The sequence below is a fragment of the Trichosurus vulpecula genome, chromosome 1 (assembly GCF_011100635.1).
Source record: "Trichosurus vulpecula isolate mTriVul1 chromosome 1, mTriVul1.pri, whole genome shotgun sequence".
Taxonomy (NCBI): Eukaryota; Metazoa; Chordata; class Mammalia; order Diprotodontia; family Phalangeridae; genus Trichosurus; species Trichosurus vulpecula.
The window spans coordinates 1,495-145,673 of record NC_050573.1 but is presented as its reverse complement, the minus strand read 5'-3'; the positions used below and the strand labels follow the sequence as shown (position 1 = coordinate 145,673).

Sequence of the window (144,179 nt, the reverse complement as noted above, 5' to 3'; positions counted from 1 at the left end):
TGATAAATTTAGTGACAAGGAAACAAGAAGTGGCCTTGGGTCCTCATTAGCAGACAAATAAATTTCGTTAGAAACCTTTCTTCTGATCAGTGCTTGCCTTTCTGGCAAAGCAAGACTCTTCTGACTTGCCTTGATGACAGAATATAGAGACTTCCCATAGTGCCAGTTGAATTAATCCCTCATGTCCAACCTGTTGATCTCTGCACTGGAAACTATCACTCTGACGATGGTGCTGTCATCAGGACCTGAGTCCTTCACTGATTTGTAGAGCGCATGTGACAAGCACCCCAGATGCCTTTAATATGGAACTGAGTTCCTTAGCTTTCCTTTCCAGGCTGGCAGGGCAGGAGAAACCAAGGAAAGCATTGTACATAGAGACTGCAAGGCCTCTTGCCTGCCTAGGAGCTGCTTTGTTCACACAATGGTTCTGCTCTGCCTCAAGTCCATCAGGGGAATCCCTTCCTCATCATCATGATTGTTGGGGGTAACCACAATCAGAAGGCAGAAATGATCTCAACATAATGAGAAGTTTCTGGACTGTCACATGTAGTGGCCTCCATGTAGGATGAATACATGCACATAGGTGGCCTGTGGGAGAACACATAATTCTCAAGTGCTTCAATTTTTATACTCTTGAGTAAACAAATCTGAATCCTTCCCTTCACCAAAGATTGTTCCCCAGTTGACTTAATATTGACATGAAGTCTGTTCCTTATTCTGAAGATATTCTATTTCTGAGAACATCCAGATGGATTCTCTCACACAATTTTGCAGTTTATAGGCCTATTGCCTTCTTTTCTGGTTTTTCAACCTGGAGGGTCGGCATGAATTATTTTCCTTATCTCACCTTTCTGTTATAGTCAGACACAAAATATAACCTTCACCCATGACTTCCATGTTCTAGAGAAAGGCATGTCCCCTTTGAGCACATTTATAAGGTTTCTTTTCAATTTTAAATTCTCTGATGAGGGGATAAGAGGTGATCTCTGGCTGAAAGTCTTCCCACATTGATTCCATAGATGGCTTGTACTCAGAGTGAATTTTCTGCTAAGAAGCTCTGTACTCCATTACAATGTCTTTCCTCATTCAGGTCAGATATAAGACTCCTATTATCTCCCATGAATTCTCTGATGGTAAAAAAAGGACTGATTTTAGCCTGAAGGGTCTGCCACAATGATTCCATTCTTTCCTTTTATTTTTAGTTTACAACACTCAGTTTCACAAGTTCTTGAGTTCCATATTTTCACCCCCTCCTTCTCTTCCCCCATACCCTCCATGACCACATGACATCCACTAGAGGTTCTACACATACCTTCACTTTAAAGAACCATAAGAAAGACACAAAACCAAAAAAAATAAAAAAGAGAGCAAATAGTTCACCTCAATGTGCATTCAGACTCCATAATTCTTTCTCTGGATTTGGATAGCTTTTTTCATCATGAGTCTTTTTGGAGCTGTCTTAGAACCTTGGATTGCTGAGAAGAGCCAAGTCTATCAAAGTTACTCATCACAGAGATCATGTGTCTGTAATCATGTATAATGTTTTCTTGGTTCTGCTCCCCTCGCTCAGCATCAGATCATGTAAGTCTTTCCAGGTTATTATGAAGTCCATCTGGTCCTCATTTCTTACAGTACAAGAGTAGATTACATTTTACATTCTACAAGAAGTACATTACATTCACATACCACAACTTGTTTAGCCACTCCTCAATTGATGGGGATCCCCTTCATTTCCAATTCTTTGCCACCACAAAAAGAGCTGCTATAAATATTTTTGTATATATGGGTCCATTTCCCACTTTTATGGTCTCTTTGAGATACAGCCCTGAGATATGGTATTGCTGGGTCAAAGGATATTCACAGCTTTATAGCTCTTTGGGCATAGTTCCAAATTACCCTCCAGAATGGTCGGATCAGTTCAGAACTCCACCAACAATGCAACAGTGTTCCAACTTTCCCACATCTTCCACAGCATTTATCATTTCCATGTTTTGTCATGTTAGCCAATCTGACAGGAGAGGCATGGTACCTCAGAGTTATTTTGATTTGCATTTCTTTAATCAACAGTGATGTAGAACATTTTTTCATATAACTATAGATAGCTTTAATTTCTTCCTCTGAAAACTGCCTATTCATATCCTCTGACCATTTATCAACTGGGGAATGACTAGTATTCTTATAAATTTGACTTAGTTCCCTGTATATTTTAGAGATTAGGCCTTTGTCAGAGACACTGGCTGTAACAATTTTTTCCCAATTTTCTGTTTCCCTCCTAATCCTGGTTCCATTGGCTTTATTTGTACAAAAACTTCAATTTAATGTAATCAAAATTAAATGATTACATTCTTAAGGTTTCTCTCCAGTGTGGATTCTCTGATGTTTGGTAAGACTGCCCCTCTGTGTAAAAGCCTTTCCACACTCGGAACATTCATAAGGTCTTTCTCCAGTGTGGATTCTTTCATGACTCACAAGACTGCGCTTCCATATAAAAATCTTTCCACATTCATTACATTCATAAAGTTTCTCTCCAGTATGGATCCTCTGATGTTCACCAATAGCCCTCCTACATCTGAAAGTTTTTCCACATTGATTACATGTATAAGGTGTCTCTCCAGTGTGTATTCTCTGATGGTCAACAAGACTGTCTTTCTGCATATAAGCCTTTCCACATTGATTACAGTTATAAGGTTTCTCTCCAGTGTGGATTCTCTGATGTGCAATAAGAGATCTCTTCTCTCTAAAAGCCTTTTCACATTGATTACATTCATACGGTTTCTCTCCAGTGTGCATCCTCTGATGATGAATAAGATGAGCGATCTGTGTAAAAGCCTTTCCACATTGATGACATTCATAAGGTTTCTCTCCAGTGTGGATCCTCTGATGTTCAATAAGAGGAGTCCTCCGTATAAAAGCCTTTCCACATTGATGACATTCAAAAGGTTTCTCTCCAGTGTGGATTTTCTGATGTGCAATAAGAAATCTCTTTTCTCTAAAAGTCTTTCCACATTGATTACATTCATAAGGTTTCTCTCCAGTGCGGATTCTCTGATGTGAAATAAGAGATCTCTTCTCACTAAACATTTTTCCACATTGATTACATTCATAAGGTTTCTCTCCAGTGTGGATTCTCTCATGTTTTACAAGATTGTCCTTCCATGTAAAAGTCTTTCCACACTGATTGCATTTATAAGGTTTCTCTCCTGTGTGGATCCTCTGATGTTGACGAAGACCATCCTTCCATTTATAAGTCTTTCCACATTGATAACATTTGTAAGGTTTCTCTTCTGTGTGGCTTCTCTGATGTGCAGTAAGATACCTCCTCTTTGTAAAACCCTTTCCACACTGTTTACAGTCATAATATTTCTCTGCAGTGTGGATACTCTCAGGTGTTGTGCATACTTCTTTCCAACTGAAGTCACAGGGACTATCATTCATGAATCTTTGCTTGTGAGTTTCTTCCACAGAAAGGCTTAGCTTTTCAGTAATTTCCTTCTTTTCAAGACTGCTCTCTCCTTATGAAAAAAAAAGCCAATAATAAAACAAATATAGACACTACAGACACAGACACAGACACATTTATATACCCTTTGCTCCACAGGCAGAACAAAAATTCAGTTACTTTCTATTTCCCCAGGCAAAAAGAAATATCTTAAAAGGGCAGAAAAAAAAATAATTTTAAAATGGCCTTAGCTCACATTCCAAGGATGATTTAATTTCCCAAAAGCTTCATGCATGAATTTATAATGGATCTTTGCAACAAACCTGTGATACAGGTAGGGCAACCAATTCTCTTCACACTGGCAACTCAGACCAAGAGCTCTAAATGAAGAGTAACTTGACCCAAATCCCAAAAGCTAGGACTACAATCCAAACCTTGTGAATGGGCCTGCTCTGTCCAGAATACTAGACAAATTAATCTCCACTTTCAATCTTTTCTTCATAACTAAAATACCATTTGCTGCACATATACTAAATACTCAAATTATTTCATGATCCAGCCTATCTGTAAGCATAATGTAATTTCCCTGGGGATCACTTTCAATCTTAGATTCTCTGTTGCATTATCTCAGGTTATATGCAGAATACCTGCACTTTTTTTTTGTATTTACCTGAGGCATAAGGGATTTTGTTCAGATCCATTAATTTTTTGAGACAGTCATTGCTTATTTCTTTTAAAAATTTATCTCTGCTCACTAAAATAAAATTAAGTCTTATATAAAACCCACTTTAAAAAAATGCATGGATTGCCCAAGTCTAAAAATTTGTGTCTGATATAAGAATTTGAATTTATCATCCTTTTGTACAGAAGTGGCCAGCATGCCTCATTATTGGTCCTCTTGCACCGCTGCCCTTTCAAGGTTCACAAACTCTGTGAAGAATTGAGAAAACAGTCCAAGGGATATGAGCTAAAAATTTGTCAGTGGCACCTTAAGAGGTAAATGATACATGTGCATGTTTCAGTCTTAACAGCTGTCTTTTTGCAGTGATTCAATCATGCAGTGATTCCGTATCGTGATCAGGAATATACAGCTTTTGGGGATCTTGCAGTGAGTACCTCAAACTCTGACTTCTTCTATGTGCAACATATTCTTTCAGTTTCTCAACTTGACATCAAATTGTTTTAAAACTTCCAGGAACGCTGGATGTTAATGTGCAAATGGTCACAGGAATGCAAAGATCCTTGGTGGTTGTCTATCACTGCACTGGAGTCACACTCTCATTCTTGGTTTACCTTGTAATCACATCTTATTAAACCTGAAATCACCTGAGCAAGACCTTACTTGGGTTTACATTCTTGCAGCAGTGAGAGCAGGCTACTGGAAAGCCATCATCACCAGGCTTGCACAGTACAGTCCATCATGAAACCGTCATAGACCACCACAACCTTGCTTGAAAAACAGACCTTAAAATGCCACTCATTGAAATGCTGTGGTTGTTTTCTAATTTGAACTTCTCCTTTGTTCATGTTACTCTTCTTCCATTTGGCAGCTTCTCAGAGGAATTACTTGGCAACATGGGTCAGTCATTCAGTAGAGTTTCAGTGAATGTGTGGCCAGTTTGCCAGTGGTAAAAATAACAAAGTCATGCCTGAAGAAATTCTATCCTTCCAAAGGTTGTTTTGTATATAAACACTAACTTAATAAAAACAACAAAACAATATTTGCAATTGACCTTCAAGCACATTTGTCATTTAATGCATTGCCAAGAGCCAATAGAAAAAGAAAATTTTAAAACAGTAATTAGCAATTCATTGTGACTGGTTAAAAAAAAAATGAATTTCCATTGCCCGGAAAGAGCTTGTCAAATTCGCCTTCCATTTCCCACCTCATCCATGAGTGAACATTTTCAACATATTCTGTTTAAAAAATGAGAATACAACTGTTGGTACAGTGGACAGAATGCTTGGCCATGAAACAGGAAGAGGTGATTTTCAATCCCACCTCAGAAACTTGCTAGTCTTGTGACACTAGGAAAATCACAAGACCTCTGTTTGCCTCATTTTTTAAAAAAAAATCTGTAAAATGGGCATAATTATAGAATCTAATTCCTAGGGTTCTTATGAGGATAAAATGAGACAATATTTGTAGACTTCATGACAAATAGTAGCTACTGTATAAATGCTACCTATTACTTTCATTTGATTTTGACTGTTTCCTCTCCAATTCTACTCTCCTTAAATGTGCATTATCCTCATTCCTTTTATTCCCTTATTAAACTAAATATATTTCCATTCCAAAAGACTCTGTTTTTCCTGTAGGTTTGTAAACTAGATTCTGAGTTCTGTGACAGCAGAAACTGTCTTTTCCCTTCCTTTGTACCCTCTTGAATTAGCACAGTGCCTAAAACAGAAGGCACTTAATCAATGTTTACTGATTCCCTGATTGGGTCCAGGGCTGATAGCAGATCCCAGCCTCTACCTCTACTCCCTGCATTCAGGTTTCTTCCCTGGTTGTTGAATGCATGTTCAGGCCTCAGATCTTTTTCTGTCCCTTTCTTAAACTCAATCACCTCTAAGTAGTTACCTTGGTCAGGTTCTAACCCTGATGGAACTGGACATGAACCAGTACTGAAGATTACAGAGACTTCTTTCTAAGTTCTTGTAGGGTCTGCTGCTATAGGACACCTGTGGGTCTTTAACTCTTGGGTCCCTAAAGCTCTGTGGTAGAACCTACAGGGACCTGGCCAATGATTCTCCAAGACTGGGGGCAGAGATTAGCCATAGAGATTTAGAAAGGGACTTGTCCTGATGATTTATGCAAAGTTTAGCTTTGGATGACTCCTGAGTAAGGCAGCAGCCATCTTTATTCCTCATGTGCAGCTAAATGTACAGAGAGAAAATCATAAAATCAGGCTGCCAGATTCACTACCAATTTAGGCTACATAATCTCAGTTGGGCCCTCACTGGGGCAAGGCAATTCTTTGCCATCTCCCTGACTCCCCGTGCCACTCACCACAGTAGCTCTTGCAAATCTTTTCATTCATCCCCAACCTTCCATTATGGCTTGTTTCTACCCCCCTCCCAACCACTGAAAAAAAACTAGACATGTATCAAGGACTTTCTTATCCTCATCTCACATTAATTGGATGTCGTCTTCTCCTTTTAGACTCCCTATATCACATGGAAAGATTATTCTTCTGCTTGCTAAAGAAAATCCTGCCACATTTGCAAATAATCCCATCTCCCTCCATACATTCCTCCTCTAGGATCTCCTTTTTTCACTAATTTTCACACTATTCCATTGTAGTACCAATTTAGATTTGAAGATCTTTCCCCCCCCACCATTAATAGGCCATGTGACCTGCTTACAGCACAAGAAGCCTAAGTCACATGTGGTGGGAGGAGCTTCTTGACAGGAAAAGGAAGTTATGTCACAGGAAATGGGGAGGGGGAGGCAATTATGGCTCCTAATGGCCACCATCGATAGAGCTGTTCTGAGTTTGCTTTGGGGAATATCCCAGCAAGAGGTCACAGAGGTTTTGGGATGGTGAGGCTCCATGTTATGATATCGTGTTTTAAGTTCCTTGCTGTTATGATAAAGTGGGCTAACTGGCTGTGGGAGCTGAACATTTGTTTATGGGATATGGTTCTCTGGTGTCTGAATAAATGTTATACTTCTACCTTCTTTATGGAGAGTCTCTCATATTTCCGATACAGAACCACATAGGCATATTCACAATTATCATCGATGTTGTGTTCATTGCCTTATTGATGCACCCACATTAGTGACCTTTTTCCTATTACCACAAATAAAATGATTTCTCTCTAATCTTTAAAATACTCTCACTTGATCCATGCAACCCATGAGAAGGTGTCCAATATCCTTCCTCCATCATATGGCTAAATAGCTAGAGACGGCCATTTCCATTTGGTGTCTCCAACTCCTTTCCCTGGCTTTCTTTGAAACTTTTTCTTTTTTTCCTTTTTTTTTTTTGGTACCCTACTACGTGGCCCAAGACATGGCCACCATTAGATACAAATAGGTATAGCTGTGTAAAATTTTTCTAGACATATTTCCATTTATCAGCATTTTCCCTCTATGTCGATAGCATCTTTCTTCGTTTTTCTTTATGAGTCAAAAAAAAAAAAAAAGAAACTTTCTGCATGCTACCTCCCAATTTTGTTGTTCAAGTGAAACACATCTTTCAAAAATTACCAACAATCTCAACATTGCTAAAATTCAATGGCCATTTCTTAATCCTAAGCTTGATTTCTCTGCAGGCTTTGACACTGCCAATCTCCCCCTTTTCTTGATACTCCCCTCTCTAACTTTTAATGACATTACTCTCTCCTGGTTCTACTTCTATCATTTCCAAAAAGAAACACATTCCCTTTCCTCCAAGCCTTCCATCTTCTCCCATTCCTAATGCTATACAAGGCATCTTCCCAATAGTCCAGGTCCAGAAATGAAATGTCATTCACTCCTCATCAACTCACATATTCACACTCCTGAACCCCATGTTTGATCTGTTCCAAAGTCCTGTTGATTTCACCTTTGTGACATCATTCCATATACCCCTTTATATCTCAATGTTGTCACTTTCTCGTTTCAGGCCCCTGACACCCCATAACTGAGACAGTGTCAATCTGGAACAGAGTAGACAGTTAGAAGATTGTTGACCTGGAGAAAGTCTAGGAAAGAGCTCATATAAGATACCTCAATTCCCTTTTATAGTTCAGGAGAATTCCATGCCCCCAAATTCCAAACCATGACTTTTTTTTTGGATCATAAATTGATCCCTGGAAGGAAGGTACAAGGCCATGGAGTCCAAACCCCTCTTATTATTGATGGAGAAACTGAGAATCATTGGTTCAGTGACTGATCTATGAAGCCACTGCTGAGAAGTATCTGAAAAAGAATCCCAAAGCAGGTCTTTCTGCCCCCAAATCTAGCACTTGCTTTACCGCAAAACACAGCAGCCTCTTATAATCCCAGCTCTCATATATCCGCTTTCCCCTCACTCACCTGGCCAGCAGCTCCTCAGGCCTTTGTGCTCCAGCATCCACGGGGCTTCCCTTTGCTCAAAATAAGAGATCATGTCTTCTCTGGAAACTGGAAGCCCTGGGCATGGGGAGTCAGATAGGGATGAGCATGGAGAGAAACTTGTCATTCAGTTCTCTTTAGGGAAAGGTGTTCAAACCCAGAGCTGCTCCATTTTGAGATTCACACTATTATGTTCACATGCATAAGCCTGTATTCACCCATTAGTGCTTATGATGCAAGTAACCCAGAACAAGATGTGCCACATTATCCTGTTGTACAATCTATTCTGAGAAAGAAGCAAATCTCTGCTCCTCCATCCTGTCAAGTCTCATTCTCATGGAAAGTCCTAACTCCAAAGTGGACTAAAAAGGCTTATTATGCAAGACCAGACTAGAGTCCCAGAAGAGGGACTCAGATGGGCCAGCTTTTGCCCCTTCCCCCTCCCCTGTTCCTCACTCCCTGAAACCCACAAAAAACCTTGTGTACTGTTCACTTGGGGACTCTGTGTCTCTTCAGGTGAGTCTTCTGCTGGCAAACTCAATAAACTATAGTTTATTGAGCAAGGACCGCAGCGTGGTTCCTAGGGCTCTTGGAGGACAGTCTGATAGCATTTCTTTCCTGAGCTTTGGAGGGAGGTGGAGAAGATCATGGAACCCAGCTGAAATCAGAAAATTTGGTCTTGGTGCACCTTCTTCATAGAAAGTTGGATTTGTTGCACACTTTCCATTCTCTAGAAATTAGAGGCAGCTGACAGTGCTGCGGAGAGTGCTGTGGGCCTAGCGTGAGGCATGCCAGAGTCTGAATCCAGCTTCAGACAGTTACTAGTTGTGTGTCCCTGGACACTTAAGTCACTTAAACTCCACGTACCTCAGTTTCCCCAACTATCAAATGGAGAAAATAAAATCACCTTACTTGGAAGGTTATTGTGAGGATAAAGTGACATAATATTGTAAAGAAAGCCCCTGGCCCAACACCTGGTAAATAGTAAGTGAAAACAAATGTTTCATACTTTCCCTTCCTTTCCCACCATCTCTGCTAGAATTTGAGGGCAACAGGAACAAAGATTAAAGAGAAACTTGCTATATGAGGGACAAGTAAAGTTGGGAGCTGCAAACTGATGCTTGTTAAAAAGAATATTCCAGATCCCAGACCCATCCCAGAGAGGACAGGTTTGTAAGGAAAAGCCACCTGAGCAGTTTTCAGAGACTTGGCAAACAGAATTCATGGCCAGGAGGGGGTTAGGCCAAATGACCCCTTACATTAATTCCAGGTCTGAGATTCTTCCACACTAATTTGAAGCTGCCTAGAAGAGGTAAGAGACAGCTTAAGGAGTAACAAGGAAACCCTCAGGTTCCTGTCACACAATGCACAGACTTTCTATAGGAAACTCCAGGCAGCAGGACAGGAGACCAACACTTTTCTCTCTCTAAAACTGATCAATGCTCTAAACCCTGCATACCAGGGCATGAAGATATTCCTTTGATTGCAGACTCAGCATTACCAGAGGAGGTGTCCTTACCCAGGGAGAGCAGGTTTTGGGCATTCTCCAGCATGACCCTCTTGTACAACTCCTTCTGAGCATGGTCCAAGAGGCCCCACTCCTCCTGGGTGAAGTCGACAGCCACATCCTCGAATGTCACCAACCCCTAATCATTAAAAATCATGGAATGTAGAGCTGAAGGACACTTCAGATTTTAATAGTTCAACTCTCATTAATTTACAGAACAAAACTGAAGCATAGAGAAGGGATTTGCCCAAAGGTCATGCCCTTTATGAGAATTAGTCAGTTCCTAAAACCCGAGTCGTTAAGAGCCCAATTGAATTTTGAGAAAAGCTTTTAATATGATCACTATGAGTAAAGTTGAGAAATATTTTCTTTTGCAATGTGCCTCCTGTAGAATTGGTGACAAAGTTTGTGTTCTCTCTATGAGGTAGGTGGATCTTTGGGGGAGCATGAGAGTGATGAGAAATATCTTCTTTAATGGAACTGATATAAGTGATATATTCTTTTTTTAAATATTATTTTTAAATCTCTTATGTCTATACGCATGGTAAATTCTAGACTTTATTCCCTTTCATACTGAATGTAGTTATAGGAAGATTTAATTAAGCCCAAAGCACAGAGAGACCAAAGCAGGGAAATAATGGAACAGAGGAAGGGGAAGCCACAAAACAAATTTATATATTATATACATATACATGTCTATATACACACATGCACATGAATGTATGACAAAATATAACAAATGGATCTTCTACGTACAAAATGCCTTGCATGTTCTCTCTTCCATGAGAATGTGAGCTCCTTAGAATTAGGAACTGGGTTTTACCTTTTTTAAAAAAAATTATTTAAAATTCAGGGAACACAACAAGCATTTCCATAAGAGTACAATAAAATAGATGCCTGCTCATGAAACTGCAAATCTCCCATGAAACGTATAATAGTTACCATGGAAATTTTTCTTCCCAACCCTAGAGATGGCTGCCATGTGTGTATAAATATATATGTATATGTATACATATGTGTGTATGTGCATGTCTGTATGTATAGGTATACATACATATATATGTAAAATTATTCCATACACACCACTGCTTGTCAGTTCTTTCTCTGCATGCAGATAGCATCACTCTTTTTATTTCCTTTATTTTTAATTTGTGTTTTTAGAATAGTCAAAATGACTCATCTGCTCAAACTCTTCTGAACACAATATTGCTGTTCTTGGTTCTGCTCACTTTACTCTTAGTCACTTTGTGCAAGTCTTTCCAGGCCTTTCTAAGATCACTGAGCTCATCATTTCTTATAGCCCAGTAGCACTCTATCAAAACCACACAGAACAATCCATTCAGCCTTTCCTCAAATGATGGGAAGCCCTGCAATTTCCAGTTCTTTGTCACCACAAAGTAAGTTACTGTCAACATCTCAATCACATTCAATGTCATAGTTACTATTTGTGAATTTCTTTCCATCTTATTTTTACTTCTGATTTTTTCTGCCCTCTCTTTTAACCCTATTGCTTTTACTTTGTATTATCCCCCCACCCTCCTACCCCCCACCCCTCCAAAAGTCCCCCATTTCTATCCCAATTTTCATCCACAAGGCCTCCAAAAGTCCCCCCATCCTCTCCCGACCCTCCCAAATCCCAGCCCATATAGCCCTCTGAAAAGTGCTTCCCTAACCCTGTTCCCCAATTTTCTCACCTATCTACATGTTCAGAAGACTTCTACACCCCTTCACATATACAAGGTGTTTCTTTTTCAACCCAGATGACAGTAAAATTCCAACATTAAGAGCCCTCCACCCCTACTTTCTTCCTCTCTATGAGTTCTTTTCACACTCCCTTTCAATTTTTCCTACCAGGCTTCATTTTTTTTCATCACCCCATCATACACAACTCAGTCACCACCTTTCTTTCAAACTACCTCAGTAATAATGACAGTTATAAGAATACTGACAAATGGCTTGATCTTAATGGTGGCATAATAATTAGACTTCAATGTTTTCCTTATATTTCTTCCAGATTTTTTATGTCAAATTCTCCAATGAGTTTTGCTTTTTTTCTGTTCCAAACCTAAAAGTCTTTCAATTTATCAAACAGTCATTTTTTCCCATTCAGGATTATACTGTACTTTGCTGGATAAGTTATTCTCGAGTGCAACCGTAGCTCTTTCGTTCTTTAAAATATAATGTCCTAAAGCCTTCAGACTTTGAGACTGGAATCTGCTAGTTCTTGGGAAATCCTAACTAGATTCTCACAGGACTGAAATGATTTCTTCTCTTGTTGCTTCCAATATTTTCTCCTTACCCTGGGAGTTTTAAAACTTGGCTATGACATTCATAGAAGTTTTCCTCTTGGCATCTCTTTCAGGTGGTGAACGGTATATTTTTTTTTATTTCTACTTTACCCTCTTGTTCTAGAACTTTAGGGCACTTTTCCTGAATAATTTCTAATTAATAAGTGTTATGTTCCAAAGAAAATTCTGTGAAAATCTGTGTGAAGCTGGAAAAAACCTTTCATGTGATCACTTAAAAAGAGAACAAAGTTAAAGAAAAGATCTAGTTTGTTTCCTGAATGGCTGATGTAAAGTCTTATCTGGAAGAGGATTCTAAAGAGCTATTCTTTGGAATTGGGAGTTGTAAGAGGTGGTCCCCAGTCACGTGAAGGAGCATTATCTATTGTTACATGGAGGGCTTGCAGTTACTCCGGAGATGATGTGTCATAGCCAATACAGCTCACGCCTTTCCTTTCTGAGTGCTTTCATTTGTCTGTGACATACATTCCTTAATTATAAAATTAATTGCCTAGAAATAAAAGTATGATGGAGAAGGGCAAGCTAGGTGGGATAGTGGCTAGAGCATTGGGCTTGGTATCAGGAAGATACCCTCTTCATATGTTCAAATCTGGCCTCAGACATTTACTAGCTGACACTTACCTAGGGCACATCACTTAACCCTGCTTGCCTCGGTTTCCTCACTTGCAAAATAAACTGTAGGAGGAAATGGCAAACCACTCTAGTATCTTTGACAAGAAAAGTCCCAAATGGTTCATATAGTTCTTGAACATGAGAGAACAAGAATGATGGAGGGGGGGGGGGTTCCTATATTGGTTGAAAAAAGTAAAAGAGCAGTATTCAATTAAGTTGGGTTTTGTTTGAGCTATTTCATCAGAAAAAAAATGTTGCCAGTTTCTTTATGAGAAATAAATGACTTAAACACACATCGAGAATTGTAGAAACTTAGTAGAACAAGAGTCAAGAGGATGAGTTAAGAGGCCTACTGATGGACCATATAAACAAGAGGCTGGCCAGGTCTGAGAATATGAAAGAAATGATTCATTGAGGATCCCTACTCAAAATAGCATTAGTCAGTTCATTATGACTTTATAAGGGGCAATGATTGTTGTAATGCTTTTAATATATTCATCTAGTCAATCGCCAAGTACTAGGTCTAAGAACAAGCAATGTATTAATCCATACTTTGCATAAGTCACAGAGGAATATGGATTCTAATAGAAGGACCCCATAATAGGCCTCGAACTTTAATGCAATGTTCATCACTTGTTTTCCAGGTGTGGAGCTCACTTGCACAACCACAGAAATGCTGACAAAGATATCTCCATCCTCTTCTGCTCAAATTCCAAAATAAGCACAGGTAGTGACATGGCAGGGAAAATCCTCCCCTCCCTGCCCGCCACATATTCTTGCAGTGTATGTATAGATTGTACCATCTCCTCCTGCCTAACCTAGGGAGGAGCCCATCTATTTTGTGACCACCTGGTCAGTGGAGATATTCCTGCTTCACCCAACTCGTGACCCTGCTGACATATCATTTTTACTTCTTTTAGCTTAAGAGTCATATGTCAACCAATGGGATTCTGTATTTTGTATTGTTGCTTTAGAATGTCCAGGGAACAAATCTGGCATCAAACCCTATAAAAACCAGTTGCTAGAAGAAGGGTGAATCTCAGATTCTGGGGAAGATATGAGGTCCATTTATTATAGGGGACCATAAGCCCTTTGAAAAAGGGTCATTGGATTAGAACTCTGCTCCAGTCTCTTTTTTTGTGGGTTGGACAATTTTAATCCCCACAATCAGGTATTCCTTGATACTTGGAAGGGGTGTAACAGTAGGCAATAAGAACAATGTAGATGATTAACTGTCACTGTTACAAGGGGTCATCTCTATTTCCAACCTGCTACATGCACAGCATAGGTGTGGCCAATGTACTTGGAATCTGATGGCCTTCCATTTCATTTTCTTCTATTCCCATCATGGGCATAGTATTCCCATTATTAGAGATTCTGATATTTGGGATCGATTCTCCTTCCTGGGCATAAAACTGCCCTTTCACTTTTCATCATTGTGAGTTCTTCTTTAAAACATCTGATTTCGGATCTCTTTGGAATCCACATTTCACCTTTCACCTCCTTTAGTCTCTTGTCAGACTTCTGAACTATGGAAAAATTTATGGCTCTTTTCTACTTTTTGAGATTCCCAAGAATTTCTAAATCTCCCTTTTCTCTGGGCTCTCTGGAGTGGCTGTTCTTCACTGCATAGTAGTCTTATTGTGAGGGAGGAACTCCTTTATTGATGGATAACTGCTCTCTAACTGATTCCCTAACTCACACCCCACAAAACCTCTTCCAAATCTCCTTCCATCTCCAGCACCTCCCAAGTCGCCCCTTCACCAGCACCAGGTGGGCCTGTGAAATGCAAACCTGGGGTTAAGGAGGAAGCTTACCTCAGCCATCTCCTCATGTCTCACCTGGCTCTGCTGCTGGGGACTTTTTTGAGCGACTTCTCCCTGTAGTCTTCCTAGGTTAGTTGTTGGTACCTAGAGGTTAAGGGAAACGAAAACCTGGAATCTGCCCTGGCAAGCCTTTCCAAAGACAACAACAATAAAAAGCACAAACGAGAACACAAATAAACAAAAGAGAAGGACAGCCAAGAAAAAGAGAAGTAAAAAAAAAACATCAAAAGAAACCCTGCCTCTTTAAGGGAGCAAATATACTGAATATAAAGACAGGAGGTCCACAGACAACCCAAGGATCATAGGTCTCCCAGAAAACATTGATGTGGATACAAAAGTGCCCTAAGGGTTGAGTTGTCCTTTCCCTGGTTTATCCTCTAACCTGAAGATGCCCAAAGTTTCTTGATACAAAGGTGCCCTAAGGGTTGAGCTGCTCTTTCTCTGGCACCCTAAAGTCTCCTCCCCTTTGATAATCATTTAATATCAATTTAGTAACTTCAACAAGGGCCAGAGCCTGAACTAATAATTAACCAGAGGAAGAGCCTGAGCTGATTAACCAGAAGAAGAGTCTAAACCTAACAACCTCTTTGTTCTCTGAGTAAACTCGAAGAATACCTCTTCCTATGTCAATGGAGCCAGAAGGGGGCTGACTTAAGAGCATTCTTTCCTCTGGTCATTAAGGATGAGACCCTAAACCCGAGACACTATCTTGAACAATGTGACTTTTTCTTTTATGGGCATATATTATGTTATGACTTGTTAATGGTAAATACAGAAATGCTGGGTTGCAGTTTTGAGTGACCCTTTGTCTACGCTCTTATCTTACTGTATTTACAACCTATTCAGTTTAGAAAATCCTTTTTTTTTTGTATCATAGTTAAACATACATAGAGATCATAGATTTGAGTAACAAAGACATGCTGAGTTGTGACTGTTCTAAAATGCATTTAAACCTTCTCATTCTTCTGTTCAGAGTCAGATTTTGTCTGGCTCCATACATGTATGTATTTGCTAGCTTTAAGGGAATAAATGAATAAGTAATATAAAATATTTATCACCTAGCTTGTTTGCCTCCTTTAACCAAACTTTCAGGTCAACACCTTATACCACCAAATACCACCAAACTTCCCCTTATCCTGGACCATGGAATTCCGTGTCTCCCCCCGCGCTCCCCCCATCATAAAAATTCCCTTTGTCTCCCTTATCCTGTCCTTATAAAAACAAGCCTCTGTCCCTCTGTAAATGGCTAGTCCTGGCTAGTCCTTCTTCCAGGACTAGCCCACTGATTGTGAGTCAATAGAGCTTCCAATGGCTACAGAGAAGGTCTAAGTTAATTCTTCACATTTGAACCAGCTCTCCCAACTCTGACCTCATCAACATGACTGCATAAAACAAACAAACAAACAAACAAAAAAACAAGACAACCATTAAAGAAATGTTCAAAGGGAATTGGCCAGAAGTTCTTAACACAGAATATGACATTCCAATTCAAAGAATTCACAGATCACCTGCAGAAAAAAAAAATCAATGGCCACATTCTGGGAAGATGGCAGTATAGGTCAGGAATTTCCAGGCTCTCTGGATTTCCTCCACAAAGACAGAAAATCACCATAAAATGAGTGTAGAGAAGCAAAAAGAAAGAGGGAAAGCAGCTGGAGGACAACTGGAAAGGACCTCACAGAAGACTCCAGGGGCTGAGGTTTGGTCTGAGGGAAGTGTAGACACCTCCGGGCCAACTCCACTGCAGCAACAAACAGAAGTCTCAGAGCGCAGCAGAGTAGGCCTCCAGACATTTCCCCTCCACTCTCCCTTCACCCGCAGCCTCAAGAACTTTCACCTCCAGAAATTCTACCTCACAAACTTTCATCTAAGGAAGAGCAGATGCTGAGTGAGGGAAGACAGACAGACCCCCCTAATGTCTCCAAAAGTCAAGCCTGGCAGTGCTGCCTGCACATGATCCTGTGCTGTGGCTGTGGGTGAGGAGAAAGGAACATGCTTCCAGTGAGTGTGGTACTACAGGCAGCAAGAACATTTTCAGGACAGTGTGACTTGGGCTTAGGGAGGAAGAGAGGAATCCTGGAGGCTGAGCCCCCAGAGAGAATTCAGAAAACAAGAGTAAGGGAGGACCTGAGGCCCAGGGCAACATTACCTACCAAACTTGGATTAAAACTTGATTATACTAATATCAAGCTGCTAAAAATAAAATACGACCAATTAAACATAAAAATGAGGAAGCAAAGGAAAAAGAACCTGACCACTGATAACTCCTGGGGTATAAAAGAAGATCTATCTGAGTCATATTCAGAAGAAGATAGGTTAAAACAAGCCACTCCTATCCTAAAGAGTAATGTCAACTGGGCACAAGCTCAAAAAGAAGTCTTGGAAGAACTTACAAAGGAGTTAAAAAATCAAGTAAGAGAGAATGAGGAAAAATTAGAAAAAAATAAATGAAACTCAAGAAAATCATAATAAGCAATTCTAAGTCAAAGAGAATGAGGAAAATTAGAAAAAAAATTCAAGAAAATTATAAAAAGAACTTCAAAATCAAAAAAGAGAGAATGAGGAAAAATTAGGGGAAAAAAAAGCAATTCAAGAAAATTATGAAAAAAAATAACCAATTAGAAAGAGGGATAGAAAATCTTAAAGAAAATAACTCCCTGAAAACTAGTATTTGGCAAGTAGGATTGAATGACGTGTTAAGACACCAAGATATAATAAAACTAGAAAAAAATAAAAGAGATCTGAAACATCTCACTAGAAACACAACTGATCTGGAGAACAGATCAAGGAGAGACAATATCTGAACTTTCAGACTACTTCAAAGTTGCGGTCAAAAAAAGAATCTTATTATACTATTTTAAAAGAAATTTTTTTTGTTTTTGTTTTTTGGAGGGGAGAAGGGAAGGCAATTGGGATTAAGTGACTTGCCCAAGGTCATACAGCTAGTAAGTGTGTCAGGTTTCTGAGGGCGGATTTTAATTCAGGTCCTCCTGACTCCAGGGCCGGTGCTCTACTCACTGCACCACCTAGCTGCCCCCAAAAGAAATTATTAAGGAAAATCGCCGTGCAGTTCTAGAACAAGGTCAAGGAGAGATAGAAAGAATCCACTGATCAGCCCCCAAAAAAAATCCTGGGAAGAAAACTTACAGGAATGTTATACCTATCCTTCGAAATTCCCAGGTTAAAGAGAAAAGATAATTAGGGAAAAAGGAAAAGAATTTCTATGTTCTAAAGTGATGGTAGCAGCTCTTTGTGGTGGCAAAGAACTAGAAATTGCGTGGAAATTCCATGTATAGAATAATTTTATGTACACAAATATACCTCTTTGTGTCTAATGGCAGTTACCTCTAGGGCAGGGGCTTGGGATGTTGGAAGGAAAAAGAAACACACATGATGATTTTGTCGTATGTTGGAAAGGAACAGCCAGTTGTGCATAGTAAATCTGCCATTTCAGGTGCAGTCATCTTTTTATTGTACTATGCTTTGGAAATGCTTGTTTTCTTCCATAAATTAAAATTTAATGATGACTAAAAAAACAAAAACAAACCCAAGACTGGTGGTAGTTACATTTACCAACTCAACTCAGACACAAAAAGTCCTCCAAGCCACCAGGAGAAAGACTTTCACACACAAAGGGAAGGACTTTGGAATCATGCAAGACTAATGCCAACCCACTAGACAGAAGGAGGGAATGGAAGAATGTGTTCCAGAGAAGCACTTCTGAAAGAGCAGGTTGGGACCCTACATGGGGTCACCTAGCTAAATATGAGGGTTGAAAAAAATTGGACAACAGTTAAAGGTTTCTGAACCCCCAAAAGCAAAAATTAATTCAAAATCAAATAGGGAAAGAATCCAAGGAGGTGCTGCTAGTGCTTGCCCATGTTGCATGGCGCATCTTCACTGTGGCCTTGGTTCTGAACACACACATTGTACTTTGCACTGCCATACTGTCACCATATGCAAAGTCAACAATCACTGCCAGAAACACCTCAGCTCATGTATTACACTACTGGATGTTAGGAAATCAAAAGGTCAATTCATTCTGAAAAAGGTTGAAGATGGTCTATGTGCTGTAATATCCAAAGTTCTGCCAAGATTTAATTCTTTATATAAAAGTAAACAAGCACATTCATCTCCTTAGTATGCAAATGGGCTTTCATCTTTGGTAAATGGTAAATTTGTATGTATAACAAAGAATTCTTTTAAAATAAAATTTTTTATGATTTATTATCAGTAGATGCTTTGATTTATATGCCTATTATATAGACCCTGCGTCTTGTACAAATTTCTCAGTTGCAAAGGGGTCAAGAGTGGAAAAACTTTGAGAAGCCCTGTTCCAGAGCACTTCGGAGCCCAGGAAACAGCCCAGGGTGACCCATCCTGCAGATGGGAGCTTAACAACATGGGACAAAAAGTGGATATTTCATAATGAAGAGGAGCTGGAAACATTTCTAGAAAGAAAACCAGAAAGGAAGAGATTATTTGCTTTTGAAACACCCACACTAAAGAAAGGCAGGAGCAGTGAATAATTGTGGACAACAGACAGACAGACAGAAGACATTTCTTTCTGAAAGTCCACAGGCAGACAGGGATGAAGGAGGAACTCTGGTGGAGGTAAGAGTGCACAGGATGACAGCAGAGATTATGGACTGAGTCTTCTGACATCCTGCCTGCAGGAGGTCCTTTGGTAGCTCTACATGACAACAAGGGAAAATTCAGGAAAGGGAGGAGAAGAAGACAACAGGGGAAGAAGACAGTGATATGACAAAGGCTCCTTGAGGACTAGAAATTGTCACTTCAATCCCATACACATTTATTGAGCACCCATCATGTGCCAGGCACAATGCTCAGCACTGGGGATAGAAAAAGAGACAAAAGGCAGTCCCTGCTGTCAAGGAGGTCAGCATCTAATGGGGGAGACATCAAGCAAACCAACATATACAAAGCAAGCCAAGTCCAGGACAAATAGGCCATAATTAGAGGAGGGAAGGAGTAAGAATTCACAGGGGCTAGGGAATACTTCCTGCAACCCTTCAGTTGTTGGTTAGGACTAAAAAGAAGACAGTGAGTGTAGAAGTCTGAGCTGGGGAGGGAGAGTATTCCAGGAGTGGGAACAGCCACTGGAAATGTGTAGAGCTGAGAGAAGCCAGGAGGCCAGGTCCAGTGGGTCAAGGATATATGTTGGGGAGTAAGCTGTCAGAAGCCTGGAAAGGCTGGAGTGGGGGGTAGGTTATAAAGGGCTTTGAATGTCTCTTTCTGTAAAGAAATGCTCCACGAGGACCACATTGCCAGCTTCACAGACCATTCTCTATGTCTACGGCAATGGCCTCATTGGCTGATGTCTGTGCACAGACTGCACTCACCTGGAGAGGGGGGCTGCTGCTCCCAGGGGCCATTCCCTCTGGCTCCAGGCTCCCTGCTGGGGCCAGGTCTTGGTTCTCTGCAGACTAAGCTGGGCAGGAAGAAGGATCCCAGAGGGGGAGAGGTCTTGCTCTTCTCCTCCTAGGCAGCAGGCAAGTCTACAGGGATTTACAAGAGTGAGGCTCCACAGGAGTCACAAAGGCCCAGGCCCTGCCCTCAGGAGAAAGACTCCACCCTACAGAGGGAGGGAGGAAGCAGGGGGGGTCAGGCTTGGAAATGAAGATGGTCTCAACAGGAAGACTACTTCCCTCCCTCTCTTACTTATTTTCTTCTACCCCCTCCCCTCCCTATTCTCTCACAAGAGACCCAAGAGGCAGAGGGGGCTTGGGATCCCAGATGGGATGAGACCATTCACTGCCTCAATGGCTCCTGAGCTCTCCCTCTACATGGTCCCCTACCCTCCCTGCATCCCCTCTTCCTGACTCACAGACACATTATCCAGACTACAGACTGACTCCTGGACATAGGAGGGAAGCTAGGGAAGGTTGAGGAGGGGGCGGGCTCTTGAATGGAACCACCAGAGAATGATGGGGGAAGCCTGAGGCTGGGAGACAAAATCTAGTTTGGGATTCAGCGCCTCGCCCGGCCCCCTCTCCCCTCCCCCACCCCCTGCCCCGTCGGCAGGAGGCCTGGGGGAGGGGAGCAGGGGTGGGGTCTGGGAGGCAAGACAAATCTAACGTGGAGAGAGGTCAGACCCACTGGAGTGACAGAAGGGGTCCAGATGGACACTAAGCCTGGAAAAGACCTTGCCAGCCTCTTCTCCCTAAACCCTGACCTCAATTTCATGGAATGCCTTCTCCAGTGCTAGGATCCCCTCCTTTGCCTTAAACTCCACCAAGGCCTCCAAACTCTACCCAGAGCTCAAACTCCACCTGGGCCACCACCCACCAGGCTGCACATCTCTGACAGCTCCTCCTCTCCAATGTCTCCACCCCCTCCCCTCCTCCCTTTCTTCTCCTCCTGAGCAGAAAGACTGCCAGGATAAAACTAGCACCAGACTGCCTGAAAGTGATACTCCTCCCTACAGAGGGAGGGAGGAAGCAGGGAGGGTCAGGCTTGGAAATGAAGATGCCCCTGATGGGGTGCTTGGCTGCTTGTGCTTGGACCTCAATTCCAAGATCACATTTCTCCCCAGCCTCAAAACACCATCCCTGACAGATTTCTCCTCAGCCCTAGAACACTGTGCCCAGCAATTACTCATGAGTGGGTCCCAGTAAACAAACTATCTTTCCCCACCACAAGAACAAGCTGGCCTCTGAAGGAACTGGAACTGTCTTGTAACCACAGAATTATCGGCTACTGATTCAATCCAGAGGCCAAGCTATAGACGGCAGCTCACCGCACTGTCTTGCTACAGACGGAAGAGAATGAAAGTACAGCCTGAAAAGCCCCTTCCCCCGTTTCCAGTGGGGAATGAGGCCAGTGCCCAGGCTGTAGGTCGTCACAGCGCATCTGCCCGATGATCCTCGGCTTCTCCTGGAGAAGCTTTAGCATCATTCCGGTTAAGTGGCAGGTTCCCTCAGGGGCTCTGCCACTATATCTGAGTAACAATAAACCTTCACCACCTTGACCTGAAGATTGCTTAAGTCTGGGAATTCATCGCAGATCCCCCTCAGTGGGTTCCCCCAAGCTTCCCCTCGCCCCGGAGGCGGGTTCTCGCTCCAGTCCCTCGGAAGGCTCGCAGCGACGCCAGGTCGAGCCTGCACAGAATCCCCTCCGGACCGGGGCCGCCCCAAACTCCTGCCGGTCACTGTTCCTCTTCCAGGACACTGGTCAGGCGAGCGGACCCCAGGAGCGACGCGGGATTCCGGGCGGGAAGGACTGGCCGTTGTGCCGGTACCCCGCCCCCGACCCTTCCCCGGGACAAGATCGGTCTGCAGGACCCAGAGAACGCGCGCCTCGGGGCCTTGTGCCGGCCCCGGGACAGTCCGTGGGCCCAGGGGTGGCGTCCCGGGCCGGAGCTCGGCACCAGAGCCCCCCCCCCCCCGCACCCCCCTTCCCGGACAGCCGGAGCTCCCGAGCCGGAGGGACCGTGACGGAAGTTCTGAGCCTCCTTCCGGGCCCAGACCTGCGGGAACGACGCGGCGCCCCCAGCCCAAGTGACTGCGGGAAAGGGGACGCAGACGTACCCGACCTTCGTCAGGGTGCCCTCCGTTCGGGCCCCGAGCTCCGGGAGCTCCTCCGCAGCCTCCTACTTTTGCATCTGCCCCGCCCCTTCCTGGGTACCAGGAAGCTAGCCGACTCCTACAGGATGTCCCATCCCCCTCCCATCCGGCAAAGCCTGCCCATTGGTCCCCTAAACCTCCACTTCCTGCGAGTTTATGCCAGATGCATTTCCGGACTCCATTTCCCAGGAGGCCTTGCGCATACTGGACTCGATTGCTCATTGCTAAGTTTCTCAGACATACGCAGCCGGACTCGGTTTCCCAGAATCCCGCTCTCCCTAGTCTCTCCCCTGCGAGGGGCGGGACTTCCTATCGGCCTCGGCCGCTGAGAAGTGGCAGATTCCGCTGGGGGAAGATCTGGGTGCGTGTTCCTTTTTTCTAGAAATGACCTCTCCAGATTAAGGCAAAGCTGGGCGGTTCAGGTGCAAATGGCTTTGGAGTGGTCCCATTTCACCCTGACTATCTGGGGAGTCATTCAGATCCTTCTCTACAGCAGTCACACCACCAGGAGAGCATGAGGGTCCAGGATCTAGCCCAGAAGTTGGGGTCTTTAGGCCTTGTCCCCGGGTGCCCTGGGAGGCTGCAGCAGCCTGGATGCAGACTCTGGCTGGGATGACCAAAGTTTCTTTGATCTGCTTTTCTAAGGAAAGCAACTTGGAGGGGTTTACAATGTCACTTTAATTAAGCAGACATATATCATTCACTTAGTTCAGGGGGAAAAGCAGGAAGCCTGAACTTCAGAGCAAATAGAAACAAAAATTACAAAGGAGAAAATATAAACAGAGCAACCTACAGGCTTCTGTCTGACCAAAGCAATACATACATAGTTACCAGAGATAGAAGCACCAACATCTGGGTTTTCAAAGTCCGGGGCTCCAATAGTTACCCAGAATCTTGTCACCAACACTTCCAATGAGTGTGTCCCCAAAAGTAAAATGCCAACCTCCGAACATATATACTCTGATTAGGGGCCTGAGGGCTGCATCCTAAATCAGTGAAAGGGTGTGGGCCTATGGCTTTCTTGGAACTTAAGCAGGTAATTGCAGACTCTTGTTTGAAACAAAGGCAAGACTCAGAACCACTTGATTACCTCAGTGCTATGAAGCATTCCAGAACAAAAGACCACAAAAATTACCACTTTACTTGCTTGATTCAAACAAAGGCAAGACTCATTAAAGGCACTTGATTGCCTTAACATTCCAAAAGAGGAAACAGTAAAAAAAAGTCCCACCCTGCTTACCATTACAGTGGTGGGCATTGAAGGAAAAGCAAAGGCTTGTTTGAGACACATCCCTTACCCTGCCAACAGGGGATCTGTCGTTGAACCATTCCTTCCTCTTCTTCTCTTCCTGTCCTGCTCCTCTATTGGGAAGGGATCTGATGAGGTAACAGGGCAGTCAACTCTCCTTAGTCAAGATTCCCCTCTCCCTTGTAACCCTGCTCACCAAGCCCTCCCATAGTCCCTCAGAGGCATGGGAAGAGGTTGGGCCTGTGTTTGGGACCAGGGGATTCCTGGGCTGCTCCTCATGTTACCCCAACTGTTGTCTGCTTGTGAGATCCTAGGGTGTGCCCTCACTTCTGCCAATACCCAACCACACCTGGTGCCTAGGAGGGATTGCAGTCCCTGATTGAGAAGTTCCTAAAGTATAGGCTTCTTGTTCCTCACCGGTCCCCCCTGATATCCCTATTCTTCCTTTAAGAAAGCCAAATGGGGAGTTTCACATATCTCAGGACCTTAGGGCAGTCAACAAAGCCTGTTGATTCCTATTCATCCCATAGTCCCCAATGCATCTACCATACTCAAATCCTGGGGGATACCCAATGGTTCTCCACTCTGGATCTCAAAGACACTTTCTTTTGTATACCACTCCACAAGGACTCCCAATTCATATTTGCATTGGAGTGGACACCCCAGGCTTCTGGAAAAGCCCCCACCTATTTGGTCAGGCCTTGGGAATAGATGTAAGGGATCTGGAGTTACCTAACAGCAGTTTAATTCAATAAATAGATGATATCCTTATCTGTAGCCCTACTTGGGGGGAATCTCTGAGTGCTGCCACAGAGACTCTTAATTTTTTAGGCACTCGAGGCTACCGGGTTTGTCTGGCCAATGTCCAAATAGCTTGTCAGAGTGTTAAATATCTGGGCCATGAGTTAACCCCCACCTCTTCTCCCTAACAGCAGAGAGGATATGGGTGAAATTGTCTATTTCTGTCCCAACCACTAAGAAACAACTATGTGCCTTTCTGGGCATGGCTGGGTTTTGTAGACTCTGGACCCCCAACTTTGGATTTATTGCTAAGGCTCTTTGTGATTCTATAGAAAGTCCTGATACCCTTCTTTCAGAATGGGAACCAGAACAGACTAAGGCTTTTGAAACTTTGAAATCTAAACTGACCTCCTCCACAGCACTAGATTTGCCCAATTTAGACAAACCTTTTGCCTTGTATGTAAGGAGAGGTCAGGCTTTGGGTGTCTTAACTCAGTCCCCAGGACCTGACCCTAGGCCAGTTGCTTACTTTTCAAAACAACTTGATTCTATGGCTGATGGATGGCCCTTATGCCTCTGGGCTGTAGCAGCAATGGCTGTACTGATCAAGGGAGCTTCTAAGCTCACAATTGGTCAGCCTTTAGAAGTCATAACACCTCACCAGGTCCAGAGCATTCAGGTAGCATAAGGTCACCAGTGGCTGGCAAGTGGTCTGCTCACTAAATATCAAGCCCTGCTCCTAGACACCCCTGACTTGACCCTTATAGTATGCCACACTCTCTACCAGATACTGCCCTCAGATGGTCTTGTCCATGATTGTGAGGACACTTTGGACTTGATATACTCGAGTCAGTCTGATCTTCAAGATGTCCCCCTCCCTAACCCTGATGAGGAATGGTACACTGATGGGTCTAGCTTTATAGAACAATTGGTGAGGAGGGCAAGGTACACAGTAGTTAGCTTACACTGCACCATAGAAGCCAAGCCTCTGCCCGCTGGGACCACTGCCCAAAAGCAAGAGTTAATAGCACTCACCAGAGTCTTAGACCTGGGAGAAAATAAAATGTAAATGTTTTCACTGATTCTAAATATGCCTTCCATGTCCTACATGCTCATGGGGCAATATGGAAGGAAAGGGGGTATCTGACAAGGTCCTTGCTAAAGAGAGAGGATATACCCTCTCCCCCTCTGGGTGGCTTCAGACACCCATAAGCCAACTTCTTATTCCAGAAGAAAGTCAGTGGAAATTGCTGTCTGGGTTACATCAAGCCACACATCTGGGGAATTATGCCCTTCAGTCCCTAATTAAATCCCCTTTTCATAGATCACAAGCTGAGTGAAACCATTTGGCAAGTCTGTTGAGCCTGCTGAAGTTGTGCCTGGGTAACTCCTGACGGAGCAATCAGACCACCTCCTCTTTTAAAACCTGTCCAGAGGAGGGGTACTATTAAGGGGAAGACTGGCAGATAGATTTTACACATACACCCCCATGCAAGAGATTCAAATCACTTTTGGTTGACACCTTTACAAATTGGGTTGAAGCTTTCCTTGCCTTGTAGAACAGAAAAGGCTCAGGAGGTATCTAAGTTCCCATTAAAGGAAACTATATCATGCTTTGACCTGCCCAGCTCTCTGCAGAGTGACAATGGCCCTGCCTTCATTTCACAAATAACTCAAGCTGTGGCAGAGGCATTTCAAGTTACCTATCACCTTCACTCTGCCTGGCACCCACAATCCTCAGAGAAAGTGGAGAAAATGATTCATACCTTCAAGTGAGTCCTGACTAAGTTGTGCATAGAGACTCATGAGGATTGGTGGCAAACTTCCCAGTTGCCCTGATCAGAGCTCCTGTTACATCTCAGAAAAACATTAAGCTGGGCCCTTTTGAACTTCACTATGGGAGGCCCTTCCTGACATCTGACATCCTAGTGGACCCTGAACATTTCATTACCCAATTTGCAACTCAGCTCTGTGCAGCCAGGAATGCATTGTCAGAGGGCGCCAACAAGGACCTTCCTAAACCTCCAGGCCATGATGTACATCACCTTATTCCTGTACGACCTGGAGACTGGGTATTCTGGAAGTCCTGGAAAGCCCAGAAGGGAGAACAGTCAGATGTCACTTGTAAGGGACCCTACTGAGTCACACTCACCACCCCAAATGCAGTGAAACTTAAAGGTCTCCCTAGTTGGACTCATAACTCTAGAATTAAACCAGTGTCACCCCTTGCTTCCCCCTCAGGGCCTCCAGAGTATTCCTGTGAACATATAATTGATCTTAACTGTTTCGAAGGGCCCTGGTCCCCTCTAACATGCAGGTGGATGGAAGGAGGCGAAGTCATATGTGCTCTTCTCCTCCTATGTTTTAACCTTATCACAATTGTCTTTCCTTTCCTTTTGAGCAATTGTTTTCTCTCTCCCACCTGGAACCATTTCCACTGTGCTAACAATGATAGCAAGAGCTCTTCTCCTTCTTCTGCCTGATACCCTGAGCTCCCTTGGCCTTCATAAGTGGGAAGACAACTCCTTAGTCAAACTAGGAAACTGTGGGCAGAGGGGGGACCCAAGATTGCTGGTTGTGTCACCCCCATCCACAGGAAAATCTTCACCTTCACACAAAGGCAGTCTTTGTAAGAGCCCCTCTCCCTAATGTGACCTCCTCAGAGGTTTTTGCCACCCCTTTCATACTGGCTACTCCATTATGGGCAAATTTATCCACCTCTGCACCCTGTTTCTCAATGAGGAATTACTCCTTTGCCTGAGATACAAGTTCTGTGGCCATTTTACAGGTAAGAACCCCTGTCAAGGGAAGGCTTGTAAATGTCCCTGCTGGTATACTGACTTGTATCACCTGTAGAGATGCTCACTGTGATCAGTGCCCTTGTAACTTCACCTCTGCCAGCTATACCTCTTGCACTGAAGGAACATTCCCCACTTGCACCTATGACTGAATTCCTCCTGCCACTCTCCAATAAGTTCTTCCTAGTTAACCTTCATTTCTCAGTTGACATAGAATGCTGCAGCCCTCTCCAGCTATAACACTCTTTTTGATCTTTTGAAAGTATCTCTTTGAATCCATTCTTCTATCTGCCTCCATTTTGTGGGACAGTTCATCTCATTTACACTGACAATTATAATTACTATCTGTCTTTTTCTCCATCCTATCCCTGCCCCTCCCCTGCTTAGGTTTTTATTTCTCCCTTCTCCCTTCCCCTCCTCAGAAGAGTTTTGCTTTTGACCACTGGCTCCCTCAATTTTCCCTCCCTATCAACCCCCTTCCCTAATCTTACCCTTTTCCCTTACCACTTCTTCCCTTCCTTCTAACCACCAACCCATCTTTTCTTTCCCCTTTCCCTTCCTACTGCCTGTAGGAAAAGTTTGATTTCTATACTTATCATTATACAGTATGTTGTTTACAAGAAACACATTTGAGAAAGGGGAATATACACAGGGTAAAATGTAAAAGGCTCAAATAGAATATACAGGGTGTTCCTAAAGTCTGGACACATAGGCAATTGAGGGCAATGTGGAGTTATTGCATCGAGTTCATGTGAATCTTGCAAAGCGCATCAACCTTTGCATCACAAATGACAGAAATCATACTGAAGATGTTATTTGTTAATATTCCAATTAAATAAAAATTTCATTCATTTCATTTCTTGAAAATATACATTTTTGTCTGTGTGTCCAGACTTTAGGGATACCCTGTATTATGCTTCAGCTAAAGTAAAAAAAAAAAAAAAAGCAAGGGTAGCAATCCTAATCTCAAAAAAGCAAAAGCAAAGATAGATCTAATTAAAAGAGATAAGGAAGGGAACTGTATCCTGCTAAAAGGCACCAGAGACAATAAAGTAATATCATTTCTTAACATATATGCCCTAAGTGGTATAGTATCCAAATTCTTAGAGGAGAAGTTAAGGGAGTTACAGGAAGAAATAGACAGCAAAACTATACTAGTGGGAAACCTCAAACTCCCCCTCTCTGAACATGATAAATCTAATGTCAAAATAAGAAAGAAGTTAAGGAGGTAAATAGAATTTTAGAAAAGGTAGATATGATAGATCTGTGGACAAAACTGAATGGGGATAGAAAGGAATATACCTTTTTCTCAGTGGTATATAGCACATACACAAAAACTGACCATGTACTATGGCATAAAAACCTCACAATCCAATGCAGAAAGGCAGAAATAGTCAATGCATCCTTTTCAGATCATGATGTAATAAAAAATATTTGTAATTGAGGGCCATGGAAAGATAGATTAAAAACTAATTGGAAACTAAATAATCTAATCCTAAAGAATGAGTGGGTCAAACAACAAATCATAGAAACAATCAATAACTTCATTCACGAGAATGATGAGACAACATACCAAAACTTATGGGATACAGCAAAAGCAGTTCTTAGGGGAAGTTTTATGTCTCTGAATGCTTACATGAATAAAATAAAGAAGGAGATCGATCAATTGGGCATGAAACTGAAAAAATTAGAAAAAGAACAAATTGAAAATCCCCAATTAAATACCAAATTAGAAACACTGAAAATCAAAGGAGAGATTAAAAAGTTGAAATCAAGAAAACTATTAAACTAATAAATAAAACTAAGAGTTGCTTTTATGAAAAAAACCAATAAAATTGATAAACCTTTGGTCAATTTGATTTAAAAAAAAGAAAACCAAATTAGCATTATCAAAAATGAAAAGGGTGAATTCACCTCCAATGAAGAAGAAATTAAAGCAATAATTAGGAATTATTTTGCCCAATTGTATGCTCATAAATTCGATAATCTTAGGGAAACAGATGAATATTCACAAAAATATAAATTGCCTAGATTAACAGAAGATGAAATAAAATACTTAAATAACCCCATCTCAGAAAAAGAAATTGAGTAAGCCATCAATGAACTCCTTAAGAAAAATTCTTCAGGGCCAGATGGATTCACAAATGACTTCTATCAAACATTTAAAGAACAATTAATTCCAATACCATAGAGAGTATTTGGGAAAACTGATGGAGTTCTACCAAATTATTTTTATGATACAAATATGGTACTAATTCCTAAAGCAGGAAGGGCCAAAACAGAGAAGGAAAATTATAGACCAAATTTCCTTAATGAGTATAGATGCAAAAATTTTAAATAAATTATCAGCAAAAAGATTGCAGCAAGTTGTCACAAGAATAATATGCGATGACCAGGTGGGATTTGTTTCAGGAATGCAGGGCTCATTCAGTATTAGGAAAACTATCAGAATAATTGATCATATCAACAACAAAACTAGCAGAAACCATATGATTGTCTCAATAGATGCAGAAAAAGCTTTTGATAAACTATAACACCCATTCCTATTGAAAACACCAGAAAGCATAGGAATATACAGAGTCTTCCTTAAAATGATAAGTAGCATCCACCTAAAACCATCAGCAAGCATTATATGTAATGCAGATAAGCTAGTTGCATTTCCAATAAGATCAGGGGTGAAACAAGGATGTCCATTATCACCCCTACTATTCAATTTGGTACTAGACATGTTAGCTTTAGCAGTAAGAGAAGAAATAGAAATTGAAGGAATTAGAACAGGTAAAGAAGAAACTAAGTTATCACTCTTGGCAGATCATACAATGATATACTTAGAGAATCCTAGAGAATCAAGGAAAAAAAAACTACTTGAAATAATAAATAACTTTAGCAAAGTTGTAGGATATAAAATAAAGTCACATAAATCCTCAGCATTTCTATATAATACTAACAAAGCCCAACAGTAAGAGATAGAAAGAGAAATTCCATTTAAAGTTACTGTTGACACTAGAAAATATTTGGGAGTCTACCTGCCAAAACAAACCCAGGAACTATATGAACACAATTACAAAACATTTCCCACACAAGTAAAGTCAGTTCTAAATAAATGGAAAAACATCAGTTGCTCATTATTAGGCTGAGCTAATATAATAAAAATGACAATTTTACCTAAATTAATTTACTTATTTAGTGCCATACCAATCAAGCTACCAAAAAATTATTTTATAGGGCTAGATAAAATAATAACAAAATACATCTGGAAGAACAAAAGGTCCAGAATATCAAGGGGATTAATGAAAAGAAATGTTAGCGAAAGTGGCCTAGTCTTACGAGATCTTAAACTGTATTATAAAGCAGCAATGATCAAAACTACTTGGTAGCGGCTAAGAAATAGAGTGGTGGATCAGTGGAATTAGTTAGGTACACAACACGCAGTAGTCAATGAATATAGTAATCTACTCTTTGATAAACCCAAAGAGTACAGCTTCTGGGATAAGAATTCACTGTCTGACAAAAACTGCTGGGAAAACTGGAAACTAGTATGGCAGAAATTGGTCATAGACCAATATCTGACTCCATACACCAAAACAAAGTCAAAATGGGTTCACAATTTAGATATAAAGGCTGATACTACAAGCAATTTGGGAGAGCAAGAAATAGTTTACCTGTCAGGCTTGTGGAGAAGGGAGGAATTTATGACTGAACAAGAGATATAGAACATTAAGAAATGTGAAATGGATAATTTTAATAATTTAAAATCAAAAAGTTCTTGTACAAACAAAGCCAATGCAACAAATATTACGAGGGAAGCAGAAAATTGGGAAAGAATTTTTATAACCAGTGTCTCTGATAAGGACCTTATCTCTAAAATATACAGGGGACTGAGTCAAATGTATAGGAATACAAGTCATTCCCCAATTGAGAAATGGTCAAAGGTTATGAACAGGCAGTTTTCAGAGGAAGAAATTAAATCTATTTATAGTCATATAAAAATGCTCTAAATGACTATTGATTAGAGAAATGCAAATCAAAACAACTCTCAGGTACCACATCTCTCTTATCAGATTGTCTAACATGTCAAGACAACAAAATGTTAAATGCTACAGAAAATGTGGGAAAAATCAGAGCACTATTGCATTGTTGGTGGAGTTGTGAACTGATCTAACCATTCTGGAGAGAAATCTGGAGCTATGCCCAAAAGACTATAAAAATGTGTGTACCCTTTGACCCAGCAATACCACTTTTAGGGCTGTAGCCTAAAGAAATCATACAAGGGGGAAAAGGACCCTTATGTACTGTTGACCTGAAAGTTTGGTTAAAGGAAGCAACCAGTCTAGGTGATATATATTTATATTATTATTTATTCCCTTAAAATTGCAGAATACATACATGTATGGAGCCAGATGAAATCTGACTGTTTGAACAAAAGAATGAGAAGGCTTAAATGTATTTGAGAACAGGCCCAACTCAGCATGTCTGTGTCACTCAAAATTTATGATCCCCATGTATGATTAAACAAACATGTTTAATCACAGTATAAGAAAGTAATTTCTTAAGTGGATAGGTTGTAGATGGAATAAGATAAGAGAGTTGACAATTGAAATTATGATCCAGGACATTTGTATTTTCTTTATCATCAACATACCATAACATAGTATATGTCCATAAAATATTAAGGTAAGAAAAGGTCCCATTTTTCAAGATAATGTTTCAGGTTAAGGGTCTCATCCTTAATGGTCATAGACAGAGGATAGAATGCTCTTAAGTCAGCCCCATCTGGCTTGTTGACATGAGAAGAGATATTCTCTGAGTTTACTCAGAGACCAAAGAGGCTGTTAGGTCCAGGCTTTTCTTCCGGTTGATTAGTCCAGGCTATGGCCCTTATTGAAGTTATTAAATTGATATTAAATGATTATCAGCACAAAAATATTTATAGTAGCTCTTTTTGTGGTGGCAAAGTATTGGAAATCAAGGGGATACCCATCAATTGGGGAATGGCTAAACAAATTGTGGTGAAGACTTCACAGGGAATTATATATATACTTGGAAATGTTTAAAAATCAAGAAATAGGGAAGTAGGGAAGTGGAAAAATTCTGAGGCCATGAGAGCCTGATTGCTCAGCCTCTGGGAAAGTTTCTTTTTTTTTACCCTGAAACTTTTTGTTCTTTCTTCTGGTTCTGGTTTAAAGATTTGCTAAGAAAAAAAGGGTCACTGTGACCTGTTTTACTTTACTGCAAAAGTACTGTAGAAGAATGGAGAGGGTCTCCCCCTCCCATTATCCTATTCTCCTTCTTCAGATTTATAGATGTCACCACAGTTGTAATCATTAACTAAGGGAATGGGAACTAGAGTTTCTGTGCCTTGATTTTCTGGCTCTTTGTCTGGTTTCTCACACTCAAATTGTAAGCCTGCCTTCCAGCCAATGGTGAGAAGGGTCAGAGGTGGGCGGGAATTCTCTTGCCTTAGGTATAATTATTGGTCCTTTGCCCCTTGTACTGGGCCTCCCTTGCTAGATCTGTTCTGGTAGAGGATGCCCTATTCTCACGAGAATCGAATAAAATCTTATTTCTGTTCCCACCCTGAGATGGCTCCTTATTAAAAATTAATTTTTTTGATTGGTGAGGGTCTTTCATTCCACACACTGTGCATTGCTAATGTTATATTTATTGCAAAGATGGCTTTTAGTACAAACAGATTTTATTTCTTAATATATTTTATTTTCCCCTATCAGATATTAAAACAATTTTTAAACATTTAATTTTAAAATTCTAAACTCTTTCAGTCCTTCCCCTCCCCCCTTCTCTGAGATGGTAAACAATCTGATATAGTTTCTACATGTGCAATAATTGTTACAAAGATTTTATTTATAGTTTAGTGAGCAGAGGCATTTAAAGACAATTTTTTTTAAAAAAGAAATAAGTAATCACTATCCCAAAAAATTAATAGGCCAAGGGCAGCTAGGTTGGTGCAGTAAATAGAGCACTGACCCTGGAATCAGTAGGACCTGAGTTCAAATCCATCCTGAGACACTTGACACTTACTAGCTGTGTGACCCTGATGAAGTCCATGACCCTAATTGCCTGGCAAAATATATATATATATATATATATATATATATATATATATATATATATATATATATATATATATATATATATATATATGTTATAGACCAGTACAAAATAGTTTATGTTTTAGTTAAACATAAAAAACAGTACTGGTATTCTTCATGTGACCTCAAATACTGCAATAGAAAAATACAAGATTGAATGTTGTTACTAGGAAAATTATTTAGCATGTGTGCACCAAATGGCTCAATATATATGAAGAAAGGATTGAAAGTGCAAACTATGAGAGTGTTGTGTTTGTCCTTCCTTTTTAAAGAGGACCATGACATCAGAGAAATGATGACATGATTTGCAGTTGACTATAATTTGAGTGAAGGAGGGCTTTGCAAGGTCAGCAGCCTCACTTTCTGCTCCAGAGCCATCTGGGTCCAGTGACCTTATATTCATCAGGATGACTGGAGATGGCCCAGGATGCATTGGGAGACCCTGACCCTTTAAGGCTAAGGTCTTTTCAGGTTCTCACTTTGAGTGAGGTAAAGCCCATTAACGAATAGGCCTCTTTAAGAAGTTAATCAAAACTCAAAAACAAAAAATCAAACTGGGAGGGGAAGACCCTCAGGGTTCCTGGCCAAAAAGGAAACAGTTACTATTTAGTATTTACATTCCCTTTGTGCTAGGAGGGCAGGGACCTATTATCCAATCTATAAGCTCCAGAGTGAACTGGGTTTAAAGCTTGGTTTTTCATAAAGAAATCTAGCCAGTAAACCCCAAGTTAAGGAGGCAGCCTTTAGCCATCTAAATGTACCTTCCTTTGGGCAGAAGAGAGAGAGGGAGAGGGAGAAGGAGAGGGGATCGAAAGTGCAGATGATGAGAGTGAAAGTAAAAAGGAAAGATTGAAAGTGGAAATGATCTGTCTAGTACTGTGGACAGAGTGTGCTCACCCAGGGGTTTGAGTTCTTATCTTAGCCAGTGAGATGTGGGTTAAGTCACTCAGCCATTCTGAGCTCCTGGCCTGAGTGGTGAATGTGACAGGAATCCTCTGCCTGTCACAGGTTTCTTGTGAGCATCCAGTGTGATCATGTGCAACTCTTTGTAAATAAAATCATCCTTGGGATGTGAGCTGATGGCATTTTGAAATAATTGTTTCTGTCCATTTGAAGACTTCTGAAATTTGGAGTCTTTTCTCGTTGGCTGGGGAAAGAGAATGTAAAGGAGTTTATGTTCTGCCAAAGGAAGGCAGGTGATATAATTTTATATGTGTCTGTGTATATATTTTATTGCTTGTTTCTTTCAGAAATAGAGATCAGACTTGAAGTGAAGAAGACTCCTGCAGTTTTAAGCCTTTCTGTGGAAGAAACTCAGGAGCCAAGATTTGTGGTTGATGGTCCCTATGACCTCATTTGGAGAGAAATCTGTGCTGTGCATCAGGACATTCACACTAGAGAGAAACCTTATGAATGTGATCAATGTGGAAAGGCTTTTACACAGAGTGCCAGTCTTAGAGTACACTAGAAAATCCACACTGGAGAGAAATCTTATGAATGTAATCAACGTGGAAAGGCATTTCATGGAGGATTCATCTTACTGAACATCAGATAATCCACACTGGAGAGAAAACTCCTGAATCTAATCAGTGTGGAAAGGCTTTTACACAGAGATACAGATGAACACCACAGAATCCACACTGGGGAGAAACCTTATGAATGTAATCAATGTGGAAAGGGTTTCAAAAAAGCTCCAGACTTGGCAAAACATTAGACAATCTATACTGGAAAGAAATCTTATGAATGTAGTCAGTGTGGAAAGGCTTTCAGAGGTAGCTCCAGTCTTGTTAAACATCAGAGAATCCACACTAGAGAAAAGGCGGTCCATGTGGTAAAGCCGTCAGCCAGCCCTCCATTCACAGCAGAGAATTCATATAAGATATACATCTTACCACTGCCATGATTGAGGAGGTGTGGGTAAATGGAGTCCAGAGCTTCTTAGCCAAAAATTCTGGGTACAAGCCGTATATGGACTCAGTCTAAGAAGGCTATCAGAGAAAGATCATCTCTTATCCTCTCATCAGAGGATTCATACTGGGAGGAAACCTTATGAATGTGCTCCATGGGGACATGCTTTTCTCTGGAACATGGAGGTCACTGATGAAGATTATATTTTTTATCTGACTGTAACAGAATGGTGAAATAAGAAGAAATAATTCATGCTATCCCACCAGGTTGCAAAACCAAAAAAAGGAGGAAACAGGCTCACAAAGTCTAGGACTGAGTGAAGGAAGACATCTGGAGGTTCTCAAAAACAGAATGTCTTCAGAATAAGGAAATGAATTTGCATCAATATCACGTCAATTGGGGAAAAAATGTTTCATGAAGGAAAGAAATCAGGGGTGTTTGATCAAAGGTATAAAAACTGGGGCAATTGGGGGAATTTTGTGGTCTCCTACAGGCCACCTACATGAATGTATCAGTCTATGTTCTGGGTACTGCGTGTGATAATCAAGGAACTTCTCATTTACTTGAGATACTTTCTGCCTCTCGATTTTTGTGACCTAACAATTGCAGTGATGAGGAAGGGAAATGGTGAGGAAGTCCCCTGATGAACTTGAGGCAGAGTGTAACCATCGTGTGAAAAAGCAGTCACTCCTAGGCTGGTAAGTGGCCCTGCCATTTCTATCTAAACAGTCTCCCATGCTTCCTTCTGCTCCACCAGTCTAGCAGGGGAATGGAAAGGAACAATGGATCACATAAGAGGCTTCTAGGCTGATGGTCACACACAATCCCGGGCTCTGGACAGTCAAAGAGACCTCTTGAGACTTCTATAACAGGACATGGTTTGTGTCAGAAAACATTGCCTAAAGGCCAGGAAATAAGATTAAACATCACCATCCCCACTTTTTTTTTGAGTCTTCTTTAAAGAGAATATTCTCAGCATAACTTGGCTGCTTTACTGAATTTACCTTATCACCCAAAGCTAGGAAGCATTGCCTAGTCCGATTGATGCTGAACATGTTCCTCAACCTCATAGACTTAGCCAGAGGCAGGGGTGGGATCTGGAAGTGAAGGAAAGAGACTCAGAGGCTGGGCTGGCTTTAGCTGGCTTCTGAACTTCCAAAGAGGTGAGAAAATTGGGAAGTGGGGCATGATAGGGAAGGGACTTTTAGATAGGTGTGTAGATTAAGATTAAGAGGGTTGGGAGGAGAAAATAAGGGAGGGACTTTTAGAGGGGTGGGTATTATAAGGGAAAAAAAGGCAAGGGGAGAAGATAATGTTACAGGGACAGTGTAAAAAGCTAGACTGATTAGGAAAATTGTGAGGAAAAATAAGATGGAGGGAAATTCACAAATAGTGATGATAACTTTGAATGGGAATGGGATGAACTTACCCATAAAACAGAAATGGATTGTGGAATGGATTAGAAATTAGAATCTATCAATATGTTGTTTACAAGAAACACATTTAAGAATAAGAGATACACACAGAGTTAAAATGGAAGGTTGGGGTAGAATTCATTGTGGTTCAGCTCATGTAAAAAGGTAGGGGTAGCAAATATGATCTCAGACAAAGTTATGACTAAAATAAATTTAATTAAAAGAGATAAACAGGGTAACTGCATTTTGATAAAAGGCGTCATGGATAATGATGCAATATCAAAACTGAACCTTTTTTACATACTAAGCAAAATCATCAGCTGTAATAATCATTAATTTCCTTAAGAAGGTAAAATTTCTAACTACTCAAGTGCAAAGAAACATTTGTGTTTAAGTAGGAATTAGTTTCATAAGAATTAATAGAGAAAAATGTGGTCTTGAAATTGGAAGAAACTGCCCATAAAAAAATCTGACAGCAATTTAACAGAACAGTCCCAGATGATTTAGGCTGAGCCCAAGACCTAACGAGGACAAAAGCCTTGTCTGTGGGGAATTTTTGATGACACCTGGAGAAAAATTACACCATGCATAATCCTAATCGAACTGCTTTTACAAATGTTGTAAAATCGGGGGGCAGAGCCAAGATGGAGGCTGCAAAGCAGGGACTTGTGTGAGCTCCCCCCAGGTCCCTCCAAAAACCTATGAAAATGGCTCTGAACAAATTCTAGAGGTGCAGAACCCACTAAATAGCAGAGGGAAGCAGGGCTCCAGCCCAGGACAGCCTGGATGGTCACTGGGTAAGGTCTATCCCACAGAGCCAGGAGCGGAGATGACCAACCAGACCTGGAGCCAGGCAGAACAGGCCCTAGCAAGAGCCTACATCAAAAGCCTCTAAGAAAAACATGCACTGGCCTCAGGCCATGGAAGAGCTCACAAAGGTTTTGGAAAAGCATGTTAGAGAAGTAGAGGAAAAATTGGGAAGAGAAATGAGAGTGATGTGGGAAAACCATGAAAAACAAGTCAATGAATTGCTAAAGGAGACCCCCCCAAAATACTGAAGAAACAACACCTTAAAAAAATAGACTAACTCAAATGGCAAAAGGGCTCCAAAAAGTCAATGAGGAGAAGAATGCCTTGAAAGGCAGAATTAGCCAAAGGGAAAAGGAGGTCCAAAAGACCACTGAACAAAATACTACCTTAAAAACTAGACTGGAGCAAGTGGAAGCTAGTAACTGTATGAGAAATCAAGATATTATAAAACAGAACCAAAGGAATGAAAAAAATGGAAGACAAGGTGAAATATCTCATTGGAAAAAACACTCACCTGGAAAATAGATCCAGGAGAGAAAATTTAAAAATTATTGGACTACCTGAAAGCCATGATCAAAAAAGAGTCTAGATATCATCATTCAAGAAATTATCAAGGAGAACTGCCCTGATATTCTAGAGCCAGAGGGTAAAATAGAAATTGAAAGAATCTACCAATTGCCTCCTCAAAAAGATTCCCCCCAAAAAACTCCTAGGAATATTGCTGCCAAACTCCAGAGCTCCCAGATCAAGGAGAAAATACTGCAAGTAGCCAGAAAGAAACAATTTGAGTATTGTGGAAACACAATCAGAATAACCCAAGATCTAGCAGCTTCTACATTAAAGGATTGAAGAGCTTGGAATACGATATTCCAGAGGCTAATGGAGTTAGGATTAAAACCAAGAATCACCTACTCAGCAAAACTGAGTATCATGCTCCAAGGCAAAATATGGATTTTCAATAAAATAGAGGACTTTCGAGCTTTCTCAGTGAAAAGACCAGAGCTGAATAGAAAATTTGACTTTCAAACACAAGAATCAAAAGAAGCATGAAAAGGTAAACAAGAAAGAGAAATCACAAGGGATTTACTAAAGTTGAACTGTTTTCACCTTAGTATTGGGGTAGCTGAAGGGAATATGCACACACATACACACACACACACAAACATATATATATATATATATATATATATATATATATATATATATATATATATATGTATATAGACAGAGGGCACAGGGTGAGTTGAATATGAAGGGATGATATCTAAAAAAAATAAAATCAAATTGAGGGATGAGAGAGGAATATATTGAGAGAGGGAGAAAGGGAGCGATAGAAAGGGGTAAATTATCTTGCATAAAAGTGGCAAGAAAAAGCAGTTCTGTAGGAAGGGAAGAGGGGGCAGGTGAGGGGGAATGAGTGAATCTTGATCTCATCAGATTTGACCTGAGGAGGGAATAACATACACACTCAATTGGGCATCTTACCCCACAGGAAAGAAAGAGGAAGGGGATAAAAAAGGGGAGATGATAGAAGGGAGGGCAGATAGGGGGAGGAGGTAATCAAAAGCACTCTTGAAAAGGGGCAGGGTCAAGGGAGAAAACTGAATAAAGGGGGATAAGATAGGAAGGAGCGAAATATAGTTAGTTTTTCACAACATGAGTATTGTGGAAGGGTTTTGCAAAATGATACACATGTGGCCTATGTTGAATTGCTTGCCTTCTTAGGGAGGGTGGGTGGGGAGGGAAGAGGGGAGAGAATTTGGAACTCAAAGTTTTAAAAGCAGATATTCAAAAAAAAATGTTTTTGCATGTAACTAGGAAGTAAGATATGCAGGCAATGGGGCATAAAAATCTATCTTGCCCTACAAGAAAGGAAGGGAAAAGGGGATTGGTAGGGGAGTGGGGTGACAGAAGGGAGGGTTGACTGGGGAATGGGGCAATCAGAATATATGTCATCTTGGAGTGGGGGGAGGGTAGAAATGGGGAGAAAATTTGTAATTCAAACTCTTGTGAAAATTAATGCTGAAAAATAAAAATATTAAATAAATAAATAACAAGGAAAATAAAACAAATGTTGTAAAATCTCATGCAGTACAAGTTTTTCTCTACATGCACTTCAAATTCACTAAGCACAGAGAAAAGAGCAGTCATGCAAGAGATCTAACTCCTTGATATAATAATGCAAATAATTCAAAATGATTACACTGTGATTACATCTAGGGCTTTCCACCACTACTAGGTTGTCGGTATGGAAAGCATGGCCCCTTGTAACATTAATTCGAAAGCTTCCACCACCTTCTATTAGTGTTCTGTTTTTGTGGGTTTTTTTCATTCTTCTTAAGCAACTCTGCTGTTGCTGTTGATTCTGCTAACCCTAACCCTAAAATGTGCTAAAAACTGGCAAAAACAAAATTGTAATCATTAACTGAGCAATCTGGAGGTCACCATGTTTAAATCTGTCAATCTTTTGGGCTGAGGAAAACACTGTGAGACATTTAGAACTCTGAATTACAAAGAGGCTTGTCACAAATTTTCCAGGCTTGAAAACTTCCCTTACTTTCCTGATCAGGTTATAACAAGAGGTCTGACCTATGTTGGTTTCAAAGCTAACATAAGAAAATTCTGGTTCTGGAGTGATGTGATTTCATTCCATTCATTGAATACCCACAAGGATTGAACACTGTAGCATCAGTAACAGAACCTGGTATCAGGTCACAAATTCCACTCACACAAGAAACATCATTTGCAGTAACACCCTCTTTCATGTAGAACTCGTCCATAACTTCTGGGTCAAGCTCACTCATCAGAATTTCCAGTGTCTGATCTGGCTGATTAATAAGCTGACTCTCTGGAAAATCCAGAGTGTACAAGTAACAGCAATTAGAATTCATAGGCCCCATACAACATACTGCTCCATTTGGGAAATTTTTGTTAAGGAATTCTACTTCTTCCTGGAAATTCCTGTGTGGGTACTCCTGGTAGGAAGGCTTCATGCAATTCTCATGAGAATAAAAGAAGCTTTGAACTGAGTCAAACCCACTGTACTCCCTAGCAAGCTCCAACATGGGACCAGTGCTTGCAATAAGAGGGTAGTACCACATGTCTTCAAAATGAAATTTCTCTTAGAGACAAACATGCTACTCTCACTGAGTACATAAGCTTCCTGCTTGTCAGTTTTTGTCACACTTACGATTAAACAATGCACACTTTCCTAAAGTTTGTCCCAGTCAAACCTTGGGATGATGCGGAGATCCCCAGATCCTTTATCCTCATCTGGTGGCTGCTGGGAGAACCAAACCTCCAGCAGCTCCTTGGTCCCTTGGAAGAAGTGTGCAGCTTCCATCACTGTGAGAAAAGTGAACAACCAACCACCACAGAAAATCAACTAAATTAAATCTCTTCTCCCACTGCTGCTGCCTCAGGTCCAGTGGGTTGTTCCTCCTACTTCTTTAAAGTTCAGGAGGGTTTTTTTTGTTTCTCTTTTGTGTGTGTGTGTGTGTGTGTGTGTGTTGCTTTGGTTTTTTTTTTGCTTCTATTATAATTTTATATTAACTGTTTTTTAAAAGAAGATTAATAAAATTTTTCCTAGCTTTTTTTTCTCTCAGGTGAAAGTTGAACATGAGTCTGTGTTGGAAACAGAGGTGGATTCTGTTCAGTCTTTTTTACTCCGCTGGTTCCTGAGAAGAGCATACAGCGAACACTAGTCAATTTCACCGGTCACGCTGTGTAAATCAATACTGAACCTTTATGCACCAAATAAATACTATAAAATCTAAATTAAAAAAAAAAACCAATGAATTACAGGTGAAGCTGGATAGTAGTACTATGATAGTAGGGATGTTAATTTTCTTCTCTCAAAAACAGATGAATCTAACCAAAAAATAAATAAGAAAAAAGTTAAGGAGGTGGATGGAATTTTAAATAAGCTAGATATGATAGGCATTTAAAGATATTTAGATATTTATAAAGATATTTAGGCATTTAAAAAAAACCAGAGAAAGAACTAATTAAAAATCCCCAATTAAACACTAAATGGAAAATCCCAAAATTAAAGGTGAGATTAATGAAATTGAGAGAAAAAAAAACATTGAATTGATAAAAGTAGCAGTAGTCTTTATGAAAAAAAAAATAAACAATTGGTTAATTTGATTGAAAAAAGGAGAATAAAACCAAACCAAAGAATGAAAAGGGCAAATATGCTACTAATGAAGATGAAATTGAAGCAATTATAAGCAGTTATTTCCCCGATTATATGCCAATAAATTTATCAATTTAAGGTAAATTGAAGAACATTTACTAAAATATAGATTGCCTAGATTAACAGAAGAGGAAATAGAATCTCTCAACAGGTATATTTTAGAAAGGGAAATTGAACAGATCATAAATGAGTTTCTTAAGAGAAAAGCACCAGGACCAGAAGGATTTACAAGTGAATTTTATCAAACATTTAGGATCAACTAATTCCCAATATTAAATAAATTATTTGGAGTAATAGGCAAAGAAGGGATCTTTACCAAACTCTTTTATGAAATAAATATGATATTGATACCTAAACCAGGAAGAGTAAGAACAGAAAAAGAAAATTATAGACCAATAGCCTTACTGAATATGGATGCAACAACCCTAAAAAAATACTAGCTGAAAGATGACAACAATATATTACAAAGATTATACCTTATAATCATTTGGGCTTTATACCAAGAATGCAGGAATGGTTTAACTTAAAGAAAACTATTAATGTAATTGATTATATCTATAACAAATTTTAAAATTTATATCATTATATCAAGAGATGCAGAAATAGCTTTTGATAAAGTCCAACACTCATTTTTTACTGAAAACACTTGAAAGTATTGGTATTCATGGATTGTTCCTCAAATTGGTAAATGCATTTATCTAAAGCCATTAGCAAGCATTATTTGTCATGAGGATAAACTAGAAACCTTCCCAGTAAGATCAGGTGTGAAACAAGGATGCCCACTGTCACCAATATTATTCAATATTGTAGCGGAAATCCTACCATAGCAAGATGAGAAGAAAAAGAAATAGAAGGAATCAGGATAGGGAATTAAACTACCTCTTTTTGTAGACATGATGATGATATTCTTGGAAAATCCCAAAGATTCAAATAAAAAAGTTTGTTGAAAAAATTAACCATTTTAGCAAAGGGGTGGGTCATAAAATGAACACATAAATCATCAGCACTTCTGTACTTATCCAAAAAAACTGTGCTAGAGGAGATAGTAAAAAGTACTCCATTTAAAATAATTCTAGACCATATAAAATACCTGTGAGGGCTGGAATTTGCACACACAAAGTGATTTGCTTTAGCAAGCAAAAGGATGACCTTCTTACCTGATACTGAAGCCAAAAAGGAACGAAGGCATCTGAGTAGTGTGAAATAAGGAGAGTAAGATAGCTCTTGATAAATTGCCAGCTTTTTAAATGAAATTGGAGGCCAAGTTCTTAAGCAAGAAGGTTTGGATGAGTGGGTTGGGGGAGAAGAGAACAAGCCACAAGGGAGGGTTGGGGTTGAATGCAAACATTTGGAAAAGCTGTTGTGGTGAGTGGCCTGGAGAGTTAGTTAGGGAGATGTCAAAGGATGAGGGTCCAGCTGAGTTTGTGCAGCCTAAATTTGCAGTGCATTATATGTAATAGGGATTAGCTACATGCATTTCCAATAAGATGGGGGATGAAACAAGGATGCCCATTATCACTCCTCTTATTCAATTTGGTACTAGAAATCTTAGCTTCGGCAATAAGAGACAAAAAAGATATTGAAGGAATTAAAATAGGCAAAATAGATACTAAATTATCACTCTGGGCAGTTGATATGATGATACACTTGGAGAATCCTGGAGAATCAAGTGAAAAGCTATTTGAAATAGTAAATAACTTTAGCAAAGTTGCAGGCTATAAAATAAAACCACATAAATCTTTGGCATTCCTATATATTACTAACAAAGCCCAATGGCTAGAGATAGGAAGTGAAATTCCATTTAAAGTTACTGTACATACTATAAAATATTTGAGAGTTTACCTGCCAAGACAAACCCAGAAACTATATGAACACAATTACAAAACACTTTTCACACAAATAAAGTCAGATCTAAATAATTGGAAAAACATCAGTTAGACTCATAGTTAGTCTGAGCTAATATAATAATAATGACAATTTTACCTAAATTAATTTACTTATTTAGTGCCATAGCAATCAAACTACCAATAAAAATATTATTTTATAGAACTAGAAAAAATAATAACAAAATACACCTGGAAGAAGAAAAGGTCCAGAATTTCAAGGGAATTAATGATAAGAAATGCTAGGGAAGGTGGTCTAACCATAGCAGTTCTTAGACTGGTATAAAGCAGCAATCATCAAAACTACTTAGTACTGACTAAGAAATAGAGTGGTGGATCTGTGGAATAGGTTAGGTATGCAAGACACAGTAGTCAATGACTATTGTAATCTACTGTTTGATAAATCCAAAGAACCCAGCTTATGGGAGAAGAACTCACTATTTCACAAAAAACTGCTAGGAAAACTGGAAAACAGTATGGCAGAAACTGAGCATAGACCAATGTCTTACACCATATACCAAAATAAAGTCAAAATGGGTTCACAATTTACATATAAAGGCTGATACTATAAGCAATCTGGTACAGCAAGAAACAGTTTACCTGTCAGATTTATGGAGAATGGAAAAATCTATGGCCAAACAAGAGATAGGGACCATTAAGAAATGCAAAATTGATCATTTTGATTACATTAAATTGAAAAGTTTTTGCAGAAACAAAGCCAATGCAACCATATTAGGAAGGAACCAGAAAATTGGGAAAGAATTTTTACAACTAGTGTCTCTGACAAAGGCCTCATCTCTAAAATATACAGGGGACTGATTCAAATTTCTAAGAATAAAAGTCATTCCCCAATTGATAAATGGTCAAAAGATAAGAACAGGCAGTTTTCAGAGGAAGAAATTAAAGATATGTATAGTCATATAAAAAAATGCTCCAAATCACTTTTGATCAGAGAAATGCAAATTAAAACATCTCTCAGTACCACATCTCACCTGTCAGATTGGCTAACATGACAAAACAGGAAAATGATAAATGCTGGAGAAGATGTGGGAAAATTTGAACACTAATGCAAATCCTCCTCAAAACAAGTTTAAATGATGCTTTGAATCCAATTCTGGAGAGGAAGAATGAACAAAAAGTCAGGAGGCCAAAGGAAAAGTGACAGTGGTTGGGCCTGGAGAAAGGTGTGGTAAAGGCCACTTCTCAGCAATGAAATAGCAGCAGCTTAGAGAGCTCTCAGTTCGCTGACAGTGAAGGAGTCAGACAATTGGTCAGAAGGAGATTATAAAGAACCCTTTGCTGGCATTGGGCACAGGACCATCTTGTATTGTGCATACACAGTTTCATGTCACCATCCCAGAGTAAAAGGAAGAGGGAAGGAAAGAATACGGAAATCAAAATTTAATTTTTCGACATGCTTTAAATATTGTTTTAACATGTAATTGGGAAAAGTAAAATGTGATATTTTTCACACGCAAAAGAATAAAGTGCTGCACTCAATATGCAAGCAAATTTGGAAACCTCAAAAATGGTTACTTAGTGGGAAAATGTCAGTTTAGCTCCCAATCCTAAAGAATGACTATGCCAGATGCCAGTGATCTGGGCTGCTGATATGTATGGGAAAATTCAGGGAGGGGTTGCTTTCAAAGACATGGTCTTTTAGGGGCCCATCATTAGCATGACATTACTGCCCCCTCAAACAAATGGGGCCCAATATCTTTTGGGGTAAGGGGCAAAGTCTCAGCTTCTGAAACTGCTTCCTGCTGGCAAGGGCTGTACAGCTGTCCCTGCCTTGAGGGGGTCCCCGAGAGGAGGTTGACTGGAACCAAGCACAGGGTGCATCCAGGGAACAACGGGGGGTCAGGGGCTAGTATCCACTGTTTGCCTATAGCATGGAAGACACAAAAGTGACAAGTAGGTTCAATGTGCAGGGTTCAAAGTCAGGGGGCATTAAAAGTGATTCCAGAAAACAAAGAAAGTCAGCAAGAACCCCATTAGAATTTCCACTCTGATTCCTATTCCTTTTGGAGGATCAGATGCTATTGGGAAGTAACAATACTTTTGCAGGTACAAGTTTTCCACCCCTGGGTTCAATAGGTACACAAATGCATTTGCCAGAGACTGACTTGACTCTAATTAGAACAAAAGACTTGGGAGGATATTTTCACTTTCAAATACAAGAAACAAGAGAAACATTAAAAGGTAAACAGGAAAGAGAAGCCATAAGGGATTTAAGTTGAACTGTTTATATTCCTACACAGAAAGACGATATTTATAACTCGAGAGATCTTTATCAATATTAGGATAGTTATACACACACACATATACATGTATGGATATGTATGTGCATGTACGAATGAGTGTTGAGACTCTGGCTTTGCTATCCCAGACCCATGGGTGCTTCTCTTTTTGGTAACTATGTATGTGATGTCTTGATTTGACAAAGCCTGTCTGTTGAATATTGTTATTTATCTGTTCATATTTTCTGTTTGTAATTTCTATTTGTATTCTCCCTGAAGTTCTGGGGCCTGGCTTTTCCTTCTGAACTAAGGGAATGATATATGAATGTTTGATTAAAGTGAGACTGTTAACCTCTTAAAGTTGCTTTCCTTAGAAGAGCAGATCAAAAGAACCTGTGCTAGCAGCAGCTCTTGTTGCTGGTCTTGCTGTGTCTTACACCTCAGCAGCAGCTGCTAGCCAAATTGTTGCTACAATTACTTTTTTATATTTCTCTTGAGTCTTGTATTTGGAGATCAAAATTTTTATTTATCTCTGGTCTTTTCATCAGGAATGCTTGGCAGTCCTCTGTTTCCTTAAATATTCATTTTCCCCCTGGAGACTTATACGCAATTTTGCTGGGTAGGTAAATCTTGGTTATAATCCTAATTCCTTTGCCTTCTGGATAATCATATTCCAAGTCCTCCCAGATCTTTAATGGAGAAGATGCTACCATGTAAACATTACTATGGCTACACCATATTAGAATTATTTCCTTCTGACTGTTTGCAGTTATTTCTCCTTGACCTGAGAGTTCTGGAATTTGGCCACGATGTTCCTGGGAGTTTTCATTTTGGGATCTCTTTTAGGTAGTGATTGGGGGATTCTTTCCATTTCTGTTTGGCCCTCTGGTTCTAGATATCAGGTCAGTTTTCCTTGATAATTTGGCTCTTTTTGGATCCTGGCTTTCAAGGAGTCCAATAATTCTTAAATTATGCCTCCTTAATCTATTTTCCAGGTGTGTTGTTTTTCCAATGAGAAATTTCACATTTGCTTCTTTTTTTTCATTTTTTGATTTTGTTTTGTTCTTTCTTGATGTCTCCTATAATTATTAGCTTGATCAATTCTAATTTTTTTATTATTTTTATTTATTTTATTCGAAATTTTGAGTTCCAAATTCTATCCCTGCTTCCCTCCCTCCTCTCCTCCCTCTGTGAGATGGGAAAAATAAAATATAAGTTATACATGAGAAATTATGTATAGCATTCCCATATTAGTCATTTTATAAAAGAAGATTCCAATAATCTCACAGCATCCAGATCAAAGGAGGAATTGATTTTCTAAGGATACAATTGCATCATTTTAATTTTTCAAATTAACTCCATCTCTTTTACACTGGTTTCTGAAAAATCCCAATAAAAATCAAAGCACAATCATAACACAAATAATATTACCTATTTAAACATGAAACAAAATTGCCAGCCAAATGACATCAATTCAGTTCCCAGTATTTCTGAATTATCTTACATGGACAAATCATTTCATCCATCTACACACTGAGAGTAATTCTTATCCAATGACATTTAATTTTTCTTCTTACAGTTCCTAAAGATATCATCTTAATGCTAAATTTGAAGTGTATTTTGCTTTAAGGTCTGATCTCCCAGTAGAGGGTCAAACATCCCAGTTATTGCTATGGGAAAACACAGCTGACTTTCAATGAGCCCACAGTCTAATTTAGATTAGGAGAAACTCAGCTCAATCCAATCAGGATTTACAGTTACAAACGGTCCGTAGAATCGCAGTTTTCCCAAGGGCCGTTTGCTGCCAGCATCTCGAAGTACATCCCTGCTGCCTTCCGTTAGTCTGGTGTCCACGTTTCTCCTGGCAGCCTTTCTGCTCGAAAGGGGGAGGGTCCGAGTCCTAGAGCAGGGGGAAGGAGGAAGGGGGTGGAGAGCTGGGGGGGAGGAGCTCTCAGAGGTGACCAGTCCGATGGGGAATACAGCCCTGGGCTGGAGTTGGAGGCCTGGGAAGAGCCCAGGGCTGATCATGCCAGCAGCCAAGGCATTCCCTGTGATCTGAGACATTCCTGGTGATAGAGGGCAGGGCTTGGGGAGGAGAGGCAGGAGGGTGGCCCAGGGTGTGATTGGAGGAAAGGGTTCATCCTGGGGCCTTGGGGGCTGGGTAGGGTGGGCTATTGGGAGGAGGAGGCCCCTCCTAGAGCTTGGAAGCCGGAAGCCAGAACCCCGAAGCTGGAGGCAGGAGTCCTTGGAGCTCAATTTTTTTTTCAAAATGGTTTAAATATTGTTTTTGCATGTAATTGGGAAAAATAAAACATGAAGTTTTTCACAAAAGAAAAAATAAAATGCTGCACTCAAAATGCAAGGAAACTTGAAAACCTCATGTGGCCACTGGGATGGAAAACATCTGTTTAAGTCCCAATCCTAAAGTAGCCCAGTGATCTGGGCTGCTGAAATTTTTGGGAAAATTCAGGGATGGGTTGGTTTCAAAGACATGGTCTTTTAGGGGTCCATCATTAGCACCACATTACTCCCCACTCTAACAAATTGGACCCAATATCTTTTGGGGGAAGAGGCAAAGCTGCCGCTTCTGAAACTGCTTCCTGCTGGCGAGAGCCATACATCTGTCCCTGCCTCAAAGGGGTCCCAGAGAGGAGGTTGACTGGAACCAAGCACAGGCTGCATCCAGGGGACAATGGGTGGGGGGAACATGGGCTGGTACCCACTGTTTGCTATTAACCATGGATGAATGGCCCATAGTCTGGAAGACAAATCTGAAAAGCATGTTCAATGTGCAGGGCCCAAATATAGGGGGAATTAAAAGTGATTTCAGAATAGGGTAAAACAGACAGCAAGAACCCCATTAGAATTTCCACTCTGATTCCAATTCCTTTAGGAAGATCAGATGCTATTGGGAAGTAACCATACTTTTGCAGGTCGAAGTTTTCCACCCCTGGGTTCAATAGTTACACAAATGACTTCGCCAGAGAATGACTTTTATTCTAATTATAACATACTTGGGAGGATACTTAATAATGAGGTTACATCTCTTTTTAAGAAAATCATACTGAAATTCTCTTCCTCAAACCAAAGGGAAGATGTTTCTGATTTAGTTTTGGTAACAGATAACCTAATTACTAAGTTGTTTAAGATATAGAAAGGAATATAAGTTTAGCTTGAATAGCTCAAATATGAAATACATCTTTTTTTTTTAAAATTTATTTATTTAGTTTTCAGCATTGATTTTCACAAAAGTTTGAATCACAAATTTTCTCCCCATTTCTACCCTCCCCCCCTCCAAGATGGCAAACATTCTGGTTGCCCCATACCCCAGTCAGCCCTCCCTTCTGTCTTCCCACTCCCCTCCCATCCCCTCTTCCCTTCTCTTCAAGATAAATTTCTACACCCCATTGCCTGTGCACCTCACCTCCCAGTTGCATGCAAAAACTTTTTTTTTTGTTTTTGAACATATGTTTTTAAAAACTTTGAGTTCCAGATACTCTCACCTCCTCCCTTTCCACCCACCCTCCCCAAGAAGTCAAGCAACTCAACATAGGCCACATGTGCATCACTATGCAAAACCCTTCCACAACACTCATGTTGCGAAAGACTAACTATATTTTGCTCCTTCCTAACTTATCCCCCTTTATTGAATTTTCTCCCTTGACGATGTCCCTTTTCAAAAGCATTTGTTTTTGATTACCTCCTCCTTCATCTGCCCTCCCTTCTATCATCCCCCTTTTTTATCTTCTTCCTCCTTCTTTCCTATGGGGTAAGATACCCCATTGAGTGTGTATGGTATTCCCTCCTCAGGTCAAATCTGATGAGAGCAAGATTCGCTCATTCCCCCTCACCTGCCTCCTCTTCCCTTCCTACAGAATTGCTTTTTCTTGCCACTTTTATGAGAGATAATTTACCCCACTCTATCTCTCCATTTCTCCCTCTCTCAATATATTCCTTTCTCATCCCTTAATTTGATTTTTTTTGAGATATCATCCCTTCATATTCAACTCTCCCTGTGCCCTCTGTCTATATACACACACACACACACACACACACACACACACACACACATATATATATGCATATATATATATATATATATGCATACTCCCTTCAGCTGCCCTAATACTGAGGTCTCATGAATCATACACATTATCTTTCCATGTAGGAATGTAAACAAAACAGTTCAACTTTGGTAAGTTCCTTGCGATTTCTTTTTCTTGATCTTTTTCTTGATTACGTTTTCATGCTTTTCTTGAATCTTGTGTTTGAAAGTCAGATTTTCTATTCAGTTCTGGTCTTTTCACTGAGAAAGCTTGAAAGTCCTCTATTATATTGAAAATCCATATTTTGCCTTAGAGCATGATACTCAGTTTTGCTGGATAGGTGATTCTTAGTTTTAATCCTGGCTCCACTGACCTCCAGAATATTGTATTCCAAGCCCTTTGATCTCTTTATGTAGAAGCTGCTAGATCTTGGATTATTCTGATTATGTTTCCACAATACTCAAATTGTTTCTTTCTGGCTGCTTGCAGTATTTTCTCCTTGATCTGGGAGCTCTGGAATTTGGCGACAATATTCCTAGGAGATTTCTTTTTGGGATGTATTTGAGGAGGCGATCGATGGATTCTTTCAATTTCTATTTTGCCCTGTGGCTCTAGAATATCAGGGCAGTTCTCCTTGATAATTTCTTGGAAGATGATATGTAGGCTCTTTTTTTGATCATGGCTTTCAGGTAGTCCAATAATTTTTAAATTATCTCTCCCGGATCTATTTTCCAGGTCAGTGCTTTTTCCAATGAGATATTTGATATTGTCTTCCACTTTTTCATTCCTTTGGTTCTGTTTTATAAAATCTTTATTTCTCATCAAGTCACTAGCTTCCATTTGCTCCAATCTAATTTTTAATGTAGTATTTTCTTCAGTGGTCTTTTAGACCTCCTTTTCCATTTGGCCAGTTCTGCCTTTCAAGGCATTCTTCTCCTCATTGGCTTTTTGGAGCTCTTTTGCCATTTGAGTTAGTCTTTTTTAAGGTATTATTTTCTTTAATATTTTTTTGGGTTTCCTTTAGCAAGTCATTGACTTGTTTTTCGTGGTTTTCTCGCATCATTCTCATTTCTCCTCCCAATTTTTCCTCTTCTTCTCTAATTTGCCTTTCCAAATCCTTTTTGAGCTCTTCAATGGCCTGAGACCAGTTCATGTTTTTCTTGGAGGCTTTTGATGTAGGCTTTTTGACTTTGTTGACTCCTTCTGGCTGTATGTTTTGGTCTTCTTTGTCACCAAAGAAAGATTCCAAAGTCTGAGACTGAATCTGAGTGCATTTTCACTGCCTGGCCATGTTCCCAGGCAACTTACTTGACCCTTGAGTTTTTCAGCAGGGTATGACTGCTTGTAGAGTAAAGAGTAATTTGTTCTAGCTTGAGGGGATGCGCTGTTGTTTTCAGAGCTATTACAGCCAGCTCTGCCACACCAGCACTCCTCCTTCTCCAAGAACCCCCAACCTGTACTGGAGTCAGATCTTATTCAGGCTCTGACTCCTGCTCTGATCTGCCACTTCATTCCTCCCACCAGGTGGGCCTGGGGCCAGAAGCAACTGCAGCTGTAGTTACTTTAGCTACCCCACCTCCGCTGCCCTCAGGGCGGTGGCCAAACTGTGAACTCTTTCCACTCTCCCCTGCAGCTTTTCCCACTAACCTTCTCTGTTGTCTTTGGTGTTTGTGGGTTGAGAAGTCTGGTAACTGCTGCAGCTCACTGATTCAGGGCGCTAGGGCCCGCTCCACCCAGCTCCTGGTCTGGTTGGTCCTGCCCCGCCGGCACGGTGCTCTGCTCCGCTCCCTTCTGCTCCGAGCTCTGTGCATGGTAGACCTCACCCAGCGACCATCCAGGATGTCCTGGGCTGGATCCCTTATTCCCTCTGCTATTTTGTGGGTTCCGCAGTTGTAGAATTTGTTCAGAGCCATTTTTTATAGGTTTTTGGAGGGACTTGGTGGGGAGTTCACGCAAGTCCCTGCTTTCCAGCCACTATCTTCTGAAACACACCTTTTAATATCCCAGCCTTATAGTCTAGGGGATAATAATTCACATGACTGCAGGCAGGCAGATGGCAAGCCTTAGCATTAATTTACCCAGGTGTTGAAGTTAAATTATTGTTTGACTACACATTCATGTCAAAAGAGCAAGATCTTACATGCTTGCATTGTTCTCCTATGTTTGACCATTTGTTCTGATTATAAAAATTTGGTAGAAAAGGATAAAGCACGGATGTGATTATATCAAGTATGACATTATAAAACATTCTTACTTCTGTTAGAATTCAGATAATTCACAGTTTTCCAACCATGCAGTATCAATTGTTCCTTATAGCCAGGTGGGTAACATTCCTTTTCAAAGGAACACAATCACTTACCGAGTGGAATAAAATAAAAGACAGATTGGAATAATACAATTAAATATACAATACCAAATCAGTATCCACTTTTTTCAGTTCATTACAGGCTCAATGAGTCTTTGAACAAAATTCAGATAGAAAAGGCCATGACTTAAGTAGTTGTAGGACAAAATCCATTACTTGTAAATAAGATCCATAAGAAAATGAGAGAGGATTGATCTTAATTTTCTCAGGCAAAATGATTTCATTGTTGACAAAGCAGACATTCTGACCTAGGTGATATACTTCAAGGTGGTGAAGTTGGCTCCCAACATTGACTGTACACAAAGATCCCTTGTGTCTTACACTGCCTAGAAGGTGATGGAGGGTCACTCAACCAGGTGAGAAACTACAAGATAAGGGCTTTGAAATAGAGCCACAGAACACATCTCAAAGCATCCTAAAGACCAGGAAATAAGATTAAATGGCAACATCCCCACTTTTTTTTGAGTCTCCTTTAAAGAGAATATTCTCAGCATAACTTGGCTGCTTTATTGAATTTACCTTATCATCCAAGAATAGAAAATACTGCCTAGTCTGATTAATGCTTAACATGTTCCTCATCATCACCTTTTAGACAGGTATATAGATTAAGATTAAGAGGATTGGTGGGAGAAAATAAGGGATGGATTTTTAGAGGGGTGGGTATTATAAGGGAAAAAAAGGCAAGGAGAGAAGATAAGGTTACAGGGATAGGGTAAAAAGAGAGGCTGATTAGGAAAATAATGAGGAAAAATAACATGCTATGAATAGTAATGGTAACTTCCAATGGGAATGGGACCTACTCACCCATAAAACAGAAATGGGTAGCAGAATGGATTAAATTGGAATCCATCAATATGTTGTTTACAAGAAACATATTCAATGATGAGAGATACATACTGAGTTAAAGTGGAGGGTTGTAATAGAATTTATTGTGCTTTAGCTGATGTAAAAAGGCAAGGGTAGCAATTTTGATCTCAGACAAAGTTATGACTAAAATAGATTTAATTAAAAGAGATAAACAGGGTAACTACATTTTGATAAAAGGCACCATAAACAATGAAGAAATATCAATAGTGAACCTTTATGCACCCAATAGTATTGTATCTAATTAAAAAAAAACAAATAAATTACAGGTGAAGATGGATAGCAGTACTATAATATTAAAGGATGTTGATTTTCTTCTCTCAAAAATAGATAAATCTAACCAAAAAATAAATAAAAAGCTAAAGAAGTGAATAAAATTTTAGATATAATAGATATCTAGAGAGGATTGAACAAATATAGAAAAGAATACACCTTTTTCTCAGTGGTTCATGGTACATTTACAAAGAATGACCACACATAAGTCCATAGAAATTTTAGGAAAGCAGAAATATTAAAAATATACTTTTCAGATCAAAATGCAATAAAAATGTATTTAATAAGAGACTAAGGAAACACAGATTAAAAATAAATTGAGATTAAAGAACCTAATCTTAAAGAATGAGTGGGTTAAAGAATAAATCACAGAAATAATCAACAATTTCATTAAAGAGAATGACAATAATGAAACATCATATCAGAACCTAAGGGGAATAGAAAAAGCAGTGATTGGAGGAAAATTTGCATCTCTAAATGTCTACATCAATACAATACAGAAAGAGCAGACTAATGAATTGGATATGCAACTAAAAAAACTAGAAAAAGAACAAATTAAAAATCCCCAATTAAACACTAAATGGAAAATCCTAAGAATTAAAAGTGAGATTAATGAAATTAAGAGTAAAAAAAACCCATTGAATTACTAAATAAAAATAGCAGTAGGCTTTCTGTGAAAAAATGAACAACTGGTTAATTTGATTAAAGAAAGGGAGAAGAAAACCAAATTACTAGTATAAAAAGTGAAAAGGGAAAATATGCCACTAACAAAGATGAAATTAAAACAAGTATAAGGACTTACTTTCCCAATTTTATGCCAATAAATTCAACAATGTAAGATAAATGGAAGAATATTTACCAAAATATAAAATTCCTAGAATAGGAGAAGAGGAAATAGGATATTTAAATAGGCATATCTTAGAAAAAGAAACTGAACAGGCCATAAATGAGCATCAGGACCAGAGAGATTTACAAGTGAATTCTATTAAACATTTTAACATCAACTAATTCCAGTATTAAATAAGTTATTTGGAATAACAGGCAAAGAAGCAATTCTTACCAAGCTACTTCTAGGAAACAAATATGTTATTGACACCTAAACCAAGAAGAGCAAAAACAGGAAAAGAAAATTATAGACCAATTTCATTACTGACTACGAATGCAACAATCCTAAAAAAAAAAGTACTAGATAAAAGATTACAACAATATATTACAAAGATTATACCTTATCTTCACTTGGAATTTATACTACGAATGCAGGGGTGGTTTAACTTAAGTATGACTATTAAGATAATTGATTATATCCATGATAAAAGTTTTTTATAAGTTTACAGGATTATATCAAGACATGCAGAAAAAAAAACTTTTGATAAAGTCCAACACTTATTTTCACTGAGAACACTTGAAAGAATTGGTATAAATGGATTGTTCTTCAAATTGATAAAAAAAAACAAAAAAACATTTATCTGAAGCTATTAGCCAGCATTAATTGTCATGGGGATAAACTAGAAGCCTTCCCAGGAAGATCAGGTGTGAAACAAGTATGTCCACTGTCACTAATATTATTCAATGTTGTAGTGAAATTCTAGCAATAGCAATATGAAAAGAAAAAGAAATAGAAGGAATCAGAATAGGAAATGAGGTAATAAAAGTATCTCTTTCTGTAGACAAGATGTTGATATTCTTGGAAAATCCCAAAGAGTCAAATAAAAAGTTTGCTGAAAAAATAAATTACTTTAGCAAACTAGTGGGATATAGAATAAACACACATTGGCATTTGTGTATGCATAAAAAAAACCTACTAGAGGAGATAGAAAAAATACCACATTTAAAATAATTCTAAACAATATAAAACACCTGTGAGTATACCTGCCAAAACCAACAAAAATTAAAAAAAAACTTACTATACAAATAACATCAGATTTAAATAATTACAGAAATAGAAATTGTTCATGAGTAGGCAGGGCCAGTACAATAACAATTACAACTTTACTCAAACTAATTTATATATGCAATCCCACCCCAATTAAATTACCAAGAAAAACTAATAACAAAATTCATTTGGAAGAACAAAAAGTCAAGAATACAAAAAAAAATGAAAAAAGTAAAGGAAGGAGGCTTACCTGTAGAGGGTCAAACATCACACTTACTAAGGGAGAACACATCTGCCTGGGAGAAACTCAGTCCTAGCCAATCTGGATTTACAGTTACAAACTGCATAGCTCATCCCAGTTTTTTCCAGAGCCATTTGCTACCAGCTCCTCAAGCTATAGGGTCCATCGCTTTCAGATGTAGAGGATGGTCTATGAAAAATATTTCTTTCTCTACCTGAGTCCTTCACCTCCAGCTGATAGGCAGTATGTTTCATCATCCTTGGCCCTCTGGAGTCTTAGTTGGTCATTATGCTAATTTAAGTTCGTTGCAGTAGTATCTCATTACATTTATGGACCTTACTTAGGCATCTATACTCCATTTATGGGTAATTTCTCAGATTCCCTTTCTTTGGCACCTCAAATAGAACTATAAAGATTCTGATACCTGCCTTATGGTTCATTTCTTCTAAAAAATAGTCATAAAAATGATTACAGTAGAAGTAACACTTCCCTACTCCCATCTTCTTCATTTTAACCTGATTCCTTAGCACCCTGGTGTCTGGCACACTCCCCCTGTAGAGGGATGGGAGAGCCGAGGTCCAGAAACCCCAAGACTAGAGTTCCCAGATGGGGTCCTTGAGGGGGAATGGCCCTCAAGGACCTGAATACTAGAGAGGGTCAGAGCCATCTGGAATGAATTCTCGACCTCAAGCATTCTTTAAGTCAAGGTGGCAAAGATTTATTATGCTATACAGCTGGCAAGGGATACAGGAAAAGTTTTTATAAGAGATTTAGGGATTAAACATGTCAATGAGGTGTTTTGGGGTGGGATTAGGGAGTGGTTAAGAGGTGGTCAGTTCTTAAATGAACATGCACTTTTTGTATCTACTGCGCAGGAGTATTTCCCAGAGTCCACTGGGAAACAGTGCAAGGCGGGGGGGGGTGGCTATTAGGAGGTATAGTTTTGACTGTGAAACTTCACTAAGTTAACTAGTGGTCAGAACTGACTGGGAATCTCTAGGTGGCTCTCATCAAATGTCTTGTTAGACAAAATACTACGTCTAGAATACATATCAGTAAGGTCAGTAAGTAATGAATATGGTCATGACTCAGTGTATAGTGAATTATCAGTACACTGGGAATCAGTTGATAGGTAGGCACAGCTGCCTATTGAGAAAGGAGTAGAGATAAATATATTGCTGGGGCTTGCTGCCCTTTAGCTAGAGAGAAACTGCCTGGGACAGTAAGCGAGAGAGAGAGAGAGAGACAGAGAGAGAGAGAGAGAGAGACAGAGAGAGAGAGAGAGAGACAGAGAGAGACAGAGAGAGAGAGAGAGAGAGAGATTGAGATAGAGAGAGAGGGAGAGAGATATGTTTTTAAAACTGGATATGATTTTGGAATTGGAGTTCAGGCACAGGTACCCAAGCAGAGACTGTTAGAATTAGGGTCCAAGCACAAGCACCCCATCACCCCTTCCACCCCTGCCCCATGCTGCTTTCCCAGGTTCTTTTTGTCAGGTGATCAGGGTTAAGTGACTGGCCCAGAGACACACAGCTAGTAAGTCTCAAATGCCTGAGGCCAGATTTGAACTCAGGTCCCAATGACTCCATGGCCAATGCTCTATCAACTGCTCAACCTACCACTCTACATTTGGTTTTAACTTCCCCCTTCATTACAGCTGACTGACAAAGGTGACCCTTTCATTCCTTAGTTTCTATCACCCACAGATCATGTCATTGCTCTCTTAATGCTTGCCAGCACCCCCTCTCCCTACACACAACTCTTCCACCTCCTCTTTCTTGTGGCCAAGCTCTCCCCTGTAGTGCAGAAGCTGTGCTCCTGGTGCTGCTCATGTCCTCCTGCCTCAGCTCACACAAGCCTTCCCAGGTCCCTCTGAAACCCTCCCCTTTACCAGTTCTCAGGTCAAGTTAATGAGCATTTAGAAAGGCCCTAGAAATGCAAGCCCAAGATTTCTTGTAGAGACTGCTCTGGGGCCATCCTGCTGCTCCTGTGTTTCTAAGACCTACCCTGGTTCAGTGATTGAGTGATGGACGGCTTTTCTAGTGCTTAAACAAGGCTCCTGGGATTCTCATCCTTGCGTACAATATTGTAGATTTTTTTTACTTGTATTTCCCGCTTTTTTGCACTTGTTGTCTTTGCGCTCATTGTTTCACATTTGTTACAGGTATATTAGGTTATGTTTTGCTACGTTTTGCCCAGAAATGGCTCAGAAAAGATTTTCATACAGTGCTGAATTCAAGCTAAAAGTGATCCAGTTTGCAAAAGTGAATGGAAATCGTGCTGCTGAATGTAAGTTTGGTCCCTTTCCAACTGAGAACACAATCTGAGACTGGCTACGGGAAGAAGAAACCCTACTGAAAACGCCACGGCAGAAGAAGGCCATAAAAGGCAAGTCAGCAAAATGTCCTGATTTAGAGAGGGAATTGAAGACATGGATTGAAGAGCAAAGGGCAATTGGAACTCCTGTGTCCACAAAGATGGTTCAGCATGAGCCAAGAAGAATTGCTGATGAAAAAGAAGTTACTGATTTCAAAGGAGGACACAATTGGTGCTTTGGGTTTGTGAAACGGAATGGACTATGCATGCATACACACACCAGACTTGCCCAAAAGATGAATGAAAGCTATGAGCAGATGAATAAAACTTGAGTTCAACAACTTTATGTAATACACTTTTTTTTTTTCAAATTTGGGGCCCCAAATTAAGGTGCATCTTATACATGGGGAAATGTGGTATAAGACAGTCTCTCTTCTTGTAAATTGGAGAATTTTAATCCCCATACTTCGAATCCCTCAAGGGATGACACTCAAGGGAGTCAAATGACTGAGATCTGATAAGGAACCAGCCCAAGAGCCAAGGATTCAGATGGGGGGGATCAGGAAAGAGCTTTGGTTCCTGCATCCAGGGTAGGGTCTGGGGGCAGGAAGGTAGGACTTGGGAATCTTTATAGGTGGCTGTTGCAACAATCTGGCTAGCAGCTGTTGTGGGGGTGAAAGACCAATGCAAGCCCAACAACAAGAATGCTGCCAAAGCCCAGATTTTTTTGATCTGCCTTAGTAAGGAAAGCAATGTTAAGGGGTTGACAAGCTTACTTTAATTCAGCATACAAATACCATTCACTTAGTTCAGGGGGAAAAGCCAGCACCCTGAACTTTGGCACAAATACAAACAAATTACAAACATCGACAGACAGACCCAATACAATTCATAGTTTCCAACATCTAGGTTCAGCCCGGGAGCTCATAACAAGGACTGGCCCAGAGTCACACACGCCACCATGGCTGTGGGCAAGAGCTCTGGAAAAAGAGAAAGCCAACCCCTTTTTTTATATCTTTTTCAGGGTCAAGGGTGAGTCTCACCTGCAACTCACCCACATGATCTAGAATCGTCACAAAGACAATTTTTCTTTTTCTAGTTTTTTAATTGCAGGCACAATTCATTAGTCAACCCTTTCTCTATTTATTGATGCCAACATTTAGAGATGCAAATTTTCCTTCAGTCACTGCCTTTTCTGTATCCCATAGGGTCTGATATGATGTCTCATTATTGTCATTCTCTTTCATGAAATTATTAATTATTTCTATGATTCGTTCTTTAACCTACTCATTCTTTAAGATTAGGTTCTTTAATCTCAATTAGTTTTTAATCTGTTTCCATAATCCCTTATTAAATACCATTTTATTGCATTATGATCTAAAAAGGATACTTTTAATATTTCTGCTTTTCACTATTTCACATTTTATTTTTTCCAATTACATGCAGAAATATTTAAACCATTGTGAAAAAATAAATTGAGCTCCAAATTCTTTCCTTCACTATTCCCTTTACTCTGGGATTATGACATGAGTCTGTATATATGGTCCTATGCCCCATACCAGCAAAGGGTTCCTTATCATCTCCTTCTGACCACTTGTCTCATCAGACCCCTTTACTATCAGGGAGCTGACAGCTCCCTAAGCTGCTGCTGCCGCCTTGGTGAAGAGAGGTCTTCACCACACTGTTCTCCAGGTCCAACCACAGTCACTTTTCCTGTGGCCTCCAAATTTGTCTTGGCTTGGAAAATTGTTTCATCCAAACTTTTTGTTCATTCTTCCTCTCCAGAATTCAATTCAAAGCATAACAGTATTATTTTGAGAAGGATTTGGGAGAGTTCAGGTGAGTTTCTGCCATGATTGGGTCATCATGGCTCCAACTTCCTTTTCAGAGTCATACATTTAATGTTCACTTTATGACACTATAAATTTCAGCAGACTGAAAAAAAAAATTGTTGCCCTCTTGTGTGTCTTTTGTCTGCCTACCCTACTTGTCTAGCTAGGAAAAAAAAAAGAGGGAGAGACTGTCTTTTTGAAGGCTTTGCAAGTTCTGCAGAAAAGTGTTCAGTTTCACCCTATTTGCTTTGGCTGATCTGGCCACAAAACTCTGCGAAGGGGCATAATCACTGGACCTTAATTGAAGCAAATCAAAGACTGTAGAACCTGTTTCCCTCACAGAACTCTGGTGCTCTACTTTAGGGGAGGTGGTCACAAAGACATGACTCCAGAACTTTCGTGTTGTGGGACTTGTGGGTTTCTCCTCGGAAACCGCTAAAAAACTGTTTGTAATCCATCTTCCCCCTCCTTCTGGAGTTGTGACTTAAGTATAAAACCTATCTTTTTACTTCAGCTAAGGGAAGATTCCTCACTCCAACACTGATTATTTAAATGACTTGATTACTGGCACTCCTGTTTCTAGGCCTGATTGGTGTGGCTCCAAGCATTCTCAGGTTAGAGACTGGCTCAGTAAAAACCCTTTTAACAATCCTCTGATGAGAGATAATTTCTGGCTGAAAGCCTTGTTCACACTGAGGCCATAAATGGCTTGTATGCACAATTTTCTGCTGTCTACAAAGATCTATACTCCATTTACATGCCTCTCCTCAATCATGTCACTGATGAGATTTATATCTTCTAGGAATTCAATGATGTGAAAAGAGGGCTGAACTTTTGCCTGAAGGCTTATCCACTTGGATTGTATTTACTCCAGTGTGGATTCTCTTATGTTTAACTAGATTGGAGATGACTCTAAAAGCCTTTCCACACTGATTACATTCGTAAAGTTTTTCTCCAGTGTGGATTCTCTGATGTTCAACAAGATGACTGCACTATGTAAAATCCATTCCATGATTAAATTCATAAGGTTTCTCAATATTGTGGATTTTCTGCTGTACTCTGACACTGTTTAAAAGCCTTTCCACATTGATTACATTTATAAATTTTCTCTCCAGTGTGCATTTTCTGATGTTCATTAAGATGAGTACTCTGTGTAAAAGCCTTTTTACACTGATTACATTCATAAGGTTTCTCTCCAGTGTGGATTTTCTGATGTACTCTAAGATTGGCCCTCTTTGTAGAAGCTTTACCACATTGATTACATTCAAAAGGTTTCTCCCCAGTTTGGGTTCTCTGATGTTCAGCAAGACTGGAGCTGACTCTAAAAGCCTTTCCACAGTGATTCCATTCATAAGGTTTCTCTCCAGTTTGAATTTTCTGATGTATTCTAAGGCTGGCCATCTTTGTAAAAGCTTTACCACACTGATTCCATTCAAAAGTTTCTCTCCAGTGTGGTTCCTCTGATGTTTAGCAAGATTAAAGCTGTCTCTGAAAGCCTTTCCAACACTGATTGCAATCATAATGTTTCTCTCTAGCTTGGATTCTCTGATGCATTGTAAGACTGCCCCTCCATGTAAAAGTCTTTCCCCATTGATTACATTCATAAAGTTTCTCTCCAGCGTGGATTTTCTGATGTCCAGTAAGATGGGGCCCCTTTGTAAAAGCTTTTCCACATTGATTACATTCACAAGGTTTTCCCCCAGTATGGATTCTCTGATGATTAACAAGACTGGTGTTGCCTCTGAAAGTCTTTCCACATTGGTTACATTCATAAATTTTCTCTCCAATATGGATTCTCTGATGTTCATTAAGATGAGTCCTCTGTGTAAAAGTCTTTCCACATTGATTACATTCATAAGGTTTCTCTCCAGTGTGGACTCTCTGATGTTTAGTAAAAGTGGAGCTGTCTCTGAAAGCCTTTCCACACTGATTACATGCATAAGGTTTCTCTCCAGTGTGGATTCTCTGATGTAGGGTAAGAGTATCCCTCCGTGTAAAACCCTTTAAACATTGATTACATTCATAAGGTTTCTCTCCAGTATGGACTCTCTGATGTACAGTAAGATTGCCTGCCTTTGTAAAAGCTTTTCCACACTGATTACATTCATAAGGTTTCTCTCCAGTGTGGCTTCTCTGATGTTCAGCAAGATTGGAGCTGTCTCTGAAAGCTTTTCCACATTGATTGCATTCATAAGGTTTCTCTCCAGTGTGGATTTTCTGATGTCCAGTAAGATGGGCCCTCTGTGTAAAAGCTTTACCACACTGATTACATTCGTAAAGTTTTTCTCCAGCGTGGATTCTCTCATGTTCAACAAGATGACCACACTGTGTAAAATCTGTTCCATAATGATTAACTTTGTAAGGTTTTTCAACATTGTGGATTTTCTGATGTACTCTAAGACTGGCACTCTGTTTAAAAGCCTTTCCACATTGATTACATTTATAAATTTTCTCTCCAGTGTGCATTTTCTGATGTTCATTAAGATGAGTCCTCTGTGTAAAAGCCTTTTCACACTGATTACATTCATAAGGTTTCTCTCCAGTGTGGATTTTCTGATGTACTCTAAGGTTGGCCCTCTTTGTAAAAGCTTTGCCACACTGATTACATTCAAAAGGTTTTTCCCCAGTGTGGGTTCTCTGATGTTCAGCAAGACTAGAGCTGACTCTAAAAGCCTTTCCACACTGATTACATTCATAAGGTTTTTCTCCGGTGTGAACTCTCTGATGTGCAACAAGGCTAGAGCTGCCTGTGTAGGCCTTTCCACACTGATTACATTCATAAGGTTTCTCCCCAGTGTGGATTCTCTTGTGTTCAGCAAGCCTAGAGCTGACTCTGAAAGCCTTTCCACACAGATTACATGCATAAGGTTTCTCCCCAGTGTGATTTCTCAGATGTTGAGCAAGACTGGAGCTGCCTCTGAAGGCCTTTCCACACTGGTTACATTCGTAAGGTTTTTCTCCAGTGTGGATTCTCTGATGTTCAGCAAGCCAGGAGCTGACTCTGAAAGCTTTTCCACACTGCTTACATTCATAAGGTTTCTCTCCAGTGTGGATTCTCTGATGTTTAGTAAGGGTGGAGCTGTCTCTAAAACCCTTTCCACATTGATTACATTCATAAGGTTTCTCTCCAGTGTGGACTCTCTTATGTACATTAAGATTGTCCCTCCGTGTAAAAGCCTTTCCACACTGCTTACATTCATAAGGTTTCTCTCTAGTGTGGATTTTCTGATGTCCAGTAAGATGGGCCCCCTTTGTAAAAGCTTTTCCACATTGATTATATTCACAAGGTTTCTCCCCAGTGTGGATTCCCTGATGAAGAGCATGGATTTCTCTCCAAGTAAAGTGATAGGGAACATCACCCATAAATCTTGGCTCCTGAGTTTCTTCCACAGAAAGGCTTAGTTCTGCAGAAGTCTTCTTCATTCCAAGTCCGATCTCTCCTTCTGGAAGAAACAAGCAAAAACACACACAGAGACACATATATGATTATATCCCCTTCCCTTCATTGGCAGAACATAAACCCCTTGCATTCTCTTTCCCCAGGCAAAGAGAAAGGTCTTCAAACTTCAAAAGTCTTCAAATGGGCAGAACCAATTACTTCAAAATGCCATTAGCTCACATCCCAATGATGATTTAATTTACAAGAAAGTCATACACGGTTACACTGGATGCTCGCAACAAGCATGTGACAGGCAGAGGATTCTTGTCCCATTCACGACTCAGGCCATAAGCTCCGGATGGCTGAGTGAATTGACTCAAAATCCAAAATTTAAGACACAAAATGAAACCTGTGATTTAGCCTGCTCTGTCCACAGTGCTAGAAAGGTTTCTTCCATTCAATCTTTCCTTTTTTAAAATTTTATTTAATATATTTAGTTTTCAGCATTGATTTTCAGAAGTTTGAATTATGAATTTTCTCCCCATTTCTACCCTCCCGCCCACTCCAAGATGGCGTATGTTCTGGGTGCCTCAGTCAGCCCTCCCTTCTGTCACCCTACTCCCCTTCCCAACCACATTTCCCTTCTTCTCTTGTAGGGCAAGATAAATTTCTATGCCCCATTGCCTGTGTATCTTAATTCCCAGTTGCATGCAAAAAACTTTTTTTTTTCTTTTGTTTTTGAATGTCTGTTTTTAAAACTTTAAGTTCCAAATTCTCTCCCCTCTTCCCTCCCCACCCACCCTCCCTAAGGCAGTAAGCAATTCAACATAGACCACATGCGTATCATTATGTAAAACCCTTCCACAACACTCATGTTGTTAAAGATTAACTATGTTTTGCTCCTTCCTAACCTATGCCCCTTTATTGAATTTTCTCCCTTGACCCTGTCCCTTTTCGAAAGTGTTTGTTTACAACTACCTCCTCCCCATCTGCCCTCCCTTCTATCGTCCCCCCTTTTTTATCTTCTTCCTCCTTCCTTCCTGTGGGGTAAGATACACTATTGAGTGTGTATGGTATTCTCTCCAGGTCAAATCCGATGAGAACAAGATTTACTCATCCCTCCTAACCCTAACCCCCTCTTCCCTTCCTACAGAACCGCTTTTTCTTGCCACTTTTATGCGAGATAATTTACCCCATTCTATCTCTCCCTTTCTCTCTCTCTCTCTCTCAATATATTCCTCTCTTATCACTTAATTTGATTTTATTTTTTTAGATATCATCCCTTCATATTCAACTCTCCCTGTGCCCTCTGTCTTATATATACACACCTACACATATACATACATAGACACACATATGTATACACACACACACACACACACGTATATGCATATTCAAGCTAGTACGATACCAAGGCCTCATGAATCATACACATCACCTTTCCATGTAGGAATGTAAACAAAACAGTTCAATTTTAGTAAGTCCTTTATGATTTCTCTTTCTTGTTTACCTTTTCATGCTTCTCTTGATTCTTGTGTTTGAAAGTCAAATTTTCTATTCAGCTCTGGTCTTTTCACTGAGAAAGCCTGGAAGTCCTCTATTTTATTGAAAATCCATGTATTTTGCCTTGGACCATGATACCCAGTTTTGCTGGGTAGGTGATTCTTGGTTTTAATTCCAGCTCCATTAACCTCTGGAATATCGTATTCCAAGCCCTTCGGTCCCTTAATGTGGAAGCTGCTAGATCCTGTGTTATTGTGATTATTTTTCCACAATACTCAAATTGTTTCTTTCTGGCTACTTGCAGTATTTTCTCCTTGACCTGGGAGCTCTGGAATTTGGTGACAATATTCCTAGTAGTTTTCGTTTTGAGGAGGCAATGGGTGGATTCTTTCAATTTCTATTTTACCCTCTGGCTCTTGAATATCAGGGCCATTCTCCTTCATAATTTCTTGAAGGATTATATCTAGGCTCTTTTTTTGATCATGGCTTTCAGGTAGTTCAATAATTTTTAAATTATCTCTCCCGGATCTATTTTCCAGGTCAGTGCTTTTTCCAATGAGATATTTCACATTGTCTTCCATTTTTTTCATTCCTTTGGTTCTGTCTTATAATATCTTGATTTCTCATAAAGTCGCTAGCTTCCACTTGTTCCAGGCTAATTTTTAAGGTAGTATTTTCTTCAGTGGTCTTTTGGACCTCCTTTTCCATTTGGCTAATTCTGCCTTTCAGGGCATTCTTCTCCTCATTGGCTTTTTGGAGCTCTTTTGCCATTTGACCTAGTCTATTTTTTAAGGTGTTGTTTTCTTAAATATTTTTTTCAGTATTTTTTTGAGTCTCCTTTAGCAAGTCATTGACTTGTTTTTCATGGTTTTCTCACACCATTCTCATTTCTTGTCCCATTTTTTCCTCTACTTCTCTAATTTGCTTTTCCAAATTCTTTTTGAGCTCTTCCATGTCCTGAGACCACTTCATGTTTTTCTTGGGAGGCTTTTGATGTAGGTTCTTTGACTTTGTTGACTTCTTCTGGCTGTATGTTTTGGTCTTCTTTGTCACCAAAGAAAGATTCCAAAATCTGAGACTGAATCTGGGTCCGTTTTCGGTGCCTGGCCATGTTCCCAGGCAACTTACTTGACCCTTGAGTTTTTTCAGTGGGGTATGACTGCTTGTAAAGAGTACTTTTTTCCAAGATTGAGGGGATGCACCATTGTTTTCAGAGCTATTTCTATACAGCCAGCTCTGCCACACCAGCACTCCTCCTTCCCCAAGAACCGCCAACCTGGACCTGACTGAGATCTTAAGCAGGCTCTGCACTCCTGCTCTGATCTGCCACTTAATTCCTCCCACCAGGTGGGCCTGGGGCCAGAAGCAACTGCAGCTGTAATTCTGTAGCTGCACCACCCCTGCTGCCTCCGGGGCGGTGGCCAAACACGAACTCTTTTCACTCTGTCTCCTGCAGCTTTTCCCACTAACCTTCTCTGTTGTCTTTGGTGTTTGTGGTTTGAGAAGTCTGGTAACTGCCACAGCTCCCTGATTCAGGCCTCCTGGTCTGGTTGGTCCTGCCGCCGCCCACACTGGGCTCCTCTCCCTTCTGCTCCGTGCGTGATAGACCTCATCCAGTGACCATCCAGGGTATCCTGGGCCAGATCCTTGCTTCCCTCTGCTATTTTGTGGGTTCTGCAGCTCTGGAATTTGTTCAGAGCCATTTTTTATAGGTTTTTGGAGGGACCTGGCAAGAAGCTCACGCAAGTTCCTGCTTTCCAGTTGCCATCTTGGCTCCTTCCCCCCCCCCCCTTTTCACTTTCAATCCTTTCTTCAGATATTATGCTGTTTGGTGCACACAAACTAAATACTCAAATTATTTCATGATCTCTCATATTTGCATATACAATGTAATGTCCCTTAAAACAACTTTCAGTTTTTTTCTGCTGCAGTATTTGAGGTCACATAGAGAATACCAGTACTATTTTCAGTATCTGCCATAACATATAGGATTTTGTTCTGGCCTATTAATATTTTTCAATTTTTGGGTCAACAGACTTCTCCAGGGTCACACAGCTAGTAAATGTCAAGTGTCTCTGGCTGGATCTGAATTCAGATCCTCCTGATTCCAGGGCTGGTACTCTATCAACTGTAACACCTACCTGTACTTTTGCCTATTATTTTGAGAGAGATTACTTTTTTTAAAAAAATGGTCTCTAAATGCCTCTAATCCCTAAAATAGAAATAACATCCTTGTAATGATGATAGCACATGTAGAACCTGTATCAGATTATTCACCATCTCTGGAATGGGAGAGGGGAAAGAGTGAAAGAACTTGGAATTTTAAACAAATTTTTAAAAACTGTTTTAATATCTAATAAACAAAAATAAAATAGCATAGTAAAGAAATCTGTAGTAAAAAAAAACCATCCTCATAATAAACAAAATGTTAAAAATGCACATTTCCAATGTTTGAAAACATGTGTCTCATACTCAAATTTGGGTCTATTATTCTTTTGTAAGGGAGTTGGACATCAGGCTTCACTATTAGTCTTCCCCATTTAGGGGTTCACAAACCCCTTGGAGGTCTTAGCCAGTGGTCCAAAGGATTTAAACTAAAAATTTGTCATTGGCACCTTAAGCAGTAAATAATCACCCAGTTTTGTGGCTAAGATAATTTCTTCTCTGGGACAACAAGCACGTGCTTACTTCAACCTTAATGGGATTCTTTCTGCAGTGATTCTAAATCATTATGGCCAAGCATATAATCCTTTTGGGGTTCATGCAATGAGAACATTATACTCTGCTTCTGAATACATCCAACATATTTTTTCCATTTCTCAACTCAACATCAAATTGTTTCCAAATTCCCAGGAAGGCTGGACATTCATGTGCAAATGGTCACAGGCATGCACAGACCCTCACTGGTTGGCAACCACTGTACCAGAGTAGTTCTCTCATTCCTGGGTTACCTTGTAAACACATCTCATCAAAGCTGTCATTACCAGATGAAGCTGTTACTCAAGTTGGCATTCTTGCTGCAGAGATAACAGGCTCTCTGGACCCACGATTGCTATGCACGCGCAGTAGAGGCTACAACGAAACCATCCTGTATCCCCTACAACCTTTCTACAAAAACCAACCTAAAAGTGCCCCTCATTCCAGTGTTAAGGTTTGTAATATTATTAAGGTGGGACTTATTTTTTTTTTTTTTACTATTTTCTCTTTTAGAATGCTAAAGTAATCAAGTGCCTTTGATTAAGCCTTACTAGGTAGAAAGCCCTAGGCCCACACCCTTTTGCTAACTAGGGATAAAGTCCCAGGCTCACACCCTTTTGCTGATTAGCTGTGAACCTTTGGGCCCCAAAAAGGGTATATAAACTCAGAGGTTAGCATTTTGTCAGGGGCTCTCACTCACTGGAAGTGTTGGTGTGGAGACTCTGGGTAGCTGCCGGAGCCCCACCCCAAATCCGCCACCGCCACCGCCCCCCCCCCACGCCCACTCCCCATCCCCCACCCCCACCCCAGCCTTGAAGAAAAGCCAGATGTTGGTGCTTCCCTGGTAACTATGCATTACTTGGACAGATTGCTATTAGTCTGTCTGCTGATTAGTGTTTATTTGCTCTGTTTATATATTGTATGGTTGTGATTTGTTTGTATTTGCTCTGAAGTTCAGGGTGCTGGCTTTTCCTCCTGAACTAAGTGAATAATATATAAGTGTTTTATTAAAGTGAGATTGCTAACCCCTTAAAGTTGCTTTTCTTAGGAAAGCAGATCAAACAACCTCTGCTGGTAGCTCTTCTGTGTGCTGGTTTTGTTGGGTCTGACACCTCAGTAGCAGTTGCAAGCCACATTGTTGTTACAAGGCTGTTTTCTGATTTGAACTTTTATTATTCACCTCCCTGTCAGCTTCTCAAAGGAACTGTTTGGCAACACAGATTAGTCATTCAGTGGAGTTTCAAAGAAAGTATAGTAGGTTTTCCATTGGTAGGAAAAAGAAAGTTAAGTCTGAAGAAATCCTGTCCTTACGAAGGAGGTTTTAAATGTAAACACTGTTAAAAAAAATCTGTGCAATTAACTTTCCAGTACATTTATCATTTAATACACTACTTCTCATGAGCAAGTAGGAAAATATTTTAAAGAGTGACATCAATCATTTGATTGACTGGTTAGGGATCTAAAAAAAAATGAATTTCCTTCATTTGGGATTGTCTTGGATCACCACATTGCTGAGAAAAGTTAAGTCATTCATAGTTCGTGATCGAACAATATTGCTGTTACTATCTACTATGTTCTTCTGGCTCTGTTCACTTCACTATGCAACAGTCCATGCAAGTTTTTCCAGGTTTTTCTGATATTATCCTGCTTGTCATTTCTTATAGCACAATATTTCATTACAATCATATGCCACAGGTTCTTTAGCCATTCCCAAACTGATGAGCACCCTCTCAATTTCTAATTCTTTTCCCCACAAAAAGAGATGCTATAAGTATTTTTGCATAAATAGGACCTTGTCCCCCTTTTTTTGATGTCTTTGAGACATAGACCTAGCAGTGATATTGCTAGATCAAGGAGTATGCAGTGTTATAGCCCTTTGAGCAAAGCTCAAAATTGCTCTCCAGATTGGCTGGATCAATTCACAACTCCACCAACAGTGTATCAGTATTGCAGTTGTCCCACATCCCCTCCAATATCCAACATATATCTTTTTTGTGATATTAGCCACTCTGATCAGTGTGAGGAAGTACCTCAGTGTTATCTTCACTTGCATTTCTCTGTTCAATGGAGATTTACATTATTTTTTCATATGAATATAGATCCTAGCTATTATTTTTTCATTATGATTTTGATTTAGGCTATTTCCACCCAGTTCTGTTCTCCTTCTCAGACTGTTATTATCCTCACTCCTTGTATTATCATTTCCCTTTGAACTAAATGTATTTCCATTCCAAAAGTCTCTTTTCAAGTAGATCAACTAAGAGTGAGGTTCATTTTCTGTTGCTTCTTCTCCAACTAACTCCATGTTTCTCTACTAGATTGGAAGCTTCCTGATAGTAGAGACTTTCTTTTGCCTTCCTTTGTACCCTCAGAGCTTAGCACAGTGCCTAAAACACAAGGTGCTCAATCAATCTTTACTGATTGCCTGACTGGGCACACAGCTGACAGCAGGCCCCAGCCTCTGCCTCAAGCCCGGCATTCTGGTCTCTCTCCTGGTTGTCCAATGCATGTTCTGGCTTCCATCATGGTTCTCTCTCTTTCTTGCACCCACTCACTCTAACTAGTCACTTTGTTAGTTTCTAACCCTGGTGGAACCTGACCAGACCCAACACTGAAGATCACAGAGGCTTCTTTCTAGGCTCCTGAAGGGTCTCATACCAGGGGACACCTTCAAGTCTCTACCTCCCAGCTCCCTAAACAGGGGTGGTCATCACCTACATGAACCTGGTCAATGACTCTCCAGGAATGGGAGAGAAACTGAGCCACAGAGATCAGAAAAGGGACTTGAGCTGATGATCTATGGAAAGCTTAGCCTTGGATTACTTTCAAGTAAGGCAGCAGCCTTCACTCCTACTCATGTGCTGCTGGGTGAGAGGGGAGACAACCATGAAACTAGGCTGCCTGGGTCCAGTACAAATGTAGGCTGCACAATCACAGCTGAACCCTCATTGTGGCAAGGCAATCCTTTGACATCTCCCTAACTTCCCAGGCCACTCACCAGAGCAGCTGTTCCAAATCTTCGAATTCATCCCCAACCCTCCCTTAGGCTTGTTCTCTTTCTCACCCACTCCACCCATCCACACCTACTTACTTAAGAACTTGGCCTCCTAGTTCACTGAAAAAACTGGACATTTATCAACAGTTCTCTTTTTCTCCTTATCTCACATTACTCAGATGTCTTCTTTTCTCTTAGGGCCTCTATCAGATAAATAAGTCATCCTTCAGCTTGCTAAAGCAAATCACCACGTGGGCAAACAATCCCATTCCAAGCCTCTTCTACCTTGGTACATTCTGTCCCCAGTATCTGCATCTCTTCACTACTCTTCACTCTCTCCCACACTAAGGACTCCTTTCCTGTTCTCACAAATAAAACCCTTTCTCTCAAAATACCCTCAATGAACCATGCAGTCCATTATCTTTTTCTCCATGTCATGGCCAAATGCCGGTTACAACTGGTGTCTCCACCTCCTTTCCTTTACTTACTTTGAAACTCTCTGCAGTCTGGCTCCCAACTTTATTGTTTTAATGAAACTTAGTTCCCTAAAATTATCAACAATCCTGAAATTGCTAAATGCGATGGCCATTTCTTGATGTTCTTTCTTCTTGACTTCTCAGCAGGCATTGGCACTGTCAGTTCACCCCTTTTTCCTGATATCCTCCTCTGCAAGCTTTAGTGACACTACTCTCTCCTGCTCCTCCTTTTACCATATGCAAAATGAAACCCATTGTCTTTCCCCCAACCCTCCCATCTGCCTCCATTCCTAATGCTATCCAAGGCATCCTCAACAGTCCAGGCCCAGAGAGGCAGTGTCATGCAGTCCTTACTGACCCTCACACATCCACACTCCTGGCCCCATATTTACTGTGGAGTGAAGTCCTGGGATTCCACTTGTGTGACATCTCTCCCATGCACCCCCTTCCTCCCAACACTCTCAATGTCTTGGTTCAGGCTCCAATCAGCGCACACCTGAGGAATTTCAGAGCCTGATGGTTGTACTAGCTGCCTCATCTCCCCTCAGCTGTCAAGTTCATCTTCTTAATATTCTCACCTGACCACGTCACCATCCACTCAACAATCTACAATGTCTCTCCAACAATAGGATCCAATGTAAAATCCTCCCTAGGGTTGCTTAAACACTTCATCACCTCCCCCTCCTATCTTCTTTCACCCCATCTCCCCCCATATATGCTATAATCCAGGGGTATGGGCCTCCTTTCTGTTCTGTGAACAGGACCCTGGGTTTTCTCATTATCCCTTTGGCCTAGTATGCTCATCCTGGCTTCCATGAAGCCACAGCCAGAACCCACCTTCCACAATAAGCCTTCCCCAGTCTTCCCCACTTTAGGGCCTTTCCTCTCTTGCCCAGCTCCAATTTAACCTGTCCATATTGGCTTTCTACAGCTGTTGGACTGTTCACCAAACTGTGAAATCCAGGAGGGCTGAGGATGCCCCTTGCAACTCTTTATGACTCCAGGGCTAAGAAAAGGGCCTGGCATGCAGTAAGATCTTAATCAATGTTTGTGGGTTTGAAGAATGTCTAAGAGAGAGTTCACGTTGGAGCGCCTAACCCCTTTTGGCACTTTCAGCAGATTTCATTCCCCAAATTCCAACTTCTTCTAAGATGATAAATTTATCTGTGGAAGGGAGCTGAAAGGCCACGGAGGCTAACCCCCTCATTTTACATATGGGAAAACTAAGACTCCATGGTTCAGTGACTGGCCCAGGAAAATACTGCTAATAAAAAAATCTGAAAAAGAATTCCCAGGGAGGCCTTCCTGCCCGCAGATCTAGTACTTCTTTCATCACAACAAACAGCAGGCACTCAAAATCATAGCTCTCATTTACCAGCTTTTACCTCACTCACCTGGACAGAGGCTCCCCAGGCCTTCTTGCACCAGCATCCATGGTGCTTCCCTTTGCTCAAAATAGGAGACCACGTCTTCTCTGGGAACTGGCAGCCCTGGGCATGGGCAAACAGGTAGGGATGAGCATGGAGAGAAACATGTAATTTACTTTTCTTTAGGCAAAGGGGTATGGATACAGAGCTGCTCCATTTTGAGGATCACTTCAGGTAGGAGGTCACATGTAGGAGTCTGTACTGATGCATCAGTGCTTGTAAGGCAAGTAACCCAAAGTAGGATGTGTTGTACACCCTGTTCCGAGAAACAGCCAAACCCTCTGCCCCCATCCTGTTATGCTCCATTCTGGCAGAAACTCCTAGCCCCAACACTGAATAAAAGGGTGGTTGTGTAAGCCCAAACAACAGGGACCTTGAGGAATCAGCCTGTGCCCCCTACCTGGCTCCTCACTCCCTGACCCCTATATAAACCTTGTGTACTGTTTATTCAGGGGTTTTGCCTCCTTGGGGGAGAGTTTCCTTCGTGGGTCCAAATTCTATTTCTCAGTCAAGCTCAGTTATTCCTGGCTTCCATAGGGACATACAAGCAAGGACCCCAGGGTGCTTCACAGGAATCCTGAAGGACAGATCCCACATCATTAATTTTGGGGAGTTCTAGGGAGAGGTGGGGGAGAAAATCATGGAACCAGTTTGGAGTCAGAGAATTTGATCTTGTGCACCTTCTTCATAGAAAGATGGACTCATTGCAAGGGTTCCACTGTCTAGAAATCAGAGGCAGCCAGTGGTGCAGTGGAGAGAGCCCTGGGCCTGGAATTAGGAACACCTGGGTTTATATATACCCTCAGACATTTAGTAGCTATGTGCCCCTAGGAAAGTCACTTCTGTTTGCCTCAGTTTCTCAAGGGAAAACTGGCATAATAATAGCACCTAACCTGGAAGGTTATTATGAGGATGAAGTGACATAATACTGTAAAGAAAGCCCTTGTTACAGCCCCTGGAAAACAGCAGGTGAATGTAAATGTTTGTTCCCTTGCCTTACTTTCCCACCATCTGTGCTGGAAGTTGAGGGCAACATGAAGGAAAATGGACGACAAACCTGCTACATCAGACACAAATGGGAGCTATGAGCTACAAAGTGACGCTTGTTAAATAGAAGAATATGCCAACTGTTAGGCCCATCCCAAAGAGGAAGGGGCTGCAACAAAAAGATGCCTGAGCAGCTTTCAGAGATTTTGAAGCAAAATTCTTGTCCAGGTAGAGGTCAGACCAAATAACCCCTGAGACTGGTTCCACATCTGAGATTCTTCCACAATGATTGACCTGGAGCTCCACAGAACTGGTAAGAGACAGCATCAGGAGCAACAAAGGAAACCCTCAGGTTCCTATCACACAATGCAAAGCCTTTGTATAGGAAAACCAGGTAACATGAGGAGTCTGTCTCTTGGATACAGGAGACATACACTTTTCTTTAATAATTGTTAGATGCCCTAGACCCTGCATACCAGGGAATGAAGATATTCCCTTTGAGTGCAGACTCTCAGTCAGCAGGGGAAGTGTCCTTACCTAGGGAAAGCAAGTTCCAGGCATTTTCCCGCATGACCTCCCTGCACAACTCCTTCTGAGGATGGTCCAAGAGGCCCCACTCCTCCTGGGTGAAGTCCACAACCACATCCTTGAATGTCACCAACCCCTAAATCATTAAAAGCATAGGATATAAAGCTGAAGGACATTTCAAGGTTAAATAGTCCAATCCTCATCAATTCAGAGGAGGAAATTTCAGAATCACCTCTTGAAACCACAGTCAGTAAGGACCCAATAGAATTTTGAGATAATTCATATTCAAATTTGAGAAAAATATCATAAGTTGTAATAAAGCTGAATGTCTCATTATGGAATCAGGGAGAAAGTGTGTGTTCTATCTGTGAGGCAGGTTCATCTATGGAGGAGATAGAGAGAGGGTGATATGAAATATCTTCCTTATCAGAACTGATGTGATATCCATGAGAAGCTGGCAGGTACATGCATGCTGGGGGAAAAAACAAACATTTAATAACCACTGAAAAGCGAATAAAGATAAAGGAAAGCTCTAGTTTGCTTCCTGAATGGCTGAAATTAAATCTTATCTGGATGAAAACATGAAGAGGACTCTAGAAAGACAGTCACTGGAATCTGGACTGCACTGAGTGGTATGAGATGGTTTCCAGCAAGTGAAGGAGCCTTATCTGTTACTACATTGAGGGCTTGATGTCATATTCAAAACAGCTTAGGCCTTTGCTTTAAGAATGCTTTCCTTTGTCTATAACACATATTCCTTAATTACCAAATTAATTACTTAGTATAAAGACAAGCTAGGTGGGAGGGTGGATAGAGTACTGGGCTGGGAATCAGGAAGAGACATGTATATGAGTTCAAATATGGCCTCAAAAACTTACTAGCTGTATGATCCTGTGCAAGTCACTTAACCTCATTTACCTAAATTTCCTGGTCTGTAAAATGAATTGGAGAAGAAAATGACAAACTACTCCAGGAAAAGCCCTAATGGGTTTACTAAGTGTTGCATATGAAAGAAATGACTGAACAACAGCGATGAACAAGGAGAGTTCCTTTATTGCTTAAAAAAAAGCACAATGCTTAACTAGCTTGGGTTTGTTTGAGCTAATTCATCAGAAAAGCTTCCTTATGAGAAATAAATGATCTAAGCACTCCTCTACAACTCCAGAAACTTGGGTGAGGCCAGTGAAGTTCTAAGTGTTTATTCCTTTTATATATATTTTTTAATTTTTTAAAGCTGTTTACTCTAGAATATACCAAGGACAAAAATACACCACATCCCCAAAAAAGGCAGGCACACCGCATCACAAGTACATTCCAAGTTCCAAGCTTAGATCTCTCAGGGCACATGGTTAATTCAAAGCTGCTGCATGAATGCAAATTCTCTTCTCCTTTCCCAGAGTCCCCAGGATGTTCCCCTGGGATACGGCTCTTGGTTGGGCTTCAGGGGTTAGTTTTGTGTGCTCCTGAACCTCCCATTTCTTGATGTGTCTAGTTCTTGGCTGCCAATTCAAGAGACAAAACAAAATGATTCTCCCAAAAGCCTTGAGGAAGATGGGGAGGAAATAGGCTCTATCCCATGGAGAATAAAGTTGGTTTTTTTTTCCATTTGGAAAAAAAAAATCTCCCTTCTTTTGCTCTCAACCCCACCCTCATTGAAAAGGAACTGAAAAACCAAACTCTGTTTTCAACATGTATAATCATGTATAACCCAATTTCACATTGGCCATGTCCAAAAGTTTCATTCTGGACTGAGTCCTTCACTTATAGCAGAAGCGGAGGCAGGTGGCATGTTTGATTAGTCCTCTGGTAGAGGCAGATCATGACACACAGGGTGAGCTTTATAGCATTGTCTCCACATAAACGATGTTCCTGGTGCTGTTCCCTTTGCTATGCATCAGTTCATATACATCTTCCCAGACTACTCTAAAACCACCCCTTCATCACTTCTTACAGCCCAACAGTACTCCAACACATTTCTGTATTACCACTGACTTCAGTGTTTAACTTAATGCCAGTTTCTGTGCCTTCCTGGAGGAGTGTCTGGGCTGAGCTTGTGTTCTCCTGGGTCCTGCTTCTCTCTTGGTGATAATTAATGCTGCCTTACTCCAGAATTTCAAGGACAGCTCAGCCTGGGGACCGGCAAGCTTTCAGTGCTCCTCAAGTGGTCTGATCCGTGGCAAAGTTGATGGAGGCTTCCCTTGCCCGAAATGGGACCCTAGTTCTGCAGGCTCCTGATTGGTGTTCAGCCTTCTTGGCAACAGCAAATCTACTGAACTTGGCCACTATCAGCCAGCTGGCAAGCTCTGCAGGATGTACGTTAGACTGTGATTCCTGTGACTGTGACTCTTGTGCATGCTTCAGGCAGGGCTAACAGCTGGGATTGAGCCCCTGCTGCCATCCTGGGATCTGAGCCAGACCAGCGATGGATTCTGAACCTGCTTCCCTCTAGGTATTCCACCAGAGCCTCCAACTGCTCCTGACCCCTGAAAGGCTGCTTGGAAGCCGAGGTCCTCACCTATCCAATCCAGGACTTGGTAGTAAGTCACCAAGATGTCAGCACCTGGTCCAAATCACTTGGATTCACAAGCTAGGTTCCATCCTCTGCTCCCCACACTCTCTCTCCCCCACATCCCATCTGTTGTCCAGCTTTGCTGATTTCACCTTTGCAATATCTCTCATAAATTATCACTTCTCCCCTACCCAATACTGCCCCAACCCAGGTCCAAGCCCTCATCACTTCACACCTAGGCTATTGCTTTAGCCGGCTGGTGGGTCTACCTGCCTCAAGCTTGTCCCCCCTCCAATCTGTCCTCTATTCAGCCACTAAAGTCATTTTTCCTAAAGGGAGGCTCTGACCAGGTCAACACCCTGCCCTTCCACACAATAACCACCAGTACAAAATACAAATACAAAAGTCACGCAAAGCCCGTTATGACTTGGTCCCTCCCTATATGTACTCTTCTATCCAGTGACCCTCTCCTCCTGGCTCTTCTCTAAACAAGACCCCCCCATCTCTCGGCTCCACGCATTTTCAGTGGCCAGCCCCATTTCATTGGACAGCTCCACCATCACACTCTTTCTTCTCATCTCTGCCTACTACTTTCCCTAATGTTGTTTTTGTTGTTCAGTTGTGTCCATTTCTTCATGATTTTGCGGTTTCCTTGGCAAAGATGGTGGAGTAATTGGCCATTGCCTTCTCTAGCTCATTTCACAGAGGAGGCAAAGAGGGTCAAGTGAGTTGCCCAGGGTCACACAGCTTGTAAGAGTCTGAGGCCAGATTTGAACTCAGGTTTCTTGACTCCAGGTCAGGCAGTCTATCCACTGCACCATGTAGTTGCCCTACTGGCTGCACTAGTTGTCTTATGTCCCAACTTCAGTCTCATCCATAGGAAGCGTCTTCCAAAACCTAATTCTAGTGCTTTCTCTCTTTTAATTGGTTCCTATTTCACACAATTCCCCAATATGCTGTGAGGACCTTGAGTAACTGTATTGTCTCTTGCCTCTCTGTGTGTCCCAAGCACTTAATGATGCTTGTTGGTCAATTATCTTAATGCCAGATTTCTTCCAAGAACTCTTCATCTTCCTCCTCTGCCAAGAGAATTGGTCCAGGAGTCAGAAGACTGATCCTGGGGATGACCTAGGCTCACATCAAGCCTCAGACACTCATTGCTATGTGATGCTGGGCAAATCCCTTAACATCTGGATCAGTCTTCTCAACTTATGTAAACTGAGGATAATTTCTCTAGACATGGCACAGTCAAGATGGCAGAGTGAGGAAGCAATGCAATGAACTCCTCTCCACAAACAGCTAAGAAATCAGGACAATGTACCAGACCAAATCCTGATGGGGAAAACAAGAAAAACCTGTGAGTCCTTGGTCCTGGTTGGCACAGCAGGGAAAAGGGGAGGTCCCTGGACCCTTGGAACAAGTCCGGTGAGGAAGACACTGCACAAGGAACATTCCTACAATGAAATTCTGAGTAACAGGGCAAGAAGATTCAGACTCACTTCAGGCAACTGCAACTGGATTCCTGGGTAGGGAGACCCTGGGAATGAAGCAAGGAAGAGCAGAAGCCTGCAGAAGCAGGGATGTGGCTCAGGCCTGGGATGCCAAAGAGGGTCTGCCTTCCAATGTCCAGCCAAGCCTGCAGTGGAGTATCAAGAATAGGAATCCTAAAATAAAGGGAAACTTACAATTCTGCCATTCTGAGTCAGCTAGCAGAGCTTAGTGGTTGGCCAAGGTCAGAAACAGAGCTCAGAGCAGGAGGGCAAAAATCTGATTTTACTTTGGATCAGACTACTTTGGGAACCCTGAGAGCTCAGAGGCCTCAATTCTGACCTTGAGATCGTTAAATAAGACAACCTTCAGGACCCCAAGGAAGCAGCCACAAGAGCAGCCCAGACATTCCCTCCAAGGTGCTGCAGAGGAAACAGGCTGAAAGAATGAGCCAACAAAAGAACCTCACCATAATGAATTGTTATGGTGGCAAAAAAAAACTGGAGAGACAGATACAAAAGAGTGACACATATCTACAAGCACTGCCTCTGAAAAACACAGCTTGGGCACAGACTCAACAAGAATTTCTGGAAGCGTTGAAGCAAGAGTTAAACATGTTTCTAAGTGGAATGAGAGTGCTTGAGGAGAAAAAGAAATGGAAAACAAATGAGTGGTGTGGAAGAAAGAATCAAGGAGATGACAGGTTGGTAGAAGAGGTACAAAACCAAGGCCAAGCAACAAACCCTCTAAAACTTTGAATATAACAAACAAAGCTTTAACAGATATTAAAACAAATTCAAAAGTTTGGAAAAAAACAGAACATAATGTCGGCTATCTCATAGTAAAAAACAACTCACATAGAAAAGAGAACAGGGGAAAACTTAAAAAAAATTGGACTAGCTGAATGCCATTTAAAAAAGGAGCCTTGACATGATATTTCAAGAAATCTTAAAGGTGCCCAGATGTCTTACAACCAGAGCAGAAAGTCAAAATAAACCACAGCTCACTTCCTAAAAGAAATCTCTCAATGAAAACTCCCAGCAACACCATTTCCAAAAACACAGAGCTAACAGTTGAATGAGAAAAATACAGCAAGCAATCAGAAAACAAAAAAGAAAACAAAAGAATTCAAATATCAAGGAGCCACAGTATCACACACAATTTGGCAATAACCATCATTGAAAGAGTACAGAGCTTGGAATAGGATGTGCTAGATTTACCCAACAAAACTCAATATAACAAAATAGGGGGAAAATGATCGTAAGGAAAGGAATGGCAAGCATTCTTGATGAAAAGACCATAACTGCAGAGAGCTTCTGAAGTTCAAACACAACTGAAGAGAAACATAAGAAAGTAAGAAGGATGAACTAGCCTAAGGGAATTAAAAAAAAGGATAAACTACTTTTACTCAAATACAGGGAGGTGATATGTGTCCTCTCCCTCAGGGCTCATAGAGGGAATCAAATTACAGAAGGCCTGGGAGAGGTTCTCTTATATCTTGATCTTAAGGAAAAGATGGAAAGCAAGGAGGAGGAATACCCTAATGTGGGTGGATGGCAAGGAAGGTTGGGAGATATTGTCTGGCATAAGAGGGCATAAGCAGGTATCTATAGAAACAAGGAGATGGGAGTGGGTGGTAGCATCTCAGGCCTGAACCTCAGTCCTGTAGTCCAGGGCTGTCCAACCATAGGTTTTTATTTTAACAATAGAAAATATATTTTGATTTGCCATTTTAGTGAGAGCTCTGTGGTAGCTCGGCTTCCTTTACTAAAGTACTTATGTAAATTTCTATGCTTGTAGGTGGGTGCATAAATCACACTGTGGGCCACATGAGGCCTGCAAGCTGCATTTTGGACAGCCCTGCTCTAGTCAAAGGAAAGAACAACACATACAACAGAGTTATGTACAGAAATATATTTTACTTACTACTGAAAAGGAGGGAAAGGAGAAGGGAAAACAGAAGAAAGATTATGGGAGGGATTAGGCCTAAACAAAACAAATTCTATTATTATGATTTTTACATTTCTTTTTGAGGTGAAAAACAAAGAGAATCTGAGGGATTGTTCATAAATGGGGTATGGATGAATAAGTAAGTTTTACAAATGTAATGGGATACTATTGCACTGACTTTGAATTAGCAAAGTCACCAACCAAGAATCCAGAGGGCCAATGTGGAAGAAGCACACTACCTACCACCTAGAGTGGAAGGACTCGGGGAGAGAACAAAATATATTTTTCAGGGCACAGGCACTGTGGATTTTTTTTTTTAAGATTAACTATATATTGTATATAATGGGTTTTGTTTTTCTTGTATTCTCAGTGTGGGGGAGGGAGCAGGTGGGAGGATGATTAGGTGGACCTTGACTGATACAAACGCATGTATTCATAAGTGTGTACACAAACATTGGAAGTCTGATCAAGGCAATGATCAATCAGTTCTTGAGGAGTCATGATGACATGTTGCTTACATCTTGATAGAAAGGTGACACTCAAAGAGCCAGCTGATGTAATTTTCTTTAGCTATAACCATGAAGAAATTTTGACTGGCTTGACTACCTTCATTCTTGTAATAATGGCTAGTTTTTCTTGCTTTCTCAATGGGGGGTCAGGGGGCATGGCAGGAAGGGAAGGGAGAGATGCTAATTTCTGATGCAAAAAAATCTGAACTTACATTCTAGACTACATAATTAAAAATAAGATGGGGATAATGATGACTGTCTTCCAAGGCTGATTGTGAGGGTCAAGTGAAATTTTAGTAAGGAGCTTAACTCAGTGCCTGGCACACAGTATGGTACCTGATAATAAATGCTGGTTTTCTTCCTTCAGCCAGTCTTCAAATCAGACTGACCACTTACTCGATGGGTGTCAAAGCACCCTCCCCATTTGGGAAAGGGCCACTATCTCCTGGAGTTCCCTGTAACAAGGTTAGGCCATTTCATTTTGTCTCTCCCAGAAAGATGATAAAGGTGTCCCGAGGTCCTGACTTACCTAGTGGGCAAAGGCTCCATGTGCCTCCCTTCAAGCAGTATTCTAAGGGTCTCTGGATAATTAGTGTGGCTGCCTGGACCCACAAAGGCATAAAAGCCTACCCTTGTGAAATCAGGACCCTTCAGACATGACAGATTTCCCCTGATGGCACACATGCTCTGCTAACCACATGGGCTCCCACATAGAGGTGAGGGGAGTCTTATCTACTCAAGATAAAGAACACTAACATCCCTATTGAATGCCCTTTTTATGCTCTACTTAAATAAAGTTCCTTTTGCTTGTTGAATGACATAGGGGTGTCTGATTTTTGTTTAACATCTAAACTGAGTATTGGCTTGAGTCAGTCCCATGCATTACTCCCTTCCAAGGTCAATCTAGGACCTGCTCCGGCCTATGGGAGATTAAGATTTTCCAAAAAGCTGTCTGAGGTACCTTGACACACTTACTTGACTCTGTCTATCCTCCCTTTTCTCCTTGTTGCTCTCATGGTCTCTGCTAGTGCCTGAGACACTCTGCACCGGAAGACCAAATTATCCCATCAGGAAGCCAATCTGTACAGTAAGATGGTATGTGGTGAAGCTGGTCCTGGAGCCCAGGACCAACAGAGGCAAGGATGAGAATCCCAGGATCCTCTTTAAAACAGCAGAGACGTCATCCATCACGTAATCACTGTGCCAGGGTAGGTCTTAGGAACCCAGGAGCAGCAGGATCGCCCCAGAGCAGTCTGTACAAGAAATTTTGGGGTTGTATATCTAGGGCCTTTCTAAATGCTCACTGCCTTGACTTGAGAACTAGTAAAAGGGAGGGCTTCAGAGGGACCTGGCAAGGCTTGTGTGAACTGAGGCAGGAGGACATGAGCAGCACCAGGAGCACAATTTCTGCTCTGATGACCACAGGGCAAGAGCTGGGGGAGCCTTCAGGTTTCTGCTCCAGGTCTGCCCAGACAAGACTCAGGGTGAAGGGTTTTCCTGGGCCATTAGTCACTAAAGGGGAAGACTTGGCCAGAAGAAAGAGAGAGGAGCGGGGAAGAGCTGTGAGTAGGGGGAGGGGATGCTGGCAGACATAAGGAGAGCAAAGAAAGGATCCATGGGTAATAGAGACTAAGGAATATAAAGGAATATAAAGGGGTTACCCTTGTCAGCTGTAATGAAGGAGAAGTTAAAACCAAATGGGGAGTGGTAATTGGAGCAGCAGATAGAGAACCAGCCATGGAGTCAGCAGGATCTGAGTTCAAACCTGGCCTCAGACATCTGAGATTTACTAGCCGTGTGACACTAGGTAAAAGTCACTAACCTTGATAACCTCACAAAAAGAACCTGGGAGGGCAGCATGGGGGTTGGGAAGAGGGTGACACTGCTCAAGACAAGGGGACAATGAATCACCTTAAAATAAAGATGGGAGCAAGGCAATGTCAGTAGAACTCTATTCAATTTCATAGCTCTTTTTGTATAGAAACAATAAGGTATCGCCATCTTCATAGACCAGCCTCCAGGCCAGGGTTGTACAAAGTGAGGCAGTGAGATTTTATGCCGCTAGCCTGTGTTTACCCGGAAATTGACATAAATGCTGTAACTAAAGCACTGCTAGATTGCTGAAGTTGGTCAAGCCTGGGCATGGACTGCACTCACCTGGGCTGGGACTTGGCTGCTCCCAGGGCTCATTCCCTCTGAATCCAGGGTCCCTGTGTAGGTAGCAAAGGAAACAAAGTGACTGCATTTTGTAACATTTCTCTATCTTCTCCCTGGTCCTTATCTCCCCCAGGGACCTGCTGCCCCACCCTCTATGACCCCACAGCCAAAGCTCTTCCTCACACATGTCCCCACTGATCATGCAATGTCCCAATTCTAAGGCTTTCCGATAACCAGGAGATAGCCTGGAGCCACCTGGAAGGTCCTTCCCTTCTTTACCTCTGCACACAAAAGCCCATCAGCCCCACCTGTAACCTTAATCCCAGGGTGAGTGCCTTGGTGCTCAGTCTGGGTCATTGCTATTTCTTGTTCCTTATAATAAATCTAATTTCCCTCCAGCTTTGGTGTCTGAATTTGACCCAGTCTCTGCTTGGGCCAGTTCTTGGTCTTCTGCAGACTGAGCTGGGGAGGGAGAAGGATCCCGGACGCGGAAGCTGGAAGCCTGGGGAGGGGTAGGGCAAGGTCTGGGAGGCAAGACATTTGGAACACAGCTCATGGAGGGAGGTCAGAGGCCCAAGAGTGACCGATGGGATCCGGGTGCAAAGTCCGGCAAAGCCAGAAGACTGTGCTCTGAGGTCTAACTGGGAGCCAGGGAGGACTCCCGGGATCCCCAGAAAAGCCTGGGCTCGGAATCCCGAAAGGGAAAGCGGAAACGGGGAGCCCAGCGCCCGGGATGAGACAGAAGAAGCCCGGAAGCTGTGGGGCCAGAGAAGGGGCCCGGAAAGGGCTTGGGATCCTGCTTCCAAGGCGGGTCCTCGGGGCAAGGACCTGGTTCCTCCCACGCTCCTGGCTGTGAAGGCGGGAGCCGGGGCGGGGAATCAGAAGGCCTGGGTCCGATGGGAAGGTTGAAAGCAGCACTTCTGGGTCCCTAGGGGCAAAGTCTGACCTAATGGGAAATCGGGGGAGGGGGGCCCTGGACATCGGGAAGTGATGGGGGTCTGGAGAGAGAGGGGCGCGCAACTCGAGCAGGGGCCAGGGCAGGGAGGCAGGTGTGCTCCTGGCGGACCCGCAGCACACTCACCTGAGGTCAGAGATGAGACCCAATGGCACTGGCAGCCAGTAGAAGGCAGGACCTGCTTGGGGCCCCGGGTCCGACCTACCTGGGACCTGCACCCCCAGAGCTGGCTTCCAGAAGGTGGAGAGATGTCAGTGGCAAGGCTTCCAGCTTCCGACTTCCTGCTTCCGGGCTCTGGGTGGAGCCTCCTCCTCCCAATAGCCCCACCCTGCCCAGCCCCCAAGGCCCCAGAATGAGCACTTTCCTCCAATCACACCCTGGGCCACCCTCCTGCCTCTCCTCCCCAAGCCCTGCCCTCTATCACCGGAAATGCCTCAGATCACAGGGAATGCCTTGGCTGCTGGCGTGATCAGCCCTAGACTCCTCCCAGGCCTCCAACTCCAACCTAGGGCTGTATTCCCCCTGGCACCACCCACCGGGCTGGTCATCTCTGAGAGCTCCTCCCCCCCCTTCACCTTCCTCCCCCCCCTCCCCCAGCTCTCCAAGCCCTCCCTCCCTCTCTCCCTATCGCTGCTCTGGGACTAGCACCCTCCCCCTTCCGAGCAGAAAGGCTGCCAAGAGAAGCGTGGGCAACAGACTAACCGAAAGCGGCAGGGATGTACTTCGAGATGCTGGCAGCAAACGGCCCTTGGGAAAACTGCGATTCTACGGACCGTTTGTAACTGTAAATCCTGATTGGATTGAGCTGAGTTTCTCCTAATCTAAATTAGACTGTGGGCTCATTGAAAGTCAGCTGTGTTTTCCCATAGCAATAACTGGGATGTTTGACCCTCTACTGGGAGATCAGACCTTAAAGCAAAATACACTTCAAGCTTAGCATTAAGGTGATATCTTTAGGAACTGTAAGAAGAAGAATTACATGTGATTGGATTAGAATTACTCTCAATGTGTAGATGGATGAAATGATTTGTCCATGTAAGATAATTCAAAACTGAATTGATGTCATTCGACTGGCAATTTTGTTTCGTGTTTAAATATGTAACATTGTTTATGTTATTATGCTTTTAATTTTTTTCTTGGGGATTTTTAGGAAACCAGTATATAGGAAATGCAGTGAATTTGAAAAATTAAAATGGTGTCATTGTATTCTTATGTTAGAAATATGCTTGACACTGAAATTCAGGTATCAAGGGCAATTTATTGTTATTGAGGAATTCAAAGGAAATGGTACACGGTCCGGGCCAGGAGCAGACTCCACCCTTCTTTAGAAAGAGGGAGTGGGGTGTACAGGAGTGAGACCAACTTTATTCTGTTAGACTGACATAGATTGATTCACCCTTAGCTCAGTACCTCCCTTCAGAGAAGGGATTGGTCTGTTCCCTTCTAGGTCACAATCTTCCCAACACATCCCTGGCATATTCTCTCAGTGATATGTACAAGCATGTCCCCCCTCCCTCATCATATGTACCATGCTCAAAAATGGCGGAATACTCCTCCCTTTGGATGTGTAAGGTAATATTCAACTAGCCAATTAACCATGCATAGTAGCCATTTGACCCAGTTTTCTCTTCAACCCTGACTGTTATCTGGCCAGTCTAGACCAGTTTTCCTAACATCCTGAAACTGTGATTTCTGCAAAACCTAAAATTCTATTCCCATTGGCTGGGGACCCCCCATCCTGGTTAATTTATAATCCTTTTTTGTTCAAGCTGACAATTAATTATTCTATGTAACTTAATTAACTCTTCTTTGGAAACCTAACATTTTTCCCATCTCTCACACTTAGGAAATCAATTCCTCCTTTGATCTGGATGCTATGAAATTATTTGAGTCTTCTTTTACAAAATGACTAATATGGGAATGCTATACATAATTTCTCATGTATAACTTACATTTGATTGTTACCATCTCAGAGAGGAGCAAGAGGAGGGAGAGAGGCAGGGATAGAATTTGGAATTCAATATTTTGAATAAAAATTTTTGAAAAATTAGAATCAAGCAAGTTAATGATTCTAGGATACATCAAGAAAGAACAAAACAAAATCAAAAGAATTTAAAAAAAGAAGCAAATGTGAAATTTCTCATTGGAAAAACACCAGACCTGGAAAATAGATTGAGGAGGCATAATTTAAGAATTATTGGACTCCTTGAAAGCCAGAATCTAAAAAGAGCCAAATTATCAAGGAAAACTGACCTGACATCTAGAACCAGAGGGCCAAATAGAAATGGAAAGAATCCCCCAATCATCACCTAAAAGAGATCCCAAAATGAAAACTCCCAGGAACATTGTAGTCAAATTCCAGAACTCTCAGGTCAAGGAGAAATAGCTGCAAACAGTCAAAAGGAAATAATTCTAATATGGTGTAGCCACAGTATTGTTTATATGGTAGCATCTGCTCCATTAAAGATCTGGGAGGACTTGGAATATGATTATCCAGAAGGCAAAGGAATTAGGATTATAACCAAGACTCACCTACCCAGCAAACTTGGGTATAAGTCTTCAGGGGGAAAATGAATATTTAAGGAAACAGAGGACTTCCAAGCATTCCTGATGAAAAGACCAGAGATAAATAAAAATTTTGATCTTCAAATACAAGACTCAAGAGAAATATAAAAAGTAATTGTAGCAACAATTTGGCTAGCAGCTGTAGCTGAGGTGAAAGATGCAAGAAGAGCTGCTGCTAGCACAGGTTCTTTTGATCTGCTCTTCTAAGGAAAGCAACTTTAAGAGGTTAACAGTCTCACTTTAATCAAACATTCTTATATCATTCCCTTAGTTCAGGAGGAAAAGCCAGCCCCCAGAACTTCAGGGAGAATACAAATAGAAATTACAAACAGAAAATATCAACAGATAAATAAGAATATTCAAGAGACAGGCTTTGTCCAATCAAGACATCATATACATAGTTACCAAGAAGAGAAGCACCCATGGGTCTGGGTTAGCAAAGCCAGAGTCTCAACTCTCCTTCAATGAATTAGTCCCAAAAGTCAAACACCAATCTTAGATCTTATATTCCCCTCTCTGAGCCCTGGTGCACTTGATTACCTCAGTGCTGACAAGCACTCAAAAAAAAAGAACAGCAAAAATTCCCATGTTGCTTGCCATTGTATTTGAAAGGCAAGACTCATCAAAGGTACTTAAATACCTCAGCATTCCAAAGGAGAATACAACAAAAAGTCCTGCTCTGATTACCATTACATTGTCTTAGTGCTGGGAAACACTCCAAGACAAAAAGATCCCATTTTACCTGCCACATTCAAACAAAAACCAGAATCATTAAAGGCACTTAAGAGAAGAACAGCAAAAAGCACCATGCTGATTACCAATACAATAATAAAGAAATGAGAAAAAGGTAAGAGATTTAATAAAGTTAAACAGTTTGTATTCCTGTATGGTAAGATGCTATTTGTAACTCCTAAAAATGTTATCACTATTCTCTCCTTTGACCTGTCCCTCCACAAGTGTTTGCTTCTGATTACTCTTTCCCCCAATCTGCTCTTCCTTCTATTATCCGCCCCCACCCCATCCCCTTGCCCTTGCTTTCCTGGAGGGCGAGATAGATTTCCATACTCAGTTGAGTGTGTGTGTTATTGCCTCCTTAAGCCAAATCTGATGAGATTTATTTATTCCCTGTCACCTCCCCCTCTTCCTCTCCACTGTAAAAGCTCTTTTTTCTTTCTTTTATGTGAAATGATATACTACATTCTACCTCTCCATTTCTCTTTCTCCCAGTACATTCCTCACAACACTTAATTTTATTTTGCAGGTATAATCCCTTCATATTCAGCTCACCCTGTGCCCTCTGTCTACGTATATACACACACATAAGTACACATATATACATACATACACATACATGTATACATATACACATACATATACATACGTGTGTGTGTATTCGCTCTAAGTATCCTAATACTGAGAAAGGTCTCTTGAGTTATAAATATCATCCTTCCATGTAGGAATATAAATAGTTCAACTTTAATAAATCCCTTATGGCTTCTCTTTCCTGTTTACCTTTTCATGTTTCTCTTGTTTCTTGTACATGGAAGAGTTCAAAAAAGGATTTGAAAAAGCAATTTAGAGAAGTAGAGGAAAAATTGGGAAGAGAAATGAGAGTGATGCAAGAAAACCATGAAAAACAAGTCAATGACTTGCTAAAGGCGACCCCCCAAAAATACTGAAGAAAACAACACCTTAAAAAACAGACTAACTCAAATGGCAAAAGAGCTCCAAAAAGCCAGTGAGAAGAAGGATGCCTTGAAAGGCAGAATTAGCCAAATGGAAAAGGAGGTCCAAAAGACCACCGAAGAAAATACTGCCTTAAAAATTAGACTGGAGCAAGTGGAAGCTGGTGACTATATGAGAAATCAAGATATTATAAAACAGAAACAAAAGGAATGAAAAAATGGAAAACAATGTGAAATATCTCATTGGAAAAACCATTGACCTGGAAAATAGATCCAGGAGCAATAATTTAAGTTGTAAAGAAGGATTATAACCAATAGAATGAATCATGAGAAAGAAGAAACAAAACAAAACCGAGAGGGGGGGGGAGAGAAAGAGAGAGAGAGGGAGAGAGGGAGAGAGAGAGGGAGGGAGAGAGAGAGAGAGAGAGAGAGAGAGAGAGAGAGAGAGAGAGAGAGAGAGAGAGAGAGCACAAATAGGTTGCTTCAATCTGCAATTTGACTCCATTATACTTTCTCTGGATGTGGATGGCTTGCTCTATCATGAGACTTTTGGAGTTCTCTTAGAACCTTGAATTGCTGAGTAGAGCCCAGTTGTCTGACTTCTTCACTGTTGGTCAGCTGAGAGCTCTCCAAGGTGCTGCTGCTGTTTCCTTGGTGAGAAGTGGCCTTTACCACACTGTTTTCCAGGCCCAACCATGGTCACTTTTCCTGTGGCCTCCTGATATATCTTGGGTTGGAAAATTGTTTCATCCTGACTTTTTGTTCATTCTTCCTCTCCAGAATTGGATTCAAAGCATCATTTAAACTTGTTTTGAGGAGGATTTGTGGAAGTTCAGGTGAGTTTCTGCCCTTACTGGACCATCATGGCTCTACCTCATTTCTTTCTTTTTCTTTTAAATTTATTTATTTTTAATTTATAACAGTTCCATAAGTTTTTAAGTTCCAAATTTTCTCCCCCTTCCTCTCCTGCCCCCGAGATGGCATGTAATCCAATATAGGTTCTACATATATCTTCATATTAAACATATTTTCACAGTAGTCAAATTGTAAAGAAGGATTATAACCAATGGAATGAATCATGAGAAAGAAGAAACAAAACAAAACAAAACCGAGAGAGAGAGAGAGAGAGAGAGGGGGGGGGGGGGGAGAGAGAGAGAGAGAGAGAGGTGGGGGGTGGGGTGGCAAATAGGTTGCTTCAATCTGTATTCAGACTCCATTATACTTTCTCTGGATGTGGATGGCTTTTTCCACTTTTTCCATCATGAGCCTTTTGGGGTTCTCTTAGAACCTTGAATTGCTGAGTAGACTAGCCCAGTCTATCAAAGTTAGTCATCATAGATACAATGTGTCTGTAATTGTGAATAATGTTGTCTTGGTTCTGCTCCCCTCACTCAGCATCAGTTCATGTAAGTCTTTCCAGGTTATTATGATGTTTGTCTGCTACTCATTTCTTATAGCACCATAGTATTCCATTACATTCATAAACCACAACTTGTTTAGCCTTTCCCAGTTGATGGGCATGCCCATGATTTCCAATTTCTTGCCACCACAAAAAGCACTGCTATAAACATTTTTGTACATATAGGTCCTTTTCCCACTTGAATGATCTCTTTGGGATATAGCCCTAGAAATGGTATTGCTGGGTGAAAGGGTATGTACTTTTTTAGATCCCTGTGGGCATGGTTCCAAAGTACTCTCCAGAATGGTTGGATTAGTTCACAACTCCACAAACAATGCATTAGTGTTCCAATTTTCCCACATCTTCTCTAGCATTTATCATTTTCCTGTTTTGTCATTTTAGCCAATCTGACATACTAAAAGTTGTTTTAATTTGCATTTCTCTGATCAAGAGTGATATGGAGCATTTTTTCATATGAATGTACATATCTTTAATTTCTTCCTCTGAAAACTGCCTGTTCTTATCCTTTGACCATTTATCAGTTGGGGAATGACTTGTATTCTTAGAAATTTGAATGAGTCTCCTGTATATTTTAGAGATGAGGCCTTTGTCAGAGACACTAGTTGTAAAAATTCTTCCCCAATTTTCTGCTTCCCTCCTAATCTTGGTTGCATTGGCTTTGTTTGTACAAAAACTTTTCAATTTAATGTAATCAAAATGATCAATTTTGCATTCTGTAATGGTCTCTATCTCTTGTTTAGTCATAAATTCTTCCCTTTTCCATAAATCTGACAGGTAAACTAGTCCTTGCTCTCCCAGATTGCTTATACCACGAGCCTTTATATCTAAGTCATGAACCCATTTTGACTTTATTTTGGTATATGGTGTAAGATATTGGTCTATGCTCAGTTTCTGCCATACTATTTTCCAGCTTTCCCAGTTTTTGTGAAATAGTGAGTTCTTCTCCCAGAAGCTGGGTTCTTTGGGTTTATCAAACAGTATATTACTATAGTCATTGACTACTGTGTCTTGCATACCTAACCTATTCCACTGATCCACCACTCTATTTCTTAGTCAGTACCAAGTAGTTTTGATGATTGCTGCTTTATAATGAAGTTTAAGATCTGGTCTGGCTAGACCACCTTCCCTAGCATTTCTTATCATTAATTCCCTTGAAATTCTGGACCTTTTGTTCTTCCAGATGTATTTTGTTATTATTTTTTCTAGCTCTATAAAATAATATTTTTGGTAATTTGATTGCTATGGCACTAAATAAGTAAATTAATTTAGGTAAAATTGTCATTATTATTATATTAGCTCAGACTAACCATGAGGAACTGATGTTGTTACAATTATTTAGATCTGACTTTATTTGTGTGAAAAGTGTTTTGTAACTGTGTTCATATAGTTCCTGGGTTTGTCTTGGCAGGTAAACTCTCAAATATTTTATAGTATGTACAGTAACTTTAAATGGAATTTCTCTTTCTATCTCTTGCTGTTGGACTTTGTTAGTAATATATAGGAATACCAAAGATTTATGTGGGTTTATTTTATATTTTGCAACTTTGCTAAAGTTATTTATTATTTCAAATAGTTTTATACCTGATTCTCTAGTATTCTCTAAGTATATCATCATATCATCTGCAAAGAGTGATAATTTAGTTTCTTCTCTGCCTATTTTAATTCCTTCAATATCTTTTTTGTCCCTTATTGCTAAAGGTAAGATTTCTAGTACCAAACTGAATAATAGGGGTGATAATGGGCATCCTTGTTTCATTCCCCATCTTATTGGAAATGCATGTAGCTCATCTCCATTGCATATATTGTACTACAAATTTAGGCTGCACAGTCTCAGCTGGACCTTCATTATGGCAAGGCAATTCTTTGACATCTCCCTAACTAACTCTCCATGCCACTCACCACAGCAGCTTTTCCAAATGCTTTCATTCAACCCCAACCCTCCCTTGTGGCTTGTTCTCTTCCCCCCACCCCACCCATCTACACCTTCTCCCTTAAGAACCTGGCCTCCAATTTCATTGAAAACCTGGACCTTTATCAAGAGCCATCTCATTGTCCTTATCTCATATAAACCTGATGCCTTCTTTTCCTTTTTGACCTCAATGTCAGATGTAATGGTCATCTTTTTGTTTGCTAAATCAAATCACTTTCTGTATGCAAATAATTCCATTCCATCCCTCATCTACCTTGGTACATTCTTACCTTGGAATCTGCATTTTTTCACTAATTTTCACTCTCTTCCACACTAAGGACTCCTTTCCTGTTGTCACAATTCCTCTTTTTCCTGCATTTCAAGGCCAAATAGCTAGAGAGAGCCTTTTATAACTGGTGTCCCCACCTCCTTTCCTTTGCTTTCTTTGAAACTCTCTGCAATTTGGCTCCCACCTTTATTGTTTTACTGAAACTTAGTTCCCTAAAATTACCAACAATCCTGAAGTTGCTAAATTCAGTGGCCATTTCTTGATGATCATTCTCCTTCACATCTCTGCAGGCTTTGGCACTGTCAGTCACTCTTTTTTCTTGACACTCTTCTCTTGAAGCTTTACTGACACTACTCTTTCCTGCTTCTCCTTTTACCATATGCAAAATGAAACCCATTCTCTTTCCCCCAAACCTCCCATATGCCTCCATTCCTAATGTTATCCAAGGCATCCTCAACAGTCCAGGCTCAGAGATGCAGTGTCATGCATTCCTCACTGACTCTCACGCATTCACACTCCTGACCCCGTATTTACTCTGGAGCAAAGTCCTGGGATTCCAATTGTGTGACACCTCTCCCATACACCACCTTCTCTCCTAACACTCTCACTGTCTTGGTTCAGGCCCCAATCACCTCACTCCTGAGGAATTTCAGAGCCTGCTGGTTGTTCTGGCTTCGCACCCCAGTCCAGTTAATCTGCTGCCCAGTTGTCAAGTTCATCTTCCCAAAGCTCTTACCTGACCATGTCACCACCCAATCAACAATCTACAATTGTTGAAGGGGAAAAAGTCCAGTGATTCAGGAATCAAATTGGTTTTACCCATCCTTATGGAATCTAACAACTTAGGAAGGGATCCTGAGGGTGGAACACCTTTACAGACTCTAACTGCTTAAGGTCTCCTGAGTACTGGAGAGGGTCAGGGCTTTCTGGAATGAATTCATGATCTCAAATATTCTTTAAGTCAGGGTGGCAAAGATTTATTATGCTTTCCAGTGGGCAAGAGTTCTTAGGAAACCTGCTCCCTTACATGGGTGCAGGAAAGTTTTTATAAGAGATTTAGGGGAGAAACATGTCAATTAGGTGTTTTGGGGTGGGATTAGGGAGTGGTTAAGGGGTGGTCAGTTCTTAAAGGAACATGCACTTTTTGTATCTACTGCACAGGTATCTTATCCAGAGTTCATTGGGAAGTAGCCCAAGGTGGGGCCCACCTGGGGGTGTGGTTTTGACCATGAAACATCACTAAGTCAGCCATGGGTCAGGGCTGGCTGAAGATATCCAGGTTGCTTCCATCAAATGTCTTGTTAGACAAGATGAATATAAGGGAGAATACATTTGACTATGTCTAGGATACATATCAGGAAAGTCAGTAAGTAGTAAATATTGTAATGTCCCAGTGCACAGCCAATTAGCAATACACAAGGAGTCGGACCAATAAATTTTTATGTGCTGCTGGCTGCGGTATCAGAAGGAGAGATAAGTGTTTTGCTAAGGCATGCTGCCCTTCAACTGAAGAGAAACTGCTAGGGCCAATGCTGTGAAGCTAGGGAGAGATGTGATTTTAGCATTGGGGTCCAGGCACAGGCACCCAAGCAGAGGCTAAGGAGAAATATTAGAATTAGGATCTAAGCACAGGCACCCCATCACAATGACTCTCCAATAAAAGGACCCAATATAAAATCCTCTCTAGGTTTGCTAAAGCACTTCATCACTTGCCGACTCCTACTCTTCCTGTCTTTTCTCACCCTATTTCTCCCCATATATGCTATAATCCAGTGGTATGGGTCTCCTTTCTGTTCTGTGAACAGGACCCTCCACCTCCCCACTCCCTGGGTTTTTCTCACTATCCCTTTTGCCTAGAATGCTCCTCCTGGCTTCCCTGAAGTTCCAGCTAGAGCCCACCTTCCAAAATAAGCTTGTCCTATTCCTCCTTCACTTTAAGGCCTGTCTTCTCTTGCCCAGCTCCAATTTAACCTGTTCATATTGCCTTTCTACACAGTTGTTGGACTGTTCACCAGCTGTGAAATCCCATAACGCTGAGGATGTCCCTTGCAGCTCTTTGTGACCCCAGGGCTTAGAAAAGGGCCTGGCATGCAGCAAGATCTTAATAAATGTTTATGGTTTTGAAGAAGGTCCAAGAAAGGGCTCATGTTGGAGAGCCTAACCCCTTTTGGCACTTTCAGCAGATTTCGTTCCCCAAATTCCAAATAGAAACTTCTTAGAAGATAATAAATTTACCTGTAGAAGGGAGCTCAAAGGCCATGGAGTCTCACCCCCTGGGAAAACTGAACCTCCATGGTTTAGTGACTGTCCCAGGAAAATACTGCTAATAAAAAATCTGAAAAAGAATTCCCAGGGAGGCCTTCCTGCCCGCAGATCTTGTACTTCCTTCACCACAACACATAGCAACCTCTCACAATCCCAGCTCTCATATATCTGCTTACACCTCACTCACCTGGACAGAGGATCCTCAGGCCTTCTTGCTCCAGCAGCCATGGTGCTTCCCTTTGCTCAAAATAAGAGATCACATCTTCTCTGGGAACCGGAATCCCTGGGCATGGGGAGTCAGGTAGCGATGAGCATTGGGAGAAACTTGTCTTTTATTTCTGTTTGGGGAAACATCTGTGGATACAGAGATACATTTTGAGGGTCACTCCATTCTGGTCACATATAGGAGTCTGTACTAACCCATTAGTGCTTATGATGCAAGTAAGCCAAAGTAGAATGTGTTGTACAACCTGTTCTGAGAAACAGCCAAACTCTTCCCCCCGCCCCACAACCTGTTATGCTCTATTCTGGCAGAAACTCCTAGACCCAAAACGGGGTAAAAGGGTAATTGTGTCAGATCAACCTCAAGACCAAGTAACAGGGACCTTGATGAATCTGCCTTTGCCCAGTCCCCCTACCTGGCTCCTCACTCCCTGAAACCTATATAAACCTTTTATACTGTTTATTCAGGGGTGTTTGCCTCCTTGGGGGAGAGTCTCTTGCTGGCAAACTCAAGCTAGTTAGTCCAAATTCTATTGCTCAGCCAGTGTGTTATTCCTGGCATTCACAGGAGCATGCAAGCAAGGACCCCAGGCTTGTTTAATTTTGGGGAGTTCTGGGAAGACATGGGGGAGAAAATCATGGAACCAGTTTGGAGTCAGAGAATTTAATTTTGTGCACCTTCTTCATAGAAGGATGGGCTCATTGCATAGTTTTCATTGTTTAGAAATCAGAGGCAGCTGATGGTGCTGTGGAGAGAGCCCTGGGCCTGGAGTCAGGAAAGCCTGAGTTTAAATATACCCTTAGGCAGTTAGTAGCTGTGTGCCCCTGGACAAGTCACTTAACCTCTGTTTGCCTCAGTTTCTCAAGTGTAAAATAGGCATAATAATATAATCTACCCTGGAAAGTTGTTATTATTATTTTATATTGTATTGATGAACTTTTCTTTTTTGTATTTTTATCACTCCCCATTTATTCATTCTTCTCTCAAACATAAGCTCTTCAATATAGCAAGGGTAATCAAGAAAAGCAATTCAACACACTGACCACAATGTCCAATACATGCACCTAATTCTGCATCTCTACTTCATCATCTTTCTGCTAAGTGGTGGGTGAAAGGCTTCCTCATCAGCTTTCTGACATCAACATTGCTTATTAGGGTGATAAGAGGGTTATGTTCTTTCAAAGTTGTTTTCCTTCATATTATCTTAGTCAGCATTTAAATTGTTCTATTAGTTTTAATCTTTTCATTCTGTATTAGCTCATAAAAATCTCATTTTCCTATTAATTCATCACATTTTTAATTTCTTACGGTTCAATAATATTCCATGACATTAATATATCATGATGTCTAGTCATTACTGTGAGTTGAGAACCAACCCAAAGCTAATTTAGAAAGAAGTTTACTAAGTTGATTTGCAGAGGGCAGAACTGGAAAAGATGGCCTGTTACTCCAAGCCTCAGTAAGTTGTACGTTCTATAGAGTTCAAACAAGGGCCCTAGTACATGATTGCAGCATGTAGGCAGTTTCCAGATAAGGCCTAGGGGATTGCTTGAGATGCATATTATCAAGTAATTCCAAACATTCCAATAAGCTTTTCATGAGTTCCAAAATAAAATTTGGGTGAAGTCCAATCACTCCAATAAAGGTGATCACAACAAAAGGTTATTACTAGTATGTAGTTATAAAAGGTTGTTACAATGAAGTTTTCCTCACATTATCTGATTGATGGGGATTGTGAGAAATGTGCTAAGTCTAGAAAAAAAGAGATGCTCGTTGTGAAGCCAGGAAGGCACCCATTTTATTTTAGCCCATTATTCTACATTCCTAATAAATAGGAAACCTCCAGAATGGAGAGTATGCTTGCTCAGACAAATGCCAGCTTTTTTATGTTGTTCCCAATTCTAATTCCAACCCCCACACTCTCCATTGGCTACATGCAACCTCCTGAATTGCCCACCTCATGCCCCCCTCAGAAAGCCCATGAACCACTGAGAAAAAAAGGTATATTCCTTTCTATATTTGTTCAATTCTCTCTAAATATCTATTATATCTAGCTTATTTAAAATTCCATCCACCTCCTTAACTTTTTTCTTAATTATTTTTTGGTTAGATTTATCTATTTTTGAGAGAAGAAAATTAATATCCCCTACTGTCATAGTACTACTATCCAACTTCACCTGTAATTCATTTGTTTTTTTTTTTAATTTAGATTTTATAGTATTTATTTGGTGCATAAAGGTTTAGTACTGAATTACACGGTGTGGCTGGTGAAATTGGCTAGCGCTTACTGTATGCTCTTCTCCATAACAGGAACCAGCAGAGTAAAAAAGACTGAACAGCATCCACCTCTGTTTCCAACACGGACTCATGTTCAACATTCACATGCGAGAAAAAAAAAAGCCGGTAAAAATTTTATTAATCTTTTTTTAAAAAAAGTTAGTATAAAATTTTAATAGAAGCAAAAAGAAAACAACAAAGCTTGACATGCACACAAAATACACACACACACACACACACACACACACATACACACAAACACAAACACACACATACATATTAAAGAAATAAGAGGAACAACCCGCCAGGCCTGAGGCAGTGGCATTGGGGGAAGAGATTTAATTTAGTTGATTTTCTGTGGTCGTTGGTTGTTCACTTTTCTCACAGTGATGGAAGCTGCACACTTCTTTGAAGGGACCAAGAAGGTGCTGGAGGTTTGGTTCTCCCAACAGCAGCCAGATGAGGGCAAAGGATCTGGGGATCTCTGCACCATCCCAAGGTTTGACTGGGACAAACTTTAGGAGAATGTGCATTGTTTAATCATAAGTGTGACAAAAACCGACAAGCAGGAAGCTTATGTACTCATTGAGAGTAGCATGTTTGTCTCTAAAAAAAGTTTCATTTTGAAGACATGTTGTACTACCCTCTTACTGCAAACACTGGTCCCCATGTTGGAGCTTGCTAGGGAGTACAGTGGATTTGACTCAATTCAAAGCTTCTTTTATTCTCATGAGAATTTCATGAAGCCTTCCCACCAGGAGTACCCACCCAGGAATTTCCAGGAAGAAGTAGAATTCCTTAACAAAAATTTCCCAAATGGAGCAGTATGTTGTATGGGGCCTATGAATTCTAATTGCTGTTACTTGTACACTCTGGATTTTCCAGAGAGTCAGCTTGTTAATCAGCCAGATTAGACACTGGAAATTCTGATGAGTGAGTTATGGAGTGGTTCTACATGAAAAAGGGTGTTACTGCAAATGATGTCACTTGTGTGAGTGGAATTTGTGACTTGATACCAGGTTCTGTCACTGATGCTACAATGTTCAATCCTTGTGGGTATTCAATGAATGGAATGAAATCATATGGAACTTATTGGACTTTTCACATCACTCTAGAACCAGAATTTTGTTATGTTAGCTTTGAAATTAACATAGGTCGGACTTCTTGTTATCACCTGATCAGGAAAGTAAGGGAAGTTTTCAAGCCTGGAAAATTTGTGACCAACCTCTTTGTAAATCAAAGTTCTAAATGTCTCGCAGTGTTTTCTTCAGCCCACGAGATTGAAAGATTTAAACATGTTGACCTCCAGATTGCTCAGTTAATGATTACAGTTTTGTTTTTACCATTTTTGCTAAGAATCAACAGCAACAGCAGAGTTGATTAAGAAAAATGAAAAAAAAACCCACAAAAACAGAACTGAAATAGAAGGTGTTGGCAGCTTTCTAGTAGACGATACAGGCGGCCATGCTTTCCATACCCACAACCTAGTAGTGGTGGACAGCCCTAGATGTAACCACAGTGTAATCATTTTGAATTATATTCATTATCATATCAAGGAGTTAGATAGCTTGCATGACGGCTCTCTTCTGTGCTTAGGTATTCTGTGCCACTCTCGCTGTGAATCTGAAGTCCCTGTAGAGAAAAATTTGTACTGCATGAGAGTTTACAACATTTGTAAAAACAACTTAATTAGGATTATGCATGGTGTAATTTTTCTCCTGGTATCATCAAAAATTCCCCACAGACAAAGTTTTGTCCTCATTAGGTCTTGGACTCAGCCTAAATCATCTGGGACTGTTCTGTTAAATTGCTGCCAGATATTTTTTATGGGCAGTTTCTTCCAATTTCAAGACCACATTTTTCTCTATTAATTCTTAGGAAACTAATTCCTACTTAAACACAAATGTTTCTTTGCACTCGAGGACTTAGAAATTTTACCTGCTTAAGAAATTATTACGATTATTACAGCTAATTTTGCTTATTATATAAAAAGGCTCAGTATTGATATTGCATCATTATCCATGGTACCTTTTATCAAAATGCAGTTACCCTGTTTATCTCTTTTAATTAAAGTTATTTTAGTCACAACTTTATCTGAGATCATAATTGCTATCCCTGCCTTTTTACATGAGCTGAACCACAATGAATTCTACTCCAACCTTCCATTTTAGCTCTGTGTGTATCTCTCATTCTTAAATGTGTTTCTTGTAAACAACATATTGATGGATCCTAATTTTTAATCTATAAAACAATCCATTTCTGTTTTATGGGTAAGTTCATCCCATTCCCATTCAGTTTTCATTACTATTTGTGAATTTCCCTCCATCTTATTTTTCTTCACAATTTTCCTAACCAGTCTAGCTTTTTACACTGTCCCTGTAACATTATCTTCTCCCCTTGCCTTTTTTTCCCTTATAATACCCACCCCTCTAAAAGTCCCTCCCTTATTTTCTCCTTCCAACCCTCTTAATCTACATACCTATCTAAAAGTCCCTTCTCTATCATGCCCCCCTTCCCAATTTTCTCAGCTCTTTAGAAGTTCAGAAGACTGCTAAACCCAATCCAGCCTCTGAGGCTCTTTCCTTCACTTCCAGATCCCACCCCTGCCTCTGGCTAAGTCTATGAGGTTGAGGAACATGTTCAGCATTAATCATCCAATGCTTCCTAGAGGCCTGGAAGCTTGTAGTTTCTCACCTGGTTGAGTGACCCTCCATCACCTTCTAGGCAGTGTAAGATACAAGGGAGCTTTGTGTATAGTCAATGTTGGGAGCCAACTTCACCACCTTGAAGTATATCACCTAGGTCAGAATGTCTGCTTTGTCAACAATGAAATCATTTTGCCTGAGAAAATTAAGACCAATCCTCTCTCATTTTCTTATGGATCCTATTTACAACTAATGGGTTTTGTCCTACAACTACTTAAGTCATGGCCTTTTCTATCTGAATTTTGTTCAAAGACTCATTGAGCCTGTAATGAACTGAAAAAAGTGGATACTGATTTGGTATTGTATATTTAATTGTATTATTCCAATCTGCCTTTTATATTTTATTCCATTGTGTAAGTGATCCTACTTTATAACCCACTTAACAGGCCCAATCACACATGGGAATGTTTTAGGATTGACTTCAATAAGGCTTTGGCCAAGTTTTTATGTCTAATCAACATGGTCCTTATAAGGTAGAACCTAACAAATAGCTTCCAAGGCATGTTTACCATCAGCAATTCTGTACCACTGTTCATCCCCCAGACTCACCAGGACCTGTATCAATTGATAAATGTCAGGGAGCTTGAGCTGATTAAGTAGACCAAGTAAGTTGGAATTCTCCTGTCAAACTGCCTGGGGCTTCAAGGCCTTTTGGGACCTCCTTGGCCACAGCCCAGAGTTCCTCTTTGGGCCAGGGTATAAAAGAGTAAGTCATTTTGGTGTCCTTGTCCATCCTGGCCTTTGTTATTTATCTTAAAAGGAAGTTGGGGCATAGAGACCAAAGCCTCAGAGTTCCCTCCTTCCCTCTCTCCTTTCCATATCTCATTCTGAGAGAGTGGGTTTTCTTTCGGAAGGGGTAGATAGATTTTCTCAGGGCTGGGCAATTTGATCTAACATACACCCAAATCTCTGATTTCCTGTTTTAATTGAGCTATACAATTCTATCATTGTGGAGGACCCAAATTTTCTCTTTTGCCATTTCCCCATTCTTTTAAATTCCATTATGGTTTCCTTAAAAGATTCCAAGTTACAAAAAGCTTCTCTTTGGTGGTTTTGAGTAGCCATTTATTAAAGCATTGCATTTCTTAAGGTAATTTATTTTATTCTATTCAAAAGAACGCCACATTGTCCAACAGTTAGAGGGGTCATCTTGGGTCAATTTCTGCCAATTAGTTAAATACCTGAAGGTTTGGGGCATATAACAGAGACATATGGCTAGGTGTTGTCCCCTTGAGGGGATAGCTTGGGAAGTCTGGTTTCCCTTGGGAACTTGGCCAAGATTTTACCTTATTCTGGAATTTATCTTTTCACCAAGTAATGTGGACTAAGTAAATTAAGAGCTGAGGCTTTAATCAGTTCCTAAACGTGACTAGACTGTGAACTCTGGTCATCATCAGTCCTGACCCACAGGTTTTCACTAGTCCCCACCAGAGGGTCTTCATCAGGGCCCCACTCATAGGGTCTCTGTCCTGTAGCCACAAACCCCTGAGCCCTTTGGCCTTTAGTCATTGATCAAGGTTACTCTTGCTAGGGCTTTACCTGCTCTGGCAACTCTTTTCCTCCTAATGAATGAACTTAACTGAAAAGAGACAGAAGGTTGGCATTCAAGCAGGGAGGCATTTACCAGACTCTGAAGGGGGAGATGAAAGGCTGGACATCAGAAGTTTTAAGCTGGTACCAAAGCACCTGGATCATCCTTCCAAGGGTCATGACGAAGCTTCTCATCATGATGAATCCCATTTTATACACCATTAATGTTAACTGGGCAAAGTCCTCCCTTCCAAATGCAGAAGATTCCAAGATGAGTTGAAAGCAGAAAAGTTTTATTAGCAGGAAAATAAGACTCTAGAGAAGAGGCACCCCAGTTCAAAGTACAAAGGACTTGATTAATTGTGGCAGAATGAGTAATTGAGGTAAGCGTCCTGGTGAACAGAGGAGGTGAAAGAATTCACCCTCTCCCACTTGAGGAAGGGAGAGAGGAGGAAGGGCAGCAGCCACAGCAGGGGCCTCACTGACAATAGCCCTGGACCCTGGGCACCACCCAAGAAGCCTGGAAGCATCATCCAGGACCACCAAATCCTTCTCAGTGCCTCCCCTCCCCTAGCAGCTGTGTGGAAAGAGGAAAGTGGGATGGGTCAAGGCAGTGTGAGTTAAAAAGCCAGCAAGCTTCTGCGTTTGGTAAGCCTACTCTTTTAAAGTAGTAGTATTAACATATTAATGGTGACATGATGATTCTTTGTGTAATTTGGAAATGCATTCAACAAAATTGAAGTCATCCTATTAGTAATAGGTTTGTTTCAAATTGGTAAACTTTTGTTTCAATTATGTTAAGCAGCTTTACGTAACTGGGATGTTATTAGAGTATGAGATGAGAGAAAGCAAAATCACAGTGGAAAAATTCTTTCCCAGCTAACCCTGTCTTATAATGTTTTTTAACTGCCATTTAGAAAACTGGGTATTTTCACTTTAGCCTAGTTAAGAGGAAGTTGCAGCTAAAACAATTTGGCTCTCAGTTATGAAAATTGTAAAATTGTTAACTAAGATATTTGGGTTATTTTTAATGCTAAAACCTAAAACTGGTAATTGGTTACTGTGTATATGCATGTGGAACGGAAGGGATGAAGCCTTATCCAGATTGGTTCTGCCAATTCAGAGCAGTCCTCAGGGCTATTCAAAAGGCACAGCCCACAGGAGCTCTAAGGGTAGATGGGGTGGAAAGGAAACCCCTTCTTAGGGTTTCTTGTCAATGTCCCTGATTTTACAAACTCTCAAAAGAGCTCGTTTGGGTTATGGAGATCCAATGAACTTGGCTTGTCGAGAATTTGCAAGTGTATAGAAATGAGATCTAATGATTGGCTTGTACACCAGAACAAATTTTAAATTTGAGGTGTAAGTCCTGGTAAATTTTCACCTAAGCTGTGATTAGTGAAACTTGTGTTTTGATGTAAAAGCTCATAGGGCCATAACTGATTGTGAGTTGTCTAATTTATCATAATAATTCATCAATAAATCAATAGTCAATAATCTACCATCTGAGAGAAATGTCACAAGATACTCAGAGAGAGTGTGATGCAGGTGGAGGTCTGCATCTGGAAAAGCTGAGAGACCAGTTTTAGCCTCTTTCTAAGATGGGATCCTCCTGGCTCAGTTTCCCCATTGTGTTCCTTTGAAAACCCACCTGGCTATGAGGAGCAATTGATACTGCATGATTGAAAAACTGTGAATTACCTAAATTCAAACAGAGGTAAGGATGTATATCATTAAGGCAGAATTCATGATTTCAAAGAAAATCATGAATATGCCTGAATGGTCCAGAATTGCAGGATATAAGGAGTTCTCTAAGCAGAAGGCAGAGGAGTTAAAGCATTTATTGAAGCTCCAAAGTAGCAGACCCATGAACCAGTATCCCCAATTTGATATCCTGGCAAGAACCTTCCAAAACCAATATGCCCATCTCACAATAGTGACCAGGAAGTTACAGAAAAATATTATGGCAGCAAGCCAAGCCATACTGGTGCTCCCCTATGTTGGTAAGCAAAATGGGCTCCTTAGCACTGAGTGCCCTTGAAGAGTTTGGCTTTTGTTTGCTTTGAGTAATTCAGTGTATTTCATTAGCCTTACTAGGGGCTAAGCCCCAGGCCCAAACCCCTATTAGGTGTGGAACCTATGTAGGTGTGCATTGGTGACTGGGGTGGGGCCCAAGGTGGGGCTGGCTAAGGGGAGGTGCTAACTCCAGAGCCATGCCCTATTAGGTGTTAACCTAATCTATGTGGATGTGAACCTCCCAGGGTGCTAAGGGGAGGGGCCAACTCAAGAACCAATCACCAGAGGCTGAGCTCTGGTCATTCAGATGACGTTTGATGATGTCTGAAGCCCTATAAGAAGGGAGGACAGAGCCATTTGTGCAGGGCTCCCGGGATGGTGTTGATGAGGAGACTCCTGGCAGCTGTAGCCAAGGAGCCCTCCAGCTTGTAAACCTGGATGCTGAGACTTTGTTAAACTCTGGTAATGATGTATTGAGATTTGAATCAGACAAGGTCTGTCTGTTGATGTTTGTAATTTGTTTGTATTTTGTTCTGAAGTTCAGGGTGCTGGCTGTTTCCTCTGAACTAAGTGAATGATATTTGTATGCTGAATTAAAGTAAGCTTGTCAACCCCTTCACCTTGCTTTCAATGCTAGGGCCCTCCAGTAAGAAGATCACCCACTGTCTCAAGCCCCTGCTCAGCACTCTCCAGTCTGCACAGAGGATCCATCCTGCTTTTAGTAGCGCCTGCTGCTTCTGCTTCTCCTTCTCCTGCCTCCACTATGTCTCAGTCTTCAAGCTGTGTTTTCTCCTTTTATATAGTTGCCAGACACCATCCTGTGGACTGGAACTCAGGTGCTTACCATTGGCTCTGGTCTTAGCTCCTCCCCCTAGGACCCCGAGGGCTCTGCCTCCCCCCCCCCCCAAGCCTGTTCGAATGTTCAGGAAAGATCTTCTCATTTACTGACTGCCTTTACATTTGGCACCAAGATCTTTCATGTCCATTACATAGGCAACTTGTGTCTAAATAGGTACAAACTCTTTTTCTCTCCTTTTTTTTTTCAAGTACAATAGAATCCCCTTGGAATGAACACATCACATTTGCAAAATACTTAACATAACTTCTCATCATCAGAGTGGCCACATGGCTCACTTGTCGGTCCCTAGATCTTTGTATCCATTCCATAGGTCAATGGGAAACTGATGTCAATAATACCATAACAATAAAATAATACAAGGATAATACAAACTAAGTACACAGAACAATATCATCATTCCCCCCACCCCGAATGAATGGGGCTCAAAATCTTGGGGTAAGGGGTGAAGGTCTCATTCTCATAGCTTCTTCTAGCTGAAATTGGAACCTAGAGCTGTCCCTGCCCCAAGAGGTCAAGAGTCCCATTAGAGAGGTCAGTTCTTTAGCAAGCTGGTATGAGTTCCAGGAATGCAAGGTGCTTAGGCCATGAGTCATCTGAAAGTATAGGGTACTTAGGGTAAACCAAGCATGTTAGCACTTAGTTCAGCAAGTGCCCTTGAAGAGTTTGGCTTTTGTTCCCTTTGAGTAATTCATTGAGCCTTACTAGGTGCTAAGCCCCAGGCCCAGACCCCTATTAGGTGTAAAACCTTAGTGGGTGTGGATTGGCAACTAAGGTGGGGCCCAAGGTGGGGCTAACTCCAGGGAAGGCCTAGTTCACGTGTTTGGGAGAGCAGAGACTTTTAGACCACGTGGGTTTAAGTCCACCTCTTTGTGACGATTCTAGGTCACATGGGTGAGTCACATGTGTGACTCACCCCTGATGCTGAAAAAGATATAAAAACCAGGGGTTGGCTGGCTGTTCTTTGGGGCTCATTCCTGCAGCAGTTGTGGCACGTGTGACTCTGGGTCAGCCCTTGTTCTGAGCCCCCAGGCTGAACCTAGATGTTGGTAACTATGAATCTGTATTGGGTCTATTGATGTTTGTAATTTGTTTGTATTTTCTTCTGAAGTTCAGGGTGCTGGCTTTTTCCCCTGAACTAAGTGAATGCTTTCTGTATGCTGAATTAAAGTAAACTTGTCAACCCCTTCACCTTGCTTTCCTTAGTTAAGCAGATCAAAAGAACCTGTGCTGTTGGCAGCTTTCTGGGTGCTGACTGTGGGTGGATCTTATACCCCGACAGAAGCTGCTAGCCATTGTTGAAACAGGTACTTAAGCCTAAAGGAGATAGAACTAGCAACAAAGTTAACTGAAACAAAGAACAAAAAGGGCAGATAAGTATGGGTTGTTATCCTTCAAATAAAATCATCTCTGTTTTCACTGAGACTCCAATTATGCAAAGATTCGATCTCATAGCCTAACTCAGGTATACAAACTTTCATCTGTTAATCACACAAGATCACCTTCCCTCTGAGTGGCTTGTGGCATTTATCAGCATCAGCCATACTTCTGGAGTCCATGAATCTATTATTATAGCCCTATTCATGGTAAAATATATGGTTCAGGGGTACGATTTGGTAATTATCTTCCCCTGAATAGACAACTATTACAGTGTTGTTCTTCCCATGGACTATGACTTCTGCAGCCTTTGGAACATCATCCAGCTTCCTTTTTACCCATACTTTAACACCCAATTTTATTCCATCAGTAGAACCAGAACCTTCCTTTCCTCTGAGAGTTATTTTGGAAGGAGGGTCTGTTTTCACAAAGGGTATTTTTTCACCGGGAATAATAATCGCTTGGACTATCCTATCATTTCTACAAAATTGTACAGGTTTTTTACCCAAATTCTGGAGTGTCACAACAATTTTTCTTTGATAATTAGAATGTATCACTACAGCCAATACATGTACTCCTTGAGCTGCTAATCCTGGTTTAGGTAATATCCGTCCAAAATGATTCCTGGGGATTCTCATACATACCTGAGTAGAGGTTTTTCTTATCTCTTTCCTATTCAACCTAAAATTCTCTCTACAATGTAAATCATATCCTGCCGAACCAGGTGTTCCTAGGCATGATGGTGGGACATCTTCCTTCACAGTCCAAAATTCATGTATTTGCTGTTTTCTAATCTGCAGAAGTGGGGTCATCATTATGGCTAGAGGTGTACTCCCCGCTAAGGGCCTATTATTCAAATTACATAAGGCAATAGAGAAATTATCCTTCCAATATCGATACAAATTATTATAGCTTTATTTTCTTAGCTGTTCTTTCAACAATCCATTCATTCTTTCAATTAGCCCAGATGCTTGTGGGTAATATGGAATATGATATATCCACTCTATATTATTCAATACACAATATATTTTCATTTCATTATCCTTGAAATGTGACCCATTGTCACTTTGAATTTGCATTGGGGATCCATAGTATAAACTTACAATATCTAGGGTTTTACAGGTGTTTTTCTGAGTTGCATCCTTATAAGGACAAGCCACTAGTACACCTGAATAGGTGTCAACACATGCACATATATTTACATCATTTATCTTGGGGTAGTGGTCCAAATCTGGGCTGGAACTTTTCCCCTTGCTACTTCCCCATTTACTATCCTAGGAACAGTTCATTCTTTTTCTAATTGGCATATACAACACTCCTCTGTTACTTGTTTTAACAACACATGACAGATACTAATACCTCGATCCTGTGCCCATCGATGGGTTGGCCTGGACCCCTAAATGGCTGTCTGTCTGGTGGACCCATTTTGCTAAGGCTGGGTCATTAGTTGGGGTCAGAGTAGGGACAATACGTTCAGTAGGAATCTTTGCTAGCTGATCCGCGTGTGCATTGTACTCATGTTCTGGTGTGGACAGGGTTGCATGAGGATCAACGTGAAAAACTGACAAATTCATAACCAGAGACACATCCCATATATCTTCCCATGACTCTTTACCCCAAACTTGTTTGCCATGAATCTCCCAATTCTGATTCTTCCATATGTTAATCCATTAGCTACTGCCCATGATTCAGGAAATATATGACACTGTTCTCCTTTCTCTGTCTTGATGGCTTGATGCACTGCCATCAGTTCAGCATATTGGCTACTTCCACGTATCCCGGAACTTTCCAGAGTTCGCCTAGTACAGGGGTTATAGGCTAGTGCTTTCCAATGTCTCTTCTGTCCTAAATATTTTGCTATCCCGTCAGTAAACCAAGCATGTTTCTTCTGTTCTACATTTAGTCCATCATATCCATTATTCCATTTCACTAAGGACGGCACCATCTGTTGCTTAGATTCAAGGGCTTTTTCATTCCTCTCAGTGTCAATGTTCGCCACAGATTCATGTAAAGCAGAAACTCCACTTTTGCCTGCTCTGGACCTATTCTGAATATACCATTTCCATTTGATTATGCTTGCCTCTTGCACATGTCCAATTCTGTGGGAAGCTGGGGTACTCATTACCCAAGTCATAATTGGAATTCCAGGCCTTAACACCACTTCATGACCCAGAGTCAGTTGCTCAGTTTCTACCAAAGCCCAATATGCAGCCAACAGCTGTTTCTCAAAAGGTGTATATTGCATTTCGGAGGAAGGTAGTTTCCTTGACCAAAATACTAAAGGTGCACTTCGGCTTTGTTGTTTTTGCCATAGACTCCAATTTGCATAGTCATCTTGCACAGTCATTTGTAATTCCACTGGCCCATTTTGCATAGGCCATAAATCCAGGGCTAATTGTATAGCAGCCTTTGCTTCCTCAAAAGCTCTACTTTGTTCAAGTCCCCAAACAAATTCATATTTCTTCCTGGTGATGTTATACAAGGATGTCAAAATCTGTCCCAAGTGTGGGATGTGGTGTCTCCAATAACCAAATAGCCCTATGAACTTTAGGGCCTCTTTCTTATTAGTAGGGGTGAGAAAATCCTGGGTTTTTGTCAAGCTTGTGGAAGAATTCCTCGCAGTCCTTTGTTCCACTGTATCCCCCAAAATTTTACAGTTTGAGCTGGCCCTTGAACTTTTGCAGGGTTTATTTTCCATCCTTTGCTTTTCATATGGTCAATTAATAGTGTCAAGCTCTTCTCCACTTCTTTTATATTTTCTTCCTGTATCATGTCATCTATGTAGTGGGTAAACTGTACACCAGGTAACTTAAATTCATCTAAATGCTCAGCTACAATCCTGTGCCAAATAGTTGGCCTATGAAGATATCCTTGTGGCAGGCATGTAAATGTATACTGTCGGCCTTGCCAAGTAAAAGCAAACTGGTCCCATTGCTTGGGGTCTATTGGGATTGTAAAGAAGGCATTGGCCACATCAATAACTGCATACCAAGTTCCTTCATGTTTCTGTATTCTCTCTATTAAAGTAACAGTGTCTGGAACAGCAGCGTACAGGCAAGGAGTCACTTTGTTCAGCTGTCTATAATCTACCATCATCCTCCACATTCCATCTGACTTTTGAACTGGCCAGACAGAGTTGTTCCATTGAGTGGTTGTAGGGATTAACACTCCTGCTTCAACATATTCTTTTATAGTACTGGCAATTTCATCTTGCCCACCTGGCACATGATATTGCCTCAAAGTAATTACTTCAGAAGGTTCTGGCAAAGTGATTGGATCCATCTTTATTTTCCCCACTAAAACTGCATTAACACCTATTTCCCTCACAGCAAATTGTTATTTCCCTTCAGGTAAATTCAAGGTCATACTTTTCAATATGTCTATTCCAATGATGTATTCAGGAAACGGCACAATAACCACAGTATATACTTTCTTGGGCAATTGTCCAATTTTCATCATCAATTTAACTTGTCTGGCTGATATTTTAGCCCCTCCTAATCCTGTGATGGTAATAGGAGTTCCATGCCTGAACTCGTCCGGATTTCCATAAATAAGAGTGGCCTCTGCCCCAGTATCTATTACTAGTTACCATACTTGACCTATTTTTCCAATATATGGTCAAGTTAATATGGGGTCTGCAATCCAGCCTGTGTATTTCCTTAACTTGGACTAGGGCTTGGCCTGTTTCCTAGTATTCCCTAACATGTGACTCACTTGGGTGTGAGGTTTCAGCGTCTGTAGTGTTTACAGGAGTAGTTCTTATTTCCCTATTTTGTCTGTTATCAAGTCCCTTATCTCAGTACATTCTGTACAGTTCATTGGTTGAAATGCCATCTACCATTTCAAAGTCTACCCCTGATCTCAATAGAGCAGTGAACATTTCTTTTCTTGTCACTCTATTTTGGTGCCAAATTTGCTGGCTATTCACTGTCCTCTCTTGGGGAGATCTATCCTTTCCCTAGTCTCCTAAGTAACTTAACTGTGAAATCTTATCTATAGCCACTGAAAGATGGCTCCCTATTTCCCCAAGTAAGAGAGTCAAAATTAGGTGTTTATTAGCAGGAGGAGCTGTCCTGACTATTAAATTCCTATGAGGGACTCCCAAGGGATCATCGTAATATGTATTTGCAGTTCCTGTCATGATAGCAGTCTTCATTACCTCCTCCTTTAGTTTTATGATACAGTCTCTAAGTGAATACCAAGGTTTATTCTCAGTGGGCCATATAGAATTAGTAGTGTATTTCTTACTACATCGCGCAGCGGCTAATGCCAACAGTTTATTCCTGCTATCACCATCTTCTTGCTGATGATATTCCTGAAATGCTTGCTGAACTACAGGATCCTGGTTGATACCTATGAATCTCATGCAATCTGCCCTATCTATTGATATTCCACCAGCACCTTGATCGCTGAGTCTTACCATCCAAGATATTAACGATTCTCCCATTGTTTGGGTGAATCTACTCAAAATATCTGTGATCTCTTGCTGTGAATAATCTTCCAGAATTTCCCTCATAACTGAATTGTCACCTTGGGTTTCTGTCCTCCTCCTTTGTATGGGAGGAACATCTGTCTGAGTATTTGACCATCTCTCATTCTCTACGTGAGGGACATCCTGAACTCTAGTAGCGTTTTGTGCCTCAGCCCATAACATTGTCTCATTTTCCATCCATTCCCTTCCCCTGCCACCATGGCAAGGACAAAGCAGGCAGTCAGGCTCGACCTGGGCTGAATTGAAATGCACTCTTGGTCTATTTGGCCTCCTGTTGCTCCGAGCCACATTAACAGAAAAATTCTCATTTGAGTCAGTAGACTCTTGAGCAACAATTTCTTCTCCTGCTGTCTGAGATTCCCCATCTTGCTGGGGCATAGGAGTGCCCCCATTTCTTTCACTTAATCTCAATCTTTTGTATACTAGCCAGTTGCCTGATAATACTAGCCAGCTTCACCTAGATAGTGATGCCCCTGACTGAATTCTAACCTCTTGTAAACATCTTTCCAAATCCCTAGGATCTCCTCTCTGTAGCCTTGGTTCCCAGTTTTCATAGAGTCCAGCTCTTTTAGCCCATTCCTTTGCTAGGGAGGAATAAAATGGATCCTCCCACCCTGGGATATTAATCTCTTCCTCTGAAGTTCTTCTGCTTCTAAATAGAGATCCTATACCTAGCAATCCCATCCTTGTTGCCAGATATATCATTAAGGCAGAATTCATGATTTCAAAGAAAATCATGAATATGCCTGAATGGTCCCGAATTGCAGGATATAAGGAATTCTCTAAGCAGAAGGCAGAGGAGTTAAAGCATTTATTGAAGCTCCAAAGTAGCAGACCCATGGACCAATGTCCCCAATTTGATATCCTGGCAAGAACCTTCCAAAACCAATATGCCCATCTCACAATAGTGACCAGGAAGTTACAGAAAAATATTATGACAGCAAGTCAAGCCATACTGGTGCTCCACTCCCCCCCCCCCCCCCCCCCAATGCTAGGGCCCTCCAGTAAGATCATCCACTGGCCTCAAGCTCCTGCTCAGCACTCTCCAGTCTGCATGAGGGTCAGTCCTGCTTTTACTAGCGCCTGCTGCTGCCACTTCCGCTGCCACTTCTCCTTCCTCCACTATGTCTCAATCTCCAAGCTGTGTTCTCTCCTTTTATATAGTTGCCAGACGTCATCCTGTTGCCTAGAACATCATCTGAGTGACCAGAACTCAGGCACCTACCATTGGCTCTGGTCTTAGCCGCTCCCCCTAGGACCCTGAAAGCCCCCCTGAAACCTATTCAAATGGGCAGGAAAGATCTCATTTAGTGATAGCCTTTACAGGATGTTTTATAATGTCCTTGATATAATTACATCCCTGCTCTATCCTTTTCTACCAAATTTCTATAATCAGAACAAATGGTCAAAGATAGGAGCACAATGTAAGCATGTGAGATCTTGCTATTTTGTCATGAACATGTAGTCAAACAATAAATTTACTCCATCAAGAGGGTAAACTAATACTAAGGCTTGTCATCTGCATGCTTGTAGTGAATTACTATCTCATAGACTAAGGCTGGGATAGTAAAAGGTATGTTTCATATTTGAGCTATTCAAACTAAACTTATATTCCTTTCAAAATCCTAAACAACTTAGTAATCAGGTTATTCTATTAATTACTGAAACTAAATCAGAAACATCTTCCCTTTGGTTTGAGGAAGAGAATTTCAGTATGATTTTCTTAAACAGAGGTGTAACCTCACTACTTAAGTATCCTCACAGGTCTTTTGTTTATAGAATAAAAGTCATTCTGTGGCAAAGTCGTTTGTGTAAATATTGAAACCAGGGGTGGAAAAATTCTATCTGCAAAGTATTGTTACTTTCTAATAGCATCTGATCTTCCTAAAGGAATTGGAATCAGAATGGAAATCCTAATGCGGCTCTTGCTGTTTTACCCTATTCTGACATCACTTTTAATTCCCCCTATATTTGGGCCCCGCACATTGAACATGCTTTTCAGATTTGTCTTCCAGACTATGGGCCATTCATCTATGGTTGATAGCAAAAAGTGGGTGCCAGTCCACGTTCCCCCCCCACCGCCATTGTCCCCTAGATGCAGCCTGTGCTTGGTTCCAGTCAACCTCCTCTCTGGGACCCCCTTGAGGCAGGGACAGATGTATGGCTCTTGCCAGCAGGAAGCAGTTTCAGAAGCTGGGGCTTTACCCCTTCCCCCAAAGGATATTGGGTCCAATTTGTTAGAGTGGGGAGTAATGTGATGCTAATGATGGACCCCTAAAAGACCATGTCTTTGAAACCAACCCATCCTTGAATTATCCCATAAATTTCAGCAGCCCAGATCACTGGGCTGCTTTAGGATTGGGACTTAAACTGTTTTCCATCCCAGTGGCCACACCTGAGGTTTTCAAATTTTCTTGCATATTGAGTGCAGCACTTTATTTTTCTCCTGTGAAAAATTTCATGTTTTATTTTTTTCTAATTACATGCAAAAACAGTATTTCAACCATTTTGAAAAGAAAAATTGAGCTCCTTCCCTCCTCGTTTCACTCTTGAGATTGTGATGTGAAACGGTGTATGTGCAATACAAGATGGTCCTATGCCCACTGCCAGCAAAAGATTCTTTATAATCTCCTTCTGACCAGTTGTCTGACTTCTTTGCTCTCAGCGAGCGGAGAGCTCTCCAAGGTGCTGCCGTTGCATTGCTAAGGAGTGGCCTTCACCTCACAGGTTTCCAGGCCCAATTACCATCACTTTTCCTGTGGCCTCCTAAGTTGTCTTGGGTTGAAATACTGTTTCACCATGAGTTTTGTTGGTTCCTCCCCTCCAGAATTGGATTCAAAGCATCATTTAAAACTGTTTTGAGGATTTGGGAGAGTTCAGGCGAGTTTCTGCCCTGACTGGGTCATCATGGCTCCACCTCCTTTCTTAAAGTCATAAATTTAAACTTTATTTAATGACATTATAAATTTGTGCAGACTGGAAAGGAAAAAAAAAATAGTTCCCCTCTTGTGTCTCTTACCTGACTACTGACTTGCCCAGAGTTAGAAAAACTGAAGGAAAGACTATCTGTTTGAAGGCTTTGCAAGTTCTGCAGAAAAGTGTTCATTTTCATCTCATTTGCTTTGGCTAGCCACAGGAAACAGTCTCTTTAGATTTACCAAGACACAAACCATCTCCTGTAGAGGAGTCCCAAGAGGTCCCTTTGACTGCCCAGAGGCCCAGAGCGTATGTGACCATCAGCCCAGAAGCCTCTTATGTGGTTGCTTGCTCCTTTCAATTCCCCAGCCAGGCTGGTGAGATACAAATGGCAAGGCCACTTACCTGCCTAGGAGCAGCTGTTTTTTTCCACACAATGGTTATGCTCTGCCTTCAATTCATCAGGGCAATCCCTCCCTCATCATCATGACTGTTGGGTCACAAAAATCAGTGAATGAGAAATCTCTTGATTATCATATGCAGTAGCCTGAACATAGGCAAATGCATACATATAGGTGACCTACGGGAGACCACAAAATTTCCCCAAATTACCCCACTTTTATACCCTTGATCAAACACCTCTGATTTCTTCCTCTCACTAACCACTTTCACCCTGTTGACATAATACTGATGCAAGTTCATTTCCTAATTCTGGAGACATTTTGTTTTTGAGAACACCCGTATGTCTTCCTTCAGTCAGTCCTACAGTCTATGAGCCTATTTCCTGCTTTTTTGGTTTTGTAACCTGGTGGGGTAGCATGATTTATTTACCCTTATTTCAGCATTCTGTTATATTCAGGCACAAAATTTAAGCTTTACCAGTGATCTCCATGTTCCAGAGAAAGGCTTGTTCCCATGGAGCACATTCAAAAGGTTTCCTTCCATTATATGCTGAGAAAGGAATCTATCATTTTCATATTAATTGATATGATGTGTAAGGAATATACTAATAATTTAATTTTTCAAGAGCAGGTTCTCTGACGTGGCACTCAGAGCTCACAATGCAGCTTATATTGATTAATCCAAACTCTATCAAGAGTCACAATCACTGGCCCTTCAGTGAAGTTAATCAAAGATTGTAGAACCTGGCTTGTGTTGTGGGACGTGTGGCTTTTTTTGTGGGAAACCACTAAAATTGTTGCGATCCACCTTCCTCCCTTCTTCCCCAGTTGTCACTTAAGGATAAAACCTATGCTTTTACTTCAGCTGAGGGAACATTCCTCACTCTGACACTGATTAATTAGACAACTCGATTACTGGCACTCCTGTTTCTAGGCCTGATTTGTGTGGCTCTAAGCATTCTCAGGTTAGAAACTGGCTCAATAAAAATCCTATTAACAGAATCCTCTGATGAGAGATGATTTCTGGATGAAGGCCTTCTTCACACTGAGGGCACAAATGGCTCGTATGCAGAATTTTCTGCTATCTACAAAGCTCTATACTCCATTGACATGCCTCTCCTCAATCATGTCAGTAATGACATCTATATCATCTCTGAATTCTGTGATGTGAAAGGAGGGCTGACTTTTGCCTGAAGGCTTTGGCACATGGACTGTATTTTCTCCAGGGTGGATTCTCTGATGTTTAAGGAGACCAGACCTTTTTCTAAAAGCCTTTCCACATAGATTACATTCGTAAGGTTTCTCTCCAGTGTGGATTCTCTGATGTTTAAGTAGACCAGACCTTTCTCTAAAAGTCTTTCCACACTGATTACATTCATAAGGTTTCTCTCCAGTGTGGATTCTCTGATGTTCAGCAAGACTAGAGCTACATCTGAAAGCTTTTCCACACTGATTACATTTATAAGGTTTTTCTCCAGTGTGGATTCTCTGATGTTTAACTAGAGTGGAGCTGCCACTGAAAGCCCTTCCACACTGATTGCATTCATATGGTTTCTCTCCAGTGTGGATTCTCTGATGTTCAGCAAGACGGGGCCTTTCTCTGAAAGCCTTTCCACACAGATTACATTCATAAGGTTTCTCTCCAGTGTGGATTCTCTTATGTTTCACTAGACTGGAGCTGCCTCTGAAAGCCTTTCCACACTGATTACATGCAAAAGGTTTCTCTCCAGTGTGGATTCTCTGATGTTCAGCAAGACTGGAGCTGACTCTGAAAGCCTTTCCACAATAATTACATTCATAAGGTTTCTCTCCAGTGTGGATTCTCTGATGTTCAGCAAGACTGCAGCTGCCTTTGAAAGCCTTTCCACACTGATTGCACTCATATGGTTTCCCTCCAGTGTGGCTTCTCTGATGCTGAGCAAGAATGGAGCTGACTCTGAAAGCCTTTCCACACTGATTACATTCATAAGGTTTCTCTCCAGTGTGGATTCTCTGATGTACAACAAGACTGGAGCTGTTTCTGAAAGCCTTTCCACACTGATTGCATTCATAAGGTTTCTCTCCAGTGTGGATTCTCTGATGTAAGATCAGATTGCACCTCCGTCTAAAATCCTTTCCACACTGATTGCATTCATATGGTTTCTCTCCAGTGTGGATTTTCTGATGTAGGGTAAGCCTGCCCCTCTCTGTAAAAGCCTTTCCACATTGACTGCATTCATAAGGTTTCTCTCCCGTGTGGCTTCTCTGATGTACTCTTAGGCTGCGCCTCTGTGTAAAAGCTTTACCACACTGATTACATTCATAAGGTTTCTCTCCAGTGTGGATTCTCTGATGTTTAGCAAGCTTGGAGCTGCCTCTGAAGGCCTTTCCACACTGATTACATTCATAAGGTTTCTCTCCAGTATGGATTTTCTGATGTAGGGTAAGTCTGCCCCTCTCTGTAAAAGCCTTTCCACATTGATTGCATTCATAAGGTTTCTCTCCAGTGTGGCTTCTCTGATGCACTCTAAGGTTAGTCCTCCGTGTAAAAGCTTTACCACACTGATTACATTCATAAGGTTTTTCTCCAGTGTGGATTCTCTTATGTTTGGCAAGAGTGGAACTGGCTCTAAAAGCCTTTGCACATTGATTACATTCATAAGGTTTTTCTCCAGTGTGGATTCTCTGGTGATTAACAAGACTGGACTTGATACTGAATGTCTTTCCACATTGATTACATTCATAAGGTTTCTCCCCAGTGAGAATTCTCTGATGTTCAGAAAGATGACTCCATTGTGTAAAATCCCTTCCATACTGATTGAATCCATAAGGTTTTTCTCCATTGTGGATTTCTTGATGTTCTCTAAGATAGGCCCTCTGTGTAAAAGTCTTTCCACATTGATTACATTCATAAGATTTCTCACTAGTGTGGATTTTCTGACGAAGAGCGCAGATTTCTCTCCAAGTGAAGTCACAGTGACCATCACCCATGAATCCTAGCTCCTGAGTTTCTTCCACAGAAAGGCTTAGCTCTGCAGGAGTCTTCTTCACTTCAAATCTGATCTGTCCTTCTGAAAGAAATAAGTAATAAAACATATTTGAGACATGGACTCAAACCAGTGACTTAGCATGCTCTGTCCACAGCACTAGAAAGGTGGTTTCCATGCAATATTTCCTTTCTCATCTTTGGCACTTTCAATTCTTTCTTCACAGATATTGTTATTTGGTGGAAACATGCTAAATATTCAAATTATTTCATAATCTCTCATATTTATAAGTATAATGTAATTTCCCTAGTAACAACATTCATTCAAACCTTTGTTTTCTTTTTCAGTATGGGAGGTCACATGAAGAATACCAGTACTGGTTTTTATATTTACCTAAAACATAAAAGATTTTGTTCTGGCACACACACACACACACACAGTGTCCATAAAGTTCGTGTGCATATACAAAGTTACAACTATTTTAAATTATTTGCAAGGCAATCAGGGTCAAGGGACTTGTCCAGGGGCACACAGCTAGTAAGTGTCAAGTGTCTCTGGCTGGATTTGAATTCAGGTCCTCTTGATTCCAGAGGTACTCTATCAACTGTACCACCTAGCTAACCCTTAGCCCATTAATTTATTTTGATGGCAATTACTTAATTATCTTTTTAAAAATTGGCCCTGAATGTGTCTGCTCACTAAAATAAAAATAAAATCTTTGTCACAATGATTGTACATGTAGAACCTATATCAGATTGTTTACCACGTTGGGAGGGGAGAGAGGAAGGACTGAAAGAATTTGGAATTTTAAATTTAAACAAATGTTTCAAAATTGTTTTAATATCTAATAGCAGAAAATAAAGTATTATACTACAAAATAAAATCTGTGCTAGAAAACCATCCTCATAATAAACACAATATTAAAAATTCACAGCATTCCCAATGTCTCAAAATATGTGTCTCATACACAAAATTGGGTCTATCATCATTTTGTAAGGAAGCTGGACAGCAGGCTCCACTATTAGTTTTCAAGCCCTTTCCCATTTAGGGTTTCACAAACCCTTTAGAACTTCTAGACAGCAGTCCAAAGGATTTGAACTAAAAATTTGTCACTGACACCTTAAGCAGTAAAGAATCATCCAATTTTGTTACTAACATATTTAGACACTGGGCCAACAACCTTGTGCATGCTTTAACCATAACAGGATTCTTTCTGCAGTGATTCCAAATCAGTATGGCCAGGCATATAATCCCTTTGGGGTTCATGCAATAAGAACATCACACTCTGACTGCTTCTGACTACATGTAACATATTCTTTCCATTTCTCAACTCAACATCAAAATGTTTCCAAACCTGCAGGAAGGTTGGACATTCATGTGTAAATGACCACACGCATGCACAGACCCTCATTGGCTGGCTGCCCCTGGAGTATTCCTCTCATTCCTGGATTACCTTGTAATCAATCACAGGTCACCAAACCTGTATTTACCATTCAAGATGTTACTCAGGTTGGCATTCTTGGAGCAGAAATCACAGGCTCTTTGGACCCATGACTACTATGCATGCATAACAGAGGCCACAATGAAACCATCCTGGACCCACCACAACAGTTACACAAAAATCAAACCTAATATGCCCTTCATCACAAGGCTAAGGTTGTTTCCTTATTTGAACCTTTATTATTCACCTCCCTTTCAGCTTCTCAAAGAACTGTTTGGCAACACAAATTAGTCATTCAGTAGAGTGTCAATGAAAGTGCAGCAGGTTTTCCAGTGGCAGAAAAAAGAGAGTTATGTCTGAAGAAATCGTATCCTTACAAAGGAGGTTTTAAATGTAAGCATTGTTTAAAAAAAATAATCTGTGCAGTTGACCTTCAAGCACATTTATCATTTAATACGCTACTTGTCACAAACAACCAGAAAAATAAATATTTAAAAGAGTAACCATCAATTAATTTTATTGACTGGTTATGGAAATTAGAAAAGTTATCTCCATCATTTGGGATTGTCTTGGGTCACTGCATTGCTGAGATAAGTTAAGTTATTCACAGTTCATTGAACAATATTCCTGTTACTATGTACAATGTTCTTCTGGTTCTGTTCACATCACTATGCATCTAAGTTTTTCCAGGCTTTTCTGATATCCTCCTGACTGTCACTTCTTATAGCACAACAATATTCCATTAGAACAACATGCCACAGCTTGTTTAGCCATTCCCCATTTGATGAGCGCCCCTTAATTTCTAATTCTTTTTCCCACAAAAACAGTTTGGTATAAATATTTTTGTGCAAATATGTCCTTGTCTTTTTTTTTGGATGTCTTTGGGATATAGATCTAGCAGTGGCATTGCTGGAGCAAGGAATATGCAAAGTGTTATAGCCCTTTGAGCAATGTTCCAAATTACTTTCCAGAATGGTGGGATCAGTCCACAATTCCACCAACAATGCATTGGTGTCCCAGTTTTTCCATATGCCCTCCAATCTCCAACATTTTCCTTTGTGGTGATGTCAGCCACTCCGATCAGTGTGAGGTAGTACTTCAGTGCTGTTTTCATTTGCATTTCTCTGGTCAATACAGATTTAGAGTATTTGCTCATATGACAATAGATGCTTTATTTTTAACACTATGATTTTGATTTAGAAAATCTCCTCCCAATTCTGTTCACCTTCTCTGTCATTATCCTCACTCCTTGTACTCTCTTATTTCTCTGTTGAACTAAATGTATTTCCATTCCAAAACAGTCTCTTTTCAAGTACATTAACTAAGAGTGAGGTTCATTTTCTGTTGCTTCTTCTCCAACTAACTACGTTTGTCTACTAGCTTGGAAGCTCCCTGATAGTAGAGACTTTGTTTTGCTTTCCTTTGTACCTTCAGAGCTTAGCACAGTGCCTAAAACACAAGGTGCTCAATCAATCTTTACTGATTGCCTGACTGGGCACACAGCTGACAGCAGGTCCCAGCCTCTGCCTCAATTCCTGCATTCTGGTCTCTCTCCTAGTTGTCCAATGCATGTTCTGGCTTCCATCACAGTTCTCTCTCTTTCTGGCACACACTCCCCTCTAAGTAGTCATCTTTGTTAGGTTCTAAACCTGGTGGAACCTGGCCACACCCAACACTGAAGATCACAGAGGCGTCTTTCTAGGCTTCTGAAGGGTCTCATACCAGGGGACAGCTTTGAGTCTTTACCTCCCAGCTCCCTAAACCGGGGTGGTCATCACCTACATGAACCTGGTCAATGAGACAGAAACTGAGCAACAGAGATCAGGAAAGGGACTTGAACCGATGATTTATGCAAAGCTTAGCATTGGATTACTTCCAAGTAGGACAGCAGCCTTTACTCCTACTCATGTGCTGCTGGAAGAGGGAGAAAACCATGAAACCAGGCTGCCTGGGTCCACTACAAATGTAGGCTGCACAATCTCAGCTGGACCATCATTGTGGCAAGGCAATCCTTTGACAGCTGTTCCACCTCTTTGCATTCATCCCCAACCCTGCCTTGTGGCTAGTTCTCTTTCCCACCCACCCCACCCATCCACACTTTCTTGCTTCAGAACTTGGCCCCTTATTTCACTGAAAAAGCTGGACCTTTATCAAGAGCTATCTCGTTGTCCTGATCTCACATAAACCAGATGCTGTCTTTTACTTTTTGGCCTCAGGATCAGATAAAAAGGTCATCCTCTTCCTAGCTGAAGCATATTGCTTTATGTGTGCAAATAATCCCATTCCATCTCTCAACTACCTTGGTACATTTTTACCTTAGAATCTGCATTTTTTCACTAATTTTCACTCTCTCCCACACTAAGGACTCCTTTCTTATTCTTAAAATTTCTCTTTTTCCTCCATTTCAAGGCCAAATGGCTAGACACGGCCTTTTATAACTGGTGTCTCCAACTCTTTTCCTTTGCTTTCCTTGAAACTCTCTGCAGTCTGGTTCCCAACTTTATTGTTCTACTGAAACTTAGTTCCCTAAAATTACCGACAATCCTGAAATTGCTAAATTTGGTGGCCATTTCTTGATGATCATTCTCCTTGACTTCTCTGCAGGTTTTGGCACTGTCAGTCAGTCCTTTTTCTTGATATCCTCCTCTCTAAGCTTTAGTGACACTACTCTCTCCTGCTCCTTCTTTTACCATATGCAAAATGAAACCCATTCTCTTTCCCCCAACCCTCCCATCTGCCTCCATTCCTAATGCTATCCAAGGCATTCTCAATAGTTCAGGCTCAGAGATGCAGTGTCATGCAGTCCTCACTGACTCTCACACTCACGCTCCTAACCCTAAATTTACTCTGGAGTAAAGTCATGGGATTCCACTTGTGTGACATCTCTCCCATACATCCCCTTCCCTCCCAGCACTGTCACTGTCTTGGTTCAGGCCCCAATTACCTCACACTGAGGTACTTCAGAGCCTGCTGGTTATTCTGGCTGCCTCATCTCTCCCCAATCCAGTGACTCTTCCACCCAGCTGTCAAGTCCATTTTCCTAAAGCCCTCCCCTGACCATGTCACCACCCACTCAACAATCTACCATGACTCTCCAATAAAAGGATCCAATATAAAATCCTTCCTAGGATTGCTAAAGCACTTTAACACCTCCCTCTCTCCTACTCTTCCAGTCTTCTTTTACCTCATCTCCCCCACTATAAGCTATAATCCAGGGGTATGGGCCTCCTTTCTGTTCTGTGAACAGGACCCTCCACCTCCCCACTCCCTAGGTTTTTCTCACTATCCCTTTGGCCTAGAATGCTCATCCTGGCTTCCATGAAGCCACAGCCAGAGCCCACCTTCCACAATAAGCTTTTCCCAGGCTTCCCCACTTCAGGGCCTTCCCTCTCTTGCCCAGCTCCATTTTGGCTTTCTACAGTTGTTGGACTGTCCACCAGACTGTGAAATCCAGGAGGGCTGAGGATGCCCCTTGCAACTCTTTCTGACCCCAGGGCTGAGGAAAGGGCCTGGCACACAGCAAGATCTTAATAAATATTTGTGGGTTTGAAGAAGGTCTAAGAGAGAGCTCATGTTGGAAAACCTAACCACTTTTGGTACTTTCAGGAGATTTGATTCCCCAAATTCCAAATAGCAGATTCTTTTAAGATGATAAATTGATCCCTGGAAAGGAGCTGAAAAGCCATGGAGTCTATCCTGCTCATTTCACAAATGGGAAAACTGAGGCTCCATGGTTCAGTGACTGCCTCAGGAAGCCCCTGCTAATAAAAAATCTGAAAAAGAATTCCCAGGGAGACCTACCTGTCCCCAGATCTGGTACTTCTTCCACCACAACACATAGTAGCCTCTCACAATCACAGCTCACATATACCTGCTTTCACCTCACTCACCTGGACAGAGGCTCCTCAGGCCTTCTTGCTCCAGCATCCATGGTGCTTCCCTTTGCTCAAAATAGGAGATCACATCTCTGGGAACTGGAAGCCCTAGGCATGGGCAATCAGGTAGGGATGAGCATGGAGAGAAATGTGTAATTTAGTTCACTTTAAGGAAAGGGGTGTGGATTCAGAGCTGCTCCATTTTGAGGATCACTCCATTGTGGTCACATGTAGGGAGTCTGTACTGACCCATTAGTGCTTGTGACGCAAGTGACCCAAACTAGGATGTGTTGTACAACCTGTTCAGAGAAACAGCCAAACCCTCTGCCCCCATCCTGTTATGCTCCATTCTGGCAGAAACTCCTGGCCCCAACACTGGGTAAAAGGGTGATTGCTTTAGATCAACGTCAAGCCCAAGCAACAGGGACCTTGAGGAATCAGCCTTGCCTAGTCCCCCTACCTGGCTCCTCACTCCCTGACCCCTATATAAACCTTGTGTACTGTTCATTCAGGGGTGTTTGCCTCCTTTTCCTGCTGACAAACTCGACAAAGTTACTCCAAATTCTATTTCTCAGTCAAGCTCAGACATTCCTGACTTCCACAGGGGCAAGCAAGCAAGGACCCCAGGCTCGTTCCCCAGAATCCTGACGGCAAGTTACCATAGCATTAATTTTGGGGAGTTCTGGGGAGAGGCGGGGGAGAAAATCACGGAACCAATTTGGAGTCAGAGAATTTGATCTTGTGCACCTTCTTCATAGAAGGATGGGCTCCTTGCATGGTTTCCATTGTCTAGAAATCAGAGGCAGCTGATAGTGCAGTGGAGAAAGCCCTGGGCCTAGAGTCAGGAAAGCCTGGGTTTAAATACACCCTCAGACAGTTAGTAGCCGTGTGCCCCTGGCCAAGTCACTTAACCTCTGTTTGCCTCAGTTTCCCAAGGGTCAAATGGGCATGATAATATAACCTACCCTGGAAGGTTATTATGAGGATGAAGTGATACAATATTGTAAAGAAAGCCCTTGTTCCACCCCCTGGTAAATAGCAGGTGAATGTAAATGTTTGTTCCCTTCCTTTGCTTTCCCACCGTCTGTGCTGGAAGTTTAGGGAAACATGAAGGAAGATCAAGGACAAATCTGCCACACCTGCCACAAGTGAGAGCTCTGAACTACCAATATGCGCTTGCTAAATAGAAGAATATTCCAAATATTAGGCCCATCCCAAAGAGGAAGGGGCTTCAAAGGAAAAGCTGCCTGAGCAGTTTTCAGAGATTTGGCAGCAAAATTCTTGTCCAGGTAGAGGTGAGACCAAATAACCCCTGAGATCAGTTCCACGTCTGAGATTTCTCCACACTGATTGACCTGGAGCTCCACAGAATTGGTGAGAGACAGTATCAGGAGCAACAAAGGAAACCCTCAGGCTGCTATCACACAATGCAAAGCCTTTCTATAGGAAAACCAGGTAGTATGAGGAGCCTGTCTCTTGGACACAAGAGACATTTACTTTTCTCTACTAATTGTTAGATGCCCCAGACCCAGCATACCAGGGAATGAAGATATTCCCTTTGAGTACAGACTCACAGTGAGCAGGGGAAGGGTCCTTACCCAGGGACAGCAGATTCTGGGCATTTTCCAGCATGACTTCCCTGCACAACTCCTTCTGAGGATGGTCCAAGAGGCCCCACTCCTCCTGGGTGAAGTCCACAGCCACATCCTTGAATGTCACCAACCCCTAAATCATTAAAAGTCACAGGATATAGAGCTGAAGGATATTTCAGTGTTTAATAGTCCAATCTCCATTAATTTATAAGAGAGAACCAAAGCTCAGAGAGGGATCTGCCCAAAGATCACACCCTTTATGTGTGTCAGAGTCAACTGTCGAAACCAGAGTCAATAAGAGTGTGATGAAATTTTGAGAAAAGTATTTTATATCATCAATTGGAATAAAGCTGAGAAATGTCTTATTATGGAATGTGCATCCCTGTGGAATCACGGAGAAAGTGGGTGTTCTGTGAGATAGGTTCATTGGTGGAAGAAAAAGAGAGAGGGGCTTATGTGACATTTCTTCCTCATCAGAATCGGTGTAAGTGACATATTCTAAAGAAAAGTCTATGAGAAGATGGCAGGTAACAGTGCACTCTGGGGGAAGAACACAAAGATGTAATATGATCATTGAAAAGAGAATAAAGTTAAAGAAAAGATCTAGTTTGCTTCCCAATTGGCTGAAATAAAAGTCTTATCTAGAAGAAAATATGAAGAGGATTCTAAAAAGAGACTCATCAGAATCTGGACTGAGGGGTATGAGACAGTTCCCAGCAAGTAAAGGAGCCTTATCTGTTATTACATTGAGGGCCTGAGGTCACTCTGGGTAGGAGGTTGTTGTAGCGCAGCTCATGTTTTTGCTTTCCTTTGTCCATAGCATATATTCCTTAATTACACACTTAATTACTTTGCAATAAGAGTAACTATGATGGAGAAACACAAGCTAGGCATTAGAGTAAAGAGGTCACTGGACTTGGAATCAGGAAGACTCATCTTTATGACTTTAAATGTGGCCTCAGAAGTGTACCCACTGTGTAACTCTGGATCACTCACTTTACCTTGTTTGTCTCAGTTTCCTCATCTGTAAAATGAACTGGAGAAGGAAATGACAAACTACTCCACTATCTTTGCCCAGAAAAGTCCTGATGGGTTTACTATGTGTTGAACATGAATGAAATAGCTGAAAAACAATGAGGAACAAGGAGGGTTCCATTATTGCTTAAAAAGAAGCAATATTTCATTGACTTGGGTTTTGTTTGAGCTAATTCATCAGAAAAGCTTAGCCAGTTTCTCTATGAAAAATAAATCATCTAACCACTCCCCTAGACCTCTAGAAATTTTGGTGAACATGAAATCAAAAGAATGAGTTAAGGGGCCATCTGATGGGACATATACAGGACAGGTTGGCTAGATCTGAGAATACCCTGATACTTGAGAGGAGTCACTTATATTTCCAGCCTGCTACATTGACAACATGTGTTTGGCCAGTGAGTTTGGAATCTGATGCTCTTCCATTTCAATCATAGACACAGGATTCACTTAATCAGACATTCTGATGTTGGGGAACAATCCTCCATCCTGTGCCAATTCATTTCTCATCATTGTGACTCGTTCTTTAAAGCATCTGATTTAAAGTCTATTTACAATCCATTTTTTGCCTTGCACTTCTTTATTCTATTATTTTACTTTGGAACAATTGAGGAATTTATTGTTCTCTTAAACTTCTTGAGATCCTAATATCTTCTAAATCTTTTCTTTCCTCTAGGGCCCCCTGAGTCACTCATTTTTCACTTAAGACTCAGACATGAAGAGGATTCTGGGAAGATGACAGGTAGATCAGAAAATTTCAAGCTCCCAAGAATTTTCTCCACAGAAGAGATACAATAGCTTCACAGGTGAACACAGAAAAATGAAAATAAGTACTAGTACTAGCAGAAGAGTGGTCATCCTGGGACAATCAGAGAAGATCTGAAGAAGAATTCCAGGATGAGGTTTGGTCCCCATGAAGAGTAAACACCTCCAGCCTGCGTCCTTGGTCAGCTTAAACGACATGCAGTAAGCCCTGGGGTCAGCTAGGTTGGGAGGCTGCCCCAGCCCCAGGGATTTTAACCCCGGACAGTGACGGCAGTTGGGTGTTTCAGCCTGGGAAGATCCATTTTTATGGGAGATCCAGAATCTTAAGGAAGAAAACAACTCCTTGAAAATCAGAACTGGGCAAGGGGAAGCTAGTGAAGTTCTAAGTGTTTGTACCTATTTTATTTTTTATTTTACTCTAGAAGTATATCAAGGACCAAAGTATACAAGTATCCTCAAGAGTCTGGCACACTGGACCACAAGTACATTCAGAATCCAGGGGAAAGAGGTCCCAAATTTAGACCTCACAGGGCACATGGATAATTCAAAGCTGTTGCATGAATGGAAATTCTCTTCTCGTTTCTCAAAGGCCCCAGGATGTTCCCCTGAGATATATAAACTGAGGGCAATGTCTCTGGGCATGGCAGGGTCAAGATGGCTCTGTGAGGAAGCGATGCTGTGAACTCCTCTCCACCAACAGCTTACAGATCTGGACAATGTACCAGACCAAATCCTGACGGGGAAAACCAGAAAAACCTGTGAGTCCTTGGTCCAGGTTGGCACAGGGGAGAAGAGGGGAGGTCCCTGGACCCTTGGAACAAGTCCGGTGAGGAAGACACTGCACAAGGAGCATTCCCACAAGGAAATCCTGAGTAACTAGGGCAAGAAGATTCAGACCCACTTCAGGGAACTGCAACAGGATGACTGCCACTGGCAGCTCTCTCACCCTCTATCTAGGCCCAGCTCACATAACCAGGGTCAAGGGAATCTGTGCCAAGCAGTGAAATTCCTGGGTAGGGAGATCCTGGGGAATGATGCAAGGAAATGTATAAGCCTGCAGAAGCAGGGGTACGGCTCAGGCGTGGGATGCCAAGCAGGGTCTGCCTTCCAATGTCCAGCCCAGCCTGCGGTGGAATAACAAGGACAGGAATCCCAAAATAAAGAGAAACTTACAATTCTGCCCCTCTGAGCCAGCCAGCAGAGCTCAGTCATTGGCCAAAAAGGACAGAGCATGGCAGCAGTCCACTCTTGCAGAGACTCAAACCAAGGCCAGAAACATGTAGAGCTCTGAGCAGGAGGGCAACAATCTGATTTTGCTCTGGATCAGACCACTTTGGGAACACTGAGAACTAAGAGGCCTCTACTCTGCTCCTGAGATCCTGGAATAAGACAACCTCAGGGCCCCAAGGAAGCAGCCACAAGAGAACCCCAGACATTCCCTCCAAGGTGCTGCAGAGAAGGCAGGCTGAAAGATTGAGCTAACAAAAGAACCTCACCATCATGAATTGTTCTGGTGGCAAAGGAACTGCAGACATACATCCAGAAGAGTGACTCATATCTGCAAGCACTGTCTCAGAAAAACACAGCCTGGGTACAAACTCAACCAGAATTGCTGGAAGCATTGACACAAGAGTTAAACATGTTTCTAAGGGGAATGAGAGTGCTCAAGGGAAAAAGAAGTGGAAAGGAAATAAGTGGTGTAGAAGAAAGCATCAAGGAGGTAACAGGTTGGCAGGAGAGTTACAAAACCATGGCCAAGCAATAAACCCTCTAAAACTCTGAATATAACAAATAGAAGTCACAAGGCAATAACAGATATTAAAACAAATTCAAAAAGGTGAAAAAAAACCAAAAGGAAATGTCAGTTATCTCATAGTAAAAAGCAACACTCAGAAAAGAGAACAGAGGAAAATTTAAATAATATTGGACTACCTGAATGCCATTAAAAAAAAAAAAGGCTCACCATGAGATTTCAAGAAATGTTAAAGGTGCCCAGACATCTTGCAACAAGAAGAGAAACTCAAAATATCCCGCAGCTCACTTCCTGAAAGAAATCTTTGAATGAAAACTCCCTGTAACACCCACTGCCAAAAACACAGAGCTAACAGGTGAATGAGAAAAATATAGGAAGGAATCAGGAAAAAAACAAAACAAAACAAAACAATTCAAGTACCAAGGAGCCACAGGATCACACACAATTTGGCAATAACTACTACTAAGGAGACCAGAACTCAGAATAGGATATGCTAGAAGTTAAAGGATATGGTCTTATAACCAAGACTAATTTACCCAACAAAACTGAGTATAATGAAATTGGGAGAAAATGACACTTAAGGAAAGGAGTTGCAAGCATTCTTGATGAAAAGATCATAGCTATTTTTAATAAAGGACCGTGGAAAGATGAACTAAAAATTAATTGGAGACTAAATAATCTAATTCTAAAGAATGAGTGGGCCAAAGAACAAGTCAGAGAAAATTAGTAAGTTCATTCAAGAGAATGACGATAATGAGACAGCATACCAAAGTTATGGGATGCAGCAAAAGCCGTTCTTAGGGGAAGTTTTATATCTCTGGATGCTTACATGAATAAAATTGAGAAAAAGGAGATCAATGAATCGGGCAGGCAACTGAAAAAGCTAGAAAAAGAACAAACTGAAAATCCCCAATTAAATACCAAATTAGAAATGCTTAAAACCAAAGGAAAGATTAATAAAATTAAAATCAAGAAAACTATTGAACTAATAAATAAAACTAAGAGCTGATTTTAGGAAAAGAAAAACAATAAAATTGATAAACTTTTGGTCAATTTGATTCAAAAAAGAAAGGAAACCAAATTACCAGTATCAAAAATGGAAAGGGTGAATTCACCTCCAATGAAGAGGAAATTAAAACAATAATTAGGAATCATTTTGCCCAATTGTATGCCCATAAATTTGACAACGTTAGGGAAATGGATGAATATTTACAAAAATATAAATTGCCCAGGTTAACAGAAGAGGAAGTAAAATACCTAAACAACCCCATCTCAGAAAAAGAAATTGAGCAATCCATCAATGAACTCCTTAGGAAAAAATCTCCAGGGCCAGATGGTTTTACATAGGAATTCTATCAAACATTTAAAGAACAACAAATTGCCATACTTTACAGACAATTTGGGAAAACAGGTGAAGGAGTCCTACCAAATTCTTTTTATGACACAAATATGGTACTAATACCCAAACCAGGAAAAGTCAAAAGGGAAGGAAAAAACTATAGACCAATTGCTCTAATGAATATTGATGGAAAATTTTTAAATGAAATATTAGCAAAAAGATTGCAGCAACTTATCAGGAGAATAATACACTATGACCAGGTAGGATTTATTCCAGGAATGCCAGGCTGGTTCAATATTAGGAAAACCATCAGCAAAATTGACCATATAACCAACAAAACTAGCAGAAACCACAGGATTATCTCAATAGATGCAGAAAATGCATTTGACAAAAAGAAAAGACCATAACTACAGAGAAATTCTGAAGTTCAAACATAACTGAAGAGAAACATAAGAAAGTAAAGAAGTATGAACTAGCAAAGGGAATAAAAAAAAGGATAAATTACTTTTATTCAAATACAGGAAGCTGATATGTATCCTCTGATCTCTCTCAGGGATCATAGAGGAATCAAATTAGCAAAGACTTGGGAGGGGTTCTGTTATGTCTTAATCTAAAGGAAAAGATGGAAAGAGAGGAGGAGGAATACACTAAGGTGGCTGGATGGAAAGGAAGGTTAGGAAATACTGCCTTGCATAATAATAAGGCATAAGTAGAAGTCTATAGGAACAAGGAGATGGGAGTGGGTGGTAGCATCTCAGGCCTGAACCTCAGTCCTCTAGTCCAGAAGAAAGAGAGAGGAGGGGGAGGAGCTATGTGTAGGGGAAGGGGATGCTGGCAGACATTAAGAGAGCAAAGGCAGGATCCCTGCGTAATAGAGACTAAGGAATAAAGAGGTCACCCTGGTCAGTCAGCTGTAATGAAGTTGTTAATAGCAAATGGGGGGTGGTAATTGGAGCAGTGTATAGAGAACCAGCCATGGAGTCAGCAGGATCTGAGTTCAAATCTAGCCTCAGGCACTTGAAACTTACTAGCTGTGTGACCCTGGTAAGTCACTTAACCCAGATCACCTCACAAAAAGAACATGGGAGGGCAGCATGGGGGTAGGAGGGGAGCAGTGCTCAAGACACCAGGGTGCCAATGAATCAGCTTAAAATGAAGATGGGAGCAAGGCAGTGTTGTTACTACTGGAATCATTTTCACGCCTACTTTTACAAAGAAACAATTCATTAGGCAGGTATTACCATCTTCATAGACCATCCTATAAGTGTATGGAAATGGCTCAATTGCTGAAGTTGGTCAAGCCTGGGGATGGACTGCACTCACCTGGGCTGGGACTCCGCTGCTCCCAGGGGCCATTCCCTCAGAATCCAGGCTCCCTGTGTAGGTAGCAAAGAAACCAAAATGACTCCATCTTGTAAAATTCTCTATCTTCTCCCTGGTCCTTGTCTACCCCAGGGACCTGCTCCCCCACCCTGTATGGCCCCACAGCCAAAGGTGTTTCTCACAGATGTCCCCACTGATCATGCAATGTCCCAATTCTAAACCTTCCTGATAACCAGGAGACAGCCTGGAGCGACCTGGAAAGTCCTTCCCTTCTTTACCTGTGCACACAAAAGCCCATCAGCTCCACCTGGAATGGAGCTGCCAGGGAATAATCAGGGAAGTCTGAGACTGGGAGAGAAAACCCACTCTGGGATTCAGCGCCCTGCATGGGACCTGAGAGTTCTGAAAGGAGCGGGCGCAGGGCAGAGTCTGGGAGGCAAGGCAGTCTAACACAGCTCATGTCCCGGGGGTCAGGGTCACAAGAGAGACAGATGGGTTCCAGGTGCACAGAGTCCGGCAAACCCAGAAGACTGTGCTCTGAGATCTGACTGGGCGCCAGGGAGAACTCCCGGCACCCCCAGGAGAGCTTAGGCTCAGAATCCCGAATGGGAAAGTGGAGACAGGGAGCCCTGCGCCCGGGATGAGACAGAAACAGCCCGGCAGCTGCGGGGCCAGAGAAAGAGCTCGGGATCCTGCGTCCAAGGCGGGTCCTCGGGGGAGGCAGAACTACTGGATTCTCCCAGGGTCCTGGGTGTAAAGGCGGGAGCTGGGGCGGGGAGACAGGACGCCTGGGTCCGATGGGAGGGCTGAAAGCAGCACTTCTGGGACCCTAGGGGCACAGTGTGACCCAACGGGAAATCGGGGGAGGGGGGCCCTGGACATCGGGAAGTGATAAGCAGTCTGGAGAGGGAGGGGCAGGCAACTCGAGCAGGGGCCAGGGCAGGGAGGCAGGTGTGCTCCTGGCGGACCCGCAGCACACTCACCTGAGGTCGGAGATGAGACCCAATGGCACTGGCAGCCAGTAGAAGGCAGGACCTGCGTGGAGCCCCGGCTCCGACCCACCTGGGACGGGCACCCACAGAGCTGTCTTCCAGAAGGCGGAGAGATCTCAGTGGCAAGGCTTCCAGCTTCCGACTTCCTGCTTCCGGGCTCTGGGTGGAGCCTCCTCCTCCCAATAGCCCCACCCTGCCCAGCCCCCAAAGCCCCAGAATGAGCCCTTTCCTCCAATCACACCCTGGGCCACCCTCCTGCCTCTCCTCCCCAAGCCCTGCTGTCTATTATGGGGAAATGCCTTGGCTGCTGGCATGATCAGCCCTAGACTCCTCCCAGGCCTCCATCTCCAGTCCCGGGCTGTATTCGCCCTGGGCACCACCCGCCGGGCTGGTCATCCTTGAGAGCTCCTCCCCCCGCCAGCTCTCCACGCCCCCCCCTCCCGCTGCTCCGGGACCCGGACCCTCCCCCTTGGGAGCAGAAAGGCTGTGGAGAGAAACGTGTACACCAGACTAACCAAAAGCGGCAGGGATGTACTTCGAGATGCTGGCAGCAAACGGCCCTTGGGAAAACTGCGATTCTACGGACCGTTTGTAACTAAATCTAGATTAGATTGGGCTGAGTTTCTCCTAATCTAAATTAGACTGTGGGCTCCTTGAAAATCAGCTGTTTTCCCATAGCAATAACTGGGATGTTTGACCCTCTACAGGGAGATTAGACCTTAAAGCAAAATACACTTCAAGCTTAGCATTAAGGTGATATCTTTAGGAACTGTAAGAAGAAGAATTAAATGTGATTGGATTAGAATTACTCTCAGTGTGTAGATGGATGAAAAGATTTGTCCGTGTAAGATAATTCAGAAATACCGGGAAATGAATTGATGTCATTTGGCTGGCAATTTTGTTTCATGTTTAGATAGGTAATATTATTTGTGTTATGATTGTGCTTTGATTTTTTATTGGGTTTTTCCAGAAACTACTATGTAAAAGATGGAGTTAATTTGAAAAAATAAAATGATACAATTGTATCCTTAGAAAATTAATTCCTCCTTTGATCTGGATGCTGTGAGATTATTGGAATCTTCTTTTACAAAATGACTAATATGGGAATGCTCTACATAATTTGTCATGTATAACTTATATTTTATTTTTACTATCTTGCAGAGGGAGGAGAAGAGAGAGGGAGGGAGGCAGGGATAGAATTTGGAACTCAATATTTTGAATAAAAATTTTTGAAAAATTAGAATCGAGCCAGCTAATGATTCTAGAAGACACCAAGAAAGAACAAAACAAAATCAAAAGAATTTAAAAAAAGAAGCAAATGTGAAATTTCTCATTGGAAAAACACCAGACCTGGAAAATAGATTGAGGAGGCATAATTTAAGAATTATTGGACTCCTTGAAAGCCAGGATCTAAAAAGAGCCAAATTATCAAGGAAAACTGACCTGACATCTAGAACCAGAGGGCCAAATAGAAATGGAAAGAATCCCCCAATCATCACCTAAAAGAGATCCCAAAATGAAAACTCCCAGGAACATTGTAGTCAAATTCCAGAACTCTCAGGTCAAGGAGAAATAGCTGCAAACAGTCAAAAGGAAATAATTCTAATATGGTGTAGCCACAGTATTGTTTATATGGTAGCATCTGCTCCATTAAAGATCTGGGAGGACTTGGAATATGATTATCCAGAAGGCAAAGGAATTAGGATTATAACCAAGACTCACCTACCCAGCAAACTTGGGTATAAGTCTTCAGGGGGAAAATGAATATTTAAGGAAACAGAGGACTTCCAAGCATTCCTGATGAAAAGACCAGAGATAAATAAAAATTTTGATCTTCAAATACAAGACTCAAGAGAAATATAAAAAGTAATTGTAGCAACAATTTGGCTAGCAGCTGTAGCTGAGGTGAAAGATGCAAGAAGAGCTGCTGCTAGCACAGGTTCTTTTGATCTGCTCTTGTAAGGAAAGCAACTTTAAGGGGTTAACAGTCTCATTTTAATCAAACATTCTCATATAATTCCCTTAGTTCAGGAGGAAAAGCCAGCCCCCAGAACTTCAGGGAGAATACAAATAGAAATTACAAACAGAAAATATCAACAGATAAATAAGAATATTCAACAGACAGGCTTTGTCCAATCAAGACATCATATACATAGTTACCAAGAAGAGAAGCACCCATGGGTCTGGGATAGCAAAGCCAGAGTCTCAACATTCATTCATACATACACATACATATCCATACGTGTGTGTGTGTGTAACTATGCTGATACCAAGAAAGGTCTCTTGAGTTATAAATATCATCTTTCTATGTAGGAATATAAACAGTTCAAATTTAATAAATCCCTTATGGCTTCTCTTTCCTGTTTACCTTTTAATGTTTCTCTTGTTTCTTGTATTTGAAAGTGAAAATATCCTCCCAAGTCTTTTGTTCTAATTAGAGTCAAGTCAGTCTCTGGCAAATGCATTTGTGTACCTATTGAACCCAGGGGTGGAAAACTTGTACCTGCAAAAGTATTGTTACTTCCCAATAGCATCTGATCCTCCAAAAGGAATAGGAATCAGAGTGGAAATTCTAATGGGGTTCTTGCTGACTTTCTTTGTTTTCTGGAATCACTTTTAATGCCCCCTGACTTTGAACCCTGCACATTGAACCTACTTGTCACTTTTGTGAATTCCATGCTATGGGCCATTCACCTACAGTTGATAGCAAACAGTGGATACCAGCCCATGGTCCACCGTTGTTCTCTGGATGTACCCTGTGCTTGGTTCCAGTCAACCTCCTCTCGGGGACCCCCTCAAGGCAGGGACAGCTGTACAGCCCTTGCCAGCAGGAAACAGTTTCAGAAGCTGAGACTTTGCCCCTTACCCCAAAAGATATTGGGCCCCATTTTTTCGATGAGGCAGTAATGTGCTAATGATGGGCCCCTAAAAGACCATGTCTTTGAAAGCAACCCCTCCCTGAATTTTCCCATATATATCAGCAGCCCAGATCACTGGCATCTGGCATAGCCATTCTTTAGGGTTGGGAGTTAAACTGACTTTAGAGGTTTCCAAATTTGCTTGCATATTGAGTGCAGCACTTTATTTTTCTGTGTGAAAAATAGCACATTTTACTTTTTCCAATTACATGTAAAAACAATATTTAAAGCATGTCGAAAAATTAAATTTTGATTTCCATATTCTTTCCTTCCCTTTTCCTTTTACTCTGGGATGGTGACATGAAACTGTGTATGTGCAATACAAGATGGTCCTGTGCCCAATGCCAGCAAAGGGTTCTTTATAATCTCCCTCTGACCAATTGTCTGACTCCTTCATTGTCAGTGAACTGAGAGTTCTCTAAGCTGCTGCTGTTTCCTTCAGCACACTGTTCTCTAGGCCTAACCACTGTCACTTTTCCTGTGGCTTCCTGACTTTTTGTTCATTCTTCCTCTCCAGAATTGGATTCAAAGCATCACTTAAACTTGTTTGGAGTTTGGAGGCTTGATAGGAATTTAGGGGGAAGAGGGGATCATTGCAGTGGAGAAGGCTTTCCACTTGATGGAGAGGTGGGCTTGGGAAGGAGAAGTAGTCAGGTTCCTTGAGTCCTGGCCCTGGGTGTGATTGGAGGAAAGGGCTCAGCCATGGGTGGGGGTTGGGGCTCAGAGGTTGGCCTAGGTTCTTGGGGCTCGGAAGACCCTCTCAGGTTGGGCTGGTGGGAAGTGGGAAGCCTTTGAGTTGAGTCTGCTCTGCCTTCCCTGGGGCTCAGATACCCTCTCTTTTTCCTTTGGACATCAGCTCTCTCTGCTTTCCCTTTGACTTGACATCGCTCTGCCTTCCCTTTGACCTGACTTCACTCTGCCTTCTGGAAGCCCACTCTGTGCATGCAGATCCCAGGTAGGTCTGAGCCAGGGTCCTCACATACATCCTGGCTTTTGCTGGCTAGCCTTGCCATTGGCTCTCATTCTCCAGGTCTGCCAGAAGCATGCCTCCCAGGCCAATCCACTGGACAAGCTTCCTGCCCCTAAAATTTTTCCAGACTCCCAATCACTTCCTGCTGACCCTCCCAAGATTTCCCATTGGGTAACACTTTCCAAACTTCAGACTTTGCCCATAGAGATCCAGGTGTCCTGCTTTCAGCCTTCCCATCTGGACCAAGGTGTCCTTCCTCCCTGACTCCACCTCCTGGTTAGAGATTCAGTTGTCCTACCTTCAGACCCAGCCCCCTGTAAGGATTCCCAAGTCCTACCTTCCTGCCCCTAGACTCCACCTTGAATACAGGAACCAAAGCTCTTTCCTGATCCCCTTTATCTGAATCCTTGGTTCTTGGGCTCCTTCCCTATCTGATTCCAGTCACTTGACTCTCTTGAGGGATTCAAAGTGTGGGGATTAAAATTATCCAACCTACAATAAGAGAGACTGAGGCAGAGCTCTGAGCCAATGGCACTTCATTAAAGAGTCCATGTTCTCCTCTAATGAAGTGGACCTCAGGTCTTCCTCATGATCTGAGACATCCTTGCCTTCCAGGTTCCAATTGTTAAGAGCTATGTATCTAGACATTCTGGAGTAGCTATACCAAACACAGAATAATTCCATTGCTTGACATATGGTGCATAGGCTAAAATAAGCAAAGCAATATATAAGCAATGTCCCGGGTTGGGCAAAGCAGGAAATATCTCCACTGACCAGGTGGTCACAAGCTAGAGGGGTTTCTCCTTAGTTTAGGCAGGAGCTATACATATGGCCCAGAATATGTGGGGTGGGCGGGGGCAGGGGGCTTTCCATACCGTGCCACCTCCCAGGCTTAGTTTGGTCATGGAATCTGAGCAAGCAGGATAGAGATATCTTGATCACCATTCTTGTAGTTGTGCGTGTGAGCTCTACAGCTGGTAAACAAGTAATGATCATTACATTAGAGTTTGAGGCTTATTATAGGGCCCTTCTATTTAAACCTATATTCCTATGTGACTTGGATGTGTATGGTATGAATGAATGGTATGGCATGTGTGTGGTATGGAGTAATACATGGCTTATTCTTACCCAACTATGCCAAAGAGGTGTGGCCAAATGCAGAATCTCATTGGTTAACAGACCTTGCTCTTTAGAGCCAAAAATGACATATTAGCAGGGGAGAGGGGGTGTCACAGGTGGGGTGAGGCATGAGGCATCTCCACTGACTAAATGGTCAGAAGATGGCCACCTGCTCCTGTTGGACAAGAGATAATGGCCCAGAGGCACAAAAGTAAGTTGGGGGATTTTCCATGTAGTTGAATCACCTCTACCGCACTAGACTTGGTCACCATGACAAGGATAAACAAGGGTGGGGGGGGTCACTAATTAACTTTTATGCTTAAGCAAGTGAAGTAACAATGTGCAGCTCAAAGCTCTGGGACCAAATACTTAGAACTTCTCATCACCACATAAAGAATCATACCCAATTGATACATACTGATGGGAATGGAGTAGGGGTCCTCAGTGAATCAACTTCCTTATAAGCCTAAGCTGTACCAGAAGGTCCCAGGCATCCTGCCCAGCTCCTACTTAGACCTCAGGACAGACCCTAGCTCTGCTTCCCTTCCCCAGGTCTCCTTCCCCCATGCAGGGGGCTCAGTGCCAGGCTGGGGTTTCTCTCCCAGTCTCAGACTTCCCTAGTCATTCCCTGGTGGCTTCATTCCAGATTCCTCCCCATCCTCTAGCTTCCCTAGCTTCCCTCTCTACTAAATCTGGCAGTCAGTCAATTGTTTAGGTAATGAGTGTGTTAACTGGGGAGAGTGGGTGCAGGCAGGGCAGAGGTCCAGTTGTGGGGAAAGCTCTATCTTAGGGGTCATTGAGACTCTGACTGGTCTCATCCCATCTGAGATCCCAAGGTGTCCCCTGCCTCCTGGGGTTCTGTAGGAGGATGGGGGGGGGGACAGAAGAGGAATAAGAGAGGGCGGGATGTAGTCTTCCTGTTCAGACCCTCCTCATTTCCAAGCCTGACCCTCCCTGCTGCTTTCCACCCTTTATAGGTTGGAGTCATTCCCCCCAGGGAAGAGCCTTGGTCTTTCTAACTCCTATGGGACCTTGCCCTCTGTAAATCCCTGTAGGGCAGCCTCCTGCCTAGGAGAAGAGGGGAAAGCACTCTCCCCATCTGGGATCCTTTCTCCTGTAACAATGTTGCTAGCAGCTGTTGTAGGGGTGAAAGACTTTTAACACCAGCACACAGAAGGGCTGCTAGCACAGGTCCTTTGATCTGCTTTTCTAAGGAAAGCAACTTTAAGGGGTTCACAATCTCACTTTAATTAAAAATACATATATCATTCACTTATTTCAGGGGGAAAAGCCAGCACCTTGAGCTTCAGAGAGTATACAAACAGAAATTACAAGCATACATTATATAAACAGCAAATAACACAAACCAGTCTATCCACAGCAGTACATACATATTTGCCAGAGAGAGAAGCAACATCTGGGTTTTCCAAAGAGGGAAGGGTGGGGGGGGGGCGAGGGAGGCTTTAAGGGCCACTCAATATTCTTTCAATGAGTGTGCCCTCCAAAGGTGAAATGCTAACCTCTGAGTGTGTATACACACTTCTTCAGGGTTAGAGAGTGTCACAACCACGCAACTCAAACCCATATGAACTCGGCCTTCCTTTGACATAAGCAAGCCATCCAAGACTCCTGCTTCCATCAAAGATTCCCTAGTGCTGAGAAGCACTCCAAAACAAAGACAATAAAAAGCCCACTTTGTTTGCCATTACATTTGAAAGGCAAGACTCATTAAAGGCACTTGATGGCCTTAGCATTCCAAAAGAGAACAACAAAAAAGTCCCACCACGATCACCATAACACCTCCCCAGCTCAGTCTGCAGAGGACCAAGGCTTGGCCCAAGCAGGGACTGGGTCAAATCCAGACATCAAAGCTGGAGGGAAATTAGAAGATTCATTCCAAGGTACAACAAATAGCAATCACCCAGGGTATGAGCACCAAGGCACTCACCCTGGGATTAAGGTTACAGGTGGGGCTGATGGGCTTTTGTGTGCAGAGGTAAAGAAGGGAAGGACCTTCCAGGTGGCTCCAGGCTATCTCCTGGTTATCGGAAAGGCTTAGAATCGGACATTCCATGATTAGTTGGGACATCTGTGAGGAAGAGCTTTGGCTGCCGCTCCATCTGTGGGACCATAAAGGGTGAGGGAGCGGGTCCCTGACGTACTTAAGGACCAGAGATATGATAGAGGAACTGTACAAAATGGAGTCACTTTGGTTCCTTTGCTACCTACAGAGGGAGCCTGGATTCTGAGGGAGTGGCCCCTGGGAGCAGCGGAGCCCCAGCCCAGGTAAGTGCAGTTCATCCACAAGCTTGACCAACGTCAGCACTCCAGCCATTTCCGTAGACCTAGAAGATGATCTATGAAGCTGGTGATACCTGCCTTATGGATCATTTCTTTACAAAAAGAGGCATGAAAATGAGTAAAGTGGTAGCAACATTGCCCTGCTCCCATCTTCTGTATGTTAAGCTGATTCTTTAGCACCCTGGTGTCTTGCGCACTGGCCCCCTCCAGCCCCCATGCTGCCCTCCCAGGTTCTTTTTGTGAGGTGATCTGGGTTAAGTGACTTACCAGAGTCTCAAATGCCTTAGGCCAGATTTGAACTTAGGTCCTGCTGACTCCATGGCTGGTTCTCTATCTACTGCTCCAATTACCACTCCCCATTTGGTTTGTTAAACCTGAAAGTTGGTTGAAGGAGGCAAACAAGCTAGGTGATAGAAAAATCCACGTTTATTATTTTCCCTTAAAGCATAGCTAAGCTAGCTTACTTGTACGTACAAGGAGTCAGAGCATAGGCTCTGGCTGTCTGAACAAAGGAATGAGAAAACTTATATATGTTATTTTAGCAGACCCAGTCACTTTTATGACCCCCATGTATGTTTAACCATGATACAAGAAGAAGATTTTCCTTAATGGAATAGGTTTTGTGGAACATTTTATACCATTTTATATCATTTTTAATTTCAACCAGACCCAGAGCCTGAATTAAAGAGTAACTGGAAGAAGATCCAGGACCTGGGCTTCTTTGTCCTCTAGAGTTTGCTCAGGAAATACCCTTACCTCTGTTAACAAGGCCAGATCAGACTGACCTAAGGACATTCTCACCCCTGTTAGCCATTAAGGGATGAGACACTAACCCCAAGAAAGACTACCTAGATTAATATTAACTAACCTTTGTCAACATTCTTTACAACCCTATTCCATTAAGGAAAATCCTCTTCTTGTATCGTGGTTAAACATACATGGGGGTCATAAAAAATGAGGTAACCCAGGCTTGCTGGGTCTGCTAAAATAACGTATATAAGTTTTCTCATTCCTTTGTTCAGACAGCCAGAGCCTATGCTCTGACTCCTTGTACATACAAGTAAGCTAGCTTCGCTATGCTTTAAGGGAAAATAATAAACAACATGGATTTTTCTATCACCTAGCTCTGTCGTTTCCTTCAACCAAACTTTCAGGTTTAACAGTTTGTAAAGACAAGAGTTTTGACAAAGGTCAGTTAAAGAATATGCCCATAGAATATTAAGTGAAGTGGTCTTCTCGGGTTTAGGGTCTCATCCCTTAATGGTTAACAGGGGTGAGAATGTTCTTAGGTCAGCCAGATCTGGCCTTGTTCACAGAGAAAAGATATTCTGAGTTTACTCAGGGAACAAAGAGACCGTTAGGTTCAGACTTTTCTTCTGGTTAACCAGTTCAGGCTCTGAGTCTTATTGAAATTACAAAAATGTCACCAGAAAGAAATATGAATTCGATTGGGGACTTGAACAAAGTAGAGCTTTTGAGGAAGCAAAGGCTGCTATACAATTAGCCCTGGACTTATGGCCTTTGCAAAATGGGCCAGTGGAGTTACAAGTGACTGTACAAGATGACTATGCAAATTGGAGTCTGTGGCAAAAACAGCAGAGCCGAAGTGTACCTTTAGGCTTTTGGTCAAGGAAACTGCCCTCATCTGGAGTGCAGTATACACCTTTTGAGAAGCAGCTGTTAGCTGCATATTGGGCTTTAGTAGAAACTGAGCAACTAACTCTGGGTCATGATGTGGTATTAAGGCCTGGAATTCCAATTATGACTTGGGTAATGAGTACCCCAGCTTCTCACAGAATTGGACATGCACAAGAAGCAAGCATAATCAAATGGAAGTGGTATATTCAGAATAGGTCCAGAGCAGGCAAAAGTGGAGTTTCTGCTTTACATGAATCTGTGGCGAACATTGACACTGAGAGGAATGAAAAAGCCCTTGAATCTAAGCAACAGATGGTGCCATCCTTAGTGAAATGGAATAATGGATATGATGGACTAAATGTAGAACAGAAGAAACATGCTTGGTTTACTGACGGGACAGCAAAATATTTAGGACAGAAGAGACATTGGAAAGCAGTAGCCTATAACCCCTGTACTAGGCGAACTCTGGAAAGTTCTGGGATAGGTGGAAGTAGCCAATATGCTGAACTGATGGCAGTGCATCAGGCCATCAGAATGGAGAAAGGAGGACAGTGTCATATATTTACTGACTCATGGGCGGTAGCTAATGGATTAGCTACGTAGATGCCTATGTGGAGGAATCAGAATTGGGAGATTCATGGCAAACAAGTTTGGGGTAAAGAGTTATGGGAAAATATATGGGACATATCTTTGGTTACCGATTTGTCAGTTTTTCATGTTGATGCTCACGCGACCCCGACCACACCAGAACGTGAGTACAATGCACACACGGATCGACTAGCAAAAATTGCTACTGAATGTATTGTCCCTACTCCGACTCCAACTGATGACCCAGTCTTAGCAAGATGGGTCCACCAGACCTCCGGCCATTTAGGGGTCCAGGCCACCCACCGATGGGCACAGGATTGAGGTATCAGTATCTCTCATGCGTTGTTAAAACAAATAACAGAGGAGTGTTGTATATGCCAATTAGAAAAAGAACGAACTCTTCCTAGGATAGTAACTGGAGAAATAGCGAGGGGAAAAGTTCCAACCCAAATCTGGCAGATAGATTATATTGGCCCACTACCCCAGGATAAAGGATGTAAATATGTATGTACGTGTGTTGACAGCTGTTCAGAAAAACCCCTGTAAAACCCTAGATATTGTAAGTTTATACTATGGAACCCCAATGCAGATTCAAAGTGACAATGGGTCACATTTCAAGGGCAAAGAAGTGAAAAGATATTGTGTGTTGAATAATATAGACTAGATATATCATATTCCATATTACCCACAAACATCTGGGCTAATTGAAAGAATGAATGGATTGTTGAAAGAACAGCTGAGAAAATTAAACTCTAATAATTCATATCGACATTGGAAGGATAATTTGTCTATTGCCTTACATAATTTGAATAATAGGCCCTTAGGGGGAGTACACCTCTAGCCAGAATGATGACCCCAAATCTGCAGATTAGAGAACAGCAAACACGTGAGATCTAAAATATTGAATTTTGGACTGTGAGGAAAGATGTCCCACTACCATGTCCAGGAACACCTGGTTCGGCAGGATATGATTTACATTGTAGAGAGAATTTTAGGTTGAATAGGAAAGAGATAAGAAAAACCTCTACTGGAGTATGTATGAGAATCCCCAAGAATCATTTTGGACGGATATTACCTAAACCAGGATTAGCAGCTCAAGGAGTACATGTATTGGCTGGAGTGATAGATTCTAATTATCAAAAAGAAATTGTTGTGACACTCCAGAATTTGGGTGAAAAACCTGTACAATTTGGTAGGAATGATAGGATAGTTCAAGTGATTATTATCCCCTGTGAAAAAATACCCTTTGTGAAAACTGACCCTCCTCCCAAAATAACTACTAGAGGGGCAAAAGGGTCTTGCTCCATTGATAGAATAAAGTCAGGAGCTAAGGTATGGGTAAAGCAGAAGCCAGATGATATTCCAAAGGCTGCAGAAGTCATAGCCCATGAGAAGGACAACACTGTAACAGTTGTCTATTCAGGGGAAGGTAATTACCAAATCGTACCCCTGAACCATATATTTTACCGCAAATAGGGCTATGATAATAGATTCACGGACCCCACAGGTATGGCTGATGCTGTAATTTCCACAAGCCACTCGGAGGGAAGGTGACCTTGTGTGATTAATGGATGAAAGCTTGTACATCTGGGGAAAGGCTGGGAGGACAATCCTAGTCTCTACCTAGGATGGGATCCTCTTGGTTTAGTTTTCCCTGTTGTGTTCCCTTGTACATCTGGGGAAAGGCTGAGAGGACAATCTTAGTCTCTATCTAGGATGGGATCCTCTTGGCTTCCTCATTATGTTCCTTTTGAAAAGAAACATTTCCCACCTGAGTTTGGCTCTGATATTGGATCTTTGCATAACTGAAATCTCAACCAAACTGGAGATGATTTTATTTGAAGGATAATAGCCCATACTTGCCTACTCTTTTTGTTCTTTGTTTTGGTTAACCTTGTTGTTAGTTCTGTCTCCTTTAGGCTTAAGCACCCTGCACTTTCAGTGACTGCCTAAGCACGTAGCATTCTTGGAATTCCTACCAGCTCGATAAAGAACTGACCTCTGGAATGAGACTCTTTGGGGAAGGGACAGCTCTACATCCAATTTCAGCAAGAAGAAGCTATGGAAAATGAGACCTTCACCCCTTACCCCAAGATTTTGAGCCCCATTTGTTCGAGGGGGGGGGAATGATGATAGTGTTCTGTGTACTTATTTTGTGTTATCCTTGCCATATTGTTTTATTGTTATGATATTATTGATCCTATGTAATGGATACAAAGATCTAGGGGTGGACATTTGAATTATCAACAATTATTTTGGGGATGATTGATTGAAGAGATTATCTTGCTGGGACCTAGGGGTGGGTCACATTTGAATCGTAAATCAGTATTTAGGAATTTCACTGAATGATATGTTTTGCTTTATTGTGAATGATATGTTTTAGTTTCCTGTGTAATTGGATCACAGTGTTCTAGGATATATAATTTAATTTAAATTATGATTGGATTGTGCATCCTAGAACATTGTGAGGGGTGGAGTGTGAGCAGAATGGCCTTTGTTTTCTTTGAGTGACTCAGTTTATCTCATTGAGCCTTGCTGGGTGCTGGGCCCCAGGCCCAGAGCCCTGTTAGATGTGGAACCTTGGTGGGTCATCTTTGGGGAAGCTCTTCACCTTTCCCCAGTGCCTGCTGCTTCTCTTCTGGGGCAGGAAGGCCAGAGACCCCTGCCTGGGAGCAGAGAACTTCCTGTGTGATGATTCATGGGGCTGGCTGAGGGCAGGTGTTGACTCCAGAGCCATGCTATTGGGTGTTAACTTAGTCTACATGGACGTGAACCTCCCAGGGTCCTAGAGGGAGGGGCCAACTCAAGAACCAATCGGCCCTGGTCATTCCGGTGGGGCTTGATGATGTCAAAAACTCTATAAGAGGAGAGAAGACAACTTGAAGTGCCCTTTTTCTTCTTTCCGTTGGAGCCAGAGACACCTACAGTCGAAGCTGAAGCAGGAGCTGCCAGTAGCAGAGCTGACCCACGTGTGGACCAAGGAGTGCCGAGCAAGGACTTGAGGCCAGTGGGTAATCTTCTTACCGTAGAGGGGAAGCATGTACTCAATTTTACTTTATACCGTCATGCTTCTCTGCGGCCTCCTGGTTACTCTTGTGAGGCGGACTTATTGGGCCTGGAAGCTTTTGATCAAAATATCAAAATGGGGACGTTGGTTCATGGGTCTGTTACTGTGGAGCTTAGATACATGCTTTAATTCTTCTGCCTTCTACCTAGAGAATTCCTTATATCCTTCAGTTCCGAACCTTTCAGGCATATATATGATTCTCTTTGAAATCATAAATTCTGTCTTCATAATACAGAGACTCAGTGGCCTCAGAGTCAGAGCTGTCCCTCCAACTGGTACTCTGCCCTCCTTGGACTGAGAACCAAGGACGAACAACATAATTTAAGTAATAGTAGCTGCCCCGCTGGGGACCAACTGGCCAGTTCCAGTTGGACAATGCTACTGTTACCTTCCTCCCCCTCCATTTTTCCTTTCTCCATCCCCTCTTCTTCTTCCCTTCCCTCTTCCTTTTTCTATCCCTCCTTCTTTCCTTCCTCTGCCTCCATCTTTCCTTTCTCCATCCCCTCTTCTTGCTCCCTTCCCTCTTCTACCTTTCCTTCCTTCCTTCCCTCCTTCCTCTGTCCCTCCCTTCCTCCCTTCCTCTGTCACAAGGAGTTATACCATTACATGTGGGAGTTCTGTCCAAAGGAGTATAAATTTTGATCTCTTAAATCTCCAAAGATCTTGAATTTTGGGAACTGGATTTTTTTCTTTCCTTCTAATTTATTCTGTCATTAAAAAAAAAAAACTGGGACAATTAATGGTAATCTCATGTAGTCTTCATTTATGATTTCTTGAAATATAGCTCTGAAAAATTAAGCTTTTTTAAAGTCCATTGGGATGCAAACGGAGCTACTTGACTATCCCTTTAAACCCAAATCACTGGCTCTCTGGCTGGCCAATAACAGGTCCCAGCCCAAGCCTCACTTTTTCCTTCTTTGGGTTTTGACAGTTCAGAGTGAGTGAAAATAGTGTCAACCTGTAAAAAAGACTTTGTTCTAAGAAGGACAAACCAAAGCAGGCTGCGTTTGCACGGTTATTTTTCTCAAAGCTGGTGGATCACACATATAGAGACGCACATGGGAGATCATCGCAAAAATGAGCCATAAAAGGACAGACGGTGGGGACCTGAGGTCTTCAGAACAATTCCCTCTCCTCCCTCACTCCCTCCCTTCCTGGCTCAGGATGCCTGTGTCACCTAAAATCTCAGTCTTCATAGGTTTGAACCATAATATGAGGAAGGAATTTCTTGATAGGCTGGATTGTAAATACAGTAATTGTCAGAGTGTCAATTGAAATTAGAGTTCCAGGATGTCTGTGTCTTTTCTCTCATTAACATGACATGATATAACACGACATGACATAACTAACATAACATAAATAACATGACATGATATAATTAACATAACAAAACATAAATAATACAACACAACACAACATAACAAAACATACATGAGGAAAGACAGATGCCCTTACTCAAAACAGTGTCTGCTCCCAGGAGCCTGGTCCTTGGCTGGCATAAACAGAAGAATGCTCCTGCTCAGCCTCATCTGGCCTTGTAGTCGGTGACACAGGAAGGGGCATTTTGGGTTCACTCAGAGAGCAAAGCAAAGCATGTCTGTTATGCTCGAGCACCCAAAGCATTATAGTAGGTTAAGCTCAGAGTGGGCCACCATGCCTCTCCTGACTGGCCAATCCAGGTTTTAGGCCTTTCTCAGGGGAGGGGGGATTCAAGGTTTGGGGAGGCCCCTGGTTGCTTCACAATACCAATTGTTTCTGTTCTAGTCAGAAGTCCTGAGGGTCTTCCCCTTCCAGAGTGATTCTTTTGAGAAGTCAAATCTTTAGCCTCATTTCTTACCTGGCCTTTAGTCTCTGAATGGGTATTGCCTCAAAAAGACCTCGAGAGACCTTAGCTTACAAAGCCCAAGGTCTCCCACTGTCTTCATGGCCATCACCAGTGGTCCTGACCTATGTCTTGCCACTGGACTCTGAAAGACTCTGGGAGAGAGGGTGAAGCTGATGACTTTGTACAGTTCTGCCCTACTCAAATCTAATTCACTTGCAAATCAAGACATCAACCTCCTCATGTTACTAATCCTTTTAGAGGAAGAAGAATGAACAATGGAGACCCAAGAGGCAGAAGGGGTTTGGGATCCCAGGTGGGGTGAGACCAGTCATAGCCTCAATGACCCAACAGTCAGAGCTCTCCCTCCAAATGGTCTTTTGCCCACCTTGAATTCCCTTTCCCTAAGTCACACATACATTATCTAGACAACAGACTGACTTCTTGATCTAGGAGGTAAGCTAGGGAAGGTTGAGGAGGGGGAGGGCTCTTGAATGGAGCCACCAGGGCATGATCAGGGAAAGCCTGAGAGTGGGAGACAAAATTCAGTCTTGGGTTCAGCCCCCTGGGATGGGACCTGAGGCAGGGGAGCAGGAAGCCTGGGGAAGGGGAGCAGGGGTGGGGTCTGGAAGGCAAGACAATCTAACATAGCTCATGGGGGGAGGTCAGAGACAATGGAGTGACAGAAGGGCTCCAGGGAGACCCCGAGCCTG

General features: G+C 41.6%; 3 protein-coding genes and 2 pseudogenes across 4 annotated transcripts; 1 reads left to right on the top strand and 4 right to left on the bottom strand.

Moving 5' to 3' along the window:
• Nucleotides 1–2,267: 2,267 nt before the first annotated feature.
• LOC118853650 (zinc finger protein OZF-like) lies at nt 2,268–22,382 on the bottom strand. The gene is made up of 6 exons (XM_036763837.1): nt 22,285–22,382; nt 20,098–20,253; nt 14,726–14,818; nt 10,003–10,129; nt 8,466–8,561; nt 2,268–3,512 (listed from the first exon to the last, which is right to left on the bottom strand). Exons 2-6 carry the CDS (start codon nt 20,128–20,130, stop codon nt 2,347–2,349), a joined length of 1,515 nt encoding a protein of 504 aa, XP_036619732.1. The 5' UTR covers nt 20,131–20,253; nt 22,285–22,382; the 3' UTR covers nt 2,268–2,346.
• Nucleotides 22,383–39,741: 17,359 nt separating this feature from the next.
• LOC118853671 lies at nt 39,742–40,694 on the bottom strand (annotated as a pseudogene).
• An 18,015-nt stretch (nt 40,695–58,709) lies between these two features.
• LOC118853640 (zinc finger protein 883-like) lies at nt 58,710–83,325 on the bottom strand. 2 transcript variants are annotated; one of them, XM_036763827.1, is made up of 4 exons: nt 83,169–83,325; nt 82,088–82,140; nt 71,927–72,022; nt 58,710–62,925 (listed from the first exon to the last, which is right to left on the bottom strand). In XM_036763827.1, exons 3-4 carry the CDS (start codon nt 71,961–71,963, stop codon nt 60,959–60,961), a joined length of 2,004 nt encoding a protein of 667 aa, XP_036619722.1. In that variant the 5' UTR covers nt 71,964–72,022; nt 82,088–82,140; nt 83,169–83,325; the 3' UTR covers nt 58,710–60,958. The 2 variants fall into 2 exon arrangements, with proteins under 2 accessions (XP_036619722.1, XP_036619712.1); XM_036763817.1 differs by lacking the exons at nt 82,088–82,140; nt 83,169–83,325 and adding an exon at nt 73,484–73,574 and having other exon boundaries at nt 60,942–62,925.
• Nucleotides 83,326–88,086: 4,761 nt separating this feature from the next.
• On the top strand, nt 88,087–97,690 carry LOC118853660 (annotated as a pseudogene).
• Nucleotides 97,691–111,091: 13,401 nt separating this feature from the next.
• Nucleotides 111,092–129,184, bottom strand: LOC118853631 (zinc finger protein 260-like). Its single transcript, XM_036763804.1, has 5 exons — nt 129,035–129,184; nt 128,052–128,104; nt 121,846–121,972; nt 120,263–120,355; nt 111,092–115,015 (listed from the first exon to the last, which is right to left on the bottom strand). The coding sequence occupies exons 2-5, from the start codon at nt 128,082–128,084 to the stop codon at nt 113,061–113,063; spliced, it is 2,208 nt and encodes a 735-aa protein (XP_036619699.1). The 5' UTR covers nt 128,085–128,104; nt 129,035–129,184; the 3' UTR covers nt 111,092–113,060.
• Between the last annotated feature and the right edge of the window lie 14,995 nt (nt 129,185–144,179).

Coding starts and splice junctions, on each gene's coding strand:
- LOC118853640 (XM_036763817.1), bottom strand. CDS start 73,517: ATGCGGGAAAATGCCTGGAACTTGCTTTCCCTAG. Junction 72,023..73,483: donor CTGGAACTTGCTTTCCCTAG/GTAAGGACACTT, acceptor GCCCATGCCCAG/GGCTGCCAGTTCCCAGAGAA. Junction 62,926..71,926: donor CCTGGGGAGCCTCTGTCCAG/GTGAGTGAGGTA, acceptor TGTTTCTTCCAG/AAGGAGAGATCGGACTTGGA.
- LOC118853631 (XM_036763804.1), bottom strand. CDS start 128,084: ATGGCCCCTGGGAGCAGCGGAGTCCCAGCCCAG. Junction 120,356..121,845: donor CCAGAATCTGCTGTCCCTGG/GTAAGGACCCTT, acceptor GCCCATGCCTAG/GGCTTCCAGTTCCCAGAGAT. Junction 115,016..120,262: donor CCTGAGGAGCCTCTGTCCAG/GTGAGTGAGGTG, acceptor TATTTCTTTCAG/AAGGACAGATCAGATTTGAA.
- LOC118853650 (XM_036763837.1), bottom strand. CDS start 20,130: ATGGCCCCTGGGAGCAGCAGCCCCCCTCTCCAG. Junction 8,562..10,002: donor CCAAAACCTGCTCTCCCTGG/GTAAGGACACCT, acceptor CCCCATGCCCAG/GGCTTCCAGTTTCCAGAGAA. Junction 3,513..8,465: donor CCTGAGGAGCTGCTGGCCAG/GTGAGTGAGGGG, acceptor TTTTTTCATAAG/GAGAGAGCAGTCTTGAAAAG.